General features: G+C 34.7%; 9 protein-coding genes across 16 annotated transcripts; 3 read left to right on the top strand and 6 right to left on the bottom strand.

Annotated features, from left to right (window-relative positions):
- Positions 1 to 6,523: 6,523 nt before the first annotated feature.
- LOC126700935 (secreted RxLR effector protein 161-like) lies at positions 6,524 to 6,991 on the bottom strand. Its single transcript, XM_050399097.1, has one exon. The coding sequence runs from the start codon at positions 6,989 to 6,991 to the stop codon at positions 6,524 to 6,526; it is 468 nt and encodes a 155-aa protein (XP_050255054.1).
- Positions 6,992 to 22,105: 15,114 nt separating this feature from the next.
- LOC126700399 (basic blue protein-like) lies at positions 22,106 to 23,393 on the bottom strand. Its single transcript, XM_050398533.1, has 2 exons — positions 23,124 to 23,393; positions 22,106 to 22,543 (listed from the first exon to the last, which is right to left on the bottom strand). Exons 1-2 carry the CDS (start codon positions 23,302 to 23,304, stop codon positions 22,344 to 22,346), a joined length of 381 nt encoding a protein of 126 aa, XP_050254490.1. The 5' UTR covers positions 23,305 to 23,393; the 3' UTR covers positions 22,106 to 22,343.
- An 8,322-nt stretch (positions 23,394 to 31,715) lies between these two features.
- On the bottom strand, positions 31,716 to 33,474 carry LOC126700398 (transcription factor MYB117-like). The gene is made up of 2 exons (XM_050398532.1): positions 33,143 to 33,474; positions 31,716 to 32,853 (listed from the first exon to the last, which is right to left on the bottom strand). The coding sequence occupies exons 1-2, from the start codon at positions 33,336 to 33,338 to the stop codon at positions 31,994 to 31,996; spliced, it is 1,056 nt and encodes a 351-aa protein (XP_050254489.1). The 5' UTR covers positions 33,339 to 33,474; the 3' UTR covers positions 31,716 to 31,993.
- A 53,575-nt stretch (positions 33,475 to 87,049) lies between these two features.
- LOC126700396 (scarecrow-like protein 1) lies at positions 87,050 to 91,982 on the top strand. Of its 6 annotated transcripts, none has more exons than XM_050398527.1 (4): positions 87,050 to 87,231; positions 87,549 to 87,726; positions 89,809 to 89,837; positions 89,966 to 91,982. In XM_050398527.1, exon 4 carries the CDS (start codon positions 90,035 to 90,037, stop codon positions 91,772 to 91,774), a length of 1,740 nt encoding a protein of 579 aa, XP_050254484.1. In that variant the 5' UTR covers positions 87,050 to 87,231; positions 87,549 to 87,726; positions 89,809 to 89,837; positions 89,966 to 90,034; the 3' UTR covers positions 91,775 to 91,982. The 6 variants fall into 6 exon arrangements, with proteins under 6 accessions (XP_050254484.1, XP_050254485.1, XP_050254487.1 ...); XM_050398528.1 differs by having other exon boundaries at positions 89,760 to 89,837; positions 89,978 to 91,982; XM_050398530.1 differs by having other exon boundaries at positions 89,760 to 89,837.
- A 3,702-nt stretch (positions 91,983 to 95,684) lies between these two features.
- LOC126700395 (small RNA degrading nuclease 5) lies at positions 95,685 to 107,565 on the bottom strand. The gene is made up of 14 exons (XM_050398525.1): positions 107,235 to 107,565; positions 105,769 to 105,825; positions 105,615 to 105,680; positions 104,790 to 104,923; positions 104,576 to 104,688; positions 103,223 to 103,351; positions 103,039 to 103,109; positions 101,433 to 101,492; positions 100,373 to 100,428; positions 99,779 to 99,839; positions 99,395 to 99,662; positions 98,648 to 98,829; positions 98,261 to 98,556; positions 95,685 to 96,033 (listed from the first exon to the last, which is right to left on the bottom strand). The coding sequence occupies exons 1-14, from the start codon at positions 107,541 to 107,543 to the stop codon at positions 95,910 to 95,912; spliced, it is 1,926 nt and encodes a 641-aa protein (XP_050254482.1). The 5' UTR covers positions 107,544 to 107,565; the 3' UTR covers positions 95,685 to 95,909.
- Positions 107,566 to 112,515: 4,950 nt separating this feature from the next.
- Positions 112,516 to 115,444, top strand: LOC126700394 (uncharacterized). Its single transcript, XM_050398524.1, has 5 exons — positions 112,516 to 112,848; positions 112,997 to 113,126; positions 113,302 to 113,502; positions 113,703 to 113,870; positions 114,789 to 115,444. The coding sequence occupies exons 1-5, from the start codon at positions 112,715 to 112,717 to the stop codon at positions 115,239 to 115,241; spliced, it is 1,086 nt and encodes a 361-aa protein (XP_050254481.1). The 5' UTR covers positions 112,516 to 112,714; the 3' UTR covers positions 115,242 to 115,444.
- A 551-nt stretch (positions 115,445 to 115,995) lies between these two features.
- On the bottom strand, positions 115,996 to 120,434 carry LOC126700393 (mitogen-activated protein kinase kinase kinase 3-like). 2 transcript variants are annotated; one of them, XM_050398523.1, is made up of 9 exons: positions 119,942 to 120,434; positions 118,448 to 118,717; positions 118,219 to 118,306; positions 117,991 to 118,053; positions 117,363 to 117,523; positions 117,119 to 117,194; positions 116,962 to 117,021; positions 116,744 to 116,851; positions 115,996 to 116,604 (listed from the first exon to the last, which is right to left on the bottom strand). In XM_050398523.1, the coding sequence occupies exons 1-9, from the start codon at positions 120,373 to 120,375 to the stop codon at positions 116,482 to 116,484; spliced, it is 1,383 nt and encodes a 460-aa protein (XP_050254480.1). In that variant the 5' UTR covers positions 120,376 to 120,434; the 3' UTR covers positions 115,996 to 116,481. The 2 variants fall into 2 exon arrangements, with proteins under 2 accessions (XP_050254480.1, XP_050254479.1); XM_050398522.1 differs by having other exon boundaries at positions 115,996 to 116,668; positions 119,942 to 120,432.
- Positions 120,435 to 130,789: 10,355 nt separating this feature from the next.
- Positions 130,790 to 132,651, top strand: LOC126700392 (thioredoxin M-type, chloroplastic-like). Its single transcript, XM_050398521.1, has 2 exons — positions 130,790 to 131,113; positions 132,147 to 132,651. The coding sequence occupies exons 1-2, from the start codon at positions 130,873 to 130,875 to the stop codon at positions 132,464 to 132,466; spliced, it is 561 nt and encodes a 186-aa protein (XP_050254478.1). The 5' UTR covers positions 130,790 to 130,872; the 3' UTR covers positions 132,467 to 132,651.
- A 918-nt stretch (positions 132,652 to 133,569) lies between these two features.
- LOC126700391 (transcriptional corepressor SEUSS) lies at positions 133,570 to 143,611 on the bottom strand. Of its 2 annotated transcripts, XM_050398520.1 has the most exons (11): positions 143,125 to 143,610; positions 142,012 to 142,623; positions 141,155 to 141,927; positions 140,947 to 141,066; positions 140,685 to 140,733; positions 140,218 to 140,432; positions 140,057 to 140,125; positions 138,526 to 138,623; positions 137,637 to 137,730; positions 136,229 to 136,298; positions 133,570 to 134,808 (listed from the first exon to the last, which is right to left on the bottom strand). In XM_050398520.1, the coding sequence occupies exons 2-11, from the start codon at positions 142,277 to 142,279 to the stop codon at positions 133,856 to 133,858; spliced, it is 2,709 nt and encodes a 902-aa protein (XP_050254477.1). In that variant the 5' UTR covers positions 142,280 to 142,623; positions 143,125 to 143,610; the 3' UTR covers positions 133,570 to 133,855. The 2 variants fall into 2 exon arrangements, with proteins under 2 accessions (XP_050254477.1, XP_050254476.1); XM_050398519.1 differs by having other exon boundaries at positions 141,155 to 142,623; positions 143,125 to 143,611.
- Between the last annotated feature and the right edge of the window lie 568 nt (positions 143,612 to 144,179).

The raw sequence follows: 144,179 nt of genomic DNA, 5'->3' as shown, positions 1-144,179 counted from the left end.
GTATTTATTGTAAGTGCAGGCACGTGTGCACGTGTGTGAAGTAGTTAGAATAGATCAGTCTTGTATTTGGGTATATATTAGAGATTGCTCTTCTGTAATTGGATTGATCACGATTCTTGATGAAATACATTTTCTGTTAGAAGATTTTCTCTCTTCCTCTTGTGTTTGTTACAGTCTGTGGTGTGTGAGTTTTAGAGCTTCTCTGTGTTCTTTCAGGCTTGTTGTTTGTGAGAAGAAAACAAAGTGTTAAGACAAGTCCGTGATCTTGGAGGTACTACTTCAAAGCTCTTGGAATATTTTTATAAAATGCAATATTTTTTTTTAGGATAAACACTATATTTAGTCTCTAACCTTTATGCCAAATTTCAATTTGATCCCTAACCTTTTTTATGTGTCAATTTGGTCATTAACCTTTTGATTTTGAATTAAAATGGTCTCTGCCGTTAAGTGATGGATGGAAAATGCTAACGTGAATAACAGAAAAAATAAAATACAAATTTATTGCCACTTGGACTACCACGTGTCCTAAACTAAATAATACTAATAAATAAATATATAAAAACTTCAATCTCATTAATTTTTTTCCTTTTTGCACCTTCTCATCTTCTCGGTAAACTTTTCTTGGAAACAAACATATAAAAAAAAAAAAAAAAAATCAAAACTCAAACCCAAACTCTCAAGCCTTTGCACCCTCAAATCCCAAACCCATACTCTCTACTCCCCATAATTGCACCCATAGACCCACACTCCTTCGCGAACTCAACACAACCCACCCACATCTCCCTCTCTCTCTACTTGGACTTCCCATCCTCCACCATCTACCATCCACATTGGCCCCCTTTCTCACCATCCATGACCTTAATCCCATACACCCATCCCCTTCACTCTCTCCCCCAAAAAAGGCACAATCAAAGGCCACCACATCACCCTCTCTCTCCAATCACTCCCTCCCCATTACCTACTGAAAAGAGATTTTATTGAGATTAAAATCAAGGAAGCAACATTTTTTACCTACACTGAGGTAAAATGAATGGATTTTGAAAGATTTATAGCTTGCCCGACCAGTTGGTATACTTTTCAAGACTAGTAATGATGGATTCAACATTTACAGAAGATGAAAGATCATCTTGCATGTGAGAGTGAGACACAATTGGAATTAGGGCCTCCTCTGCCTACTTGATGCTTTAAGGTTGCATCTATGACTATTACTATGAGAGTTTTCTGTTTGGATGCCAATAAAATGAGATTTTCTCTTAGTGGTTGGGGTTTAATCTTTGGTTCTGAGTTTTTATAGTATGTGTTTGTTTCCAAGGAAAGTTTACAAGAAAGATGAGAAAGTGCAAAAAGAAAAAAAAAATGATATTTAAGATGTGTTTACACATGCACTTGCTCTCTTTCTTCTTCTTCTTCTTTTTTTTAGGTCACATGTCAATCCAAATGGAAATTTATGTGTTAATAAATTTATATTTTATTTTCCAATCAAAAAATTTTTTATTTTATTTTAGCCATTAGTCATGCTAGCACTTTTCATCCATCACTTAATGACAGAGACCATTATAAATTTATAACATAAGACTAAAATGTTAGGGACTAAATTAACACATTTAAAATGTTAGGAACAAAATTGACATTCAGCGTAAAGGTTAGAAACCAAATATGTAACGCTCTATTTGTTTTGCTGGAAAACCTTCTATAAAGATAGTTTTCCACATTTTCTAGTGATTGGTAACATAAAAAAAAATAAATAAATAAATGGTTCTTTCTCAAATGCTATAAATTATATGTTGGTCTTTCCTTATTAAACATTTTGTAATTATGTTTTTGTAATGGAAAAGATTTTGGTTGTAAAACACAACTGGCATATGAAAGGGTATATGACCGTTGGTTTCATTTTAACAAAGCTTTATATGTAAGTTGCTAGTATAGAATAATTTCTATAACTAATTTGCAATAATAGGCCAAGTAAATTAGCCTTTTATGCTAATAGTTAATTTTCATCAACAAAATTTAAAGGTTTTTTTTACCATAAGCCCTGTAGATACAGACCACCATTTATCTATAATCTAATCTAATACAATATATAAAAGTAGGTGTCTTTCCGTACAATTAAGGAGGTGCTACCACATTAGAAATAAAGGCCACTTTAAAAACAACCACGTATAGAGTTTAAACTTTAAAAAAAAAGGTACAATGCACCATTTGGAGAGTCGTCTTTTCATCAAACGTATTTATAAAAACACAAACCCACTTAAAAAAAATAATAATAAAAAAAATAAAAAATAAGAACACAAACCCAAAAACCCAAACGTCGTATTCTCAATCAAAAGTTCAGACACACTTTAACTTATGTTTCTTCTCTGCAACTCCATATACACACAGGTCAGAATAGCGTGTTCCAAACCAACAAACAGACGACAAGAGAAAATCTAAAAGGAACCAGAGAGAGAGAGAGAGAGAGGAAAAAAAAAAAAAAAAAAACTTTGTTCGTTTTCTGCAACAACAAACAATTCAGACGGTAGGCATGGTTTTTATTTCCCCTTTTTTTTCCTATTCAATTACCAATTCAAATTGTATACAATTATTCGCAGATCCTTTTTCCCTCTGCTGAATGTAATTTTCTAGGGTTCTTCTTTTATCCCTATTGAAAAATATATGGGTTTAGTAGTTTATACAGCCATATTTTATCTTCTCAACTAGTTCCCTCTTTCTCTTCCATCTTTTTCTCTAATTGTAGATTATTGATTCCCTACCCATTGGGTCTTCCAAAAAAAGAATCTCTTAATCAAGGTTTAAGGTTTGGCTACTTGTTACCCTAATTTCCCATTTATTTTGCTTAGTTTATTGAGTTTTGTTTTCTTCGATTGTTGTATTGGTTAGATTTTTGTTTTGTTTGGCATATTTTTGTTAGGTTTGCTTTTTTTTTTTTTTTTCGTTTGCCTTCATGTTTTGTCAATTACTGTAGAGTGTAGATCTATTGATGATTCCTCTCAAAGTGAAATTATGGTTTTCTTGAAATTATTTACTGCATTTTTTTAATAGAAACAAATAGATAGATAACAAAGATTTTGTTAACTACTGTTTTGCCGCATTACTCAATCAAGGTTTAAGGTTTGGCTACCTTTTTCCCTAATCTCCCTTTTTTTTTTTTTTACAATTTCTCGAGTTCTGTTTTGTTCTGTTGTTGTATTGATTAAATTTTGTTTTTGTTTGCAGATTTTGTTAGGTTTGTGTGTTTTTTGGTTTGCCCCTCAAATTTGAATTGATTTATGCTTTGTGCAGATCTATGTTTTGTTGAATCGTTCTCAAAAGAAAGAAGAAGAAAAAAAAAATTAAAAAAAAAAGACATTGAACTGTTAATTACCTTTCAAATGGAAACAACCCTTGATTTTAATACTCATATTTGTAACATGGATGGTTTAAAATCTGAATGTTCAGAGAGTGCAATCGCCTTTGTTGTTTTTCTTCTTGATATTTAATTTTATTATTATTTCTCTATTGATATATGTCTCTATTGATATATATTTTCATCGTTTTGCACCTTCTGGCTTAATTTATGTTGTATCATTTTATACACACACACACACACACACACACACACATACACACACAACATTTTCTGTTTTTTTTTTTAATATTTTGTAGAAGGCACTCATCATTTGTGGTATTTTGCATATAAACAATTTGTGTAAATATCACATACAAAATTATTTCAAAAGAAAATGATAAAAACTTTAAAGATTTTATGGTTTTTGGTTTTTATTTGAAGAATCAATTAGGGGTTAATTATTGAATCGTTCTTGTTTGTTCGTTTAGATCCCTTAAACTAGATTGTTTAACCTAATATATTAACCAAGAAATTACTTAGATTAATTATTCAAATCTAGGTTAAATACAAATAAATCATACCATGCAAAGATGCAGAAAAGCAAATAATACACGATATGATGACTCAAGAAAACCAATAAAACAAACTATTTCAAAGTAAAAACTTGGAGAGGATTTAACCTAACTATCCTCAAGGTAAACCAAATCCACTAAAAGAGAATTGAACTTTTACAATCAGATTTAACTCTAAATCTACTGCTACCTCCAGTAGTAACTTAATGACACGACCACATGCAAGCTCCGAATCGACGGACTCCTTCTCTTCTAGGATTTACAACAACATAAGTTGCCTTGCTTGTGACCTTGAGATCCCACTCAAAGGTTTCAGATCATCAGCAGATGTTGATCTTGTATGCAGCAACTTCTACAACACCGGATCTTTTGAGATTCTTCAAGGAATATTGCCGGTAGAAGACTTTAGAGAAGTTTGGGTACAAAAACCCTATATCTACAATTAGAGGCACAAGATGCACTCTTTTCTCTCTCTTAAAGCTCTAAAAACGTAGTTAGGGTTTTCCTTTATGTACTAGAAGTGTTTCACTTGAAACCCAAAACGTTTAAGCAGAATTTGGGTTGAAATAGAATTATGCAGAAATTTCATGTCTGTGATTTTTGATCGATTGGATCTAATTTTCGATCGGTTGGATTTCACTGAATTTGAATTCTTTGAATTTCAATCGGCTAGATCTAATTTTCTATCGATCAAATTTCACTAAATTTGAACTCTTCTTTCTGCAGCTTGTTATTTTCTTGTGTTCTGACTTGTAACACCTTAAGCATTGTCTAATCAAACCTATAGATCTAGGAATATATATCTAGACAAGTTTATATTCATGGTTTGCTAGTTTTTTTAAACTTTAGAACCTAATAGTTGATGGAAAAACACATGGAAAATACAATTTTGTATCTCATACAAAAACACGCAGCGAAATATGAACGGATCTACTTCATTCATGTAAGATAGCATGTAACATTTGAGTTTTGGATACAAAGAATGAGAGAGCGTACCTTGATGCAGTGAAATTCAAAACAAATGAAGATTGATCTTGAGATGCCTTTCAATCTTCACTACAATTCCACAATGTGCCCAAGATGTGTGATCTCTCAATCAGTTCTATATGTGATCTTCCAAGAGAATAATCAAGTGTCTCCTTTGAGAAGAACTCTTATTATTTCTTCTTTTTAATCACATAGATATTTCTACACTTAGGCTGTTACATTTATTGAATAACTCTTATTAAATAAATAACTGATTATCTAATTAGGTTAGCCTTTTGGGCCAGCCTAATTGGGTTTTAGTGTGTGGCTTGGAGTGGGACCAAAAGGGACAAATAAAACTCTAGCTCCAATGGGTTTTGGACTTACCTGTCAACTCTTGACAAGCCCAAAGTTACCATTAATTATATTTAATACCACTATATAAATATAATTGCACTCTAGGCCTTATTAATAAATTATATCCCAAGACTTTATTAAACATTTAACCCTTTCATGAAAATATTCGTAGTAATACAAAGTTATAATGTTTAACTGTCACTTTGTAAATTACTACCTCTTGTTCCTTGAGTACCTGGTTTAATCCTTTAAGTTATTTATGTATATTTTATGAAATCTAATTTTATAAAATATAAACTTTAGTAACCCTTTACTAAAGTGATTAGGCCTAACACTCTGAATAACCAATCTCATTAAACTTATCTCAATGGAATATTTTATATCTCTATAAACAGACTATGAATTTCATCTTGAGAATATGTGTTCCTTCAACATTACGTATGGTTGCCCAACATATTGAGGTTTTGACCATTTGTCTAGATCTCACTCCTGATATATTTAAGCAACCTACATTTCATGATCGGGTTCACTATTCCCTCAAGATTGAGAGTTTATGTAAATGAAAAGTTGTGAGATTTATTATTAATTTGATAGTTGTTGATAGAATAATAAATCTCACGGCGGTCTAGTTCAATATGTTTTGTACACTTAAAACATATTAACATATCAACTAGAAGTCTCCACTTCCATGATCAAGACAAATCATCTTAATTGATATGTTATAGTCTTCGCAAATGAAATGCCCAATTTCATCACCAACTACAAACTAAGATTTTGAGTTTACAAAAACTTGTGATTTATATCTTCTATGACTAAATCACATAAATCACATACTATGCATCTCAATGACTATATGATAATGTCCAAACATTCATGCTACCATTGTTTAGATAATAATAAAACAATATTATTACATAGAACATAATGTCATACATGACATACAATAGGATTTTAGGGCACTAATCCTAACAATCTCCCACTTGCCCTTAAAGACTATTGCGCACTAATCTAACTCCCATTCCCTCTAGGTGTGACTCATAAGTCTTCTAGGGAAAAGTTTTGGTAAAGGGATTTACCAGATTATTTGCACTATCAATTTTTGCTACTATCACATCTCCTCAAGCCACAATGTCTCGAATGATATGTTACTTTCTTTCTATGTGCTTTCCTTTCTTGTGATTCCTTGGATCTTTGGATTGTGCAACTACTCCACTATTGTCACAGAACAAAGTGATTGGAACTTGCTCCATTCTCATGACACCAAGATCAGAAAGGAATTTCTTGAGCCAAACGGCTTCTTTTGCTACTTCACAAGTAGCAACATATTCAGCTTCCATGCTTGAGTTGCAATATAAGATTGCTTAACACTCCTCCAACTTATGGCTCCACCTCCCAAGGTGAACACACAACCTGAAGTAGACTTTCTGAAATCATGATCTGACTGAAAATCAAAATCTGTGTAACCAATATGTATCAAATCCTCACATCGATAAACTAGCATATAGTCCCTCATTCTCCTTAAATACTTGAGAATATGCTTTACAGCCTCCCAATGTTTTGGTCCTGGATTTGGTTGATATCGGCTAACTATGCCAACTGAATAACAGATATCTGGCCTAGTACATAGCATGGCATACATGAGACTTCCCACTGCTGAAGCATAAGGAACTTGTCTCATTGTCTTTTCCTCTTCAAGAGTCTTAGTCCTTTGGTCATCAAACAGAGGAAATCCATGTCTAAAAGGAAGCAATCCTTTCTTGGAGTTTTGCATGATAAATCTTACTAGAATCTTATCTATATATCCAGCTCATGACAAGCCTAACATTTTATTCATTTGATCTCGCCAAAGTTTGATCCCTAGAATATAGTTAGCTTCGCCTAAGTCCTTTATATCAAATTGGCTTGGCAACCAAATCTTTACTAATGACATTACCCCTACATCATTTCCAATGAGTAGAATATCATCAACATAAAGTACTAGGAACATTACTACTTTATCTTGATGTCTTTTGTACACACATGGTTCATCTAGATTTTGTTCAAGACCAAATGACTTGATTGCTTGATCAAATCTGATGTTCCATGATCTAGATGCTTGCTTAAGTCCATAGATGGACATTTTCAACTTGCATACCATATGCTCTTGGTTCTTTGCTATGAAACCTTCTGGTTGCATCAGATAAATTTCTTCATCAAGATTTCCATTTAGAAATGCAATCTTGACATCCATTTGCCAAATATCATAATCATAATGAGCAGTAATGTATAAGAGAATTCTAATAGATTTAAGCATGGCTACTAGCGAAAAAATTTCCTCATAGTCAATACCTCCTTTTTATGTATACCCTTTCGTCACTAGTCTTGCCTTAAATGTTTCAATATTTCCATCTATCCCTCTCTTCCTCTTGTAAACCCATTTGCAACCAATTGGTTTAATGCCATTAGGTGCCTTAACAAGATCCCAAACTTGATTGGAATACATAGAATCCAATTCAGATTTCATAGCTTTGACCCAATGATGTACATCTATATCTTTCATTGCCTCTTCATAAGTGTAAGGATCAGATTTAGCCTCTTCTAAGATAGCTTCATAAGTTTTTCCCAGACCTATAAATCTTATAGGTGGCCTTATAATCCTCCCACTATGATGAGGCTCTTGTGTATTAGTCATCTTGTGAGTAATATGTTGTGGTTCATCCGATACAACCACATTATTCCTAGTTTCATCCATTGATTTTTCAATTACAGGTTCATTCATTTCAGCTAGGACAACTCTACTCTTAGGAGTATAATTATTCATATAGTCATTTTCCAAAAATTTGGCATTTGTACTAACAAACACTTTGTTATCATTACGACTATAGAATAAATAACCCCTAGTCTCTTTTGGATAACCCATAAGCAAACATATTTCTGACTTTGGTTCCAATTTATCAGGCTTCCCTTTTAGCACGTATGCTGGACAACCCCAAGTGTGAAGGTATCTCATACTAGGCTTGCACCCACTCCACAATTTCATGGGTGTTTTGGGAACAGGTTTTGATGGAACTAAATTTAAAAGATGCATTGTTGTACCTAAGGCATACTCCCAAAAATAAATTGGTAGAGTTGAATAACTCAACATGGATCTAACCATATCTAAAAGAGTTCTATTCCTTCTTTCTACTACACCATTTTGTTGCGGTGTTCCAGGTGCAGTCAACTGGGATATAATCCCATTTTTAGTTAAGTAATCCTTGAAATCCCCAAGAAGGTATTTGCCACCATAATCAAATCGAATGGCCTTTATGCGTTTACCTAATTGATTCTCAACTTCAGCCCTAAACTCTTTGAACTTTTCAAAAGCTGCAGACTTCCGTTTCATTAGGTACACATAACCAAATTTAGATTAATCATTAGTGAAAGTAATGAAATACTCATAGCCACCTCTTGCTTGGATAGACATAGGACCACATACATTTGAATGTACTAGTTCTAGCAAGTCTTTGGCTCTATATCCTTTTGCATTAAAAAGTCTCTTCATCATTTTACCTTCCAAGCAGGATTCGCAAATTGGAAATTCATTAAAATCTAATGGTTCTAAAAGCCCATCTTTCACCAGTCATTGGGTCCTATTTGAATTAATATGACCCAAACGTAAATGCCAAAGATATGCATCACTAGTAGAAGGAAACTTTCTCTTTAATGATCTTACATGTGAGTTATTATCTAATTCAGAATTGTATAATTCATGCTTATCAAGATTTATAATATAAAGATCATCAACAATAAAGCCAGAATAGATCTTTCAAGATAACACAATATCCATGTTAACCTAAATAAGTTGTAGAAATTAAATTCCTACGAACATTAGGTACATATAAACAGTCTTCCAATATTAAAATCCTAAAATCAAAGCATAAATTAAACACTCCAACAGCTACAACTGGAATTTTGCTCCCATCAGCCAAAGTAAGAAACAGTTCCCCTTCATTCATCTTTCTGGTTTCCTAGAACCCCTGTAAAGTATTGCAGATATGATTAGTACAACCTGAATTCACACACCAGGAATCCATGAGATTATGTACTAAAAAAATTTCAAGAAGGAATGATCTCATCACACCTTTATTCTTGTCAGCTATGAAATTTGGACAGTTCCTCTTCCAATGACCTTTCTCACCACAATGGAAACATTTTCCTTTGGTGTAGTCCTTTTTCTTTTTCTTTCCCTTATTATCAACACCAAAGGCAAGTTGTTTACCATCTTGTTTGGTGAAGTCCTTCTTCTTCTTACCACCCTTGCCTTTCGACTTAGGCTTAGAAAATGAAGCTTCAGCCATATTAGCATCAACAGTAGTTGTACCAAGGATGCCTTCCACTGCCACTAATTCATTCATTAATACAGACAATGTATAAATCTTTTTGTTCATATTATAATTAAGTCTAAATACTTTGAATGATTCTAGCAAGGATTGGAGTATCATATCCGTTTGGGAATCTCCATCAATGTCAGCACCTAAAACCTCCAGTAAGAGATCATTTAAAGACAATGCTCACTTACTAAATTTCCTTGAGCCATTTTGGTATTCAGGATAAGCCTCATGCTATCTTGCCTAGCTGAACGGCCTTGCTCACCAAACATCTGCTTCAAACTTAACCTAATGTATGAAGCTAGTTCCACATCCTGCATTTGATGCTATAGAACATTTGAAATAGATACTAGGATATCACACTTAGCCATCTCATTAGATTTCTGCCAATGATCATATCGTTGTTTTTCCTCAGAAGGAGCATTTAATGAAGGAAAGTTTGGACATGGTTGTATAAGCACAAATTTGTGCTCTTCAACAGTAAGAACAATGTCTAAGTTTCTTTTCCAGTCAACATAGTTGGATCCAGTCAGTTTGTTTTGATTAAGAACAGTAACAAGTGGGCTAAAGGATGCCATGATTAAATCTGAAAACAATAAACATGAATATAATAAGTAAACTAGATATTATCAATTTAGCATATAAACATATAGTATGGAACCTTAATAAAACCATAATATAAAATACACAATGACAACCCAATCCCATGTTCGAAATTCCTTGGTAGCAAGTAAATTATAAACACTATGATTGATTGAGAACTATTCTCATTATTAGTGCTGTCATGATAGCTCTTATCAAACACTAATAATATGTCGTTTTCCCTTTAGCCTCTAAGTATTAATGACATAGCTTCGTAGGGAGGTTAACATTAAACTTAATCTAGTGTACACCATTGCCTGAAATCTATGTGAGTCATCAAGTAACTCCACGGTAGTGTGGTTGTTCTTAATGTAAAAACACATATCATCCATCATTAAGAGGTTTAACCTGCAGTACCATGAATTAAACACCGTCCATTGGGAGCAAGGCATATATGCCAAGTTAATCTAGTGTACACCATTGCCTGAAATCTATGTGAGTCATCAAGTAACTCCACGGTAGTGTGGTTGTTCTTAATGTAAAAACACATATCATCCATCATTAAGAGGTTTAACCTGCAGTACCATGAATTAAACACCGTCCATTGGGAGCAAGGCATATATGCCAAGGCGAGGTGCTTAATCACACTACTATAAACCAACAATGGAGGCTGTGAGGTTTAACCTTTGAATCTCTCTCCCACTAGAAATTTTAAAAGAAAGGTTTTTATTTGGAAAACATTTGTAATCTCATCACACATAGCTTTGCACTTCATCTATGTTTTAAACTTTGTGAAATTTCAAAAAACAGTTCATTCAATCAGTCGAAGGTAGTTCTCGATTGATCGAAATATTCAATAAATCCATTTCGAAGTTTCTGGATGACTCAATCGACTCTTGATTCTTATTCGATCGATCGAAAGGCAAATCTGATTGGTCGAAAGGAATTCTCAATCGATCGAAAAACTGAAGAAATTCATCATAAAGTTTTTGGATAACTCGATCGATTCTCGATTCCTGTTCAATTGATTGAAAAGCAAATCTGATCAGTCAATAGGAATTCTTAATCGATCGAAAATTGTGAAATTAAATTTCTTTCAGTTTTTCTAGTCACCTTTTTTTAATTTTTTTAATTTTTTATGTTTCACTTGAACAAAATGTAGTTTCTTGGTCATATCAAAATGAGATTGAGATTAAAATTGAATTTCATTGATGCTATAGTCTTAAATTTCAATATGGCATGGTTAAAAGCAAACTTAAACAACATCATAACATCAATATTAGTTTTATCAAAGCATAGTTATAAAACTAAAATGCAGAAAAATCTACTGTAGAGTTATCAAAATCATGAAACCAATTTTTTTTTTTTTTTTTTAATTTTAAAACTCACTCAACATGTTATGCAAACATGAGATTTAAGACCGCTCCGATACCATTTGTCGGAAAAACACATGGAAAATACAGTTTTGTATCTCATACAAAAACACACAGCAAAATATGAACGGATCTACTTCATTCATGTGAGATAGCATGTAACATCTAAGTTTGGATAAGAAGAATGAGAAAGCATACCTTGACACAATGAAATTCAAAACAAACGAAGATTGATCTTGAGATGCCTTTCAATCTTCACTCCAATTCCACAGTGTGCCCAAGATATGTGGTTTCCCAATCAGTTCTATATGTGATCTTTCAAGAGAATAATCAAGTGTCTCCTTTGAGAAGAACTCTTATTCTTTCTTCTTTTTAATCAAACATATATTTCTGCACTTAGGCTATTACATTTATTTAATAACTCTTATTAAATAAATAACTGATTATCTAATTGGGTTAGCATTTTGAGCCAGCCCAATTGGGCTTTAGTGTGTGGCTTGGAGTGGGACCAAAATGGACAAATAAAGCTCTAGCTCCAATGGGCTTTGGACTTATCTGTCAACTCTTGACAAGCCCAAAGTTACCATTAATTATATTTAATACCACTATATAAATATAATTGTACTCTAGGCCTTATTAATAAATTACATTTCAAAACTTTATTAAACATTTAACCCCTTCATGAAAATATTATAGTAATACAAAGTTATAATGTTTAACTGTAGTTTCTCAAAAAAAAAAAAATAATAATGTTTAACTGTCACTTTGTAAATTACTACCTCTTGTTCCTTGAGTACCTGGTTTAATCCTTTAAGTTATTCATGTATATTTTATGAAATCTAATTTCACAAAATATAAATTTTAGTAACTCTTTACTAAAATAGTTAGGCCTAACACTCTGAATAACCAATCCCATTAAACTAATCTCAAGGGAATATTTTATATCTCTATAAAGAGACTATGAATTCCATTTTGAGAATATGTGTTCCTTCAACATTACGTGTGGTTGCCCAACATATTGAGGTTTTGACTGTTTGTCTAGATCTCACTCCTGATATATTAAAGCAACCTACATTTCATGATCGTGTTCACTATTCCCTTAGGATTGAGAGTTTATGTAAATGAAACGTCGTGAGATTTATTATTCGTTTGACAGTTGTTGATAGAATAATAAATCTCATAGCGATCCAGTTCAATATGTTTTATACACTTAAAACATATTAACATATCAACTAGAAGTCTCCACTTTCCTGATCAAGACAAATCATCTTAATTGACATGTTATAATCTTCGCAAATGAAATGTCCAATTTCATCACCGACCCCGAACTAAGATTTTGAGTTTACAAAAAACTTGTGATTTATATCTTCTATGACTAAATCACATAAATCACATACTATGCATCTCAAGGACTATATGATAATGTCCGAACATTCATGCTACCATTATTTTAGATAATAATAAAACAAGTTTATTACTTAGAACATAATGTCATACATGCCATACAATAGGATTTTAGGGCACTAATCCTAACAATGGTTCTCAAAAGGAAAAAAAAAAAAAAAAAAAAAAAATTTTGAATTGTTGAATTACCTTTCAAATGGAAACAACCCTTGATTTTAATAGTCATATTTGCAACATGGATTTATGTTGTATCATTTTATTTTTATAAATTAATCAGTAAAATTGTTGGAAATTAGGAATTGCTTTATTTTTTTTTTTTTTTTACCCTATTTCCAGCAGCTTTATGGATGGTTGGAATTCCCTTCAAATTTTTGTTCACTATGCTTTGTAATCAATTTGACTTATTTGTGTTTGTGAGGTTTTACTCTTCAAACTATCTCAATGAGAACATTTTGTTGGTTTTTGAGATGAGTAATGGAATTCTTAGGGATGTGCTTTACCAATACAACATTTTGAATCAAAAGGAGGGGTCATATAGCCTTGGCTGCTGCATGCCTTGGCCTTCACTGCCTGCCCATGGGGGCTGCCTTGGCTGCTGCATACCTTGGCCTTGGAAGCATGCCCATGGGGGGCTACCTTGGCCTTGGCTATTGCATGCTCTGGCCTTGGCAGCATGCTCAGGGGGGTCTTGCTCTGTTAAGTCAGGCTAATTAATTCTTGCAATATTTAGAATACCTTGAACTGCTCAAAGGTATTTTTTTGATTGAGATCCATGGAGGAGTGTACCAACTGTAGGTTTCACAATATTAAACTCATGCTTAATATCAATAGTACAACAACTCAAATAACATTACTGTGCATTATGAAGAGGAATTTCAATTTTGAGTTAAAAAAAAAAAAAAACACTAATTGCACAGGACATGATGCATGCATGTATATATATTTTGCTAATTGTTTGACTCTTTGTTTATACAGAATTTGAAATTGGATGACAATTTCCTACCAAGGGAGATTCATAGGATAATTGGCAATGAATATTTCTTCCAATTGTATCTTGATGAATATAATTTGAAATATGGAAGAGAAAATTACAACGTTTCAAAGATTTTAGAAATGGAAATCTCACATGAAGTTGAAAGACATCAGGTAATAATAAAGTTGAAATCTATTTCCAGTATATTTATCACACATAAGTACCGTAGGATTCATAACTACTCTTTACATGGTATTTCCAATATGCTTTATATATTGTTCATTGAAATTGAAGCATACACAATCCACCTTGCTTGCTATATGATTTTAAATTTTGTATGATACCATCAATGTCAGTATAATACAATGAAAGCACTTTAAATTTTAAGCAACATGCATATATTCCTTCATTATTTCAAATAGCATTTAATAAAAGTGCAAATTATTAAAGGACACAATAAAGGGAATTGTAAGGAAATCAAGGAAGGGCAAGTCCATCGCTAGTCAAAAAATAGAAATAGGACAAACATCTGTTGAAAGACCTTAATTAACTGCTGGTTTAACTACAAAAGTTGAAGAAACTGATGATAAAAGTATGCCGCTCCAAATGCTTCAAAAATGTCAAAAGGGTACTAAGCAGATTGCATCAAAGAAGAAAAAAATTTGAAGTCTAATGCATCTCAATGTATTTTATAAATAACATACTCTTACAAGCAAGATAAACAAATGGACATACTAGATTACCCTATGAATTTTAATGTATTTCATTGTATTGTTAAGGTTTTTTTTTTTTTTAGAAGAGTAAACTAAATATATTGTTAAGTTATTGTATGTCATTTCTTTGTACATATTGCCATGAATTTTAGTGAAGGTTTATGAATTGGTTTAGTTGTAGAATTTGAGCTTCCCATCTACTATTGATAATGCATTTTATGTGTGACAGGTGGAATTCTGTATTGATTATATATTGCAGGTTGAGGGTTGTTGTTTTGTTTTTAGATTTATGTGTATCATTGCAGCTTTTTTGGAATTGTGGATTCGGGATGCATTACAGCTTTTTCTTTTTTCTTTTACGATTAAAAAGTTGGATTCAATGTCCCTTTTAATGGTTATGTATTGTTTTGGCTTTAGAATTTGAAATTTCCAAGTACTATTAATTATGCATTATTATTTGACTAATATTTTTCTTAGTTGCTATTTGAAATTGTCATGTGAGTTTTAATTGGTTGAAGTTAGATTCTTTTTTTTAGTCTCTCATAGCAGGAAAGTACACACAAGAAGTGATTTGACTTCAATAAATTTGTCAATGGTTTCATGTCTAGCCGCAATTGGCATAGCGCTAAGTTACACACCTTTATTCTCCATTGGTGTTTCGAACTACTCCTTGCAGACAATCGTTCCTTTTGGATGAGGAAGGGTTCATATGGTTGAGCTTGTGCTCTTTTTGGTCCTTGATCTAATTCTTTCGATCTTTGTAGGACCCTTCTTGCATTAAATGTCATATCATCATGCATTTTGTGCATCTTGCATTTATTTGTATGCATTGTTTTGTTTTTTATCTTACTTTTATATTTCAGTTTTGTGTGAGTAAAAAATCCAAAACCACATAAAAAGTGAAAAATTCAAAAAGTTTGATCGTATATGTTTGAGCACATATCACATGTGAGTTTGGCCTTGTACCTTTGTACAAATGGCTTTGTGCATTTATGAGCTTAGCTTGTTAGTTTTTGCACTTATATCTTTGTGGGAAAAATCTTGACATCTTTGTGTGATTGTTGTAAATCGATCTTCAAGCTTGTCATGAATGATTTGTCAATAGTCATGTTGGTTTTGATACATGCGTAGACTTATGCTTATATCTCTTCCCACTCTTTTATTTTTATTGCTTAAAGAGCTCAATAAATGTAAATCTCAAAATGAAAAGAGATAATGAGCTGCAAAAGCCGTCGCACATACTAGTATTCGACTAGGAAAAAGGGAAAGCGACTTAAATAAAATTGTATGATGCCCAAAAAGCCAAAGGCTTATTCATCAAATTGAAATATCACAAATTTCAGGCATCAATCTCAAAATGAGATGTTTTGATTCAAAATGATCAAATGTTATGAATTGTAAAGAAGCCAAATGAAAAGCTTCATCATATGTAATCATTTTCTTGTGGGAGATCATATATGCTCATTTCTATAATTGAGATAGACCACTTGACTTAGCACTAGTTGTGTATGACTTGATTGAATTGATCATTGAAGCTTCACTCTAGACTAAGGACTATTCCACATTTGATACACACACACAACACACATGCCTAATGTTCAATGAATGTCTTATTCATTTGTTAGATTGTACTTGTCTAAATGTGATGTGTGTGTGCTCAATCTTATATGGATTAATCCAAAAAGATTTTTGATCATTTTATATGTTTTTGGAAGTGATTTTTATCACTTTTTGTGTTTATATTTAGTGCTTACTTTGTTTTTCAATGTTTAAACATGTTCTGAATTGAAAAACAGGTGTCAGAGTTTTTCGCGGCTCAGCTGACGACTCGCCAGTCGCGAAACCCCAGTCGCGAGCTCATCCAGAAGCTTTTGGCGACTCACTCGCGACTCGCGAAAATTTTCGCGGCTGAAACTCACGGCTCGCGGCTGAAACTCGCGGCTCGCGGCTTGCTCGCGACTGAACCTCGCGACTCACCCAGTCGCAAAATGCCCAGAAACAGCTTTTTAAAGGGCTTTTTGTGGGAAACTTGTTTTAAACCTCTCCCATCCTCTCTAAAACCCCTCTTTCAATATTTTTACATCAAAATCCAACCAATTTGAATGGTTTTTCATTCCATTAACATTTCTAAGGTAATTATAAATTCTTTTCATTATTTTTGATCCTTGGATTATGTTTTGGAGAGTTTTGTGCTCTTGGTTGGGTTTTTTATCATAGGGGTTGGGAAAACTTAATTTTTGTCAAATTTTTTTTTCATGGGATTGGTTTATTTTGTTGATTTGCATTGGATGTTGGCCCCTTGTGGCAATTAGAACATGTATTAAGGGTGAATTTCATGATGTTCATGCATTGTTTCACATTATTGTTCATAGTGTGCATGCTAGGTGTTTGATAAAATGTCTCTTAGGCATTTTCTCGCTTGTTTGGACTCCGATGAGTACCAAACTTTGGGGTTTCTCATGTTTCCTCATTAGGAACATGTTTGGTTCATTGGTTGTGTATTTAACACACCTTGCCCCACATGTGCATTTTTCATGCATTGGTCATGCATTGCACTTAGCCACCTCTTGCACACACCTTTGCTACCCTTGTCATGCATTGGTCTTGACCTTGCTGTTTCATCCTAGCTTGTCATGTCTACCTTATGCTTTGTAGCATGTTACTTTGTCTTAGGTTTGAGCTTCATTTTCTCATTCATCTCACATCCCTCATGCATCATTATCATTGTTCATTACTTCATCTCTTACCCTCGTTTCTTCTTGACCCTTTGTCTATTCCTGACAAAAAGGGGGAGAGTATACTCTAGAGAATGTTTCGGAGTATTTTGTCATTTCTATATGACTCTTGTGCACATCCTTAGGGGGAGAAATTCTATTTCTCATGCACATTTGTAGGGGGAGAGATATTCCATAGGGGAGATGCATATACCAAGGGGGAGAAGACATTGTGTTAACTAGAAAACCTTGTTCTGTTTGTTTTCTTGTTGGCTTTATGGTGCTTTGTGTTATGCTTTGGTGTTCTCATTGCATCATGTTTGTGCTTTGGACATGCATATATCCCTATGTTATTATGCTTCATTGAATGCATGTTCAGATGATCATTTGCTTTGCTATGTGATCATTGTAGTCATTTCTATACTTGTTATATTATACTTGTCATTTATTACTTGCTTTACCTTGAGGGTCTAATGTGTTTTGTGCAAGTGTTTCAAGGTACAAGTATATATATGATTCCAAGTGCATCACAACTTCTCATCACTTTGAAGGGGAGAAATTTTAAGCACTTTTAGTTTATATTGTTTAAGTTTTTATTCAATATAATGTGTTTGTACCCATGTGCTTTTGTAAGCTTTTAGGGTTATGTTTTATGCATATTTTGTAGGCTTTATGGTTTGTACCTTGCTTTTTGCAGCCTTTATGCTATGTTGAAATCAGTACTTTAATCTAAATGTCTTGCATTTTGGTTTATGTACTGTCACTCTTGTGCCCTTGTAGGATTGTTCCTAGATGCATATATTTAGTGTATTATGCATTGGTTGAGTGTTGGGTATACAAGTAACTTGCATTGTTCTTGTTAGCTTGTATGTTCAAGTGTTCATTCCAAGTGTGAATGAGCATTGTGATCACTACCTTGTAGTGATTGCTTGTTTGATCAAGCCATGGTTTGTTTCTTAACTCCATCTTTGCTTGATCACATATTGCTTGCTTCATATGCATTTCATGCTTTTCTGCATACAATGATCATGGTGTATTGTTGTGTTTCAGGAGATTCATGTTCATATGATTCAAGAGCTGCACAGTTTCTAGATTTAGGTGTGAGTGAGTTTTGCCATTGTTCCCAAACTCACGTTTAAGTCTAGAGTCTGTTTTAGGGTGTTTTGTCAAGGAATAGCCAAATGGGGAGATTGTAAGGTTGAATTTAATCAACCATGTGTTGGCTTTATTCCATGACAAATTTGCTTGTAATATAGCACTTAGAAACCTTGTATTTAGGTGGGAATCATGTAAGGGTAGTGTGTGAGAGAGTGTGAAGAAATGCTCAAGACAGTGCAGTGAAGCAGAGACTCGTGGCTAAGACTCGCGGGTGGCTCGCGGGTGGCTCGCGGCTTGCAAGCCGCCAAAAGTTGCTCACGTGCAGAGCATGCAGGGGAGCTGAACAATCACGCCACCTAGAGCACTACACGACAAAAATCCAGACTGGCCATTAAGTTAGCTCGCGACTTAAACTCGCGACTCAGTCAAGTCGCGAGGTCAAGTCGCCAGCCAACCCTGTTTTTGGAAAAACTGACTCTTCGTATTCCATTCTCACACCAGTATAAATACCCCTCATTCCCAGAAGATATGTGTGGCCATTCAGAAAGAAAAACCCTAAGAGAGGTTTCTTCAAAACACCCACCCAATTAGAAAGAGCTACTCATTCTTAGAGAGAAATCTTTGTAGTCTCTTCTCATTCCCTCTCTCATTGTCATACCTATTGAGAGGAGATTTCTATCCAAACACTACCCACACCCATTCAGAGTGTTGAGTGTTTTTGGAGCTTTGGGAAGCATTGGAAGATGCCAAGGATGGCGGATGCTACGGTCTAGTAGCGGAATCCGGTAAGCTAGAAAAGAAAAAGGTTCGGCGCAACCTCGTTGGAGCAAGAAGCTTGGAGGGCTTAGGTACATCGAGTAAATTAGGCTTGGAGGGTCTATTGCTGTTCATGTATCCCAACTACATTTTCTAGTGGATTATTGACCGCTGGGAGGGCGGCGGAGAGGTTTTACGCCGAGGGCTTCGGTTTCCTCTTCGATAACACATCGTGTGTTGTCCTTGTGTTTGCATCTCTCTTCCCTTTATCTTTGCCTTTTATTTTCTGCTGTGGATGTGATTTATAATTGGCTTAGATTGATTTCCAATTCTGTATATAGCTTATGTTCATTTTCCGCACACTAGTTGTTTGTCATAAAGCTTGAATTGGTTTTTTTTTTTTTTGGGTCTAAACGTTCAAGGGTGTTTATACACGATTTTGAACTTTCAGGGACTTAGTCAAGTCGCGAGGCCAAGCCGCGAGCCACCCCTATTTTGAAAAACCTGACGTTTCACATTCTCCTCTCACCCCAGTATAAATACCCCTTATACCCACAAATGAAAGAGAGCTTGCAGAGAGAATTTTGAGAGAAAAACCCTAGAGTAAAACAAGATTGATTCATCTACAATCTATACACTAGAGTCTCTTCAAATTCCTCAACTCTCTTCCTCTCCATTGTCAAACCCTTGAGAGGCATTTTACCAAAACCTTATTCTCACCATATTCATCACTGTGAGAGGGCTGTTTGGTGTTCTAGGAAGCAGTTAGGAAGGAATCAATCTACATTGGTTAATGCTACGGTCTAGTAGCGGAATCCGGGAAGCTAGAAAAGAAAAAGGTTCGGCGCAACCTCGTTGGAGCAAGAAGCTTGGAGGGCTTAGGTGCACTAGGTAGATTAGGCTTGGAGGGTCTTTTGCTGTCCATGTATCCCAACTACATTTTCTAGTGGATTGTTTACTGCTTGGAGGGCGGTGGAGAGGTTTTACACCGAGGGCTTCGGTTTCCTCTTCGATAACACATCGCGTGTTGTCTTTGTGTTTGCATCTTCCTTCCCTTTTATCTTTACCTATTATTATCTGCTGTGGGTTGTGATTTTAATTTGGCTTAGATAGTTTTTCCAATTTTATATTATAGCTTATGTTCATTTTCCGCACACTAGTTGTTTGACATAAACCTTGAATTGGTTAATTTGTAAATTGGGAGTCTAAACGTTCAAGGGTGTTTATACACATATTTGAACTTTCAACATTGAACCTTTGCTTCAATACTCAAGTAAACTTGATCTTGTAGTAGCCTTCTTTCCTTTGATGCACAACAACCAAGCGGTTACAAGTATAAGGAATCTTACCACTACCTTGGCCTATCCCAAAATGCCAATCTATATTGAACCTTCGCTTCAATACTCAAGTGAACTTGATCTTGTAGTAGCCTTCTTCCCTTTGATGCACAAATCTCCAATTTGTGACTAACCCTTTACACGAATCCCAGTATGTGACTAAGTCCAGCAACTTTGAATGATGTTATTGGTTGCAAAGTTCTTCACTTCATCAAAAATGAAGATTAGGAAACACTTGGTTGCAAAACCCTATAGCGTACAAACGCAATAGCTTCTCACAGAGAAAATAAATCTCTTGGTCTCTATATCCGTGTGTGACGGCTCTTAAAATAAGCCTTATATATGTCTAGGGTTGTGAGAAAAGAAACCCTAAACAAAGACATAAGCCTAGATCAAATTTTAGATCTGGAAAACTGAAAATCATAATTCTCAATAGATCGAGCTGCTGTCGAGCCATCTATCAAGCTTCACATTAAGTCTCAATAGCAGGCATCTGTCAAGACTTAATGAACAGCTTTTCTTCATTTGTTTTTTGGACCAATCTTCATGTCTTTTACTACGGACACCTGATATGGTTAAACAACATATTTTTTAATGTATTAAACTCATCTTAAATCTACCAAATTACAAGTAAAGTACATTTTGTTAAAGAATTATCCAATTACATAAAATATGACCCTAACAAGTACATCTCATGAGGGGAAGAAAAATAGATAGCTCTGGAACACTGCTTTGAAACTACCTAAGAATTGCTCTCTCATGATATCACTCTCGCACAACATATGAGACCACACCCCAATTGACTAAGGTCAAATATGGTAATAATGGGATTTGCCAAATTTATTATATCGACTTGATTTCTGCTAATAATTCTTTGTGTGAAGTTACTTTCATCAACCTATTTTATTTAATGTAGATTTCTAAAGCTTTTATTTATTTATTTTATGTATAACTGTATTTTTACACAATAAATAAAACAAATTGATAAAAATAAGCAATCGAAATAGAAACTTAATGACTTAACCTTTGATCTTGTGCAGTTTTTTTTCTTTTGTGAAGACGCTTGAATCTTATTTCCACAAAAGTTTAAATTACAAATTCTAAAGCAAAACTTGGGTCTAATGTCCATTAACATTGAATTTGTCATGATGGTGACACGTCTCAATTTTTTCTCGTGTCATCATCCCAACGAGTTCAGTGCTAAGGATGCACTAATTAAACCCAAACCAAGTCCCAAATCCCTATACTTGCAAAGAAATAAATCCCATATCACCCTATTGAAAAACAAGGAAAAGTAACATGACTTGACTACGGGAATATTTGGTGTATATATGATTTCATCTGAATGCCTAACCCTCAATCTAACTTGCTTTTAACGAACCGGCCAATTGCTCTTCATGTCAGTTTATAAGGACCATTTGATGGTTGAAAATTAGAAATGGAACCACAATAATTGCCCTTCTAAAAAAATTCCTTTGGGTCTCATTGACAGCCATAGCACTTGTAGGCTTGTTGTTTAATGTAAAAAGAAAACTAGTATTAACACAAGTCCGTGATCTTGGTGGACCTACGTCAAAGCAAATTCCAAAACTCAAGAAACCACAGATTTTAACCATAAATTAATAGCGACAATATAACAGCAAGAGACATTAAACTTATTTTGTAGTTACTCTAGCGTCTAGCCAGTTTATAGTACCCACTTTTTGTAGTAGTCACACTCAAGCCAAATACTACTAAAATACACACTCTCTCACATGTAATATTACACATCTAATAGGAACATTACCACTATTAGTTCTATTAGTACTTGTCTCACATAACACATCACACTGCATTAATAGCAACCTTCATCCCGGACGCACAGTGCCCAGAAAAGTTGCAGATGAAGTAGTTCTGTCCCTTCGCCAGCTTTATTTGGTCCTTCCCAGAATTGTACACTTTCGCACCCGCCGGAGATGTGCAACTACTGTAACCGGCCCGGTCCACAGCTACAACATTGTGAGTTGTTGAATCATAATTGAATACTGCAACATACATGTACAAATTATTAATTATGTAGGATTGTTTTACCAAAAACAATACAAAACAACGTGACAGCCATGGCTTTGTCTTAAAATTTTAGAATTGGTTATAGATAATCAATAGACTAGTCACTGTTTGCCACATGTGTATTTTTTTTTCCCATAATTCTGTAGTAAGAATACATTATCATAAAAAAGGTTTTGGTGTATATTCTTTAGAATGAGTTGTGTTTTCCTTGCATTTATACAAATTTTAAGCGCATATGCTAAGAATTGCATATATGTGGATTCCTCAATATTTGTTATTTTAGTTAATGTTCTATATTTACACAGATAGGTCGGGCCTAGTCCAATAACAAATGCCTTCCACATTAAAAATGACAGGTAGCAAATTTGAGTTCGAGAATCAACCACTTCAAACAAAAATGAGAGTAAGATTGCATACTATGACATTTTCTAGACCCCGGAAAAAGTGTTAACTTTATGCATTGTATGACATTGGTTTTAGAGTTTCTTCATTCTGACATAAATGTTGTAGACAAACTAGATTTGAAAGTAGGGACAAAGCTAGGGACAAACTTACCGAGCACATCACCAGCCCTAAAACGCTTTCCCTTGGGCCAACTATCAGTGTTAAAGGTCCAACCACCAGAGTCTCCGACTGTGTAAGTTGCTGCATGAACGTGTTCAAAGTGAACAAGTAGGCACAAAAGCACAGCCACCACGACCATGGCTTGACTTGCACTGCCTCTTCCCAGAGACATCTTGAAGCAGAGCTGTATAGTACGTTACTGAGGAAGGCTGAAGTTTGAAGTGTGAGAAAGCTACTTGAGAGTGAGAGTGCCTAGAACTGAGACTCTAATAACCCTATTTATTGTGTTGAGGAATCTAAAGTAAGACGTGGGGTCCAATTTGTTTGGAAAAAATGGGATAAAGCTAAAGACAAATTAGTGAACCTTTATTGATTAAAAAATTTGTCCCAACAACTCCACCATAACCACCAGGTTGAAAATTCTACTGTTAATTACATTATCACGGGTCAAAAAGAAAGGAAATTTAGGAAAAGGATGAGATTGTTTAGTGGCTTTCAAAGGAATAGTGTTTTTTTTTGGGTAAACACTTTCAAAGGAATAGTTATTAGTTATTAAAGTGGGTAGCTATATAATTTATGCGGAGATTTTGGGGCAAAACATGGCAGTGCCATAAAAAAGAGAATTGATTGCACTACCACAAATATATTTTTGACTGCAACTTCACGCGTAGTTTATATAGCCGACCCGTGAACTCTTACTGGACCACAGGCCTTGCTTTTTCATTATGTCATTTTAATTTATGTGTACACAGAAATGCCAAAGATGGGGAGGCTAATATAGAAAAAGTTTCTAAACTTTTGAAATTAGAGGGGCCATAGGTCACCTAGCATCATCGTTACGTTGCACTTCGGCATGGTTGATGAACTCTAGAACATGGGTTCAACTTTTCATATTTTTATTTCTTTTTTTTTTTTAGTTAATTGGAGTTTGAGTTGTGTATGTCTAGTTGGACACATTTTGAGATACATACATACATACATACATACACACACACACATATATATATATATATATATATATTTACATGACTAATAGTGTGGCACTGTGGGTTAAGTTGGCCGGGTTACTTGAGTTGAAAATTTTGCTTACTCAAATCTAACTTGGCTCAATCAACCAAAAAGAAATGCTAAAATGTAAAAACACATTTGGAACTTTGGGTCAAAATCAAACTAACCCTCTTGATTTTCTAATTTGAAATTTGAAACTCCTAAACTTTGAGAAATACATATATCGATCATTTTGTCTAAATTTCCATTTCATTCCATTGACAGAAACGTTAGGGAAAAAAAAAAACCTTAAATTAAATTTTAATTTAAACATTTTTTTATTAAAATATACTCTAAAATGATTTTTAATAAAAATGAAATTTTGGGAGGTGCAAATTTTGACAAAAGGATCAATTTGGGTATTCTCAAAGTGAAAGGTTTCTATTTTCAAATTAGAAGATCAGGGGTCGATTTAATTTTGACCCAAAGTTCAAAGGGTGTTTTTGTATTATACCAAAAAAAAAAAAAAAAAACCGCAACTAATAAAACAACTAGCAAAAGAAAAACTAATAATAAAGAAAAAAAAGTTGTCGGCTGATATGAAGGAACAAATATAAAAGAAAGAGGAAGTAAAATAACGTCAGACTCACAGAATAGTAGGATGTAAACAAACAAAGACTTATAAAACAAAAAAACAAAGCCTCACAGTTTTTAAAAAAAAAAACCATCTAACCATGGGCACGGTAAGGGGTAGATGAGTCATTTTCCCTTTACTCCTTTCCATTCTAATTTTCTCTCCATAAATCTCTCCAAACATGGGAGATTGATTTTTGGTGGGCTCACGGAGAAAATTTCTAGGACCCACTAATTTTCCTTTTTCTTATCTCTCCAACCAAACATTCATAAAAATCATTTTCACTCCCCTTTTCTTTCTTTTCTTTTTCTTCCTCCCTAAAATTCTTTCAACCAAACGTACCCTTAGTCATGATAAAGAAGTGCTAGAGAAAATAATATTATAATACTTCAGAAGCCCTTATATTATATCTAGGTGCACCTCATATCGATGGGGATAGATTAAGGGCATTGCTCAAATGTACATATTCTTTTAATATTCTCATTTAAATATTCTTTTAATCTTTGATTAGGGTGTGTTGAGTTTTATGCAATGGTTTCTAGGGTGAGTTTATCTAAAATTTGGATAAAAGGGATATAGATAGAGAGCCTACCGTGAATGCTGTAATACTAATGCTGTTACAGAGAAAAGTCAACAGTAATGGCAAGTTTGCTTAAAATTAAATAAAAGGTAATAAAAATTTAATCCATGTAAGATCATCTAGAGATTAAGAAACTAATAATTCTATTCTAATTGCCTCCAGTACTATAATCCAACTAAACTAGGAAACCATGGTTAATTGTCTCCCGTTTAATGTACAAAATAAAAATACTCTGAAAAATACACGTTTTCTATAATTAGACGTATTCTAAAAAAATAAAAACATATAATCAGTTAATCACCCATGATGTGTACTAAAAAGAGTAGAAGACAATCAAAGCCTTATTGCAGGGTTTCGCCCCAAATTGCCAAGAGCTACGTTTGGATCCGTGACAATGGTCATTGACCGCATGTTTAGTTTCAATTCAATAGGTTGGAGAGAGAGACAGAGACAGAGATTTTTTTTTTTTTTTTTTTTTTAAGAAAGAAAATGAAATAATTTGACCCGCAAAGGATACATGCTTTCCATTTATATTATTATTTTTTTTTTTTTCCTTTAAAAAGTTAGAAACTGTCAAACCTTACCTAAACATTAGCATATAATAATATATAGAAATAATGCCTAAGTAGACTAGACAAGATAGAGATCACATGAATAAAATTCATCTGTTCAACTTTGAATATTTTACCTTATAATCTATTAAGTGTGTTCTTTGTGTTAAAACCTCATTTCCTCTCCTTTGTGTGTATGTCTAAAAAAAAAAAAATTGTATTCTAACCATCATAACTTACTGCACATCTTACTACATGCTAGGTTCAATTATGTTTAGTGTTGTCAAATCCACTCATATTCAAATCCATTTTTCAATGTAATTGAGTTGTAATAGTTTAGTGTCTTAAATAGTAGTTAAAGTTCTACATTGAAGACAAGAAGAAACAGCACAAAAAATTGCTTAGAATTGACAATTATTGCAACCTTGATTGCATTTCAATTGCAACCTTAACTTCGGTCAACCTATCAAGCTTTGGGATTTCTATTTTCTAGGGTTGCGGTCTATGATGACCAAGTGACCTAAGAATTTGTGCACTAGGGTTCTTAGACATACAAAAAGCTTCTTTAAGTTATCATAAAATAAGAAAGAACACTGTGGAAGTTGAAGTTGTTTCAATGATTATGCGTCAAGGGTTTTGAACCAAGCTGCATCTCTGGAGTTCATTGAAATCCAGAGTGTTCATGTGGAGATGATTGCACCAAGACTACATGCAGGGGCGGACCTACACTAGGGCAGAGGGGGGCCATCCCCCACCCCCCCCTAAAAAAAAAAAAAAAAAAAAAAAAAAAAAAAAAAAAAAAAAAAAAAAAAAAAAAACCTAATATATGCATACAAATTGGTATACAAAAAATTAAGATTTGCCCTTAAATATAAATATAAATATATATTGTCTCTCATCCTCTAAAATATTTAGATGTTGACTTAAAAGAAAAGAAATAAATAAATAAAATTTATGCCCCTTTAACTACAAAAACAAAATAAATAAATAAATATGAACTAAACAAAAATCACACACAAATTAAGAAACACTTATTTTGTATGTTATACTTTGTTGATGTGTTTTATAATATGAAATGTTTAAGAAATACTTATTTTGTATGTAGTATTTTGTTGAATATGAAATAAATGTTAGTTTTTATTTTCATAAATTTTTTTCTGGTTTTAAGCTTTGACCCCCCCAAGTACAAATCCCGGTTCCATCCCTGACTACATGAAAGAGATGTCGTGGTGAGTTAAACATGAATTAGATATCCATGCATTGAAAAGATTCACTGTAGAAGAGTCCAACCACGTTAGAGTTGCGTGTGATCACATAAGTAAGTTACTACTGTAGGTAGCGATGCTAGAATTTGGGATATTTTGTATTGTAAATTTCCATTTTACATAGTGAATTATTCAAGCTACTGGTAAGCTTCAAACCACTTGTTGGGTTTTTCTTGCCAGGGTTTCCCACTATGACCATATTGCCTGTGTGCAATTTTTTTTTTCTACAGCATTTAGTTTTAGTTTTGGTAATATGGATGTGCCCATTGTAAATTGGATTGGACCATTTCATATATAATTTGACTAATTAACTAACTTGGGTAATTGATTAATTTAATTATTAAGAGAGAATGAAGTTAGTTAATTATTATTGCATGTGGTAAAATTATCACGTTAGGGTAATTGGTTAATTTAATTAGGGTCATTTTTGTCCAAAAAGATGGTGAATTCTAAATTGAGTGTGTGTGCGTGCGCACACAATAAAAAATAAAATAAATAAAATAAAATCTTTAACAAGTTGTATATAAACAATTAAGAAAAATAAACTTTAAAAAAAAAATTCTAAGCCAAGCAAATAGATATTTTATTTGAAATTTTTTTAATCCCAAAATTTAATCTCAACTACCAAATCAATCAGAATTCAGAATATCAGTAAAGAGATCAAGCAAATAACACAACAATTTGGAAACCAAGTGGAATACCAATGAAGAGCTTCTTAACGAAAAATCCATACAGAGTAATGTACCAACAAGACAATTCACTATAAAGGGAGTTTACAAACTACTCACAAAACCTTTGTGATTAGACCCCACTAACCCAACAGACAATTCCTTGATATCATCACAGCAACTTCAAAACCATTGGACTTATTTTATATGAACCCATCAAGAGAGAAGCGCCTGCTTCACTATGAAACTCTAGGATCACATCGCATGCACTTATGCAAGGTTGAGATGTCCGTGGTTTCAACAGTACATTTTTCAATATTCTTGATCAAGGATATGTCATAAAGGTGTGAAGTCAAGAACTAGAAAGAATGGGATTTATAGATTTGAAACAAAGAAAAGGTTCTCATGATATTCCGTGATCGATATGGCTGCTTCTCTCTTAACTTAAAACTAGTAACTTATATATATATATATATATAGAGAGAGAGAGAGAGAGAGAGAGAGAGAGAGAGGGCTAATAAATAGATGTATAAACTGTTTCAAATCAAATTCGAGAAACAAGATTTTCAACTCTCGTTGGAGCAAAGCCTGGGATATACAAGTTCATAGATTGGATTAATGTATCACTCAAGTGACAAGGAGATTCGCTTGAGTGAGCTTGGTGTTTCACTCAAGTGAGAATAAGTTAGCTCGAGCAAGCACTCACAAATTTGCACTCCTTTTAGCAGTTTCCAATTTGAATTGGTCTTCAACAAATGACAAACACTTTGTTTACAACCCTTTCTTTTCCATATTACATTGTCAATTTAATTCCTAACACTATTAATGACCACTCATTATATATCACTATTCAATTACATATTTACATGAATATTATCAATTTTTCTCTTCATAACTTTCAAAAATATATGTTAAGGTCAAAACCATCAACTTGTAAAGATGGGTGATGATTAATTTGAAGCCTAAATAATGTGTATTATGTGGTCATACGCACTCTTAGGGCATGATGCCTCCCATCAAAATTTGAAGAAATTTAAAAAAAAAAAAAAAAAAAAAAAAAAAAAAAAAAGACCAACTGTACATACATACTCTTAAAATTTAGGGACGTGTTCTTTTAATTGAAATTACGTAAAGATGATTGACATAATGAGCAAATCAAGTCTTGTATAAACTTTAACCCTTGCATGGATATATTTCTTCTGCACATGACATAGAAGGTACAAAATTAAATGTGATTGAGGCTTATGCCAAAGTTGAAAGTTGAAAATTGCCCCCCTTTTTTACAATTCATTGATCAAAACAAGTTATTTTTTCTTTAAACATCGATGACAATGAAAACATTTTCATTTTTTTTGGTTACATAGACAAACTGTAAGTAAATGTTAGAGATATATTAGCTCAATAGTATAGGCTCAAACCTAATTTTATTTCATGTGCAAGCTTAGTCTTTTACTTATACTAGAAGTCTATTAATCATAGTTAGTGTACGATTTTTTTTTTTTTTTTTTTTTTTGAGAAACAAACACACACACAAACACAAGGGAGAGAGAAATGAGTTCTAACATAAAGGCACACCACAATTCCACTCAAAAGCCATGGTAACTTTTAAGAGAAGGTGGGGTAAGTTATACTACACACAAAACACTCTCTTAAGCAATGTGGGACAATTACTCATTCTTTCTTCTTCTTCTTTTTGAGAAACAAACACACACATACAATGGAGAGGGAAATGGATTCTAATATAAGGACACACCACAACTTCACTCAAAAGTCATGGTAACTTTTAAGGAATGGTGGGTAGTTATTGTATGATTATTCTAGGATTTAGTCTCTTATATATACCCATGTAGTACAAATATTGTATTACAATGATAGTATAATACAAGTATAGTACAATACAAGTATTGTGTTATATGAAAATATAGAATATCTTGCATTATTAATTTAAAATGAAACCAACATGAGTATATATAAGAGGTTAAACCCTAAAGTAACAATACATCAATTATGGTCAATAAACTTCTAGTACAAGTATGAAACTTGGTTTACACACAAATTAGAATTGGACTTGAATCTAAACTATTAAGCTAATATTTCTTTAACTGCAAAAAATTTCAACAGGTTGGGTTTTTTCTTAGTGGCTTAGAGCTTAAGATTCTTCATTATTTCAACAAAAAAATTCCAAGGGAAACAAACTGTAAGTTACACAAGTTAATCAACTGTCTCTACAAACGTTTACTCTAGTTCTCTTTCTTGTGAATTCAAATATAGCGGCCATGCGTGTGATACAATGAATATGGCATTAACAGAAAGCCGCGAACATGAATATGCAAAAGCTCAATATTGCTTGTGTAAGTGTCCTTCTTTGATTTCTTCAAGCAATGCAATCCATGACGAAAGCCATTAAAGTACGAAAAAAAAAAAAAAAAAAAAAACTTATAAAAACAAAGAAAACAACTTGAACGATTGAACGCAATTCTAAACTAAGAAAAAAATACAGCAGCCATAGAATAGGTTTGCAGACTTCATATTTTGAATAGTCGCGCCATATTGTTTGCTTGATATCACCTATATCTTCTGAGTACATTAAAAGGGATTGTTTGAAACTTTATCTGGAAGTGGTAGTTTAACTATTATATTGGTTTATCATACTGTGATTTTGTGCAAATGTTGCAGTGTCGATTTCAAAAAGTTTGACGCCACACGTCAAAGCAATATAGTTTTTTTTTTTTTTTTTTCCATATCCGCATTAACCACTTAGAGTTGCATTCTTGGTATAATTCTTATGGCATGCATGCATTGAAAGTTGAAACTTATAAAACACATGAGACAATAAAATACCCTTACAGTTATGATGTCAATGTTTGCTACCTTGATTGTAATTGACCATTTTAATTTCTTTCTTCATTGGAATTCTTACAAATAAAAAAATAGGAGTAGTTGCAACTCTAGAATAACATGTCACCCATCTAATAATACTTTGGTAGAATACAAATGTTAAGCTTACGAAGAGAAGTTTCTTGTAATAGTTAGTTTGCCCAATTGACTGGACAGCTTAAACTGATCATTCCAGTATTCCACAACATATACTCAAATAGATAGTAACATATATAATTTGTTTTCCTATGGAAACCTTGTAAGGGAGGACAAATTAATCCCAGAAAAAAATGAAACATATACAAATGAAAATTCCATGCAAAAGTATATGGAAAAATAGGTGGAAAGTAAAAAAAAAAAAAAAAAAAAAAAAAATGGCTGGTTTATTTGAAAAAAAAAAAAAAAAACTATTTATTATTTTTCCACATCCAACAGTGTCCACGCACTTTTACATTATATTCATATTTTTCATATTATGTGCAAAATGGGGATATTTTGCAATGAAAGTGTAGATATTATGTGAAACATTGTACATTTGGAATTGTGAAAAAAACTAATTACACTTTTTTAAATCTACTTTTTATCACACCTTCAAGCAAATAAGCTTAATCGAACACATGGTAATCAGGCGAACGCTCAAGGGTGCAGATATAAGAAACTTAAAAAAAAAAAAAAAAAAAAAAAAAAAAAAAGGATAATGGCCAATTAACCTGACCTTAAGTGGAATTATGCATAGATAAAAGAAGCTTCAAACAAAAGATGATATCTCTCAGCCAGACTTTGAAATGGACTCATGCATCAATTTCTCTCATGTAATTTTCTAGAAAATATATATATATATATATATATATATATATATGGAAATTTAGAGAGAAAAAACATACCTGCCTATTGCACATCAAGTTGAAGAATTAAGTGAAAAGCTACAAATTAATTTTCATCAGCTTTCTATATTTCCTTCAAAACTTTCTGAATTAGACCACAAGAATCATAATTCATGTGTTAGCTTACTTGGACCAAGTTACTAAAATTGTATACTTATTTCTCCCACACTTTGATGCATTGATTAGAGTAGAAAAACAAAATGAAACCTAGAAGTTCTGTGATGCCAAACCTCATGCATAATTAGAATAAGGAACCTGGTACCTAAATGAAACATATGAAATTGCCAAACCTCATGATGCCATCAATAATTAGTCCGGTAATTAAGATGAAGAAGTGAAACTAGAACTATAATTAATATATTAAGAAAAAGTTAAATAAAAAAAAAGAAAAGAAAAAAAAGATGTACTTTTGTGATCAAGAAGAGATTCCCACACCAAGGAAATCAATGAAGGGAATATCCTTGTGTTCAATGGATTCATCTCCTTGCTCATGCTCTGCGGTTGCCCTCAACTTCGTTAATGCGGGTGAGTTATTGCAAAAACTCACTAACTCTCTCCTATTCCTTCCGTTTGTTTCATAATCACTGCCAAGGTTGAAGCAGCCAAAGGGACTAGGAACAACCTTGGTGTAGTTTGGAACTAGTCCATACGTTGTGGAACCCTGATAGCTGCCATGATGAACTGAAGAATTTGGATGATATCTATGAAGATATTGATCAGACCGTTTTGAACACTCCGAGTTAATGAAATTATTAGAACTAGAATTGAAGCAGGCTCTTCCTTGTCTTCTCATGAATAATTCCAACGAAGATGAGTTGTTTGATACTGTTGGCAACGAAGCAAAGTTCCAAGAAAGCGAAGAACTAGAGGGTGAATCTGCAAATATCCTTTCTTTAGTGGGGTTTCGGAACTCAAAGATTCTGCTAGTACTCTCAGACCCAGCTCTTGATGATGAGCTTAGATGATCACCTTGAGATATAGGTTTCCTTCCAAGAAAATTAGTACTAGAGGTTTTGGAGTAATTGTAATTAACTTCTTGATAAGTTCTCTTTCCACATAGCTTGGATTGTTCTCTTTGCTTCCTTGCCATAATAACATGCCAATGATTCTTCACAGCGTTATCGGTTCGACCTGGGAATAGCCTTGCTATGAGAGCCCACTTGTTCCCATGAATGCGATGAGCTGCAAGCAGTCTATCTTCTTCTTCCTCCGAAAATGGCCGCCTGTTGATTCTAGGGTCTAGTTGATTAAACCACCTCAATCTGCAACTCTTTCCTACACATTCATAATTTTTTTTTAATTAAAAAAAATTGTGAAAAACCCCATTTGTTAGATTCTCTTAGATTTAGTTTAATAATTTTCCTGTGTCATGATGTAACAAACATCAAGTCCTAAAATATTTTGATCAGATTAGTAGGTCAGAAAGATGGTCAAGCTAGTCCAAGTGAATATTCAATTTCAAGCTAAATACTCTAATCTATAGTAAGATCCAAGATTCCCAGAGAGAGAGAGAGAGAGGGGGTTAATTAATATTATTGATATAGATGATGATAAATATCTATACCTGATCTTCCTTGAAGCTTCTCAGCAATTGAGTTCCAATTTTGAGCACCATATTGTTCCACAAGTTGTCTGAGTTTTTCATCCTCAGCTGGCCTCCAGTGTCCTCGAGGACAACTAGTACTCTTAGCATCATCACTAGACCCAGCAGCTCCAGCAGAATCTTCCATGGCAGGCCGAGCTATAGAATTGTTGGACATCAAATACACCAAAGAGAAGTCCACAAGAAGATATATAGAAGGAAATGACCACCAACAGAGAATAAGAAAAGTGGGGGAGGGTTGGTTTAGGGTTGTGGATGAGAAGTCACTTTTGTTGGTTTTGCACGACACATTAAGCCCGCCTTACCTATGTAATATATCTATGTATTATGTATATATGTGTGTCTTATGCGTACACCTATTCTCATTGGACCACGACCTTCTCTTATTTTCCCAACTGTTTTCGTTTCTTCTCTCTCTATCTTAAGCCATGGTACCACGTTAAATCAAACCTAGCCAATTAGGCACCTTATATTTTTTGTTAAAGGGACATTTCTCCTATAGTGCAAAATTAAATAGGTTTCCTAATTTCTTTCATTTAAAAGGTGTGTATCTTATTTATCAAATAATGTGGCTTAATTAAGACTTAATTAAGACTTAATCATTATGGGCTTTTAATCAAATTGAATAGTTTCTAGGAAATAGCAAAAATGATGAGGAGGAGGCCATACATACCTCGAAGAGATCCTTGGTTGCTATGTGTGCCCCACTCGAAACATTGGGTCAGTGGTTGCACACTCCATGTATGTTAGTAAATAGAGAAATGAGATGAACTCACCTTAGTATACCACATAAAAGTTGGGGTATATTTAGTCAATGCTGAGTATGAATTTTTTTTTTTGGGTATAAATAGAGGTATTTATCGGAACAAGTTAATTCATTAATTATACTATGCTCTATTTAGTTCATCAAGTTCTCAGTGGAAGCAGTTTAATTATCTGCAGCTGGACCAAACAATCCTGCATCAATTAGATTAGAAGAACTTTGGTAATCTTAAAGGTTGTCTTACCTCAAGTTGTCAAGAACATATTGCTACAATTGCAAGTTATTGATATATTCACAAGTGCCATGAAGTCAAGCTAAAAAAAAAGGTAGTCCTTAAATAAAGGAATTTGTTTCAAGATAATCAATTTGATTCCAAGAAGGATCGGACTTTTTTTCCTCTTTTTTGGCCACAAAAGGTAAGAATGACATGGTAAACGCATAATTTTGTTTTAGGTAATAGTAAACGAGTAAGGAACTAACTTTTGAAACCCATAACCCTAAATTCATAGGCTTGTTCTAAGTAGCAATTTTCTTCTATTAAAAAAACATAGCTTTTTTTTTTTTTTTTTTTTGTGTGGTGATAGATAGATATTGAGAGGGGGAGATGTAGGGTTCGAATTAAAGACATGAATTATCATAAAAGATGTTATTACTACTAAGTTATCACTTAAATATCTTGTATCCTAATTGTCTCCTAATTAAAAATCGTATGATGTTTTGAGGGAAATCCAAAATTACATAAAATTAACTTGATAATAACAACAAATTAACATTGCACAAATTCAATTAGATCTCTTGTCTATCACCAATTACCTTCATTTCTTAAAGTTAAGAGGAGAAAGTATTCCATGCATTGATCATACTTATAGATTTTCCATTTAACCGCATGAAAGTCCAACAGAGATATAAGATTCATACACTATAAGAGAAATGATGTATATATTTAATACATGAGATGGTTGTTATTGTAAAAGCGACACAATCACAATGCAATAGAACCCAAAAAACAGAAAAATCCTAAATATAAAAAACACTATAAAAGAAAAGAAATGCACAAATTAAAGGGCGAAATTCAAAAGGTCAATAAATGCATGTTAGTTAATTTACAGTACATATTTGCTGGATTTCTCCATGGCTTGAAGGAAAATCTGTCAGGTTCGGACCTCAGGTTTTAACCAAATGCCGTGCAATTACAGCATCAAGAAAAGTATGGGTAGACCGTCTGCCATTTTCCATACTTCCATGCAGATGGCAAGTCAAAAAAAATTTGGAAAAACATTTATGAATATTAGTATTATATATATGTTTTTTTTTTATAGTTTTTCTTAACTGATTGAGATTTGATACCCCACGAAATCAAAGACCTTTCTTCCCATCTACATATGCTTAAAATAGCTTATCTATTAACATCACCATGAACCAGTTTAACTATACATCACTGGCCTAGTTGGTATAAAATCAGTATCTAATTGTAACCGGTGGATGTGCCAATCCAACGGGTCCATCCTATATCAAACGGAATTTTTTTTTGCCCTTTGTTTAATTCTTTCAGGAATTTGTAGTTGGGTCTTGGGTGACACAATATAAGGCTGATCTGCACCTTGATTTGTCCGTCTAGATCATTTGATTTTGGATCACTACTGGCTCTTGATTTGTTAGGTTTGATTTTTTGCGATCCCCTTTGACCCTCATTATTAACTAGTTGGTTTTGGGTTAGCCGCCTCCATCAGTCATGAGTTTAGGGCACTATGTATATTATTTGAAATATTTTAAAACTAATTAGGATTGATTTCACATAATATATATTTTTTCTTCTTTTTTTTTCTTTTTTTCTTTTTTTTTCTGTTGGGGGCTGTTGAGATTTCACAATTTTAAAACATCATTATTCAATTTTTTTTAATTGATTTTAAAACTCTATTATATATTTAAACATTCCATAATATTCTTGCCTCATCATGATTTATTTAAATGGTAGAATAAATAGTTCCATTCAATATGCAAATATAGTTAAAATAAATACCTATTACTAATTATCAAATTTTATATTTAGACAAAATAAAATAAAATAAAAAGTGAAAAAAAAAATTCATAGTATTAAACTTTGTCATGCAATACACGAGCTTGTCTATAATCTCTATCTATTGTATATATTGTGTGTGTGTGTGTATATATATATATATATATATATATAAATCGAAATATTTGACTTTTGATTAACCTCATAAGATTTTACCATCTAAACCTTTGAGATTTAACAATTTTCACGTCATTATCTTAGTGTATATAATATATATTAATTGATTTAAAAAAAAATCTATATTTAAACACTCCATTAGAATATTGCCACACTATATTTTCTTTAAATGGTATAATATAATATATATGTATATATACAAATAAAATCGTAATAAATGGCTATTAATAATTATCATAATCATATTTTCTTTAAATAGTATATAGATACTTTCTTATTAAAATATAATTATAATAAATTTGTTTTAATAAAATACTATAATTATCAATTTCATATTTAGATAATAAAAAATAAAGGAGAGAAAAAAAAATTAACTTTGCATAGCATATTGACTAGTTTATAATATATATATATATATATATATATATGAAGATATTTGACTTTTAATTAACCTCATAATATTTTGTCATGTAAGTTCCTGAAACCTCTTAATTTTATATATCATTATTCTATTTTTTTTAATTTAAAATTTTTTAATTTAAAATTTCATTAGAATTTTTCTACAATTAATAACTATCATAAGCATCAAATTTCATGTTTAGATTAAAAAAAATAGCAAAAAAAAATCATATTTTGTTAAACTTTTTCTTGCATGCATTGCATAATTTAACGACTAGTATATATATATATAATTGAAGATGTATGACTTTTGCTTCACCTCATAAAATTTTGCATCTTAAGCTTTTGCAGCCTTACACTTCTACATGTCATTATTATTATTATTATCATTATTATTATTATTATTATTATTATTTTAAGAGAAATTATTATTATTATTGTTGTTGTTGTTGTTGTTGTTGTTATTTATTTGATTTTAACTTTTATTCTATATTTATACCATCCATTAGAATCTTGTCATATCAGTTGCAAAAAATAAATAATAAAATAAGAACCTTTTCCTATCATATTTATTTTAAGAGATAGAATTAATAGATAGTTTCATATACAAATACAATTATAATAAATTCCTATTAATAATTCCTAAAATGATCAAATTTCATCTTTTGAGAGAGAGAGAGAGAGTTTATATTTTGTTAAATTTTTCTGTTCATTAATAAGCTACTAGCTTCTCTTTTCATTTGTTTCTTTTTTAAAGAGACATAAGTTACTAACTACTACTAGTAGTAGTAGTTGCGTATGTGTGTCTATAATATATATATATATATATATATATATATATATACACAGACAAATACAATTATAATAAATTCCTATTAATAGTTACTATAATTATCAAATTTCATCTTGAGAGAGAGAGAGAGAGAGCTAGTATTAATTATGAATGAGATAGAAAATAATAGCATTTAATGACATTTTTTTAGCCATTAGATCACTTATAAATCTATGGTATAAAAGTATAACTTTACAAGAGTTACACCAGGTGTAATTTAAACTCATCTCATATATATAGTTGGGTTCAAGTTATACTAGGCGTAATTTTGGGAAATTTATTAGATACTCCGGGAGTATACTCTCGAAATACCTAATAATCACCCATAACTTTGTAAAAGTTACACCATTTTTAAATTATTGATTCTTATTAAATCTCTAATGATAGATAAAAAGTAGTGGTCATGTCATTAACTCCCTTTAGTCAATTTATTAAATGTTTTGTCCCCTTATAGAAAATTCATAAACTTTCCTTTCTTTACTATAATTATCTCAACACATTTTCGTATAACTGATTTTGTATCTTTTTGCCAACATAAACATATCTCCCCACTATAAAATCCCGTCACTGAGTTTTACAAAAAAAAATATATAAATATATATATACAAACACAGGAGAGAGCTTAGGATGGATTTGGGATTCACCAAACAATTTAATTGTTAAAAAAAAAAATAAAAAAAAAATCTCACTACTGTCCTTAGTTTTTTAAGAATTTAGATTTTACATGGGAGCTCACCAAGCAATTCAAAGATACAAACCCTGGACAGAGCTTAGGATTTGGAAAAGTGCTATACCAGCATATATATTTAGACTAATTTTTGGTGTTTGCCATTTGCTATGGAGATCAGGTGAGATGGGTGATACACGATTCTTTTGTGTAGAATGAATTATAGGAAAATGAGGATATTGTGGTGTGAAAAATTAGACTAAAGATAATAAACTTCAACGTTCAACAATAATAAGTTTTCTATAATGGTACAAAGCATATATTGACATGGTTGGAGATAATTAAAGCTATTAGATCACTTATTTGTACAAGGTTGATGACATGGCTATTAGAGTATTTCTACCATTAGATTTATTACAAATCAGATTCTCAAAAAAAAAAAAAAAAAGATTTATTACAAATCAATGACTTATAAAAGTTGTAACTCTTTCAAAGTTACACCAGATATAACTTGAACCCACTCATATATATATATATATATATATATATAAGTTAATTAAAAAGAAAATAAGATTAATATGTCTATTAAGTCAATTATGCATAAAAATGACATGACCTTCTCAAATCAAACAAAGTCTGTTGATGAACAGTATCTCAATAAGTGTATTTTTTTTTTTTTTTTTTTTTTTTTGCCAATTTCAGATTGGTAAGAAAAAGAAAAATGAAATAAGAGAAATACAACAAATTTAGCTAGCTACGAAGGTTAGCAAATTGACTAATATCCCACTTCAATCAAATTAAGATCACCTATCTAAACTAATATATGTAAGGAGAGGATTACTTGTTAAAATAAACTATTTGAGGAAGTGGCCAAGATGAGATGATGATATCTCTAACATGAAAATGACGGCAACAGAAATGAAATGAAGATATGTTATATGGAATTTGCACTTTATTCTTTTGGCAAAACCAAACTGCCCAATGAGAAAGACATATGGGACTTTTCAAACCCATAATTAATATCGTATATGGAAGCAACATGCTTTTATTGACTTATACATATATATGAATAATTCACATGCATATCGTATTTGAAACAACATATGAATTTCTTACTACTGTGAGTTTAAACTTTAAACCACCAATTATTTCCTTTCTCACACTTGAGAATTTAGGATATGATATCAACTTATCACTGAACCAATAAACCTCAGGCAGAGTAAACATTAACCTGATTACGTAATTAAAACTATGTTTTCTAAAGCAACTTCAAGAAGTAATGACTAATGACAGCTATAATGACCCCTAAACCACAATATTGCCCTCTTCATTTTAATATTAAAGCCGTAAAGTAACGTTTAGACTTAGAAGGATTGCTATGAAACTTGCATAAGTTACAATGTTGAATTAATTCTTTAAACAAAAAACTTTGGAAAAAAATGTCAATAGAGTTATAGAAATTATTAATGTGACATTAGAAGTTCTTTGTTGGAATTGTTACGTCGGTCAAGAAAAGTCATTTATGATGACATGCCTCGCTATTTTGAGCTGCATATATACCAATTTTTCTCTATCTCCCATTTGTCTCCAAGACAGAAATGGAAGCCTTCTCTCTCCATGTATATATGTTAATGTGGGTATGTGTGAAACAAGCTGCAGAAATAGTAGGGTTTGAAATAGCTTTCAAACAGTAATTGCAAAGCATTTCTGTTACTTGCAGAGCCAAACATCCATAATTCCTTTGAGATGTCCTTATATGAAAACCATAATATACCTTTTTCTCTCACCTTCCCAATAAGAAACACATATAAGTAACCATCTCTTCTCTCCTCTTCATAAGTCATAACCTCACCTTTTACATCAACAGGCACTGAAAATATGCAACAAACTACTTTGACTCTTCACGTCCCACCTTTCTCATACACGACTACACGAACGCACCCACTCAAAACAATACCTATTTCTGTACTCTATCTTTAATTTGCAAAACTTTTTCACTTTTGTTATTCTCTCAATAAATGAGTTTTGTTGCATGGTAGTTGGTAACGATGCTGGCTTCATAAATATCACAAAAATGCTCTCACAAACTCTAGCTGTAACCTGTTTGTCCGTACTTACCCAAAAAAAAAGAAGGGAAAATTTTGAGTATTGAAATGACTTGGCAAATTTCATGTGAGAGATAACATGAAATCTTTTTTTTTTTTTTTTGGTAACCAAGATAACTGAAATCTAAGGCGTATTTGATTTTCCTATTGAAAGACAAGTTAGATTGCATTTTCTTTATATTATGTTTTATTTATAACTCCAAGTTTTATCTTTTGTTTTCATGAAAATGTCTCATCATCATTTTTAATTTGTTGTCCTTTTACTGTCTTGCAATAATAAAAACATTTTTTATCTTCTTTTTTTTCCTGGTAATAATTAATATGTAAAATAAAGAAATTAAGTAATAATTATAGACCAATTAACAAAGACAACATAAACATGAAAGTCCAACAACTCTTACCAATAAGCTTATAATCCGGTGACACCTTCTCCCTGCCCTTCAAATTAGCAAAACAAAAACAATTCAAAAAACTACTAACAAGTCTTTGAGGGTCTCAAGTATCATAGATGCTTACGTAAGAATATTTCTTTGGCGTTATCTTCTCCATGTCTAAAAGCATAATAATAATCTTATGTGTCAGATATATGTACCCACTCACCGTATATTTGGAACTCATATATTTGAGAGATGGAAGATGTATATATTTATCTGATACATAAAATATCTTCTCTTAAAGAGGATTACACAATTTTTTGTTCATTCTTTTTAATTTGTTTTCTCTACAGTAAAGATTAAGGAAACTTCAACCCAACATATACTACTTTCCCGTAGGGATTATGTGTCATCACGAGCAACTTACAAATAGCAACCATTGATGCAAAAAAAATTGTGAGAGCCAGTGGTGTTAGTCAGCGTCTGAATGAAATCCTTGAGAAACTAAAACACTTCACATTTATCCTCTCTCTAAACCATGTAAAGTATCTGATAACACAACTTTTTACAAAACATTCTTCCAAACGAATGGTTTTCATTCAAGGACCAAAGCATATTTGATAGATTCACTCACAATATATATAACTAAATTAGGGGGTCTAGATGAACCCCCTGACTTCACAAAAAAAAAAAAAATTATATATATTTATAATATTTTTTTTAGTTTAATATTTTAATTTATTCTTAAAAATATTTTTACACTCTAATTTAAATCTTATACACCCTTACTACAAGTATTTCCAATTCTAAGAGTCTGAGTAAGTGTTTGTGAACTGTAAGTGTCACTCTTTATTATAAATTTATATTATGTGTGTGTGTTTAATATTACTTGTGTGTATTACTTTTTATTATAATGTTATTTGTGTGAATAATGATGTGTGTGGATATTTGTGTGTACAGTATAAATATAATATAACTTTATATAATTTAATAATTAGGAAATAGAGAGGGTTTATTACATATGTGTGTATTGTTATTATGTTATAATAACTTTTTGTTATAAAGTCAGAAAAATTCAAGAAGAAAAATTGTAAAGTTAGTGATTGTTTAAGTATTTAATTGGTTAAGTAGACATGTAATGTATTATTTTATGTATGAATGAGTGTAGTTGTAAGTGTCAATAATTAATACAGAGCCAATGAGTTAAGTTTATTCATTTAGTTTAAAATATTTTTATAAAAACAATGACAAATTTTTTTTTTTTTTTTTTTTTTGAGAAACAAACACACACACACATACAGGGTAGAAGGAAATGGGTTCTAACACAAAGGCATACTACAACTCCACTCAAAAGTCATGGTAACTTTTAAGGGAAGGTAAGGCAAATTATACTACACACAACAAACTCTCTTAAGTAATGTGGGACAATTACTCATTCTTTTTTTTTTTTGGGAAACAAACACACACACACATACACAGGGGAAAGGGAAAGTGGTTTTAACATAAAGGCATACTACAACAATAACAAATTAATAGATAATAACAACTGCATAAAAATAAAAATGTTAGACAAACTTTACAAAATAAAATTGTCAGAATTACTCACATTGGCAATAAATACTCATAATAAACTATCATGTAATAATTCAAAATTTGAAAACTTGTAGAAGGAAATTGTAAAACTTTTTTTTTTTTTTTTGGTCGATAACTTGATATATTCAAGTTCTATTTTTTTAATTTAAGTTTTTTAATGAACCCCCTAAACAAAATTCCTAAAGCCACCACTGACTAAATATACAAAATCATAAATATAACTACCTCAATTTTAACTGGGATTTATCTTCTCCCGCAATCAAATTCTCAAAAAATCATTCATATTTACCCAAAAAGACAAATATAGACAAGGGTTTGGCCATCATATAAATCTCACACACACAAACAAAAACCAAAAAAAAACTCATATGATTTGCCGGGAGAACCTCACTAGAAGAAGTGCGGGTTAATCTTTAGGAATCAAATCCCAACAATCTTGAAAAGAATGAAGCAGAGGAAAAGGAAATCAATTAAGAAAACGAAGTTCATTGACCCGTTATTCCTTTTCTTTATTGTTGATGACGGTAGTGGTGATGATGGTAGTCTTCCTATCCTCGAGTTTGTTCACGGATTGCAGTTTTGCCACTACGGATGTTAATGCTATTGCAAACTAGGTCATGAAGTTTACTTTGTCGGTAAAAAATATTTTGCATATCTAGCCCCCTTTTCAATTACATGTAATATTTTTACACTTAAATAGATTTTTCTTGTTATTTCCACTTTCTTTGAGAGGGATATGAGTTTTGTAGTTAAAACTTAAAAGAGATTTTGCATATCAACTATATGGTGATGGAAGAGATTATTTATGTGTAATTTTAATCAAGTGAATTTTCTAATAATTCATGTGACTTGTTTAAATTATATATATGGAAAGTCTTTTAAATTATCTTGTAGTAGGTTGGAGGAGATAACTCTAAATTGGTTTGGAGTTAAACTTTATCCTTTCAATTATAAGTAACATTGCTGCACTTAAATAGTTTTTACTTTCTTTCTTCTTCTTTTTTTTTTTTTTTTTTTTTTCTTTTTTTCTTTTTGAGAAGAAAAGTGTGAATTTTATTATGACAAATCATCCCAATTTGCTAAAATTACAGCATTGAGTTGTGGTGGAATATTGGTTAAATAGTTTTTACTTTGTTATTCACTTTCTTTTGAAGAAAAACCAACACAACTAAAACATAGGGTTATTTAAGACCGTCTTCTAAGTAGACACCAAACCTCAGAATATGAATAATATTATAAATATTATTGGATTATCTTTATGTAATTGGTGATACATCAATTTGAAAGACTTATGTAATAAAAATTTGTAAAATTTCTAGCATCACTCAAAATTTTCACAATTATTTTTCACAACTGCTAAAATGGTAAGTTATTATTAGAGCCACGTTACTACCACATACACCCACCATTAATATCATTTTTATTAACACCAATCACAATATGTCATCTCAACTATTTATAACAAATATACTAATAGGGTAAACAAATTTGAGTCCTTAAATTTTTTCTTTTTTTAACAAACAAATGTATCTAAACCTCTTCGAGTATCAGACTATTCGATCTCTTGAACATGTGTGGTCTTAGCATCCCACACACACCTGGTTATTACAGGGAAGAATCTCTTAGAGTGGTCCCAAGATACTGACAAAAGGTTTCAAACTTAGAATCTCATAGATATCATGAAACCTTAAGAATCATTAAGTCAACCCCTTAAGGTTAGTCCCTAGAGTTATTGCATGGGACAATAGATGACACAAAACTAATAAAACGTCATGAACTCAACGCAAATTATTATAAAATAGATCTAGCAATACAAAATTTTTCATAATTATTAATTAGCATGATTTGTTAGGATTAGTACAAAATAAATATATAAAAAATAATAATTAATCTATATAAAAGTAATGTTTCAATCAAAACTCGTCCTTTGTTTATGAAAGAGACTGAAAATTTTTATGTACCTAACATTGATTATTGTTATACAGTATCAGCTAGTTTAGATGGAAAAGAATATATATTCTCTGGTTATCAAAAAAAAAGAATATATATTCTCATTTTCTCCCACAAACAATATGAAGGTTCTATAAATACTGTGACGTGTTATCCAACACAACGGTGAAGTAACCCGTAAGGCTTTGTTTGTTGGACTTTTCTCGTTTATACATGTTTACAGAAACTAGCTCAAATTAAACATGACTAAAATATTGTCTTTTTAGTCGGATCAAGTACAGTTAGTTGTCTTTTCTTTGCTTGTCCAATCTCTCATTTCAGAAAACAAAGTCCCCATTCTCCATTGAGAGGTGTCTCTAACTATTGTTAGTGCTTTAAGATAATGACAGTTTAGCTACCTTGAAGGTACCTCATAAAACATTCCCTAAGCTTTATCTAATTTGTTTAATACCAACTACTCTTAATAACAAAGTCCTAAACAAGCTTAAAGGCGCCCAAGTTTTTTGAGATGGGTTCTAGTTGTAATTTAATTAGGTGCTAATTAATACAAATAAGAAATCCAAAAACCAGTCTGAATCTACAAAACTTTGACATCAATTACATTCCATCCATGCTTAGACAAGCCAAAACACCAAGTTATTATCACTTTATCATGCTTAAAGTTGCTTTATATATTCTGGGCTCACTTCGGATGCTCTATCAACTAAATAGTAAATCCTAATTCCTATCCCAAACCCAACTATGCATTTAATCCATTTCCATTAGCCATCTGTGCACTGTGATAGGATGTCAACATTAACATTTCAAATCAAAAGTAGGTAATATTGTTCAATTACATCACAGTGGAGCAATGGAAGACGTCTCTCAACTCTCACATATAGTTTCATTAATTTCTCACTATTTTTTACAAATGGTAAATTTTTATTATTATTTGTCATGGTTGCTTGCTCCAATCTATATATATGTCACGTTTATTGGCAATATTATTTTGGTCATAATAATACAAAAGGAAGTCGGGACAGTTATCATTCGAGTGACATCCTACCTACCAGTTCCAGAAGCCAATTAACAATGCAATTATCGCATATTTGGACCCAAAATATCAATACAAACCATAACTTTGGACTTTCCTAATCATGTTAAAAATAATAGCTAAGAATATTTCATAATAATCTTTACTTTTTCCTCCACCCCGCTGCCTCTGTGGAGCCCACCCTCACTCTCTCTCTCTCTCTCTCTCTCTCTCTCACACATATATGTGCGTCGGTCATAGATATACACTTTTTCTTTTGTTTTTTTTCTTTTTTTTTGGCACTATATAATAAGGGTCAAATGATTTATTGAGACTTTCCCCCCATTATAGATTTGTTAAAAATTGCATTGACTAATATTTGAGGCTAGAAGATGGATAAGATACATAATGTATCGGTATTGTCAAAACCAGTATTGTTGCCAAAACTGAAATAGACTACCGAAAATAAGGGGCTATTTGGTAGACATGTTTAAACACATATTTGTAGTTTTTAAATAACATTACACGTATTTCTACACACTTTTTTACTCACATGTATTTCCACACATATTTTCAAATAACAAAACACATGTTTTTAAACACATGTACCAAACACCTCCTAAAATTTTCAACTACTTAAAGGAAGGAACTGATGCAGATGTATATGTTGGACTATTATCTTTTGGGTACAAGATGCTCCGGATATCCTGCAAATTAATTATTATCATTTTCTTTATAATTTTTTTCACTTAAATTTTTGTTTGGTTCACATTCAAAATACAAGAAAATGAATGCATAAAAAAATATTATATTGTTAGGGTTAATAATTGAATTGGCAAATTCTAGTGTCAAAACATTCCAAATTTGGAGTGTCAAAACATTCCAAATTTGGATTGTATCAATTAAATTGTGTTAGGTTTGAGTCTATGTCAAAAGATCCTTAAAGATGATGAATTTATGAGCTACTCAAGGATAATGAATTGATGATCTTTTCTTATGTTTTTTACACCATAATGAATTATTTAGTGAAAATTTTGTTCATTAAAAACTAGACAATTAGGGATTCAAAACAAATATAAATTTCACCTAATTTGGATTTGATAGAATGAGATTTGTCCATTTGAAGTTCACACAACTGTGTTGTTACTACAAAAAACTAGTTCTACGACCGCGTTTTTTTCCAAACAGTTTTGAAAATTGCCACTATAGGAAACCTACAGCAGCGCTTTTAGAAACTGCCACAATAGGTTGACCTATTACGGCAGTTTAAAGTCAGCACTTTTTAAACCGCTGCTATAGATACCCTACATGTTTTCAAGAGTTCTCTCAAGTCTCAACCCTTAGTACCTTACTACATTCCCACTCAACCGAAACTACAGCAAATAGCAAATTGACTTTGAAGGTTTTCTAAATTGACCTGATGATTTCTTATATAAAACCAACCCTCTTGTTGCACACTTTTAGAGGAGAGAGGTTGTCATACTACTATCCTTTTGAGAGCAAATCTTCTTAAGCCAAAATAGTCATAAATAACAAATTTAAAAGAAAAAATCCTAAGTATTCTCCTTGTGAGTTCCTACCAAAGTTTCTTTTAGTGGATTTCTGCTTTAAACCACGTAAGTTTTTAATCCTTACCAATGAATTCACTAGTGTGGATGAGTACGATTGTGGAGGAGATTTTTGTAGAAGAATTTTAGAGTTCTGGGGCCAAATGAGGGGTGAATGAGTCATTTGCTAAGGTTAAAAATTGTCTATGACTATAAAGATTTTGTGAGTATAGAATAATTTTAATTTTTAATAAAATTTAAAAAATTATTTAAAAATTTATTAAAACTGTTTTAAAATAAACTTTAATTAAAATATCCTTTCTAAATTTAAATTTGGTAAGGGAAAAACACTAACTCTAACTAATAAAATTGGTTAATAAAACAACTTTTCTTTAAAAATGGCGGTTTGGTTTAAGGCAATGAGGTTTTTAGTCTGTGTATGATTGGGGAAGGTAATGTCTATAAAATGGTATTGATTGTGGTTCAAAGTGGTTGCAATGTTTCTATTAGAATTATGATTAAATGATTAAATTTATTATTTCTTAATAGTTTAAACTTTGGGACAATAGGTAATTTAACATAGTATCAAAGCAAGAGGTCCTCAGTTCCATCGTTGTCTCCTCCACTCTACCTCCCATTTAGATTCTCACGTCTTTTCCTTATTTCTCATAATTTTCTCCTTTTGGTGTTGTCTCCTTGAAAGTCCCTTGCTGACTTTCCATTCCAAGGCACCTTAGGTAGCTGACCTCAGCTTTTGGCTTTTTACCTTTTCAGCTTTTGGCTGTCCCTTTTCTTGTCATTTTCCCAATTAATCGGAATCATTTTTTGTTGGGTTGAAGGTTTTCTCAGGAACTTCCCCTTATAGTTCTTCATTCTGGGTTTCCCGAGGTACCAGCTTTTTTGTTCATGAATTGTCACTCTCCAAGCTTTCTGGTTCTTTGCTGCACCACTGGGTGTTTAAGAAGGACACATATGTTCTTCGTTTCTTGTATTTCGTGGCACCCCTTCCAAGTTGTCTCCATCCTATCTCAGCTGTGCTGTGCATCCCAGTGATTCCGAGCCTTTGGTAGCCCCCTAGGGATCCTGGCCCAACTCTTTCTGCTGGACTTTCCTCGACTCCCTAATCCTAAGAGACTAAGTCTTTTCTTTCTATGGGTTTTTGGGCTTCAAAACTTTTGGGCTTACCATCCTTTTTCTTTGTGGTGAATTCATCTCTTTTATGATTTCTTGTCATGAGGTTGGCCCATTGTGTTGTTTCCTTGGGCCTGGGTGTCATGATTTTTTTTGACCTCAACATTTAGCCCCCCGAGCTCATGGGTTGCCTGCAACCCACATGTGAGTAATTAAGAGATTTAGCTTCCGCAGGACTTCTTTCTTCATTATTTTAATATGTTCTTCTCGGGGTCCCCCTTTTCTTCCTTCAAGATCCTGACTCCTCATCGTTGGGTATCCCGGCCTTTTTTACACATTGCGCTTCTCTGTTTTGTAACTTCCCCCTTTTGCACGGGACATGGCAGTTGATTTTTGGAGTAAAACTTCCCAACCAACTTTTCACGTTCCCCGTAATTCTCATTAATAACAACCAGTTACTTTCTAAAAAAATTAAATTTTGGCAACTGGTGCGCCTTTCCATACATCGTCTTCTCCAACTGCTCTTTGCACCATTATTGTAGTCATTTCATATTCTCTTTTACTTCTCTAAGCCTTTAATTCTAAGCTTATCTTTTCCCTTACAGTCAATCTGCCCTCTTTGCTTTCCTCCTCTGTGTTCCTTATTCCCTCGATTTGCTTATTTCCCAACACTTACCACTCTGATGGCTTCCTCTTCCTCACGCAAAAGGAGGGAGCATACTCCCAGCCCCTCTGAGGGCGAAAGTTCCTCCGGTTCTGCGCAGGGCAAGTCACATGGGGTCGTAGAGCGCCTCGCCTTCCCGTTACGGGACCCCTGGTACAGGCCCAGTCTGTTCTTTCCTCAGGTGTCTCATGGTGAGGCCCCCTCATCCCCTCACGCTTGGGTATTTTCCGGTCAGACAGGTTTTACCGGTTCTGCCCAGGTCCCAGACCCTAAAAAGATTTTAGACCTCCAGATCCGACGGGGATCTAGAGAGGCAGTCCTTATCTTCTTCGATTTCATTCCTGGGAGGATCCAAGGTTGGCCCATTTGGGTGGATAGGGAACTTTTTGATGAGGAGTTTGTGGGTCGTCTGAAGCACACCGAGATCCTGAAGGCAGTGGCGATTTCCAGGAACCTTGAAGGTTTCCGAGATGCTATGGGCCTCAGGCATCTGGTACGTCGTTGGTGCCCTTCTCTTCACACTTTCTTCTTTTCTGTTGGAGAGCTTACAATCACCTTGGAGGATGTGGTGAACAACTTGTTGACACCCCAATTTGCAACTCGTATTTAACCTTACATTGAAGGTAAAAAGGTAATTTCACCTTGAGAATATGCATCTTGATTCTGATCACTAGATCCTTAATTTCATTTTACCAAAATGATCTTGATGTTGTAACGATCAAATTGACTGATCATAAGTCCTAATCGGACCATTAGATTGAAAGTTATCATCAAATCAAGTTCTAATGGCCGAGATGCACTATCAAAAATTAAGTCTGACTATATGTGATTATGAATAATTGATTTCAATTGATTATAAGTATAATCAATTTTAGAACGATGATGTGTCATAATTTGATTGGTTAGGACTACATTTTATAGTAGGGTTGCACACACCTAATTAACTAAATAGTTAAACATTAATTATTCAATGAGTAATTTGTGCAATTATCTTGTAATTAGGGTAAATTTGGAACCAATTAAGTCTGAAATGGGAGTTATTGGAGTCATTTGATGTTAATTGAGAGCTAAATTGGGACCTATTAATGTTAATTGTGCTGAAATGATTTTCTAACAAATGACCTCTGCTCACTATTTCATCTATATCTCTCAGAATATTTTGAATCTGTGAATGAGGTTAATTTTCTCAGAAACTAGACATCTGGGGCTTCAATTTGAGTACAAAAACGAGACAATTCCAATCAGAATTGAGTCAGATATGATTTTTCGAAGTTGGCTCTACAGGCTGTTACAGCAGCTACGGGAAAACCAAATTTTGGCTTACTCCTCACTCTCACCAATCTCTACATTTAATGCACCAGATTTACCCAAAGGCTAAAATGAGGTCTAGGTTCATGATTCTTTGTCAACCCTCATTAAATAGCCTTCCATTCATATTTCCTCTACCACTACTATATAAACCCCCCCTCTCCTTCATTCCAAGACAAACAAAAAACTCCCTATCTTCCCCTCTCTTGAGTTCTAATGAAGTTGAGTAGTCTTGTCATATCTTGGTCTTCCTGAGACTCAAGGTATTGAGTGAGACTCACTCTTCCTTTCCTAACTCTTCTTTTCCTCCACTCTTAGGACCTCTACCAAGAGTCTCCTCCTCCACCATATGGATCTTGCATGAAAGTATAATCCATTTCCCTAACTTGTTTTTTGTGTTGCCATGATGAGAATTTAGGATTAAAGTATAATAGTAGCTATTTAAATTTTCTTGAATATGTTTGAATTCTCTTAATTGTTCTTATATGTTCTTCACATGTTCTTAGTTATTCATCACATGTTCATGCATAACACTAGTTTTAATCTTAAATCTACATCAAAAATATGAAAAACATGTTTGTTTAATAATTATTTCTAATTCTTGAATCTAGGATATCACCATCCACATACATTCACTAGAGTTTATTTTTCAATCCAAATGTCATGCTTAATAAATTGAATTAGGGTTTATCACATGCACACACATTAAATTCAACATGCAAATTGATTGATAACATATTGGATTATGTGATATAAATGTTGGTCACCATAGTCTAGAAGATCGGTTTCATCGGGCAAGGTGGGTGCCTAACACCTTCCCACCTTGTAACAAAGCCTCCGAACTTAGATCAAGGGTTAGTAGATCAAATGCTTATCCATGTAATTTTCAATTTTTAGATTGTAACTAAAAAATAAAGCCATGTACTTTATCTTAGATTGTATCTAGAACCAAAGCCATGTAATTTTCCTATGATAAATGTAAACTCAATTACAAATTAATAAAATAAGAAATTTTTCAATTTTGGTTTTCTTATTTATTTCAATAATTAAATAAGTGGTGACTCCATTGTAAAACCCTTAATCTAAAAGGGAAAATATAACTAGTCGAACCTCCATTTTGAGAGACAATAACACGACTTCACCCATTCACGTGGGTTTGGCCCAACATCATAAAAAAGAGGTCGGGGGCGCGGTCTCTCACACAACTTCCTCCTTTCGATGTTTGGGGATGAGAATCCCTTTGATATTAGTCTTTCCGATGAGGATCTCAAGGTGGAAGATAAATTATTTAGCCATTTTGGTGGGCGTACCACTTCTCCTGGTGGGAAACTGGCCAGGATGGGTAAATGAGTCATGAATCTTTCGCGAGAGAAAGACAAGGAAGTCAGGCAAGCTGGGTTCCTAGCGCTCTAGCTTAGTAAGTTCTTGTTTAGTGAATTCCCTAGGTATAGGGTTAAGTTCGTTTTCTTTCCATTGGCAATCAAGTTGGCCCGGGGTGCTCAGTATCCTTTAGCCCCCATGTTCTTGAGTCATGTTTATTCTCAACTAGATCAGCTCCATGGAGACGAAGTTGAAGGTGACTCTTGCTACACGATCACCTCATCTCTCCATTGTGCCATTCTTCAAGTAATCATGTGGGACTGTTCTTTGGTTACTTTTAAAAAGTGCGAAAATTTAAAGTTTGTAAAAGATAAATTCCAAGGATCCCCCGATGTCATTAAAGGTCTGTGTGGCAATTCGACTGATAGTCATCCAATTATTTTTCGTTAAGCCAGTTTGAAAGGTGGTAGTCTTAATCTGGTTGAGCTTTTTGACTAGCAAGGGCACTTAAGCTGGCGTTCTCCCCGAGAGTTCAGCTCCAAATTTACTTGTGACTCTGTGTTAGCTTCTTTCCTTACTTCTCCAGGGAATACATTTGACCTGCGCCGAGGTGATGAAGGCAGTCTGGTGTACTTAGTTTGTGTTAATCCTTCCTAGCTTCCAGTGCCTTCCTCAACTGGTCCTAAGTACACACATTACTCAGCATACCGTGTACTCTGGCAATTTGATTTCGATCAAGACATCCCTCCAGTATTCAAGAATATAGTACCTTCTCTCCCCTCTCTAGACCCATTCTTGAGACTTCAGGCCTTCTCATATTGGTCATGGAGAAGCCCTCAGTTTGTAGTGCCCAACTCCCAAAGAGGGGTCTTTGCTTCCAATGGTTTTGTCGATTATTGGAGAAGAGTACAAAAATCTTTTTTTGATTATGTTGGTTCTGTTAAAATTGAGAGAGTTCCCAATCCCAATATTCTTTCTACTCCTACTGCCAATAGGCGTTTATCCCTTCCCACTGCTGGTATTGTATCTATTGCTATAAGCAACAAGACAAGGTTTGCAAAGTGGCATGCCTCCCGGGATGGTTGGGTGACTTACACGCAGGATTTTCTAGAGACTTGGTCAGGATGTGACGTCATTGTTGGTGCTTCTTCTGGGGTGCCAATTCAAAGAGGGGTAGTGGAGGCCATTGGTGCTACCACTCCCATAGGCAAAGGTAGAGAAAAAAGGATTAAGCAAGAAAAAGTTAAAGAAGCTGGACTTGAGGAGAGTACAAAAGGTATGGAGGCTTGTCCTGAGACCAAAAAGAGAAAGACTAGGAAGTCTCAGGAACAGCTAGTAATTTTTTAGGAACCCGAGAATGTTAGCTCCCCTACAGTGGGAAAGGGAGTTGGACATCCTTTTGTTCCAAGAGCTCGAGTGAAAACTAAGGTAGAGTCTTCTTTTTCTCAGGTTCCTGTGAGTTCTTCAGCCCATGGTTCTTTGGGATCCCCTAACTTTATACCTCAGTCTCCCTTAGGGCCCTCTGGGCGTACCCATAGTAAACTAAAGACCCTTGGAGACTCTGTAGAGAGAGAGAGAATGGCAAGGCCTCTTTCCTTCTCTTCTTTATATATATATATATATTTTTTTTTCTTTTTTTTTTTTTGCTTTTGTTGTTATAATTGATGAGTGATTATTTCCCTTGCAATCCAAGTGCAAGTCAGACCCCAAGAAAGGTAGAAGTCAATCGTCTGGTGATAATGTGGTATGGCCCTCTTCTACTCATGCCTCCTTCTGTTTATTTCCATTCCCCTTTTGGTACTGCTTATTTGTGATGTTCTGTCATTTACCCCTTTTGCAAATGGAAGTACCTCCTCCCACGGCTAGTATGATTTCAAAGGAAGAAGTGGTTGCAGTCCCCCTTGCTGCACTCCCAAGTGTGGAAGAAGAGGCCCCTAGTGGTGGTATGACTAAGGAGGTTGGGCAGCCAATGCAGGGTGTCCAGGCTACTCAGGATCCTATGGCTCCCCAACTTCCCATTTCACAAGATCCCCAACCCAAGCAGACTTTCAATCCCATCAAGACTGTGTCACCTGAACCTGTTTTAAGTAAAGAACCCTTGGGGGGTGCGTCTCCACCCATACAAGCAGGTGAGCCCCCACTTACCCCTTATAAGAATACTTAATCTCACTCCTCTTGTATCCCTCTCTCTCTCCCTTTTTTTTAGAGTTTACATTTTCTCTTCTCCTTTTAGGTCAAACCAGTGTAAGATCTGCCCTTGAGGCTACCTCCTCTTTGGAATCAGAGGGCTCTGAAGGTGTGTGTTGCTCACATTTACTGTGCTTTCTCTTATTTCTCCTTTTTCTTATGCTCTTCCTTTGTCTTTTTCTTTCTATGGCAAAGCCCCCAGTGTCCTTACCTTCCTTTAGCCATTTTGCCAAGGTTTCCTCACCCTTTCTTCAACGTGCTATGTGTTCTTTCGCAGAGTCCTCCAAGAAATCAAAAGAACAAGAGGAGGAGGTTCCACCCCAAGAAGCCGATACTGGTCCTCTCTCTCTCTTTTTGCTTTTTCTTACTTTACCTTTCTTCCTTGGTTCTTTTCCCCCTTTTGAATTTTTGTCTGATTTTGCAGGTGTTGACACAAGCGTTAAAGATCCTGAGTTGGTGGTTCCTGAAGTGGCTGTGGAATCTGGTTAGGCTACTGAACAAGTAGGGACCCCTCAAGCCATCCAGAAGGTTGACAATTCCCCAATGTTTACAAGTGGAGATGCCACAATAGGGAAGACTCCAGAAGTAGCTGCTTCAAATCCTAAATCAGGGCTTCCCACCTTTCTAGCCCGGTTTGATCTTTTGGAGTTCAACAGCCTCCCTGCAAGCCATTTTCATTGCTTTGGGCCTTCCTACGACAACTTCTTACACTTATCTGTGCCTGTGAGGGTCTGCCATTGCTGAAAGGATTACTCAAAATCCATGGAGACTTTACCAGTAGTTTTAGGGGAGGTGTATTTCTGGGCAACATTCTGATGGAGCTACTGTGTGCTGTGCTAATTTCCCTGAAGGATTCTTCTCTTAACTCTCTATCTGAAGAGAAACTTTTGGAATGGAGGGGAGTGGTGCAGGACCTTTTGGAAGCAAAGTTCAACCTGTCCTTCTTGTTAAGGCATTTGCGTTCACTGGCCCATATGCTATTCCAAAGACAGGCTTCCAGGAGTATAGATGTTGAGATTGCTGCTGCTGAGGAGACTTTAGCTCTTGCTCACAAGGTTCTGCATGACTTGAAAGTTAAAAGACAGAAAGTTCTCTCTTCTTCGGCTATTCCTACCATCTCTCCAGATAGTTCCTTACTGATCGGCCTCATTCCTTAGCTTTTTCCCCCTCTTTTTTTTTTTTTTTAGTTAAGATGTGTACTTTCAAACAATTTGGATTGTATAAGCTTTGTCTTTTTCTATCGAACACTATTTCTACCTTTTCTTCCTTATTTTCTAATATGGATTTGTATTTGTTTTGTCTTTTTTTTTTTTTTAACTGTTTCTAGCTTTTAATGATATGTGGATCTGATCTTTTCTTTTCGTATACTGTTTTTTTTTTTTTTTTTTTTTTTTTTTTGCTCTAAGTCCTAGGCCATGGCCCCTACAAATCTTGTTGTAGGTCCTGGATCAGGTACCCTAGTGGTTGCTTTGCTGCACAGGTACTGACCTAGGTACATTTGGTGCTTTCCTTTTTCTTTTTCTTTTTTTAAAGGTCCCAGATCATGAACCAAGCAGGCCTTTTGTTGTCAAATATTGGGCTAGGTATCCTAGGCACTTACCTTTACTTGTGATCCTAGGCCATATATTTTGAGCTAATTGTGGTGTGGGTCCTGAGTCATGTGCCAAAGTTCTTTTTTTTTTTTTTTTTTTTTTTGGCATTGACTTAGGTAACCCCTTCAAATTTGCCCATATTTGGACTTTGCAATTTTTTAATTTAACAACAACTTAAAGGGAATAAAATAGATTTCATTAAATCAAAGTACAATTACCATCTGAGGAACATAGAAAAGTTATCACAGATAGTAAGGACCATAGAATGTCCTTCTACCCTAGGTTCCTGAACAACATTACTTAAACAAACAAAAAAAAATCATAACGAAAGCAGAGAATGATGAAACACTTAGCGAGTTGGGGAGTCGGCAAGAAAGGGCCTCAATGTACTGAGGTCTCTCCATTTCTATGCATAGTACTATTTCAACCACTTCCCATTTATGGGATCTTCCAGGACTGTCCCATCTTTCTTTAAGAGGTAGTAATACCCACTATCGTGGGCTTCCTTAATGATGTAGGGTCCCTCCACTTTAGGGAAAATTTAAAGAGTCCTAGGAGGTTTCTTCTTACATATTCTGCTATTCTTAACACCAGCTGTCCTTTGGTGAAAGCCCTTGGATGTACTGTCTGTGCATATGCTTTAGCCATCCTTTGTTGTTCCCTCAAACTTCTCCTTCTGGCTACTTTTCTCTCTTCTTGTAATCCCTCCAGATCTACCAATCTCCTTTCGTTGTTTGATTCCTCAATGTTCTCCCGGTTTTCTTCAAGCACAACTCTTGGTGTGGGGACTACTAATTCCATAGGACTAATGGTGGATGTTTTTACAAAGCTCCTGCATGCCCAAAGTACGTTTGTCAAGTGGTCACTCCATTTTCCCCCATACTCATATTTTATCTTCTTAAGAATCTTCAATATCACCCTATTAATGGCTTCAGCCTAGTCATTTCCTTGCGTGTAATATGGTGTAGACCTTCCATGCTTGATGTAATATGCTTCAGTCAGGTTCTTTATGTCTTTGTTTATGAACGGGGTCCCATTATCGCTGATCAGCCTCCTGGGAATCCCAAACCTTGTGATGATACGCTCTCGAATGAAGTTCGTCACCACTGCTCCAATGGCCTTTTTCAAAGGGATAGCTTCTACCTATTTTGTAAAGTATTCGGTGGTTGCCAGGATCCATATGTAACCTTTGGAGGGGGGGTTTATAGGTCCTATGAGGTCAAGCCCCCAAGTGTGGAAAGGCCATGGTATTGTCATATCTTGTAGTACGTTTGGGTGGATGTGAATTGCATCTCCAAGAACCTGACAGGCATGGCATGTTTTGACCAGTTCCTCGGAGTCCTTTTTCATTGTTAGCCAATAGTACCCCAATAGTAGTAACTACTTATAAAGTCTTCTTTTCCCTGGGTGACTCCCACAGTCACCCGAATGGACTTCCCTGATTGCTTCTTTAGCTTCCCTTTGTCCTAGGCATCTTAGGGGATCCCCGTGGTACCCTTTTTTGAACAGGATCCTATTCTGTACGAAGTACCGACTATAAGTCTCTTGAGCTGGTGGGCTAACGTTCTGTCAGTTGGTAAAATCCCTTGAGCCAAGTATTCCATAAATGGAGTTCTTCAATCTTCTGTAACAAATACAGTATAGCTTTCTTCTTTGTCTATTGAGAGTAGACATTTTTGGCATTTCTCCTATATGGTTGCTGCCTCTTTGCTCATATTCAGCCAGTAGTATCTCATGCGCTGCATCTTTTTATATAAACTGATTTTTTCTGCAACCCCACAGGCCTGGCTGTGTAGTTCTTCTAGTCTCAGCTTTCCTTCTTTCTCATTGATGCACCGGGATAAGATCCCTCCGAGCAACCTCCTATATAGCTCCCCTTCTATCAGTGTGTAGTCCCTCAGCTCCTTGATACTTCCTCCAGGTCCTGCCTCTTTCATTTTTTCCTTGACCTCACTCCTCCAATCCTACTGCTCGGGTTCTTCAAGAAACATCATTTTGAGGATCCTTATGATGGAATGTTCCTACTTACCTATCCTAACCAAAGTGTCTTTCCCTTTGAATGGCACTTGGGATCCCAAGGTGACTAGTGCATCAACGAACTTGTTCTCACTCCTCTGGACGTACTCCACGCTAAAGGTCTAGAATTCCTGCTCCAGCCTTTGCGCCCAAGTCCTATAGACCGCCAAACTCTACTCTCTCAGTGCAAAGTCACCTTTCACCTAGGAGACCACAAGATTGGAGTCTTCTAAAACCTTTATATGCTTTACTCCTGTGTTGAGTGCTATGGTTAATCCAGTCAAGTATGCCTCATATTCAATTGCACTATTCGAACAGGAAAAACCAAGCTTAAAAGACAGGGGCATGGTGTCCCTATCCTCGCAGCTAAGTACAATCCCCAATCCATTTAAGGTTGTTGTTGCCGACCCATCAAATCTCATTGTCCACTTCTTTCTCAAGATCTCTGCCACTGCCACCTCCCCCGGGATCTTTTCGTTTAGTGAGCACTCTTCCTCTCCTAGAAACTGGGCTAGCAGGTCTACTATGGCTTGGCTTTTGACAACCTTAGGGGTCCTGAGGCCTATGTCGTATTGAGAGAGCAAGACCAGCCACTGTGCTACCCTTCCTGTCAAGAGGGACTATTGTAGGAGTGCTTTTATGGGATGTGACTTAGTCACCAAAAGGATCTGATAAGCTAAGAAATATCGTTTCAGCCTTTGGGATGCGTAGATTACCACTAGGAAGGCTTTTTCTATCCTAGGGTACCTGGTCTCGGCGTCCTTAAGTGTCCTGCTTACGTAGTAAACAAGTTGTTCATTCCCATCATTGTCTTCCTGTGCTAGCAAGGCCCCTATCGCCTGGGAGTTTAATGCTAAATACAGCAACAGGGGTCGCCCACGTACTGGTGCTTGGAGGGTGGGAAGATGGTTCATGATCCACTGAACCCTTTGAAAGGCCTCCTGCTGCTCAGTTCCCCAGGTGAACTCAACCCCCATTTTCAACATTTTAGATAAATCACTTGTGACTGAAGCTAATCCTAGCACAAACCTCCTAATGTAGAAGACTCTCCCTAGGAAGCTTTTGAGCTCCCTTACTGTTATAGGCATTTTCTTTGTTGCAATGGCTATGGTTTTTGCTGGATCTACACTTATGCCTTTGCGGTGTACTAGGAACCTAAGAAACTTTCCAACAGGCACCCCAAAGGCACACTTCATGGGATTCATGCACAGTTTGTACTTCCTGCACCTTTCAAAAACTTGCTCGAGTATCTGAAGATGTCCTGCCCTGGTTTTTGATTTCATCACAATATCATCCACATAATCTTCCATTTCCTTATGCAACATATCATGGAAGATCACTGTCATGGTTCGCTGGTATGTGGCCCCTACATTTTTTAGCCCAAAGGGCATCACAGTGTAATAAAAATTCCCAATTGGAGTCCTGAATGTCGCCTTCTCTTCATCTTTGGCAACCATGTGGATTTAGTTGTACCCACTATACCCATCCATAAATGAAAATATAGAACTTCCCGCAGTTGAATCCACAAAAAGGTCAATATTAGGCAGAGGGGACTCGTCTTTTGGACATGCCTGATTCAGATCGCAAAAGTCCACATAGTAACGAATCTGCCATTCTTTTTCTTCACAGGCATTATGTTGGAAAGCCACTTAGGATGCTGGATGGGCTTGATAAAATCAGCTGCTACTAGCTTCTTGACTTCTTGGGTTATCTGAGCTTCTACATCAGTGTGAAAGACCCTGACTGGTTGGATTACTGGTTTAATTCCTGGGTCTACATTAAGAGAATGAACCACCAGCCCTAGATCTAAACCAAGCATCTCATCATAGGTTCATGCGAACACGTCCATGTATTTTTTGTGCAAGGCCGCTAATCGCTCCTTTTCTTGTGCTGTTAACTGACTACTAATGAAAACAAGTTTCTGGGATCCCAGCTCAGCTCCCAAATTTATTTCCCTTAACTCTTCCTCTGGCTAAATTTGTGCCTCCTTAACTGGTTCCCCTAAGACTTCTTCTTGAGCCACCATAGATTCTGGGGGTCCAGGACCCTCCTGCATAATGCATTCAAGCCCCACACACCTTCATAAATGATAAATTAACCTTCCTCCGAGTTCTCATACTACTACACATTCTCAGGATCCCGAGGTGCTGGGCTCCCTCTTTTGCCTTTTTCTTTCCAAAAGGTTTCTTAAGTCACGGGTACCCCCTCCTTCTTCTTCTTCTTCTAGGATAGGTGCTCCTGGGGTCCCCGGCATGGGGCTCTCGTCATTCTATTCTAACTCATCATAGAACATTGTTTCCACAAAGTTTACCTCTCCTTGGTTGAAAGGGTTATGGTTGGCAGGGATCCTTACGGGCCTTCCATTCAATCTCCCTTTAACACATTGATGGTACGTGGATGGAATAAGGCGGTGCTTATAGAGCCATGGGCATCCCAACAGTACATGGGCATCCCTCAATTGATTCTGTTGATCCTCCAAATCCTGTTATCTCCATGGGAGCCCCCAGGATCGTCCTACCAATCAGGCCCACAGCTTCCAAGGTACTCAGGGCTATAAGGTTGAGTGATGCCCCTGTATCTACTAATGCTCTTTTGACTTGGACAACATGTATGGTGGCCATTAGATAAAGGGGTTTACGGTGGTCTAGATGCTCGACTTCCATGTCTTCATCAGTGAAGGTTATTGCATTGGTTGTCTCTAAGTAAGCTCGACTAGCATTGGATTCTGCCATGAAACATTCCATCCCTAAATCTGCTACTATACTCATGAGAGATTCTATGGCCACCCTTCTTGCTTCTAGTCCAAATCCTAATTGGTTGAACAGTGACCTAAACTTAGGGTTCTTTTGAAGAGTCCTGACTGTGTTTGGGTAGAAGGATCCTTCAGATTCTTCTGCTTCTGTTGGGTTCCCATGGATCACCACAGCCACTACCCATTTTCCTTTGTGGTTGGGTAGGGGATTCCTTTGCACTTTGAGTTCCCTCTGAGTGAGCTCTAGGGTTCCCTCTCTTATTTTCTTGTGAAAGAGCCTACGGAGGGTCCAAAAGTCCTTGGTGGAGTGCTTGACATAGTTGTGGATCCTGTAGAACAAAGGATTCTTCCTTACTTCCTCGGTTGATGGCCTGGACACAGTGAATGGCATAACAATTCCATCTCCAATCCACTTATCCAAGACATGGTTCAATTCCTCTGTAGTACATGGAATCACTGGTGGTTCCTTGAACACTTTCCCTTTCGACCTCTTTCTTTTCTCCCCTATCGATGCTATCATGGCCTGGGGTACTAGCATTCTCTTTGTTCTCATAGTCTGTGTTGTCCTTCTAGTTCTCTGTAGTAGGTCAGCAAACTGAGTGATGCATAAATTTTTGAGGTTGAGCCTGTAATCAAAGAGCACATTTGATATGCAGGACTCCACGAGCTCTTTCTCCTCATGATCTCCATAACAGTCAAGAGAAACATCTTCAAATATTTTGATGAATTAGACAGGATCCTCTCTAGGTTTTTGCCTTACCATCTCTAGCTTTGGAAGGTGACCTTGTCCTCTCCGGGGTAATACTTTGCACAGAACCTCTCCATCATTTCGTCCCAGGTCTTAATGGACCCAGGCCTCAGCATGGTGTACCAAGTATATGCTCTGTCCACTAGGGACTTAGCAAACTCCCTTAGGCACAGTTCTCTATCTCCTGCGTAGGGGCCCATAGTGTGAATAAATCTACTCACATGTTCCACAACACTCCCATTTCTTTCATCAAAAGGATGGAATTTCGAGGGTTCATATCCTTTGGGATATGGTTTACCGAGGAATTCAAGTGAGAATGGGGGATCCTGAGAAAATTGCTTGGGGATCCCCGAGAGTTTTTCCCTTTCTTGCTCCAAAAGGGCACTAACATCTGCCAGCGTCGGTTACTAGGGGTTGCCACCCCCTACTATTGCTGACCCTCCCTCTGGTTAGGCTCTGTCCTGATTGACCACAAGGGGAACATTGTCCCTGATTTCCTGTGTCTTGCCCTCTTTGAGAAGGCGAATTTCTTGCTGCAAATCTTTCAGCATTTCTGCCATTCGAGCCATAGGGTCTAGCTCTTGTCTTGCGTGCCTTTGGCCTGATACCACTTCCTATTCTACCAGAGGCACCTCATTCCTCTATCTAGAGACTACTTTGTTCTCTCCTACGGGCTTAGAGGCTACAGGTGGCACACTAGTACCTTTGTTGTTCCTTGGCCTCGGACCTATGCTCTGTGAAAAGACTGCTTCTTCCCTCTCCTTTCCCCAATCCCCAGTGAAGTCGCCAAAATGTGTGAGTGCCTTTTTTCTTAGCTCCTAGGCCCAAGGATCCTAGGCCAAATACTTGTGCTTGGGTGGACTGGACTTGGTTCACCGCAGCTAAATGGGCTGTTTTACAAACCAAGTGGTGCATAAAGCAAGGTTCCTACAACGAATATGCACTGGCAAGCAAAAACATATATATATATATATATATATATTTATATATATACATTCAACAGCAAAAGGAAAACAATGTAACAAGGAAGAAAGAAATACACGATAACTGTTAGGGATCCCCAAGTGAATATGAAATTATTTGATTATTTTCTTAATTATGGATTACAATGCACTTACTAAGATGTGTTACAAGGTCCAAATAAGCTCAAAAATTACAGACTTAGATGGCTATTCAAGCCTCCAAGACTTGCAAAGTTTGAATCCCTTTGAATCCCTTTGAATCCAAGTTTGTTCTATAGCAGCTGTATTGATTATTACTACTTTCTCTAGGTTTCAACAAAGTTTTCTCAGTGATTCTGTTATGGTTCACTACTATCTGATTGCCCCTTTCAACGTTGGCTACCTTCCCTTTTTATAATGTCCCGGTAAGGTTCCGAAGTACCATTAACTTCTCTCTTTTGCTCCCCTAGGCACTAGAGCTCGTGCTGTGCCAGTCACTCAGAGGGCTAGTCTTTTCCTTATTCTTCATAATTTTCTCCTTTTGGTGCTATCTCCCTAAAAGTCCCTTGCTGACTTTCCATTCCGAGGCACCCTTAGGTAGCTGATCTCAGCTTTTGGCTTTTTACCTTTTCAGCTTTTGGCTGTCCCTTTTCTTGTCATTTTCCCAAGTAATTGGAATCCTTTTCTGCTGGGTTGAAGGTTTTCTCAGGCACTTCCCCTTATAGTTCTTCATTCTGGGTTTCCGAAGGTACCATCATTTTTGTTCATGAATTGTCACTCTCCAAACTTTCTGTTTCTTTGCTGCACCACTGGGTGCTTAAGGACACATATGTTCTTCATTTCTTGTATTTCGTGGCACCTCTTCCAAGTTGTCTCTATCCTACCACGGTTGTGCTGTGTGTCCCAAGAATCTCGAGCCTTTGGTAGCCCATAGGGATCCCGGCCCAACTCTTTCTGCTAAACTCTCCTTAACTCCCTGATCCTGAGAGGCTAAGTCTTTTCTTTCTGTGGGTTTTTGGGTTTCAAAACTTTTGGGCTTACCATCCTTTTTCTTTGTGATGAATTCATCCCTTTTATGATTTCTTGTCATGAGGTTGGCCATTGTGTTGTTTCCTTGGGCCTGGGTGTCATGATTTTTTTAACCTCAACACCTTAAAAGAAGAGAGGGTGAAGGTTAGCTCTCCAAGGACACCCTGGAATGGAAAGTCAGCAAGTGGCTTTTAGGAAAACAGGACTAAAAGAAGAAAACTATGAGAAACAAAGAAAGAATCAGCTGTCAGAATGGCTAGCATAACAGGGGCTCTGGCACCTAGGGAGCCAAAGGGGGGGAATCAGTGGTACCCTAAACCCTAAAATGACACTATAAAAGAGGGAGGCAACCAACACTGAAAGGGGATTCAGCAATAGAAAAATCACAACAGAATCATTGAGAAAACACGGTCTAAAACTCAAAGAAAGTAGAAAACAGTGCCCGGTATCCCAGAACAGCCACTATAGAACATACTTAGATTCAAAGGGATTCAAACTTTGCAAATCTTAGAGGCTTAGATAGCCATCTAAATCTATAATTTTTGAGCTTATTTGGGCCTTATAACACATCTTAGTGAGCACATTGTAATTCACAATTAAGAAAAATAATGAAATATATCATATTAATTTGAGGATCTCTAACAATTATTTCACGTATTTCTTTATTACATTGTCTTCCTTTACTGTTTCTTGTTGCTCAATACATATATTATTGCTTGCTATTTTTTCCTTTTACTCAACCAAAAGCTGAGTCTTTTTACCGAGGTCCTCACTTCAACTTGGGCCTTGGACACACTTAGCCTCCAAAGAAATATATGCCAAAACATACACACATCAGATATCACTCTCTCCCACAAAAATCCTTCTCACCTAACTATTTTGAAAGGCAATGCCCAAGCAAAGTCACTTGGACTTGAGTTCTAAATCCCACAAGTCTTGTGCAAAAGCACTAAGTCTGTGAGAATTAGGGCCAGGATCCTAGTGACTGAATCATTCTCATGAAATTCATTTACATATATGTATATATACTAAAATGTATATCCTAATCTGAGAAACTAATAATTATTTGAAGATATGTGTATTGTATAGTGTGTTCTTATGTAGGACCTGGGTACTGTCCAAAAAGGACCCTCATAAATGGATTGTCCCTTCTTTTTTGAAGGTGTCTGTAGTATCCTTGGGATAACACTGTTATTCCTCGGCTTGTTGGGTTTTTTTTTTCAAGGGTATAAAGAAACAAGTACTAGCTTTATCAGTCCAATTTCTGTCAATCCCATGGACGATCTAACGCAATCATGGAACCATTTTACTCTTTCAAAGATAGAGGGTCCACTATGTTTAAGTGTTGAAGTTCTTTGCTCAAACTTTTACTCCACTATGGAAAGCTCGAAATGGCTTCAAGATTCAGAATATCGGAAACCATAGAATACTTTTCACATTCAATAATAAGGATGATGTAGACAGAATCCTATCAAGTGAACCATGGAGCTTCGACAAACACTTGGTGGTTATGCAACAATACGATAGCGATATGTCCATCCAAGATCTCAAGTTTGAAAAGACAACTATTTGGGTTCAAATTCATGGCATTTCGCTTAGGTACATGACTTTAGAGGCAACAGTAAAAATTTGTGACGTTGTGGGAGATGTACTTCAACTAGTGGTACCCAATGTTTCCAATGGTGGTAATTTTCTACGAGTCCAAGTCTCAGTTGGCATATCATTGCCCCTATGTCGTGGTCACCTTATCTCCCTAAACAATAAGAAACAAGTCTGGGTTTCTTTTAAATATGAAAGGTTATCGAATATGTGTTACTGGTGTGGAAGGCTTACCCATGATGATAAAGATTGTAAGCTCTGGATCGAGAGTAAAGGGACATTACGCGCTAATCAAAAGGAGTTCGGGCTGGATGTTCGAGCACTTCCATTCATGCTCTCAAAGAAACATGTGCTGACTGTTCTAGGATTTTATGCTGCCAAGAAAATCAATCACAAGGACGGTCAGCAAGAAAGAGGAAAGGCTTTAGCCCAACCTCAGCCTACTGGCAGTACCACCGTGCCGGAGCATTCGAAAAGTCCAATTAGAAGTCACACAACTCTTGACAATCCTATATCAATACGTTGCACTAAAGGAGTTAGCTTTCAAGCTGAGATAACAGATTTCACACTGCGAGTGAATCATGCGATTGGTAACGCTAGTAATGAAAATATTCAAACGAAGGTAACAGGTGCAACATAATCAATAACTCCCGTGATTATGGGAGAATTAAATGCTGCTAATTCAGTAGTTAACGATGGAATAACTTCTTAAGTAGCGTTTGAAACTCAACTGAAGGAAATTGATGTGAAGTTGACAAGTTTTAATGATTCGGGCCTGAATCAGTTAAAATTCTTTGGTCCACAACCATGTGCTAAGTAAATGAGTTAATTAACCTGGCTGCTAAACCACTTAGTGAGCCATGTGACCAACAAATTCCCACTAGAGTTTCCAAACATCCAACCCAGCTACGAGTTCTCCTTACTTGGACACGCAGACACAAGGAACCCGAGAAATCTAAGAAAGGCACAAGTAACTAAACCATTCAGGTGACCAACCAGAACAACTCAAACAAGAAACTAAATCTAGGTTCAATTGTTGAACAATTGAACCCACCTTTAAAACGTCATCATGTTCTTCAAACTAATGAGGGTGCATCTTTTATATTGGTGGAGGCTGATCATCAGCCCCACCAGAAGCAATCAGTTGCATAGCATGGAACTATCTTGGGCTTGGGAACCTACATACAGGAAGGGAGCTTGTAGAGATCATATGGGCAAAAGATCCCTCTATCGTGTTCTTGGCCAAGACACTAGTAGATGATGCTAGGTTGGAGATTGTACAAACTAATATTGGTTTTGATCATCACTAGGTGGTTCCGAGAGAAGGCAGAGGTGGTGAATTGGTTCTTTTTTGGAAGTCAATGATTAATCTGACCATTGAAGACTCCAACAAGACTTATATTGATGCTTTCATTGACAAGAGTTCAAAGAACGAATGGAAATTAATGGGTTTCTATAGGGAGCCCGAGACAGCAAGGAGATTTGAAGCATGGAATAAACTCAAGAATCTCAATAAAAATCCTAAAACGCCATGATTATGCATGGGTGATTTCAATGAGATTATCAAACTTGATGAGAAAGTTGGGGATGCAATTAGACCCCACAGTCAAATGCAGTTATTTCCAAATGTAATTGATGAATGCAAGTTCATGGATTTAGGCTTTGTGGGACTGAAATTTACTTGGAGTAGGCACTTTAAAAATGGCAACTCAATTTGGGAAAGACTAGATAGGAACTTGGCTACGAACAATTGGTTTCTAAAATTTCCTAGATCAAGAGTCCATCATATACTTTACGACTCATCTGATCACTGCCCCCTCTATGTTACTTTTTCAGATTTAGTACCACCGGCTCATAAGAGATTGTTTCATGTTGAGGAGATGTGGCTATCACATTTTGGCTGTGAGGAGATTGTTCATTCAACCTGGAATAGTACAGGTTGTCTAGAAGGGAATCCGAACATTCTAGCTAAGGAGGATAAGTGTGGAAAGGATATGGTTTGGTGGAACAAAATATTTTTTGGTGATGTGAGGAAAGAATTAGATCGATTGAGGAAATTGCTAGGTAAAGCCGAGGAGGAGGCAATTTGTAGTGAAATAATAATTGGGTTGGGCAATTGAAAGGTGATATTAATGTGCTTTTGGATAGGGAAGCAATCCAACGTTCTCATTTGTTGTGGGCAAGGGAGGGTGACAAAAATAATAAATAATTCCATAGTAGAGCAATTAAAAGATACCAGATAAATCTAATTGAGGGCATTAGAGATGATCAGGGTCGTTGGCATGCTCATCTAGAAGATATATCCTTGGTCCTGATTAAGTATTATCAGGACCTTTTCTCTTCTTCTAGGCAATAAGTTTCAACCAATGTATTGGAGTGTGGCCCACATGTTATTACCGAGGAGATGAATTCCTCCCTTTGTGCCAAATTCTTGGAGAGTGAAGTTGAGGATGTAACATCGTTGTTGATTGAGGTTACATCCTCCATTTTGTCTTGGTTGAATTTAGGTACTTTGCCATCACCTCTAAATCATACCTTTATTACTCTTATTCCCAAGATGAATTCCCCTGAGTATGTTCACCAGTTTCAACCCATTAGTCTTTGTAATGTACTATATAAAATTTTCTCCAAAGTACTTGCCAATCGTTTGTAACAAATCCTTCCTAAAATTATTACCGAGCATCAATCAGCCTTCACCAAGGATAGATTGATCTCTGATAATATTTTAGCGGCTTTTGAGACCCTACATTGTTTACAAAAATATAATTCCAGAACCCATGATTTTATGGCATTGAAATTAGACATGAGTAAAGAGATAATGTGAAAGATGGGTTTTAACGATAGATGGATCAACTTAATTATGGTTTGTGTCAAGTCAATGACTTACTCTATTTTGTTGAATGGTGAACGTGTAGCATGATCCAACCTACCAAAGGGATTAGGCAGGGAGACCCCCTTTCTCCATTCCTTTTCTTGCTCTATACTGAGGGTTGAATAGGTTGATAAAAAAGGCCAGTACGAAAGGTTATATTCATGGCTTTTCCTTGTGTAACCCATCTGCTCTTTGCAAATGATAGCCTACTCTTTTGCAGGGCAACCATGGAGGAATGTAGCAATGTTTTGGAGATCCTAAATATGTATGAAGGGTCCTCAGGGCAAAAAGTGAATAGAAGCAAAACAGTCATTTTCTTCAGCAAATCCACCTTAGCTGAAATGAGATCCACTATTAAAGGAGCATTGGGTGTGCGGGAAATAATGCAATATGACAAATATTTGGGTTTTCCATCTCTAATTGGGAAAGGAAAAAAAGGCAAGTTTCAGCTACATAAAAGAAAGGGTGTGGAGAAAATTGCAAGGTGGGGAAGAAAAGTTACTGTTTCAAGCTGGTAGAGAAGTTTTGATAAAATCTGTTATTCAAGCTATTCCTACATACACTATGGGGTGTTTCAAATTTCCCTTGGGACTATGCCATGAAATTGAGGCATTTATTAAAAAACTTTGGTGGGGACAAAGGGGTGACCATAGAAAGGTTCATTGGCTAAAGTGGGAAGAGATGATTAAATCAAAGACGACTGGAGGAATGGGCTTTAGAGATCTTGTTCTATTTAATGATGCTCTCTTAGCAAAGCAAGCATGGCGACTATTGCACGATAAAACATCCCTTTTCTACAAGGTAATCAAAGCTCGTTTTTTTCCCAAACACTACTATTATGGAGGCAGCTGAATCAAGGTTAGGGTCATATGCATGAAGAAGCATCCTAAAAGGTAGAGACATTCTACAAAGAGGAGCAAGATGTTGTGTAGGAAATAGTGAGAAAATAAGGATTTGGCAACATCATTGGCTACCAAGGAAACACCCTCCATAGGTAATCTTTACTCTCGTTGAATCCTTTGCGAACTCAACTATGGATTTATTAATAGATCCAAACTCAAGACAATGGATCACGGAGGTGGTAAATGGATTATTTGCACCAAAAGAGGCATAGATAATCAAGAATATGCCGCACGTGGGGCCTCTAAAGATGTCCTATTTTGGCCTTATTCGGGTGATGGTAGTTACAATTGCAAGTCTAGTTATAGATTTCTTAAGGAGGAACCAAACCTAATGGTTTCGCAGCAATTTTCAGGCCAAGAAAAGCATTTTTGGAAAGCTCTATGGGCACTGAATCCACCTCAAAAGTTGAAGAATTTTCTATGGTAAGCTTGTCATAATGCCATGCCAACAAAAGAAAGTCCTGTTCAACGGACCATCATCAACGACCTACTGTGTGACCGCTGTCACCAAGCTTCAAAAACTCCATAACATGTGTTATGGATGTGTTCAGAGCTCAATATTGTTTGGACAGATACGGTTCTTTGGGGATTTCATAGGTCTACAACATTCCAAGATTTTAGAGGGCTACTGTCTTGGATTATAACACATGGCAGAAAGGTCAACCTCTTCGCTTATATTGTTTAGGTAGTTTGAACTCAACGGAACCAAGTCCGACTCCATAAACCGGCCCAAGCTCTTCATCAGTTGCCCCAACTATCCAAGGAACAGCTGTCAGTGTTTTTATCTAGCCAAATATCCTCACATGCTCAACCACACCCTGCAACTCAATTCAGGTGCCGCTAGAAACCGCCATCTTCACCAGAATTTGTGAAAATTAACTTTGACGGGGTGGTTTTTCCAAATAGAAATTACTCTGGCATTGGGATAGTCATCAGGGATACCTGTGGGCTTGTAATTGCATCTTACTCAAGAAAATTACCTTGTGCCTATAGTGGTGTTGAAATCGAATCCTTGGCAACGACAATGGCACTCTAATTTACTTCAGATATTGGTATTTCAAGAGCTGTTCTTGAGGGCGATTCATGGGAAGTTTTCAAAGCTTTGACAAATGATGAACCTGCTCTAACTCCATATGGCTTGATGGTTAACAATGCTAAGGTGCTCTCTAGAAATTTTGATCAATTACTTTACTCTCATACAAGGAGAGAAGGTAACTTTGTTGCTTATAGTCTGACTAGATATGTTATAAGCATACCAGATTACTTATGGCCTGTTTGGAAGTTTAGAGAGGGAGGAGAGTAGAGGGGAGTAGAGGGGAATGGTTCCCCTCCACCTTGTTTGGATGTTTTTAAAATTAGTAAGGGGGAAGGGAGTAATTAGTCCTTCCCTTGGTTTTGATATTTTAAAAATTAGGATGGAGAGGAGAGGAAATTATTAAAATAGACAAATTTACCCCTTTTTTAAAAATGGACTTACAACATTGGTCTATTATTAATTTAGAAAGGGTAAATTGGGAAATTTATCTGGTCAATAATTTATCTACTCTACTCTCCCTCCAAATCTCTCCAATTTGGGGGAATTAAAAATGAGGGGTTAGAGGTGGTTGAAACCCCTCCAAACTCCTCCCCCTCCTTCCTTAAAAAACTTCCAAACAAGGTAATTGAATTACTCTTCCTCCCTCTACTCTACTCCCCCTCCTTTTTTAAACTTCCAAACAGGCCATTAGTGTGGATAGAAGATGTTCCACCACAATTTCTTTCTGTTGTTCAAGCTGATTTAGATGGCTTAAGTTAATAAAAATTCCAAATTTTCCTTCTAAAAAAAAAAAAGGAACACATTACCACAAAATCAAGTTTATCATTGCACAAGAATCAATTAGACTTTGCATCTTACATGCCATTCTCTTCTCTCTCTTTTTTTTTTTTAGTTGAGATTAGGATTACTCTAGATCTATTTACGTATGAGAAATATTGAAAATAATTTTCACTTAGTAATTCTTTTTTTCTGCCATCATAAAAAAAAAAATATATATATATATATATATATATAAATAAAAAATAAAAAATTCGTGTTTGAATTGGCACTGATAAAATTCCTAACTTGGAGACAATAGAATCTGTATTTAAGAAGTATTGGGTGTTTAAGATTTGATTAAAAAGATAAACTAGAATTTGTATTTGAGGTAATCCAAAATGCTTGAAGCCAATAGTGTTTGTATTCTAGTAGTTGAAGATTTTTCAAATTTGATTAAGAGGATAAGTTACAATTTGTACATGTAATTTCAAAAATGCTAACATTGGTAAGGAGCAAATTTTTGTGCGTGTAATTTCATGTTTAATATTCCAATTTTTTGATAAATTTATTTAAGGGTAGTTTTAGAAATTTATACATTTTTATAAGGCAGACAAAATAATAAATGATATTCCCATTAAAAGTTAGGTATTGGAAATAGGACAAACAAATTAGAACAAAAGGAGTACTTTTTTTCAATTATTAAATTCAACTTTAAGAAACTTTTTTTTTCAAACAATCATATGAAAAATTAGAACGATTTTTTATTGAATTTTATTTAAAAGTCATTTTTTATAATAAAATGATTATGTGGAAACGTTGACTCTCTCTCTCTCTCTCTCTCTCTCTCCTCATTATGTAGCAATTCATAAAACTATCTACATGTATTAAATCACACGACTCAATCATTCCTAGAGAAATTTTCCTTTAAACTATTTTAGAAGTAAATTTTATCAATTTCAAACATCTCCATTACGTAGCAATTCACAAAACATTAAAACTATCTACATGTATTGAATCACATGACTTAGGCTATGTTTGGCTCTATGTAAAATATATTCGGTGTAAAATATTTTCAGGTGAAATTATTTTACATAAAGGAAAATATTTTTAGTTTTTTTATTGCTTTCTGGAAAATACGCTAGATAATAGTTTTCAATGTTTGGTCTTGCATGTAAAAACTTATTTACAGAAAATGTAAGCACAAACCAACCACCACCACCACCAAGACAAGCACAACCCACCACCAACCATCCAAAATCCAGATCGGGAAGTTGGAAAAAAACAACCCCCACTACTCCGTTGTCACCAAAATCCAGCAACTAAAACACCACCACCCACACGACCGCACCATCACAACAACAACAAAATCAAAGATCAAATTTAAACCCACCCTTAATTAGCCACCATTAACATCAAAGGGAAGACAAATTGGTGGAGGGAAAGGGAAGACAGATCGGTGGGGAGAGAGGTTAGATCAGTGGGGGAGGAAGAGGGGGAAGGAAGGAGGCAGAGGGAGGAAGAGAGAGAATGAAGTAGGAAGAGAAAGGAAGAGGGAGGAGGAATTTACCTTGATTGACAGTGACAGGCACGGCCACAAATGGCAGCGGAGTCAAGCTCCTCTCTCTCTCTCTCTCTCTCTCTCTCTCTCTCTCTCTATGTGTGTGTGTGTGGTGTAAAATATTTTTCATATTCTTTTTACACTCAAAACAAACACAACCTTAATTGTCGCTAGAGAAAATTTTCCTTTTAAGTTTGGAGGTAAATTATTAAATTCTGTCAATTTCAAACATAAATGGCATTGTTAGGAAAAAGTGTTTTTTTTTCACTGGCCTTGTGTTTTGAAATTGTTTTTTCTTTGAAACCTCCGGATTTAATCAATATGGTAGTGCGCAGTGTCAAACAATTAGCCCATACTGTCTTTCGAACTCTTTCTATTAAGCCCATGATTGTTTTAATGGGTCACGGGCCCGTCTGTGGCCTCTACATTTGTCCAACACCAGTTTGATGGGCCCATTAATCTATAATATACACCGGGGAGTATGGAAACCTTGGCTGGGGTCTGGACTATAATTGTTTGGGGCCTTTGGCAAGCTCAAAACAAGGATTAACGTATCTGTTGAAAGTAATGCTATGTATACAATTTTTTACAGCAAATTTGTGTACACACACAAAACAACTCTATGAATTGTTGATCCAATACCAGATACACCCGTACACCCAAACATTGAGGGACTATTTGGTAGTGTATTTTGAATAACAGTTTTTAGTATTTAAACAACATTATATGTATTTTTACACGTTTTTTCACCCACACGTATTTCCAAAAAATACAAACAACATTATTAAAACAACATTACCAAACGGGTTAAAAGTTTCCATTTCTTTCACTAGGCATTTGGAAGGATTACATTTAGAGAGAAAACTCATTTTTTTTTTAAAGACCAGCTAACGGGTGTTTTTATAGTATTTGTTAATGAATTATTTTACGAAATTTTTATTATAAAAAGTTGTCAAAAAATCAATAAAAAAAAATAAAAATCTTTTCTCATATAAAGTTTCTAAAAATGTACATCATAAATCAATTCTCTTAAAGCATTCATTAACTTTTCCATTTTTTGTTAAGATACAAGAATTTTCATTTGTACTCATTTAGTACTTCTTATTTTTCAACTTTTTAAAAATAAATTATTTGAAAAGCTATACCTTAAAAAATGAGATTTAAAATTTGTATTTTATACAGGTATGGTTTTAAATACTTTTTTCCAATGGTTTTAAAAATGAGATTTAGGGACTATGTGCTTAGGGTTCAAATTGGATTTGATTCAAGGAAAGAGAGATTTGGGTTTGATTTGTGGAAAGAGAAACCAATTGAAAAAGGTTTGAATTGGCAGGTTAAAAAAATGGGTTGCTCCAGGTTTGTATGGGGCTGATGTGTAATTTTTTTAATATTAAAAGAGTTGCCATGTCACTTTAAAAAATGACACATCATTGCTTCATCAAACACATAGGTAAGGAAAATAACAAAAGTTGATAGAGAGACTAATAGTGCTCACTTGAAATTCTGAGATCAAATGTGCTCAGTTAGTAAATTTTAGAGATCAATAATATATTTTAGCCTTCTATTTTTCTCCACCACTCCTCTTTCTTTTTTAAAAACATACATTATTTTGTAGGAAGTTAAGGGCATTTTTTATTTTTAAAAGAAAGTTGAGGAAATGATCATTTAGACAATAAATGAAAATTCTAAGACTAAAAAAACAAAACTAAAAAGTTTTAAAGATAAAAATGAAAATTGATAAATGGTATTTTATATATATATATATATATATATATATATATAATTTGATATTTATAACAAGTGAAAAGAGGATTTGAACCCTATATGTTTCTATTGGAAATATTATTCTTTTTAGAATAAAAAATATATATTAGTAAGTATTACTTAAGTTACAAAACTTTTGACACCAAATAGTATAAATTGAATATTAATAAGTAATGGCTGCAGAAGGGATTCCACAAGGCATACGTAAACAACATTACCCAAGTGATTCCACCCAAAAGAGAAACATTATCAAAGTGATGCTACAATCTCCAAGCTATGGTTGGAAAAGGAAGCAATATGCCTACAGACGCCATTTAGATCTGTCGGATTAGAATCAGGTAGCACTTTTGATGGTTAAGAATGAAAGTTGAAAACTTACTTTTAATCTTAACCTTTGGATATAAACTTTTTAACTTTTTTTTATCGTTTTACCTTCTCAACTTTTTCCTCTCACAATTGCATGGGACTATTGCACCAAATCTCAATCTAGATTGGTATGTTATTCAACACCCTAACCCAAAATTCCCTAGCCCCTAGTCCTAGGGTTGGGTTGCCCAATCACTGGATCCTCTCTATGATATGGGCAAAGCGTATGCCAAAATCAAATGTCAAGTGGCCCATAACCCCATCTCATACAAACATTGTAAGTGATAGATTTCTTTTATATATAATTTTTGGATTATCAGATATGATTCAAGGTGGATGCACCTTTTCAAAAAGACACACACCAAAAAGAAAAAAAATTAAAAATTAAAAAAATTAAAAAATCTAAATTCAATCAGATTCTGTTATAGCTTGAAATTCGGACAAAAGTTAGGAATTGTGTGTCATTTAAGCACAAACCTTAAGAGAAAAGTTTTCTTTTAATCTTAATCTTTGGATCAAAACTTTTTAACTTTTTTTATCATTTTACCTTCTCAACTTTTCCTCTCACAATTGCATGGGACTATTGCACCAAATCTTAGTCTAGATCGGTATGTTATGCGACACCCTAACCCAGAATTCCCTAGTCTCTAGTCCTAGGGTTGGGTTGCCCAGTCACTGGATCCTTGTTCCCCTATCTATGATATGGGCACAGTGTATACCAAAATCAAATGTCGAGTGGCCCATAACCCCAACTCACATAAACATTGTAAGTGATAGATTTCTTTTATATATAATTTTTGGATTATCAAATATGATTCAAGGTGGATGCACCTTTTCAAAAAGACACCAAAAAGAAGAAAAAAAAATCTAAATTCAATAGATTTTGTTAGCTTGAAATTCGGACAAAAGTTAGGAATTGTGTGTCATTTGAGCACAAACCTTAAGAGAAAAGTTTTCTTTTAGATGAGTGTAAGGAAAGAGAAAAAGTAATGTAAATTTAAGTTATAACTTTAGTGTATTACTTGGAAATTGGAAGACATCACAAGTTGTTATCAACACCCCCCCCCCCCCCCCCACCCCACCTCTTATATTGTCAATGACCAAGAAAGCTCCAATATTAAGTAATAGTTCTTTTTATGACCATATTATTTGTCAATTTGTTGAAATTGTCGATTGTGAATAACGTAAAATTATTTCACATGGACCCATCACTTATTTTTTCCACTGCTCATTATCTATCATTTCAGAATTTTGACAATAACGGTTTCTCCAAAAAAAAAAAAAAAAAAATTGACAATAACTGTTACACAATTTTTTTTTTTTGGTCCCTACAGTTTCTCATTAAAGAAAGTTCCCCCACCCCCACCTCCCCGGCTTCTTTTCTTCTTTTGTTAGGTGAAATTCAATACTTGCATACTACGAAGTATCGAAAGTTCTCTTTGGTCGCCTTAGTTATGTGAAGACAACCAAGGTTGACCCACTAACCTGATCAACACCAACTCTCTCTTTCCCTTTTCCCCCTTTTTCTTCAGAGATAATAAGTTGATTGCCCAACAGATCTCACTGGCAAAGATTGTTAACTCGAATAATTAATTTATAAATTCACAGCTTGTTAGCACAAAAAGGGGTCGAGAAGATTGACCATTTCACAGGTGTAGACCAGCTACCATTTCGATTAGTCTAGTGTACCCAACATTAATTAACTTCTTTTTTATGAGTATATAATCCATTTAATTTTATCCAAAATGGTTCATTTCACTACCTATTTTTATCTAAATGGAATCCAATGCCAGAAGACATGGGTTGTCTAGTATGATGGAGAACAACTATCTATGAACTAACAAGCTTAATTGGTTAAGTTGTATGAATCTTGGATTTTCTAAGTATCATGATGAAGACAACTTAGCATAAGCTGCTATCTATAAACTAACAAGCTTAATTGATTTGAGAGATGTTAAACTATGTCGGTTTAAATTATACCTGTCAAAAATAGTATATATGTATACTCATGAAAGGAAAAAAAAAAAACAACAAAACAAAACAAAAATAAAAACAAGGATTTCATCTCAGAGTGGCCAGAATATAAACAAAAAAAAATACCTTTAAAAATGAGAGTTATTCAAAAAATCAAGATCAATTTTTGTATTGGAAGCAAAGGATTGATCCAAAAATTATAATTTTTTAAAAATTAATTCTACAAAAGATTAATTTTGCACTGTGGTTATAAACAAAAAAAAAAAAATTACCTTTAAGAATGAGAGTTATTCAAAAAATCAAGATCAATTTTTGTATTGGAAGCAATGGATTGATCCAAAAATTAAAATTTTAAAAAAATTAATTCTACAAAAGATTAATTTTGCACTGTGGACATGTGATAGCAAATAATTAGCCTTCAATCATCCAACAGTTAATCCTCTCTCCTATTTATACAAAGCTTCTATTTTGACGCTCTTTTTTCATTTTTTTTTCTTTTTTTTTTTTAAATCTCAAAGTTTAAGTATGTTGTGGTAAAAAACAAAATCATTAATAAGATTGCTAAAATTAAATGTAATTTTAAAATTAATTCTAGAAGAGGGAGAGAAACTAGATGGGTTGGGGTGAGAGCCCTTACTCCAGCCAATGACATGGATAGCATTGAGAACCTTCAGACACTAGTGGTCCATAGACAAATTGGCAACACTTCTTAAAGTACCCTCAATATACTAGTACCACTTGAGTTTAAGTATTTATTAACTAAACTATCTATGAGCAAGGTGGAGATTGACCGGTCCACTTGCTTTCCCTTCTAGCTCATAGGTACTAGATAGTCAAAATAGATTTTTGCATCCCCTCTATAATAATTCATGCCCAATTTTTTCAAGAGCAATTTGAAGAGCCCATACGATAAATGCAACCTCTGTTTGTAAGGGAGAGCACAACTCACAAGTTTTGTAGGAGGTCATAGGAGTAAAGCATGTGGTCTTGTTCATTTTTGGGGTCTCTTTGTTCTAGCTTAATTCTTAAGAGGACTTAGATAAAAATAAAATAAATAAATAAAAATAAAAATAAAAAATCTGAAGTCTAAACTTCTAATTTTAATTAAATATATATTAAAATGATTTACTACATATTATAAAAATAAAACTCATGGGGTCATGTTCTTTTCCTAGGGGTGTTCATGGGTCGGGTTGGGTCAAGTTGAAGAGTTTTTTCAACTCAACTCCATCATGGTGGGTTAAAAAAATCCAACTCAACCTAACAAATCACAGAGATCCAACCCAACCCAACCCATGTGGATCGGATTAGGCCGGGTTGGACCCATGGGTTGGACTTTTTTTTTAATTACTATTATTATTATTAAATTGAGTATTAGAATAACATCACCACAAATAAGAGTAAATATATAACCAAATAATTATAAGCATAACACCAAACAAACACAACCTATTTGAGAAGAGCTTAGGGTTTGGATTTTATTTAGGAAGAGGGGCAAAAAAGTAAATAACAAAATTATATAATATTTTTTTAAATTTGAAAATATATTAAATATAGGTGGGTCAGATCGGATAAAGCAGATTTGTAAATCTCATAACCCGAACCTAACCCGACCCACTATAAAAATTTAAAAAAAAAAATCATAACCCAACCCAACCCACCAATTCTTAAAAACCGACCCAACCTAGTGAGTTGGGTCGGTTTTGGCAGGTTAGCTGCATACCCCTTCCCCCTAGTAAGTGGCTTCGTCCCCGTGTGTACAATATACTTTGTTTTTGTTGTTTTCAATTTGGTCCCTTTTTTTTTTTTTTTGGTTAAAAGAATGTTTTCAAAATGAGACTAATATTTTTCATATGAAAAATAGTTTGCTTTTTTAAATTTGGTTCCTTCTAATACACATTCCTCCCTGATCAAATTTTTAAATTTTGTTATTTTTACATGCATACTCATATTACAATCAAACTTTAAAATTGACATTCACACCTACATATTCTCACAAAATTATATTTAAAATATGACAAAATTTATTTACAGTATCTTAGATATCATTCTTTAGATTCTCCTCTTAAAATTTTGCCATATGACCACTCAACTAAAAATAAACTTTCATATCATAAGAAAAAAAAAATCACATGATAAAATTTTAAGAGAAAAACCTAAAGAATTAGTTAGGTACTTAAATCTTACCCTTTAAAAAATGCCTACTTGGCCTGTTCATAAAATCTAATTTCACATTAGACTAGCAATCATTTGCAAACAACGCTTCGCAAGTTTGGCCTTAAAGTTAGCACGGACTGTTGCAAATTAAATGTGGAAAGGTGCTTTAGCATTGGACATGACTTTTTTTTTTTTTTTTTTTACCCATAAAGTTTTGTTGCCTTCAAATAAATAAATAAATAATTTGAAATTCTTCAAAATATTTGCTACTGTATAAAGAAGCGTGGGCCATATTTACTATGTATCCCAATAAAACTAGTCTATTGCAATTAACATTCCACCCAGCGGATGTGAATTATATTAGCTCAGTTTGACTTCCGCCTAATAAATACCTGATACGAGAGTCTCAGTATACGTTTGCACGAGACTGTCTTATTCAGCGTAAGTTTGACATAGATTATTTTTGTCAATTTATTTTATTATTTAACTTATTTTTAATATTATTTATATGTCTTATTACACTTTTTGGTACTATTTATAAGTTTCACGATACTATTTCAACTAACTTTTATTTTTATACTTTTAGCAAAAAAATTTCAATTTTAGCAAAATAAGCAGATCCTAAATGGACACTTAATCTGCTCTAATCCACAAATTCAAGGTATCACCACGTTGTGCTACACAATTCTATTGAACAATGTAGGGATATTAGGTTGCTTTTGATACTATTTGCCACAACCTAAGGAAAGTGCAATGTCATATTTGAGGCATAAGGTGAAATCGAAATCTTCAAATGAGTCTTTATGTTATCACTTAAATAATATTTAAATAAAATTTTATATAATAATTTTTTTTTAAATCCATTCTTTTTACTTTTTAATTTTTTTTTTTTTTTTGAGAAAATACTAAAGTTATAACAAATTTTGCTACAAACTGATATTGTAATGAATGTGATCAGTGACACGAGGCTTATAAAAATGCTAGAGATATTATAAAATTTACAACATGAAAATTACAAAGGTATAACACCAATCACAAAAATTCATTCAAAAAAATATTTAATGGTTTGTTAAAGTTCACCTATCATATTCATTATCACATCAAATTATAAAAGTTGTGTAGTAAAATTTATAGTATTTTTAACATTTTACTATTTGAATTACTTGTTGTGGGGCCAGAGAACTTACGACCCGGCCCACTTTCCACTAGGGCCCAGGGCTCGTGCCGAGAAGGGTAGTTGCCGAGGACGAGTAGGGGAAGACCAACTAGCTTAGAGACACAGCCGAGGATGACCCTGTCCTCGGCATCCCAAGACTTCGAAGGGAAGAGTGACATGTCATCAAAGGCAGCCTCCAAAGGCCCCCAGAAGAAGAGGCGAGTAGAATGGGACCCACGTGGGGGTACGGTGTGGAGGTGGTTCAAGGTAAATATGTCCCCTCCGCATCGAATGCGTCCACAAACGCCCTAACCATATTAATGAGAAAAGATGCCTGAACAGTGTGGTTTCGGTTATTGCAACTAACAAAAAGTAAGGGGAGGCAGCTGATGGAACAGGTACTTGAATAGGCGCGTGCCTGATCAACAGGTGGAGGACCAGGATCAGCCAAGAAGGGCTATATAATGTGTAGATTTATGCGCCAAAGAAGAGGGCTGGGAAAAAATGTCAGAAACCAGAGCCTCCTAGACTGTCTCGAGGAGAAAGACTCCTCGAGCGAACATGGTTTAATTCTGTATGAACACCACGACTAACCGCCGTCCGGTGACCAAGGTCTAGCCTTTCAAACCCACGCTCTACAAATTATATTGTTTGGGCATTTTTACGTGCGAACCCGATATCATTTTGTGGTCGTTACAAATCGAGTCCTTACACTTGTGATTAGTAATACATCTATTTCTAAGATCTATTATTTAAATTTGTCTTATCTCTATCTCTAGCATTACTTAATTCTTTGAGCCTTCTAAATAGTAAAAAAAAAATGTAAACTAATTTTTTTTTAATATCTCCCAAAAAAAAAAAATTAAACAAACAATTTTTGGCCCCCAAATTTGGGCCTTTTTCTAGTAGGGAGCTTAGGCAATGGCCTAAGTGGCCTAGGCCCAGGGTCAGCCCTAACTCAAAATGACTAATTAAGTTGCAATTATGGTTTTTCATATATAATTTGTATAATATAGTCTGACTTAATAAATACCTGATATGGAACTTAACCATGTTTGCACAATACTCTGGGCTATCACTACGTTGTATTGCAATACTCTTGAGACATTACTAGGTTGGCTTGGATATCATTTATCGATTTTTTGTGTAATTCTTATGCACATGTCACCTACTCATTGGTGGGCCACACATGTCATGAGCCATGCCACGTCATGGGTCACAGGTGCGAGGGTGCACGTCTGTAGGAGGGTGGTGAAGTCCCATATCGACTGACAACACTTTAAGAAGTTTAGAAATCTTAGGTAACAAGCACCCCTTTCCTATTGGCCTAGTTGGCTGAGGGACCCAAGTCATACAAAATTAGCCTTTTATTTTATTTTATTAATAGAAACGGGAGGTCTTATTTAATTAATTAAACAAAAGGTTCATACAACAACATCATTATCCGACCTTCAGGCACACAATCTATTACTCCCAAAGCCGGCCAAATTCCTTACTAAACAGTGGTATACAAAACTAGGACAGGTAGTATAAATAGACAAAAGATGTTGTTAATGGGTTCCCCGTTTCGCTAGTGCGCATCCATTTGCTTCATAGTATATATGACGCAATTGCACCTCCCATGCTTGCTCCATGATGCTCCTACAATCACATATTAAAGACATCACATCAGGGGGGGTAAGTAGAATTTATATCAAATAACCAAGATAACACTGTAACCGAATCAATCTCAAGTTGAATAAACTTGAATCCTAACTCCCATGCTAACAAGAGACCCTGTCTAATGGCTGCCAATTCAGCCACATTATTTGTTGCTATACCCAAATTTAGAGAGAAACCTGATATCCAGAATCCAGAACTATCAATAGCCCACCTACACCAACCATCCCTAGGTTACCTATGGAACTACCATCTGTATTAAGCATAATGTAGGGTTCAGTTAGCGCAATCCATTTAATAAGATGCAGGGTCCTAAATTGAATTAGTTTATCAGAGCCGGCTAAGAAAAAGTATTATGTTGCCACTTGCACCGTTGTGTATACTAGGCTATGCTGGGACGAGATTGGTTCTTAAAAATCCATTCATTTCAAGCTAACCATAGATTCCAACATAGGAATGGAAAATATATTTTCCAAGGGAGATGCTGATGCAGAATTACTCTCTACAGTCGCATTGCTCCTCAACCAAGCTTGTAGGGGCATGTGGAAAAAGGAGAGAGGCAAGACCCCTGAGGATTAACCATAAACCTCCTTAGCCCAAGGGCAATCGCGTAAGATATGAATTGTTGTTTCCGGAGAGTTGCACCTGGGGCAGAGGTTGTTAATGTGTGGGCGAGAAAAGGTTAAATACTGCCTCGTGGGAAACCGCTTATGCATAGCTTTCCAAAGGAAAAATTGGATCTTCTTGGGGCATTGTAATTTCTAGATCCAATTCCACAACTATTTATCTAAAGATACATGTTTTTGTTGGTATAAAAATTTTGAAGCGGAACTAACTGAGCAAGTCCCATTATTATGGGGCCAAACAAAGGTATCGAATAGCCTTGCAACTCATGCCACAGGGATACCTCGAATAAGTTGCTCAAGTTGTAGTGGGAGAGGAACGTGGAGAAAGTGGAAGGTCCAATTATGATTAGCTCGTAATGAGCTAACTCGGTTGTTTTCGTCATTTTGCATGAGTGGTCCTTCAATGCGACTATGGAGGGTACCTCCAGGGAGCCAGTGATCATCCCAAACCCTAATAGTCTGCCCATCCCCTTCTATCCATTTCATACCATATCATAACCATTGAATTCCGTCAAACAGGGATTTTCAAATATATGACCCTCAAAGGGTTCTAGCACTCTCAATCAGGCTCATACGCAGGAAATATTCGGCTTTTAAGACTTGGGCCCAAAGCGTATTGGGATTATAATACAAGCGCCAGGCCTGGTTCATACGGATTGCCCTATTTTTGTGTCAGATTGATTGGATCCCCAACCCTCCTGCATCCTTTGGTAAGGTTATCGTATCCTAGCTAATCGTATGACAACACCGGTGCTGGTTTGTATCCCCCCATAAGAACTGGCAACTTAATTTGTCTAGTTGCCGGCTAACTTTTTGAGGAATCAACATCGTTTGCATAGCATAGATGGGAATGGAAGCCGTCAATGATTTAACTAGAGTAGCTCAGCCAGCCATAGTAAGATATTTGGCTTGCCATCCTTCTATTTTCTTTTGAATTTTGTCAACTAAATACTAGTAGGCATTGGGCGTTTGACAGGTGGTGAAAATAGGGGTCCCTAAGTAAGGGCCTACATTCTCCGTGGTTGGGATGCCAAAAATTCCTACCACTTGATCTTTTGTTCGCCGAGGGGTGTTAGGAGAAAACTATATTTGGGATTTATGAGTACTCATGATTTGGCCCGAATAGTGACAGAATTGTTGTATAATTCTACTTAGGCTCTGGCAGGCCATGACCTTGGATTTGGTGAATAGAAAGATATCATCTGCGAAAAATAAATGTGAGATTCAAACCTATCCCCTAAACCCTATACGGTGGATAAGTTTGTCCTGAATGACTTCTTCCAACATAAGGAAAAGGCGCTCCAAGCACATAATAAATAGATATAGGGATAACAAATCACCCTGACGCACTCCTACTTGGAATCACTTTCGGAAGCGGGGCCCCATTCCATTGTATCTAATAACGGGTGGAAGATATCATGTTCATGATAAGCATGATAAGGTTTGGCGGGACTTGAAAAAATTCTAATGATTCCTTAATAAAAGGCCATTCTAAGTGATCATATGCTTTATCAAGGTCCAGTTTTAATGCTACGTAACCTTGTCCACCTCTTTTGTGTGTTAGCGTCCTAATAATCTCCTGGACCAGGAAAATATTATCACTCGTCCGACACCCTGGCACAAATCTTACCTGACAGGGATTTATAACATTTGCGATGTGGGGTTTAAGACACTACAAGATAATACGAGATGCCAATTTATAAAGAGTGTTATATGAACTAATCGGTCGAAACTGAGTAATCAATTTTGGGTGGGCTACTTTCGGGATAAGGACAAGATTGGTTATTCCCCAATTAGGAGGAATAGATGACTTTTCAAAAATCTCTTGAATGACCTAAACTACACTTGGCCCAAGAATGTGCCAATTCATTTGGAAAAAGAAAGTGTGGTAACCATCCGGCCCGAGGGCCTTCAGAAGGGGTATGGGGGGGGAGAAAGAAAGGACAGTCCTAGAAATCTCCGCTGATGGGGGGATACTTGATAGCAACTGATAATGATCTAAAAAGGGGCTATTAGAGCTAACAAGCTGTCCTAAACTAGCCTTTGTCCTCAGATGAGCCGAGGTGGCCATAAACAAGTTTTTAAATGCATCAATAATGTGAGTGGTTAAAACTTCCCCAGAGAGCCATAACCCTGTCCTATCTTTTAGAATCACAATCCAAGAATGGCTATATTGCTGTAAAGTTTTCAAATGAAAGTATTTCATATTGGCATCTCCATAATTAAGCCACATGATCCGAGATTTGAGTTGCCAATAGAGATATTCTTGGTGGAGGGTGGTATTATACTCTTGGATGAGCTGTTGCTCCAACAAGTATAGAAAAGCTGAGGGTTTTCTAGTTAACGCATTCTGGATACCTCAAAGTCTAGCTAAGAGATGGGTCTTTCAGTGGAATAAATTGTTGAAATGGTGTGTATTCCAGTTAATGATTTTATCTGTTAAAAAAACTAGGCAGTGTTGGAACCTAGAGAGGGAGGATGAGGATGATGGCACATTCTCCGATGCCTTCCAACTATCCTCCACTAATTAGCCTTTTTATTGTCTTTTATTGTTTACATTACGTTACAAGTACACATGCAAATTATAACTTTTAAAAATGTTACGCATTAAATGACTTTTGTTAAATTTCCAAGAGACTTGTAACTCAATCGACACTTCCTAGTATTTTCAATGAAGATGTCTAGGGTTCAAAGTTCAAACACTCTCTCTCCCAACTCTTGAATTACCACCCAAAAAAAAAAACTTTTTATTAGATTTTTCTTGAAAAATCCAACATTCAATTATATTGTCTTATTATACTCTCTTTGTCTGCAAAATATTAAGATAATCATAAATAAAAACACTGTCTTATCTATAAATGTTTAAATTATTTCAATTTTTTTTCCTTATTATTGAACCAACAATCTCGCCTCTCTCTTGCCTTTCTCTCGATCAAGTGAGATTAGCAAGACCTGGGAGAATTTTGTCACTTTTCTCTACAGTACCTATTCAATCAAGCCCTCTCATATATTTCTCTAACCCAAGAGATTCAATACCTAATTCCCATATTGAAGAGCTAGAGAGCAACCCTTTTACCCTAGAGCCAATTCCCATTTGTTCTCTTTATATATCTCCTCTCCAATTGTCAAATTCTTTGTGAGGAGACTAAAACCAATGCACACATAGTATCCTTGAGTGATCATTGTTTGTTGTTGGGTGCTGAGAACCATTGGAACAATCCCAAAATCTTTAAGAGGCCCTGGAGTGGCCAGGGATTGATAGCTCAATTTGTAGAGCAAGGAAAAAAGATTCGTGGAATTTGTTGCTAGCAAGAGCAAAGAGCTCGAATACATTGCCATTTACTAACTCGGAGGGTTTTTAAGTAAGGTGTATTGTAACCATTCTTTTTAGTGAAATTGGTTTTGATGCTATAGGCCACATAGAAGGTTTTTTGCCCAATTTTGGGTTTTTCTTTTCAGAAACAATTCATGGTGTTTGGGTGATTGTGTTGTTGACTGGGATTTTCTATTACAATTGCCTATCCATGCATGTGTTAATTGACTAATCAGATTAACAATTCAACTTAATTTTGTAATTAGCTTAAATTGACATAAGCTGTAAAATCAGGGTCTAAAGTGTGAAACTCTCATTGTTTTTTTTTTTTTTTTTTTTTTTTTTTTTTTTTTTTTTTTGTGATTGTTTATAACTTATATATTGAAAGTTTATTAAAATATAATTATACTTTTTTATAATAAAAAAAAAATTAAGAATTTAAAATCTGTACATGATCTAATAAGTTAAAAAATCTGAAAACATCTACCTTGATGCCAAACTCACTTAGTAGTGCTCATCATGCAACCATCCAACATGACAAAAAGAAGTTGGCTAATGTATCTTTCAATCTTTCTTTCTACGCCTAAAATGCCATCGTGTCTGTTAAATAAATATTTTTCCCCCTATTTTTCACCGCCAAATTCTCTTTTTACATAGTAATCATTTATGAATATACACTCCGACACACTCAATTTGGATAAGATAAGGGAAGGATGATTAGGACTTAACATTAGAATATTGGAGTTTGTGTCATGATATCGATCTCCTGGTCCTGGAAAAATTTTCCTAAGCGTAATAATTCTTCTACTTCCCTAACTTTGATTTTTGACACCTGAGATTCATTTCCCACTTAGATTTGCAAAACGGGTTTAAACAGTCTTCGTTTTCTACTGTTCTTGGTAAAACCATCACCCTTCTCATGGTTTTTCCAGATTTCTTGGTTATGAATTCTGCAGTCCCACAATCCCATATATTTTTAGATAAATCTCTTGAAAGTGACCATTAAAAGAAATAGAGGGGAAATTACATGAAAGGCCTAGATTTTGTTTTATATTTTAGATTAAGTTTCGAGTCTATAATTTTGTCAATTAATATCCCAAATGTATGGAATCCTTCCATTTTGAAGTCTTTGTAGTTTGTCCCTATCCGCATTCATTTCCATTATAGTAACAAATCAGAGAAAAATGAGATTTGGAGTTAACTCAACTGATAAAATTTCTGATAGTTAAATAAGAGATTTAGGGTTCAATCCTCACATACACAAAAAACCGACTAATATCTTGGTTTGATAATAAAGAATTATCGTCACAAGCGGACGCCATAGGTTAAATGAGATTAGAAAATTGATTTAACATTGTTTATAAATTTGTAGGTTCCAATTAACTTAACTGGCTAAATTTCTTATGGTTACATAAGAGATTTGGGTTCAATTCCTACCTACACAAAAAAACCGACTAATGTCTCGGTTTGATAATAAAGAGTTATCGTCACAAACGGACGCCAAAGGTTAAAATTCTCTCTCAAAAAAGAAAAACCTTGTTTATAAATTTAATTTGGTATCCGCATTTCAATTTAACCTTGTTTATAAAATAATTTGGTAGTTAATAAGCAAAATGGATAGATAGAGAAAGTTTCACTTAGAGCAAGACATATTTTTAGGAAATTGACGTTGGTTACCTATGTAAATTAGAAAAATTTTGTTAATGGTACGTTTGGTAGATTGTAACAGTAATTACATAGGAATATGAATAAATATTACAAGGAATACAAAATGTTGTAATGTGATGTTTATTACTATTCATTTGTTTGATGACAACATAATAATAGAACTTTGAAGACAATGAAATGAAAGCATTTTAAATCAAACTTAAGATATATTTTAGGAAATATCTTATTCATATAATTATATTTCCTAATTTTTTTTTTTAAATTTGAAAGAGAGATTAGTTATTTTTTATGATTTTTTATTTTCATAATTGTTATATATATATGAAAAGTTTGTTTATCTAGTCTAATCTAAATGTATATATGTGTAAAATTCCCTTCTAGAAACTTGAACCCCGGCCATTTCCCCCCCACAAGCATTTATACTTGTGGAGTGACCACCACACCAAGGGTACACGGTGGTGGGACTCACATAATTAAAAACCTTAAAACCTATTATGAAACATGATATAAATTTTTTACCTTTTATGTAATTTCCTCACAAATCACTGAAAATTCAAATTCAAGCCAATAATTAATGAGAAATTTTGATCCCACTAGACAGTTAGTAAACCAAACCCATGTATTTTCTTCTCTTGGTAATTATAGACATCTTGACTTTCACATTCATTTTTTACTGTTCCTTTAGATCCCACAAGTACTCCCTTTGTGCTACACCCACGAAAATTCTCAGAGACTTGTCTGTGTTTCCAGTTTCCACTCATACACGCTTTTGAACGTTAGATTCTACACGCTAAGGAAAAGTGATACCAGCTTTGCCACGCACTTTCACACAACTTTCTTATTACTGAGGTAAAATTGATTTAGTCTATGTGATATAATGCGTAACTAATGTAATACAATAAAATATAAAAAAAATTGACAAACGAGTACATGCTGTGACAAAATTTGTATTATGAAATGATAAAAAAAAAAATTTTTGTATTATGACTTTAAGGCTATTAGAAAAGATGACCTGCAAAACCTTTGACTTTGTCACAAGTGCTAGGATTGTACAGTCCCCATTCATTTAGGCAATTATGTTCACCCAAATGTCACAAAGCACCACCTTAACTTTTGAAACATTACCGTACAATTGTCACTGATGTTACCACCAGTCCAATAACTTCATTCCCATGTCCCAAAACTACAGAAAAAAATGCAAATCACACCATTCGCAAATCACCAACGCGTAGATCAACTTTTTTGATGAATTAGTCAACAAATTGGGCGGCTAGGATTGACTGATGAAAATGATAAAACCCTCTATTACTGTTGCCTCTAGAAGCACACCATATGTGCATGACTTGTTAACATTGTACTGTCAGACAACCTCAGTCAGACAGTTGGTATAAACATGCAGACACACATAAACACACAAAGGAAAAAGTAAAAGAACTGAGCAGAGATTAATAAAAAACAAAAAGCAAAAAACAAGAACCTGTGTTGAAGCTAACATGTATCTTTGAAGGAAATCTAAGGTGAGTTTCTTAGTTGTCATACTTTCTCAAATTCCAGAAGATTGGATGTTCATACCATATAGTTTTATAAGTATTGGGTCTTGTCTTGTTCATCACTTCAGCTTCTAAATGGGGTAGTTCATATCCCTCCCAACAAATATATTATTTTTTTTATAATAATTCATTTGTGTCATCTGGGGTTGTGTTGCTTTTTTCATTTATTTATTTATATTATTTGTCAAGTTTGTTTTTTTGTTTTTGCTGCTTTGTTTGATTTTGTTATAGGTGAGTTGCTTCTAAGCCTACCTAACCTCAATTTCTACAATTGTTTATTGTAGATATTTCTTTGGTTTGTCCTTAAAACCATAACACATAGTCAACCAAAGCTTTTCTCTACCTTCAAAGCCAATTCTGGGTTTCATCTACATATGGGTGTAAACTTAATTCGCAGAATTTGACTTCTGATAAGATCTATCTTGCTTCCTCTTGACTCTTGAGGTCTTCCTCTTTCATCAGGTATATGCTTTTTGTTTCTTCTTCTTCAATTTTCCTTTTTTTTAATCTTTTGTTCTTGAATTTCTTCAACAGGGATTGAATTCCCTTGTATTTGCATGAATTCTTTCCAGATAGTTTATCTATGCTGCTAGCTGTGGCTCTCTTTCTGACAGCATACTTTTTTATGTTGTAATCTAGAAATTGATTGACAAAACATAGGCAATATGCTGCTTTTTGTTGTTAATTGAATATTCATAGAACTTGGAATCTTTCCCCTCTCCCTCATCAGAAATGTCAGCTGATGATTGATTTAGTTTATACTTATGTTCTGTTTTTGGTAAATAAATGAAATCTTATGCTTGTGATCTTTGGTGGTTTGTATGTTGGAAAAAGTGTTTTCTGAGAGGATCTTTTATCTTATAATAGTATTGCATCTAGGTGGTCTCTGCTTCTAAATATAATATTCTTGAAATTGATCTACATATAATAAAAGGGAATCAAATACTTGGCTGCAGTGTGTAGTCCCTCAATTGTCTTTTATATGACATCTTTTTTTTTCTTTTTTTAAATGTGTACTTTGTTACCTGAATCTGAATTTAACTATGGTAGATTGAAACTCAACAAGAATTACATTCTCATGCATATTTACAATGTTTGATTGACTGAATTTTTTTACAATCTTGTGACATAAATCCAAAAAATGCAAAAGAGAAAATGTTTTCCATACATATTGTTTGGATGGAGGGACTTCCAAGGGGTTGGAATGCAAGGAAACTGTGGATCCCAAAGGATGGAGGGAACCGTTCCATTCCTTCCTCAGTTTTGCGTTCAGCCTACTTTTGTGTGAGTGCTGCACTCCCCTCATTAATTGAGAGGAAATATCAATTTCACTCCAATTCAATAAAAGCATGAATAAAAAGTAAGTGATATAACATGTTTCTCTCCTTTCCATTCCTTCTTATTTTCTTTAACATCTAAACAAAGGAATGGGAGCATCTCTTCCCTTTCTGCTCCTTTTCCATTATAAACTCTCAAACACACTGGAGGAATGTTTCAATCTAGCCACACTAATTTGGAATTCTTAAGTTCCGTTATAGGTTTTCTCGATTTGAAATGTCAGAAACACTTCATTGAAATTTAGTGGAGTTCCAAGCACCAACTAACTATTTACATGAAATTCTTTTAGGCTGAAGTGAAGCATACAAGTGTCTTAGTTCCTAATTCTTTAAAATCAGTTTCTTTTGACCTCTGCTTTATGGCCTTTCCTGTAAAGAGACAAACTTTTGTAAAATATATCCATTTCTTGATTAAACTTCAAAACCAACATCATAATGGGAAAACAATGAATAATAATTTATGATATGTTGTTACCAATTTAGGAATTCTTATTCTTTAAAGTCTTTACTTCTACACAAAATTTCAGCAAATAACAATTGAGAACTAAATAAATAAAGACCTCAAGAGTTCATTCCCCAACTCACTTTCTAAATTACTTCATTTACTATCTAATCCAATTTACAAAAGCACAATGTGTGTTCTTCCTGATAATATTCCAAGTATTAAAACACTTTTCTTCTACTCATAAATGATGTCTTGTACAGCTAGGGACTGCATGTTGGAAATTTTTGAAATATCAGAACTTTTTTTTTTCTTTTGTGGGGGAGGAGGAGACAAACCTGGTTGGGTTTAAAAGGTTGTTGTCTCATACCAGATATTCTCCTTTTCTTTCATCAGGAACTAAAGAAGGGACCCTCATCTAAGACACACTTCTCTAGGTAGCCCATTTCATTGATTGATCAATGATGTGAAAATTTCAATCTAGGGACTATTACTTGCACTTGAGTGTAACCAGTTATGCTTCAAAGGGCAATCTTAAGTTTACATTTCATGCAGATAGTGCCTTCAATTGCTAGTTCTTTACTATGGTGTTACCAAACTATCAAGCTCATAGACTCAATAGTCATGCTTCAGATTGTTGATTGCACAATGTTCTCTTTCTCTCTCTCTCTTCCATGTTTCCATGTGTACACACTCATATTGACTGATTTGTACAGTTTCTGCTATCACTGCTAAACTATTCTTCTTTGCTCTGGCTGAATGCAGGCTTCCCAAAAGCATCAGAGTTTTAAACGGTGAGTAGCTAACCTTACCCAAATGCTTTAAGTACTGTTTTCTTTACAAGAAAACAAAAAATTGCAAGTTTCAAAAGTTTAATAGTTTTATCAGAATTTCTCTCTCTCTCTCTCTAATTATGTGACAGCTCATGACACAGGGCTCGTTCTATGTAGAAGCAGCCTTCCTCTAACACTCAGCAAGTTAGAAGAAAGCCATGTCTTTAGTTAGGTCTGCAGGGCTATCTGCACCATCATATAGAAATTCCAAGCTCTATTCTCTAAAGGGGAGTGATGACAGCCCCAGCTTGTCCACCCAAATATTAGGTTCTGATAAGCATAAGACTATATATGTGACTGATTCTTACTCCAGTGAAAGTTATGAGAAGTATTTCCTTGACTCCCCAACAGAAGAACTTATACAGCCATCTAGTTCTGGCATCTCTGGAAATTCATTTCATCCAGATGGCATCTCCATGTGCACTCGAAACCCATTTGACATTTCTTTGATGTCAATGAGGCATCGTGATGCCTATCAATCCAATTTTGAATCGGATTACTTGGAAAGCCAAAGCCCGGATCCAATAGACTATGATGAAGATAAGATGAGACTGAAGCTTCAAGAATTGGAAAGAGCACTGCTTGAAGATAATGATGATGATGATGATGATGATGACGATGACATTTTTGGTACAGATCACAGCATGGAAATTGATGGTGAATGGGCTGACCCAGTTCCCAACACATTGCTCCATGACTCTCCTAAGGAATCTTCATCTACAGATTCAAACCTCAGTAGCATCAGCAGCAACAAGGAAGTATCACAAGTTTCTCCTCGTACTCCCAGACAAATGCTACTTGATTGTGCTGGTGCACTTGCAGATGGAAACTTCATGGAAGCATCAGCTATGATAAATAACCTCCGAAACATGGTCTCAATCCAGGGGGATCCTCCTCAGAGGATTGCAGCCTACATGGTGGAAGGTCTTGCAGCTCGCATGGCTTCCTCTGGCAAATGTCTTTATAAAGCTCTAAAATGCAAAGAGCCCCCCTCTTCTGACCGGCTTGCAGCCATGCAGATCCTCTTTGAGGTGTGCCCTTGTTTTAAATTTGGATATGTGGCAGCAAATGGTGCAATGATAGAGGCATTTAAAGATGAGAAAAGAGTCCATATAGTAGATTTCGATATCAACCAAGGGAGTCAATATATAACACTGATTCAAACAATTGCCAATACCCTAGGGAAGCCACCCCATGTGAGATTAACTGGGGTTGATGACCCTGAATCAGTTCAACGTTCTGTTGGAGGCCTAAAAATTATTGGACAAAGACTGGAGAAGCTAGCAGAAGCACTTAAGGTACCATTTGAGTTCCGAGCTGTGGCATCAAAAACTTCAATAATAACTCCATCAATGCTCAATTGTCGACCAGGAGAAGCACTTTTGGTGAACTTTGCCTTTCAACTTCACCACATGCCAGATGAGAGCGTGTCAACAGTAAACCAGCGAGACCAGCTCCTTCGGATGGTTAAGAGCCTAAATCCAAAACTTGTTACTGTTGTTGAACAAGATGTGAACACAAACACAGCTCCATTTTTGCCTAGATTCGTTGAAGCATACAATTACTATTCAGCTGTTTTTGAGTCTCTTGAAGCAACTCTCCCAAGGGAGAGTCAAGATAGAATGAATGTTGAAAGGCAATGCCTGGCACGGGACATTGTAAACATCGTTGCGTGTGAAGGAGAGGAGAGGATAGAGCGGTATGAGGTAGCAGGCAAATGGAGGGCAAGGATGACAATGGCTGGTTTCACTTCATGTCCCATGGGACCAAAAGTGATTGATACAATACAAAATCTAATTAGGGAGTATTGTGACAGGTACAAGGTGAAGAAGGAAATGGGTGCACTTCATTTTGGGTGGGAAGACAAAAACTTGATTGTTGCTTCAGCATGGAGGTGATATGTATACATCATTTGAGTTACTAATAGCATGTTTGTTGCTTGTGGTATTTGTAATATTGTGTGAGATCAAGATGCAAGCTGATGTATTATCTTAGTTAGAAATAAGTATTTTGTTAATGTTATCAAGAAGTGAATTGTCCGAGGATGATTATGGGATTGCTGTTAATCTAACATTCATAAAGGAATTTCATCTTACGGCTTTGTAACTTTGTTTATCATCATTTTATTATTACTATTACTGTTTATTCCTTTTGAACCAAACTAAATGCTTACAAGCCTAATTATGGATCCGTGTTTGAACCATCTAGATAAGTCAAGACTATGATATTTAGGTAAATTTCCATATGGCTACATTTTGAAAGACCCTGAATCCATAGCAATGAATTGAAAAGAAAGATTAAGAAAAACAACACTTCAACTAACCACTCAAGTCCATAGAATTAATGGAATTCCTTGATGGACAAGACAGGAAAGACTTAAAGTAAACATAGTGCTTAATCACCATTAATATTTTCAAAAGTCTGCTTGAACTTTGACTAGTCTAAGTATCCTCCTCATTTCTCAATTTCTTAATCGAGTTCAACTTAATGGCTATGATTACAATTATTGTTTGTATCAGTGATGACAACTAGCCTTACAAATCAATGATTGCTGATTTTTTTTTTAGGGGAAAAAAAATCTTATTATGCTGCCAATTAAGATGAGCCTTATCCACTAGCCAAACATTCATCAGCAAGTACAATAGCACAATTTCTTTTATTCACGAAACTTCTAACCATAGTTAGTAATATAATAATATACGAGACAAAATATAAATAACTGTTGTAAAATTTGTTTGACCCAGCTACTTATTTGAAGAAACCCTCCACTTCAATTGGTATTTTTTTTCACGAAAAGCAAAAATAAGATAACTAATCCAGTTTTTTTATCAACTATTGAGGTTCAAAATGTTATAAGATCCAAAGCAAATGGGCCCTCAAAACCAAGGAAGGCCCAATCCATGAGCCAAGGTTTGGCCCATTAAGAATAGGCAAGAGGGAGCCCAAGCCTATGATAAGGTAAGCCTTGGGTCTTAGAGAGGAAAAAAGAAAGCAAAGGAAGTTTGGCCCAGCCCTATGTGAAAAGGGATCCCTAGGGGAGCCCAAGAGGACAAAAGGACTGAATAAGGATACCTTGGGACTACCAAAGCCAGGGGGATCCTCGAGAAGAGCTGAAGGAAGCCAACCAAGATATGGATAGCACAAGGAGGCATGCCATTGGACACAGAAAACAAAAGGGTCATGTCCCATCAGCCACCCATAGCCTAGAAGAAGGCTATGCAGCAAATGGTGGCTAGGGACCAATACCTAATAGGAAGAACCAGAACCTTGGGCAGAGTAGAAAAGGGTAGACTATGAAGGAAGGTGGCTGGGGATCTTTCAACATAACAGAGAGATATCTACCTATTTGAAGGAAAATGACAAAGGGTGAGGCAGCCAAAAATAGGCTCTGAAAAGTCTCTTTAAAAGCTTTGGAAAAAGGATTAGAAGCCTGCCCCATTAGGACCTCCCAAAAGAGGAAGGTCAACTGGGAACTTTTGGGAGGAAAATCTCAAAAGAAGAATGCAATGAGAAAATAAGGAAAGAACCAACCACCAATGTTGCTAATACAACATTGATTCTGGTACTCAAGGCAATAAAAGGAGAGAATCAATGGCATACCAAAAACCCTAGAAATGTACTATAAAAGGAGGATTAAGTCATCAATAAAGGCATTCGGCAACTATTAATCAAAGCATAAAAAGAGCATCAGAGAGATTCACTAAGCTTCAAAAAAATAGAGAGAAAAGAAAGGCATTGTGAAGGATCCTGCAGCAATTGCTTAAGGATACACTTGGATTCAAGAGGATTCAAACCTCACAAATCTTGGAAGCTTGGAAAAAGCTATCCAAGTTTGTGACTTTTAAACTTACTTGAACATCATGGCACATCCTAGTGAGAAATAGGGTCCAATGTACCCAAAAACTTAACATAATGAATTATTGCTCTATTTTGTGAGAATCCCTGACATTCATGCTCACATTTTCATTTTTCTTGATAATTCCTTTACTGTTCCTCAGTTACTTATTTTACAATATATATATGTGCGTGTCTGTGTGTGCACGCACACGCTTATGCGCATATATGAATGTATATGTGTTGTAGGACCTATGTTTTGTGCACAAATTGGTTCGTAATCAGCCCAACACAGTTGTAGTGAACCAAGCCCAATCCACCAACCATCAAACATTATTTCTTTGGAGGCCCAAGATCCTTATCATCATTTGGGCCTAAGTATTGTCCAAGACAGATACCCACACCAACATTTCAAATAGTTGTCCTGAATTCAAGTTGATTTTATTTTTCTTCTTTTGCATAGAAAGACAATCAAACAATTCCCAAAGATGGGCCTTGCGGATTGGATCATCAATATAATATACAAAAAGAAACCCCACATATTCGATATTTTATAGAAAAAAGAAATTTAAAAAAAGACACAAAATAAAAAAATAAATGTAGGTACGGATATTTTAGAAATTTGAATAAAAATATATGTTAAGTTATTTCTTATATTATATTACAATTTAATAGTACATTTATGTTATCTTAATATAATTTTATAAGAGATTATAAAAAAAATAAAAAATAAAAACAACTAATTGAGCATTAATGTATTTAGTATACTTATCTGTTCAATTTTTAGTTATGTTTTCAGGAAAATTATATAACCAGTTACTAAAGGAAACATTTATTCCTCCATTCACTTATTTAGCAAGAAAAAAAAAAGTATTTATTGTCTCATATCATTATAATTTAAAATTATTTTATTTTAAATCTAATTAACATACGTACATATTATGATATTACCTAATCATTCAAATTAGAGAAATATCTTCATAAATTAAAATTCAAGGTTATAATAAAATTATGAAAATGTTGATTTTAATATAAATAGAAAAATATGGAACTAAAAATATTAATTTTGATAATTTGATTGTCATTATAATAACACACCTAAACAAAATAAACAATTATAATGTCAATAAAGTTTTAAAACAATTTTTTGATAATTTAATTGTCATACAAGTATAATAAAACGTGCGTTTAATACGTGTTTTATACTATAGAAAACATGTTTTTTTTTTTTTCTTCAAAAAAAAAAAAAAACATGTTTTTTTTTTTTAAAGATAAAATAAAGAAAAATATGTATGGACGTGTAAGCCAAGAAATGGACTTGGACATCAAGTTGGCTGTTTTGAAAGTAAGCCCAGAATTGATGAAAATAAGAATTGGGGGCAACTCTGCCACGAGGAACATTCAGAGCCTACAAAGCTTGACTATTTTGCTTTGCTCTCACACTGGTGTGAATGGAGGGCTAGTTGTGAAACCCCCAGCTAAAACCTAAAGTTGTGGAAGAAATTAATGCTAAGTGAAATTTGAATCTTTGTGGGGCAATTTCTAGAAAACTCAATGCCATACCTCCTGATGAAGATGTCGGTAAAGGCTCTATGAATCCTATATGGTGTAGTCCAAGTATTCTCAAATGGACAAAAAGGTTTATTCCTATTCAAATTTGCTCATGTGAAAACTAGAGATGCTGTTTTGGGGGGGCCAATGATGCTTCAACAAAGATTGTTTGTTTCTAAGGGTGGTTAATGGAGGTAGATATTATCAACTCAAAACTTTCCACAAGAAATGGAAGTCGATATGGGTAAAATAACAAATAAGAGTGACAATTTTTATTGGTGGATCGCGATAGTGTCGTGTCAAGATAAGGATATTCAATTACATAAGTGTTATCATGTCAAGATAAAGATATTCAATTACATAGATCTAACACGAATAGTTTTTCAAAGAATTTAGAATGAAAAGTCAGTAGAATACCTGCTCTTTGAAGGCAAAAATGAGATTGGACACACTTTTTTATCACTTGCACTGTTGACACCGACAGAACATCAAATACTGGTCCTGTCACGACTAAATTTTACAATTTTTTCCAACAATTGTAATCATGCCCTATTTCTATCAAAATTTTGAAAGCCCCACTCCTAGGGTAAATGCTAGCTAAAATACAAGATCATGAGAACAAATTTAAGACGTGCATATATTTTATGTTCAATTCTTCACACCTACAAAACACAAAGCCACCTCAGCTTGGGCCTGGAGCTCTTCCAATACCTTTACCAGCTTCTCACGGCATAGACTGGTTTCACTCTTCTCTGCAAGCATTTTCCTCAATCTTCATCCATGGGAGAGAAAAGATGAACAAACATCAGATGGAGAGTAATTGCAATTAGTAGAAGGAAAATTGAAATATATTTACTATGAAATGCTATGCAACTATTCAAAATCTATATGATTTCATCAATATCTACCCCTGTATTATCTGTGCACTTCGAATGAGCACGCTCCCTCTCTTATTGAAAGTGAAAAAACTTTTCTTATCATTATGCTACTACTATGGGCTAATATACATGTATGCCCTTAAGTTTTTTGGTGGTTTCAATTTAGTCAATGTGTAACTGATTTTTGCCATCAAATATATATAATACAATTCCTGATGGCAGTAAAATTCAGGTTACAGAATTTTCCTAGATGACAATGCTTTTATGATGTGTACACACCATAGATGTAGCATTTATGGGAGGCGTGCATTACAATGCACAAGGACCATAAGTGTGCTCAACCCTATTATTACTGAAGTAATAGATACTATGAGCTGAATGGAGGTGCAAGACCAGCCAATCTATGGGGTAGTGGCCACTTGAAGACAAATAGAAACATTTTTCCTCAATATTTGAGATCTAATGACATCCTTCTTTTACGGACCTAATTTTATGCCTAAAATTAAGTCAGTGCATGTTTAGGCCAATTTGATTTTCATAGTAAAAACAAATGCAGTTTTGATTTACCAAGGGTGTATGAATTTATCGGTTCCCTGTAACAGAATATTTATAAGGGGAACTTATATTTAAACCTATCTTGGCTAGGCCCTAAAACAGTCACCCCTTTTAGTTCCAGTTTATGACTTGCACCCCCCCCCCCCCCCCCCCCCCACCCTCTGAAGTTGAGGAAATAGGGGTAAATAGCTCACAGCTTAATGTAACTTAGGCCACAAAAGTCACTCAACACGTTAAAAATCACATCATGCCAATCCAAGTCAAGTTTTACAAAATCAACTTTACATGATCTCCTTCCAACCTCTTTAAATTTAAATGAAGATAAAGTCTATTAAAAAAAGAAAGGGGGGAAGGGGGAACTTCATCTCTCAATTTGATCGCCACTAAAACAGTAAATGAACTTTGGTGGTGAGGAAATGAGTGAAATTCACAGACACTCTCCATTATATTCAATAACCCACCAAAGTTCGGCAGGTCACAGAGAGAGAGAGAGGTGATTGGCAAAAGCTGCAACCCAGATCCAATTCCACCACACTAGCAGAACCTATCACTAGATTCATCACCTAAAATACTCAATCATTGTCCAGGTCATGGATTGTCGATAATCTGACAGATCAAAATAAGATTTAAAAATAAAAAAGAGACGCTGAAACTCGTAGGTGGAGAAACACTGAAATAGAGCTCACAATAAGGTTAAAGAACACTACCATCTTTTATTCTGATTTCTCAACCACTTTTAGAAACAAAACCAAAGGTGGACAGAATTTCAGTTTGGCAAAGTTTGGTTTCTTGATGTGATGAATGGCATGCTCTGATTTCGAAAGTATTGAAATTTGTGCAGTATTGTGGTTGTGGGCTGAGTTGTTTAGAATGGTAGATTGGGAGGTGGCATTGGCAAACTTTCACAAAGCTTGGCTTTTAGGGGATGGTCGCAGGAATCAGGATTCAGAATTTTTTTTGTTTTAATACATGTTTATTTACTAATAAAGGAGGTCGAGGAAGATGACGTGAAGTTATAGTGTAGAACTTGTCATGAGTGCCATAATTTGATAACATGTCTAATGATATTTTTGTAGTTAGATTTCATTATTGGCATAAACTATATTTCATTTTCTCAACTTCAGGACCTGCAAATGTAATTTTACCAATAAATAATAAAAAAACATCCGGCTGAGAATGAGCGAATTGTACCACTACCACTAACAAATGTGTTCACTACTTAAGAAAAGAAGCTAAACAATACAAAAGTGGTAGCATTTTGTTGTGTTTAAGTTGATAATCATTCTTCTAAGCTGGTAGCAGTGGCACCAAATTAAACATGATAGTTGTGTGTGTGTGTGTGTTTTTTTAAAGCAAGAGAAGAATACAAGGCTGGCTTCCTCTAGATAATGTATGGATTCCAAACATATCAAAAACCATCTGAATGTGGGTATAAGGAAATATTGGTCCAAATATGTTGTCAATTACTTGGCTATTGGCATTTAAATAAAAAGTTATATTTTTTTGGAGTGCAAAAAAAGGAAACATGGCATAGTAAATGCATAAAACAGATCCAACAAGCATTACCTATGGACGATTGCTGTGTCACCATGGCCAGTGCAAATTATAAGCATAGCATTAGTGGGTAACGTGGCATAGAGGCTGCGGATTCTAGCATCCAAGCGGGTTAGAATTTCCTTTAGTTCAGGCTTGATGCTGCATTTGACACCTTTTTTGTTAGCAGACTTCTTATGACATGTAAGCAATGACATCATCTCTGCAAGTCTTCCATTTAATTTCTCTGCATCCTCTGCTTGTTTTCTAAAATAGGAATTAAGTTCTGAGAACTGAGTCCAGACAAAGTGCACCCGTTCATTCTTCACCTGGAAGTAACAAGAGATATAACAAGCTTGTTATGTAGATGGTTAACACATAAGGAGAAAGGGACATTTACAACCCGTTATAAAGATCTACCTCCTTTCTGGCCTTTGCTAGAGCTTCTTCATCAGAAGACACAGGAAATGCATGGGATAACTCAGAGGTGTATCGCTTCACTATGGAGATATCATCAATAAAAGAAGAGGATTTGCCAGACTGACTCAAAATTGTAAGGAGCTTTTCCCGCATGTAAGATGGAGGTGAACCAAATTCAGGTCCTAATTCCAAAAGAAAAGAAAATAAGAGCAAGTACAAGTGTAAACTATAACCTCTAAAGGGGTTACAAAAGAAAATTTAAATATATTTTAACAGATAAATATTTTCCCTATGTTTCATAATAAGTTACTGAGAACACAGGTTGTTACAGACAAGATATGAGTATTATATAGCCACAATGACAATGACATCTACATTTATATCTCCACCAGTATCCTCCATGACACTGGAAACTTCTACATAAAACTCCATTCCCTGCCTCAATTAATAGGGAACCACATGTAGTTGAGATATGGCTCTTCACAAGGACTATGTTTGGTGTAATGAGCCCAATTTTGTTTTAAAGTAGCAAAAATCTTGCAAAGATGATAATTAATATCTTCCACCTGCTTTTCTTAATGAATGTATGTGTGTGTGTGTGTGTGTGTGTGTGTGTGTATAAGCTATTTTTTTTCTTAAAGATCTTCCAAGTTGGAACTATCAAATAATCAAACTATTAATTCTCCAAATCTCCACTATTGCCCAAATTTCCATTTGCTAATGGTTCAATGGAAAAGAAATACTTGCCATATCGAATCTTTAAAAGTGCTAGTTCCATGGTAGCTTTTGCATCTTCAATACTATCATGACCATTGCCTGACTGCTGTATCTCCTGAGAAAGAAATTTCCTGGCAAGAACTCTTAGAGCAGTTTTGTAAGATGCACCACGGGGGTGCTTGTACAATACTGCAGTATCTATCACCAAACCATGAGAGATCTTTAATGCTAACAAGTCATTCTCCAAGGAATGCCCAACAAGGATGGTCTCTTTGTAAACCAGCTTTAGAAAATCTTCCTGAACATGGAAGCAGCTGTAAATAAATAAATAAAGTAGTCTTAACATGCAATCAATCAGTGAAGCAACAGCATACAATCATGTTAATCAAGTAAGCATACACCCAAGTAACAAACCTGAATTTCCTTAAGAGTTGTAGTCACCCCATTTAGCAATTCACATGTGATTCCACTAAACCTGAATATCCACAATGAATTATCATCAATGGAAAATAATCAAGTCAAATCACTTTTGACACTGATAATATATATGCTTTTTTTTTAAATAGGAAATAAAATTTTATTGAATAAAATGAACATCATGTTCATTATGATAACACTCATGAAAACTGATAACATACATGCAGAGAGAGAGAGGACATCCAATTGGCAGAGTCACAGCGTGTAGGACTCAACTTTTATTATATAGTATATGATATATAAAATAAGAAAACAGTCCTACTTAAAAAAATAAATAAATAAATAAAAAGACAATATTGATGATACATACTGGGAACATCAATATGTATCATGGGAAGTTGCTAAAACTCCAACAAAGTTGCTTAGCATTACAGCTTGCTTTAATGATGAAAACGCAAGATATCCAAAAACCTAAATATTTCTGTTGAGTTCATTTCTTAAAAATCAGCTCAAAAATATCCAAATAAATGTCTACCAAAAGCTCAAACAAAAGTGTATAAATGTCTACTAGAAGCTCAAACGAAAGGGTACCTGGTGTTGTAGTCAATGATAGTGTTTGATGGTTTAACCAATTTATCTAGCACAACCTGGAAAAATTCAGTCATGGCTAATTAGACATCCAAGAAAAATAACGTTCATTCCCATCCAAATGTTTAACACCAAGTGATACTGCTTTTTAATTATAAAATTAAAAAGAAAACAAAAATTAGGTATTTAGTATTTACACTAAAATTTAATGAAGAATGGACAGTCAAAATTTTGGACGAGCTGTATCTCAATGTATTTGAAATTTGAATACAATACTTTGACACATTGTGAACCCCATGTTGCGATATAAGTCATTGATGATGTCAGTGATGATGATATTTTTTTATTAGTAACAATATACCAGTATTGAAAGGGTTACAAGATACAAGCATGCTTTATGTTAAAGACGAGAATAAAATAATATAGAAAAGCGGAAGCAAGAAAGAGAGAAGAACACAAGGGATTACATGGTTTGGCCAATGGCCAACATCCACTGGATAAAACCGTGGCAGCTATATCTTTATTGTATTCTCAAGTGTTGATTACAATGAACTATAGAAGGGTATATATAAGCCTTACATGGGCTTACAATATATTGGGCCTCTTGGGCCATTTTACATTAACATAAATAACATAAACCCAATATCTTCAAAACTATATATCAATAACAAAATGCAGCTGCTATTTAGGGAGGATCATCAAGATACAAGGTACCTCAAAAAACCAGCTTTTTCCATTTTTACAAACTTCAGTACAAAACAATGAAACATAAATATATTAGTAAGGTGAGACTGAGAGAAGCCTAGTGTAAATTGAAAATGTGAAATATCAATGTCATACCACATTGGGCAATGGAACATGATAAGGATGAATTTCATTCACACAAACTTACGCAAGCATATCACACAAGACAAATGAACATTTAGGCAACTAAATGCAACTTTTTAGTGTAACAAAAATGAGACTGAAATCAACAGAAAGATATTCTACATTCAAAACACGTTTATGATAATCCAATTCCTTTTGCAAAAAAGGGATAAAAACAAAATTAGATAGAGCATACCTCTCCTCTGATATCCACCAAGGTCACTCTTGTAAGCTCAAAACCCTCACTTGTGATACACTAAAAAAAAAAGAAAAAAAAAAGATCAGGAAAATGTAAGTGCACAAATGACCTATCTGCTATGGAAGAAAAGGCTGAACTGTGACTATCAAGTGCCAACAAGTCATATGAAGAGAAGACACATTTAAAATAGCACAGTGACTCTTAACTAGAAAGTAGAAAAAAAAATTATATTCAATTTTTAAGCAGGGCAGTAAAAAACATGCTTTCAAAAGACAACGTTCAGCAGATAAACATCCTAAATTTGAATTTTGAAGTTCAAACATATGTTACTCTCTAGTAGGAAATTCCACAAAAGCAGACCAAATTGTGTTTTGCATGTCTTCTGCAGTATAATTTTATAGAATGAATAAACCAGAAAAAAAGTAAATACATTAATGCACTGAGCCTATAAAATAAAAAATCAATTAGGCATTCTGAGAAATTATGATGCTAGAAGGAAAGTTGCTCAAGTTTTACATAATATAAATAAAAAATAAAGACCAAAAAAAAAAAAAACAATTGCTCACATATATCATGCAAGAACCGAACTACGAAAGGTAATTACAAATTCAAAGGTCACTGAATTAAAAGGGAGGAAAAAGCAAAGCAAGTTCAAGCACAAAAAAATAATGATGGAAAGAAATTCATGCGTCAAGAGGTTACCTCAAGTTTTCCCCTTTTTTGTAAATTAGGTTTTCATGTAGATAATGTTGAGGTTACTTCAACTTCTTAATACAAATACAACAGGATTTTAATATTAAATAACAAAAAACCTGACTCAGCTTAATGACCTATAAAGTGAGCCAAGTTTACTTACAGACAGATTGGAATTTGCCGTTAAAGGAAAAACCAAATGAGAAGATAGGAAGGAAACTAAATAGGTGCTACAGGGAAAAATGCCATAACATGAGTTTATCAAATGATCAAAGCGCTTTCTAATATATATCAATATAGGTCATTAAGGGTAAAAATTACCCTCAGGACACCTTAAAGAAAAAGAGTTTAACATCAATGAGCACAAATTAGAAAATGTGAAGGTAGAAAGTAATCATCAATACCTCACTCAAAGCCAAAGAATCAGCAATGTAGCTGAAGGTTTTATAATACAAGACAGAGGACATCTTACTTCTCACTTCAAGTGGGACAAAATGGCAAAAAGAAATCGACAAAAGCATCAAATATACACATAATGGCATCATGATGTCAACTTCTAAAATCTTGTTTTGCACTCAATAATGAATTGCCATCAAATTAAGCAATTATAGGTCATAATCCTCACTCAAAAAATTAACAATACTGACAAGATCACTTTTTCACCTGTTTGCTTTCATGCCAACAAGCAACGCTACTATTGACTCCCATAGGATACAATAAATGGAAACTCTACCAATCAAGGAGCCGCAAACAAGTATTCTATGATATGAATAGAAGATTGTGCTAATTTTTCTGTCACTGAATTCTTTTAAGCTCAAATTTAACATTAGTTTATAATTATCTCAGTGCTAATTATTATATGATAAAGCATTTCCTCATTATTAACTCAAATTGACATCTACGGACTTACCATCTCACAATCAAGTGCCAACATATCATAGAAAGAACATCCTGAAGGAGCCGGAAGAGTAGAAAGAAAACCTGTGTTTAATCAAAGTAGAAGTTAAAGAACCATCTAACATATTTTGAAAAAAAAAATCCACTAGCAAAATAAGTATAGCTAAAGATAAATCAGATTTGTATATTTATTTCACCTGGCTGATTGAGACAATATCCATTGTCTTCTAGTTCTTTCTCTGTAAGTGTGTAATATGTAACAGGGAAAGGTAAATCTTTCATGAGTTCGAGACAGGATGGAACATCTGTACTGGTATCACATCGTTCTGCATAATGACAATGCCATTTCATCAAATGATTGTGTTGAGAAGAAGTTAATACATTTCTCATTGGACAAAGTAATGAACACACATCTGTGCACTTCATTTAAAATCTAGTTTGGACCAGTTGGTCTGACTGGATGGGCTGTTACTGTTGACTGGTCTCAGGACCGGCTGTCATTATTCTCTATGATTGTCTTCATAGTAAACCACTTTTGACACATCGTAACTGGTGGTTGAACCAGAAACTGCTAAACCACTTGCAGTTTGCTTGACCTGGCAGGTGTAGAAACTATTCTTTCTAGATGAGGGTGAGAGTGGTTAATTAATAACGCAAATGGTTGACAGCGTGAAGAAAGCCACAAACACTTCTATTGAAGCAGCATACATTGTTTGATATATGATCATCACAATCTTGTACATATTTGTCTTTACACCAAGTTTGGTAGGAGAGATGCAAAGTAGTAAAGATGAAGAGTGGCAGAAGGGGAAGAAGGGAAGTGAGGGGAGTCCACCTCCCACTCTTCTTGTTTGGAAGGATGGAAAGAAAAGAGAAAGGAATGTGCAAATAAAAGACATAATTTTACCAGTTTAAAGTGAGGATGAAATTGAAAATTAATACACTTTTCTCAAGAGGCCATCTCTTTCTCCTCCAATCTGCCCATTTTGGAAGGATTTTGGTGGGCCAGGGGCGTTTGCCTCCTGCTCCCTCCCCTTCTCCTTCCATTTTTTCCTTTTACCAAATGGAGGGATTTATTCTCCCTTCTCGTTTCTCTCCAAACCCTTTCCAACCCTCCTCCAATCCCTCCAAATAAAAATAGTGTTAAGGTTTTAATCCCTCCAAACATACATGGTATTAAGGTTTTAATGCAAGAGACACCCCCCCACCCGGGCAGGCTCAATTATCTACTTGCATGTTTTCTGCTCTTACATTATTAATTTAGCAATAATGAAACTGCCCCGCTACGAAGTGCAATTTTCAAACAGACCACTAGCCAACTGGAGCAAGTAGTAAAGCAAACAATTACTTATCCAAAAAGTAGTAAAGCAAGCAATTGCACCACTGCCAATAACCATGCAACCCTTTTCATGCCTTCTTTATAGCTCATACAAATTACTGAAATACCATCTCATACTAGTTTGAATAGAAATTTCTCAGGTACAAAATTATTGAACACCTAATTTCATTATGCAAAATGATGATTTCAAGACAGAATAATGACTAAAGACCTTGTTCAGAAGCCAGATTAAGTTTTTTTGATACTGAATCAATTTCATCTCTCTTTCTTTTCCGCTTGCAAGTTAGGAGTGCATCTATTGTCTGCATTCCATCTGATACACAACTAGCCAAAAAAAAAAAAACATAAACCATAAGGACTGTACAGAAGAGAAAGATACACAATAATATTTTGAAAGGGCAAAAGAAAAGACATTCATTACTAACCTAAGAGCCAACACTGCCCTCGGATTGCCACAGCATTCTTTAAAACTACGAAGTATTTTAGATTGTGATAAGTACAAAGCTGCATCCAGGCCCGGGACATAAAGCATAACCACTTTTGGAATAAGAGGCTTGTTCTGCAGTTCATAAGATTGTTGTATCAGTAACTACAGCTCTACCCTATGTTAGTTAGGATGCCAACCTCAATTAATAGGGGTTGTAGTTATTGACTTGTATGTTATTTTAAAAACCACGACCAAAAGAAGTCGGAAAAAAAATCTATGAGATGCAAGGCATTCATATATTTAGAGAGCTGAAAAATCAAATTTCAAGAATATGTGCTTGTGATGAAGCAAAAGATATTAAATTTTTCAAGAGGGCTCCATAGGCGAGTGCCACATGATCTATTATTTAAAAGAAAAGCCACCTTCAGCATGTGTCCTCTTTTGATATTTAGCTCTTTAGTAGCACTCTCTCATATTTTCCACCAATACCAACAGCAATGAGACAACCACAAGCAAAAAACAGCCAAGCTATAGGCCTCATATGAAGTAAAAGTGCACTATTATTTTGGTCACAAGCACAAGAAATATGAGAAAATCTTGCTAGAGAATAAAGACAATCTCTAACCTAAGCAATTAGTTGAATCACATATAGTTTTGAGCTCACTAGTAATAAACAACAGGAGCATATGCAACTATGATAGTGTTGTATGGATATGTAAATTTTTTTCTTTAAAACAACAACAAAGTCTAAGTTCCAAAAATTTTGGGTTAGCTATGGATCATCAACAAACTAATTGGGCTCAGCTGTATTTTTTTTCTTTACCTTAATAAAAACCCATGATGGCAAGAATCCTTCAGCAAGCACCCAAGTTACAAGCCCTTGAACATCCTGTATCATAAATTAAACACTGATCAAATTTTTCTTGCTCCTCGGCAAAAATTGATTTCAATAAATTTGGTTGTTTGCAGAGACCTACTTGGAAATTTAAAGTTGAGTTAGCATCTGGCGTCTTGAAAATAATTTCTGCCTTACCCTGTAAAGGCACATCGAATTAGATTTATGATATTTGGACCAGACAAAAGTGTCATGTTTCCAGCTTGGACATGGCATGTCAGACATAGCAACTTGCAAAAATCCAGACCATATATATATATGTGTGTGTTAAAATTTGGCAAAACTATCAATAATGATAGTGAAGGAATCTTTACAACAATTATTATGTAAGTTCTTGAAATAGACAAAATGTGTAACATGCTTCAGTTTTGCATGCTTTTAAGGTAATAACTTTGTCAGAACCAAGTGCATGAGTATTGCGTTGTCACACATGTGACAAGCTAATTTTGCAATAGGATGAGTCTTCTACAAATGAATATGATTCAATATATTCCAAGAGCCACCGCCCACCGGACCAGCATATTTGGTACAAAGAAAAGGCATCTCTTTTACATCAGACAAAGTTGTATAAAGACAACAGCTTTTATCAAGTATTGTTGCAGATTATCAAAACACCATCCCAAAATTTTACATGATTACTTCTAAAGAGAAGATAGCTTTATAAGTAGTTTCCTCAAATCCACACATTTCACCATAAGGGTCCCTTCAGCAAGAAAAATAATGGACTGCAGTCGAGCGGTAAGATCTCCCTCTATCAAGTATGAAACTCTAGAACCCAAATTAGCAAACACTATGTCTGTTCCTATTAACATGCTGTGTGAAACATTACGACCACTATTTTGGTAGAGACAATAATTAAAAAATAGAGGGAGTGATTAAAATGAGTACAAGTTTATTTATTTTAACGAAACGGAACCTCCAACCCTTGGGAATAAACCACAGATACACGACCCCACCCGCTAGAACTCTAAATCAGGTAATCCAAGGGAACTCAAAGTGGGGATCAAACCTAGGATGTTTGGGCCTACAATTCATCCCAAGCCTCCAACCACTAGGCTGCACCATGACAGGTCGAGTAGCCCTTTCCCAATCCCAATGCACAAGGCGGAAAGGTAGTTGGCAGGCATTCTAAGATTCTCAAACTCGAACCCACAACCTAGACAAATAGACATTTCATTTTGTTTTTTATTAGATAAGAGTAAGAAAATGAACATTTGTCATGTGTCAAATTCGAAGTTTCATAATTTACAGCAGAAAAAAAAAAATGTTTCAGCTTGATATGCAACATATATCAGTTTTTTGAATAAAACCCATTAGTAAATAAATCATTTCAATTCAAAAAAACCAATCATAAATTAAAAGAACATAATACTAAAGAAAGATTCAGCTAACAACTTGATAAACATGTACATTATCAATTAGGATTTCTATATTACTATAATGACAACAAAAAAAATAAATAAATAAATAACGTAGTGAAAAAGAAGTAAAGCACTCGAATTAAGAAAGAAAGAAAAGGTGAAAAAGTAAGGGAGAGAATTGTAGTACTTGAGGTCCATAGATATCGAGGAAATCGGAGCGCTGGTTATTGGTAGTGGGATTATCTTCTTCGGAAGCCGAAGAAGCTTTGCACTTTTGGTTTTGAGAGAGCATAGTTGGGACTTTGTGTGTCTCCCTCTGTGAGTCAATGGAAATTACACTTTTAGATACACAGAGGGAAACAGAGAGCTTCGAAGCTACGGCAACATAAACCCTTTTATAGGATGATGAATTGCATGGGCCAGCCCAATGCCGATTATATGATAATTTCGGGGTTAGGGTTTTTTGGGTCATGCTTCTGCTTTGGGATTCTAACATTAATTTTCTGGGCTGAAGTTTTATTGGTGGAAATGTGAATAAGGGTGAAATACCAATAATAAATATACATATATATATACATAGTTACACACAAACACACCTTTGCACCTTTGTGTGTAATAATTTATATCAACACTTTTTATTTTTCCTTCTCAAAAAAAAAACTTTTTATTTTTAATTTTCTCTCTAAGTACAAATAGCACTTACCATAATTTGAAAGTTTTTGCTCCATCAAGTCCTTATTTCTTTTGAACAGTTTGTATTAACTTTACAAGTTTCACAACCAAAGACAAAGCTGGGATTTCTCTTTTAGGAGTCTAGAGTATGAATAAAAGATTCACCATTAATTAATAAATATATAAAAAGAAATAAAAACTCATGTCTGTTAAGTGTTGACAAATATAAATATATTTTATAAAGATAATTACTATTTCTTAATAAATTTCAAGTTTATTATCTATCGAAGTATATTAAGTTTTATAGCAATTTTCATTATTCTAAAGCTAGAGGTTACAATTAATTTCCATATATAAATAAAACTATGTTGTTCATATCCTATTTGGCATCTAATTTCAAACACACACAAAAAGAGAAGAAGCTTTGAGAACAAACAACAAAAATCAATTTTAAGAAATATTAAAAAAATGATAAATTGATAACTATTGTATGGGGTAAAAACTGATTAACCCTCTCGGGTTGGGCCTCTATCTGAAACAATTAATTTGTAGAAGTGGACTTTAAAGCTAACAATTAGGTAATGGAAAGAGACTCAACAAGGAAAGACTTGAAAATTAAGATAAAGGACAAATGAACAATGTTTTACTGTTTATTAACTCTCCTTGGGCTGGCCAAGGCACACTATGGTGTGATAGCAATACAAATACTCAAGTGTTTACAATAATCTCTCTTTCTTAGGTTTAATATTTTTCAAATCCCGTTGACATGTGGGGTCTTTTCCTATTTATACTTTCATTGCTGCCATCTTAGCTGTTCATTTGTAGGGTGAAAGATCCTCTCGGTGAGATATTTGTCACATCTTCCCATTCTCTTCCTTTTGAGGCTGAGTTGAGTAGGTAACAAGCTATTAGGACATTGTTCAGAAGGTCATTTAGTCATAAAATGCAGCATGGTTGGTTGGTGCAATGAATTTAATGTGGAGGAGATAGTGGCTTTGTTAGGAAACTTCCTCCAACTTTCATTTGGGAAAATTAGTATTCCTTCTGTTAGACACTATACTAAGCATGACTTGACAATCTTCAGTCATTTGCCTAAGCTTTCAAGCTTTCCCTTCTCCTCAGCTCAAACATCGGATTTGTACCTTCTTTAGATCGCTTGGTTTGGGCCTGGACCCTTTTTACTGACGTTCATATGGGTCCTCTTTGGGTCCAATCTAGGCCCACGATTCCTTGAGTTCACCCTAGCTCCCACAACTATGATGATGAGAGAAAAATCTAACTTTAAGAAAACACAAAATCCAAACATTTGATACAAAAATATCGCATTCAATTTCGATGCTATCTTAATTACTCAACAGTATATTATAAATACTCACTAAAGCTATATTGAAAAAAGACAAAGATGATTTTTAAAATATAATTTGTTCTCCATTCTTTTAGTTATATCAATACTTTTTTTTTTGTATGAAGTTAGTTATATCAATACCAAAACATATAGATATAGTTAATCTACATTTTCTTCATTTTTTAAAAATATAAATTATTCTTATTACTTAATTTAGTAAATAAACTAAAAAATATGAAAAGAAATAATATAATTTTCAATCTTTTAAGTTCCAAAATATGGGGGAAGGAATGAGAATGGGAGCCATTACCCTAATCAATATTTCTAGTCTTTGGATGAGTTGACAACATTTCGTTAGGTACTTAAAACCTTCAATGCCATAATTCCATTTAAGTTTGAGACGTGTTACATCCACAACACTTTCACAACAAATTATAGATGATAAGTTGTTATTGGTTTTAATTTGAATTCACAACTTAATTTACTTTTTTGTCCACCTGTAACAACTAATAACAACCTATTACTTAAAATTTGTTGTGAAAGTGTTGTGGACATAACGTTTTTCTTTAAGTTTAGTTTTTTTTTTTTTTTTTTTTTTTTTTTGTGAAAACAAGTTTAGGTGTTTATTAAGTAGAAAGCCTTTTTATTTTTGTGGTAAGAGGGGGCATATGCATATGCATATGCTTAAGCTAGTTGGTCGTTTTTAATTATGAGGGCTTTTTTAACCAACTTCATTCTCAAGGAGAATTAAACGAAAATTTTAAAAGTTTAGACTTTAAATTATATTAAATGGGGGTGCCACGACCCCTTTGTCCCTTAGTTACTCCATTCTATAACTGCTTTATAGCAATTATTATTAGGGATGGCAATTTTTCCCCGCCCCGCTTGACCCGCCCCTCCCCGCTTCGCCCCGTGCGGGTTTTCCCCGCCCCGCAAAGGTGGTGGGGTGGGGATGGGGCGAGATTTTAGACCCGCACCACAGGGTGGGGCGGGGATGGGTTTACACTTTTTAGACCCACCCCGCCCCGCCTCGCTCCGCCCCGCATTAATAAAGGTTAAATTGCAATTTTATCGTACCCTAAAACCCTACTATTTGATTGAATTTATTTTATCTTTTTTTAGGTTCTTCATCTACCATAGATGGAATTGAAGATAAATTCCAAAATATCTTGGATGATTATGATGATGAAGAAGAAAGTGGTGTCACAATGATGGAAGAAAGTGGAGATTCTTTTTGAAGAACTAGGCAATTTTTATTTTGTTATGTATTAGGAGTTTGGATTATTTTATTGTGTCATACTATGAGATTTTTGTTGTGATATTGTCTTGTTAAACATTTAGATAATATTATTTAGTTTTTGCTAAAAATTAGTTTGATTTGATAGGATAAATTTATTTATAATTTCAAGTATATTTTTATTATTGAAACATGTCATTTTATTTGAAAAAATTGTAATAGTTGTAGGGAAAATTAACAATAAATAAAGTTTTACGGTGTAAGGCGAGGCTTCGCGGGGCCTGAAGGGGCGAGGATGGGGCAAGAAATTTTCCCCGTCATGCAGGGCGGGGCGGGGATGGGGCAAGAAAAATCCAAGCGGGGCGGGGGCGAAGATCTCATCCTTCGGCCCCGCTCCGCCCCATTGCCATCCCTAATTATTATATGTGTAAGGGCAATTATATGTCTAGGTAGCTTCTTTTTTTTTCTTTTTGGGGGTGGGGGATGGAACATTGGAATATGTCTAGGTAGCTTTTTTAAGAAGGATGTCTAGGTAGCTTAATAAATGATAATTCTTAATAAATGTTTGTGCTTAAGCCCTTTTGAATATACATTATTGTTAGTTTTTTTTTTTTTTTTTTTTTTTTTTTTTTTTTTTTTTTTTTTTTTTTTTTTTTTTTTTCAGATATTCTCCCTCTCCTTATGTGTGTGTTAAAATATTTAGTATTCTTTAAAAAAAAAAAAAGTAACGTTTGTGATTAAGACCAAATTGGGTATTTTGTATATCACTAGTTTTGAAGCACGTGCTAGCCAGTAAAAAGATTGCAATTATGGATATAAATAGAATTTATTTATATTTATTTAATTATTGGACTACCTAGAAATTATATAATTAAATGTTTCAAAATATTCAGATATCAATACTTTAGTCCTGTTCTTGTTACTCTTCTCGTAAATGCTATTTTTTATATTTTACTGTCAAAGATCACATACATAAAATAAATAAATAAATAATGTAGTATTTGTTATATTAAGTAGATAATATAATTTTTTATGCTATATTTTATGTCAAAATCTAAATACAAGAATATATATATATATATAAATTGACTATAATAATTACGTAGATCATATTAGACTTTATACAAAAAAGAGTTTCAATATCACAGGCGTAGTTTATAAAGATGAGTATATATTGTGTACAAAATGAGGTCTAAAAAAACGAATGTATTCATATCTACACCTTTGATCTTCTAAAGGGAAGACAAATTGATACATAATTGAGTAATAATTATGTCTTTATCTGGCTTCCATGATCTTCAAATTTTCGTTTTTTTCTGATCTCTAGTGAAGTTTTCAAACACATATACATATTAATTTACTTGTCATAGTAGCTTGTATTCATTTACTTTCATTTGGCACATCAAAGATGGAAATAGTATTAAATCTATTGTGCGTTTCTCCACAAATGTTATAGCTTGCAGATTTGAGATGAATAATGAACTCTTGGTCGGAAGAAAGCCTTACAATGTTTTCTAAATTTTGTATTCCATCCTACCATTAGAGCAATAACGTGAGAATTTCGTATATTTTCAAACATATTCAAAACAAGAGATTTATGAACTATTAAACAATATCTTCATAAGTTTAACAAACAAATAAATAGAATTTTATAAGTGTGCAATTTAAGAAATTTTCTGCATTGTTTCCAAACATGATAGCTAGCAATGATCCAGTTTCATCACATAAATCAACCTCAATTCGACACCTAAAATGAAAAACGTAATAAATAAGCATTCCAATAGTAAGAGTTATTTATGGAATTATTGACCAAAAGAAATGTTATATATTTTTGATAGTGTACATGCCTAGGTTTAGCGACAGCCTTTTTCTTTCTCCCTGGCTCCTTCTTTTCCTTCTTTCTTTTCTTTCTCTATCAATTTGGTCATGGCTGAATATTTTTTTTTTGGTTTCTTATCTCTTACCTAGATTCTATATTTGTGTTCATCCATAGAGATAAGTCTAATTATTGTGTTCGCGTCCATCAATAGAGTAGGTGGCTGACTAAAAATGTTAACAAAGGGATAAAATCAAACAAAATAGAAGCAAAAGACAAAACAAACCCTTTCAGCCTGCTTGTATATTAAGGGTAAAAAGGTCAAGAAGGTGCTGGACAAAGTCGGTCAAAAAAACAAACACAAAAAAAAGTGCTGAAACAATAAACAATTGGTAATAATTGCCAGCATTAGCCCAAAGTTGAGGATAAACTGATTTTGTATTTTGCCCCTATTTTATAAAAACAATCCCTTATCAAACAAAGCAAAAATATACCCATCGACTAGAAAACGCAACAATCAATCAATCAATACCAATACCATTCCGAAAAAAGAAAGAAAGAAGCGAGTTCATCGTGTGAGGAATAGCGAATCATATCATGTCGCGGACGCTGGTGCAGCCGGTAGGGCAAAAGAGGCTTACCAACGTTGCAGTGGTCCGCCTCAAAAAGCACGGCACTCGCTTCGAGATCGCTTGCTACAAAAACAAGGTCCTCTCTTGGCGCTCTGGCGTGTACGTCCTCTCTCTCTCTCTCTCTTTCCCATTTTCTTTTTTAACTGTTCAATTTTTTTTTTAGGTAATTTAAACCTAATAATGGAACCTGAAAATTTTCAGTTTTGCAATCACATACTGTTTATTATTATTGTAATTTTTGGAACAGAGAGAAAGATTTGGATGAAGTGTTGCAATCACACACCGTTTATTCTAATGTCTCCAAAGGAATTCTTTCCAAGTCCAAAGAATTGCTTCAAGCTTTTGGAACTGATGACCAGACTCAAATTTGCTTGGAGGTCTGTTTTATCTTTTGCAAACTGCTTATTTTGCTTTTACTGACTCACGTGGGATCGCAAATAGTAGAAAAAATGAGTAAAAGTTAAATAAAATATGTAGGAAAAATAAGCAGTAACCTGGCTTAGAATCGCATCCCAAACGGGACTCGCTTATTGTGCTTGTTTGATTGGGCAGATTTTGGATAAAGGAGAGCTTCAAGTGGCTGGGAAGGAGAGGGAATCTCAGTTGTCCAATCAGTTTCGCGATATCGCCACCATTGTCATGCAGAAGACATTCAACACCGAAACTCAGCGTCCTTACACCATTGGCATGATTGAGCGGCTTATGCGCGATATTCATTTCGCTGTTGATCCTCATAGCAACTCTAAGAAGCAGGTATTAATAAATAATAGTAATAATAATATGCTTTATTTTGATCACTACATGGTTTTATGAAATGGGAAAATCTTGTTACACACTGAAAGCACGATTTTCAGTGAGTGTGTAATAACGAGTGTGTGATGATCATGGAATTTGTTATTTGTTACAGTGATTTTACTCTGAGGTATTTTGAACTATTGATATATCTTGTTCAGGCATTGGAAGTTATACATGAGCTTCAGAAGCACTTTCCAATAAAACGGTCACCAATGAGATTACGAATTGGTGTTCCGGAAAAGGATTTTGCCTCACTTCTGGAGAAACTGAATGTCTGGAATGCTAGCATCACCTCAAAAGATGAGTCTGGAAGTCATCCATCTGTTGTAAGTTCGGGTCCTATGTTATCAATGTACAAATGTCTTTTACTGTTAACTATAATGGACATATATGGATAATTGTTCCCCATTGTTTAATGTGGTGTCTTTGAAGGGAAAGAAATAGCAGGTGTTTTGAAGATAATGAGAGATCCATGCCAGACTTCAAGTTATTTTTCTGTAGAACCTTATTGGATTGGTTGTTGGCTTTGCGAAACCAATCATTTTCATCTTTTCTTGATTTATGTAATTTTTGTACTTGATTTTTTGACCCCTGTACACTTCCTGTGTACTAGGGTGTCTTTTTTTATATCAATATATCTTATTACATATCCAAAAAAAAAAAAATTTCTTGTCCCAGATCAGTTTGCTTAGGTTAGCGTTAGTTCACTATTACTCTCAGGCTTGTGCTCCTAGTGTTTGATAGTTAAAGTTTTGGAGTTTTATGCACTATCACTCAATTTAGCTAATAAATTCTATTGGCGTTATTCCTCAGACCTAGAATCAAATACTACCTTCATAGGCCCAAGTGGTCTCCAATTAACCCACATAAAGCAGCATGTTACTTTGGGGGGTTTTTAACTCCCCAAAAAAATTACGATTCAAGATGCATCTGAAGTCCTTTATACTCTGATGTAGAAAACGAAAAAAGCAGTTTATAATTGTTAAATATAATTTTCCTGTAAAGAGCATTTTGCATTGTAAGATGAAAATTTTGTTTCCTTTTCCTAAAGTACAATATAATATCAGTTGGTACACTTCCAGCATGCTAGTTAGCTTAGTGGAGTCTCATACACTTATATATGATCATTAATCTCTTTTTAGCAGTTTGTGTTGTTTATGTTGTTTATTTGTTGGTAAGCAGATTTCTGAAACGAGGTAACTCTGTTTACTTATGTATTCTATGTTTGTTTAAATGTTGTGTAGATTTGTGAAGTGGATCCTGGTTTATATCGGGACTGTAGTGAATTTGTAAGCAGTTTGCAAGGAAGGTTTGAAGTCCTTGCTTACTCTGTGCATGTGGAGGAGGACACCCATGTGGATCATTATGATGATTATGATGATGCACCATCAGGCCCATCACGCCTACCCAAGGAATCTGCTGACTCTGTGTCCCAACTGAGCGAAAATTTACAAAAGAAGACTACTATCTCTGGCGGAAATGGGAATGCCAAGGTGGAGGGAAAGCAAAACAAGTGCAGCACATGCAATGCATTTTTCGAGGATGCCAGCGGATTCAGGGATCACTTTAAGAGTGATTGGCACAAGCATAACGTAAAGCGCAAGACAAGGCAACTCCCTCCCCTTACTGAAGATGAGTGCATGGCTGACATAGAAGTGGAGGATCTAAAGTCAGATTTAAAGGATTATTCATTTTAGGATGGGCCTTATGCTTTGAGAGCTTGTGCAGGTTGATCAATGTCCACATATAGATTACATGATCCTATGTAGTACTTTTAGGCCAATTTTGACAAGGACATACTGCATTCAATTTACTAGTAAAAGGTGTTTGTGCTGTTGTGTAGAACTCCCTTAAATCAAAAGATGTTTGCGTAATCAAAGCTCACAAGGATTTGAATTTACTCTCTCTCTCAGGCATTTTTGTATGTGAAGTGTGTTGAGTCAGTGTATGACAGCAGATTTTTGAACACATGATTATTTTTGTAGTGAATCTGTTTTTAATTCAGCTGTTTCTTGCTCTCAGTAATCCAATCAACCATTATTTTATTTTTATGGGCAAAGCATGTGCCATACGTTTAAAGATAATAGCAGGACAATAAGGATATCCAACTATGTTCATACTACCTGGTGCACCTGGTTTTTTCGCCACCTCTCAATCTCTCTCCACTTTTCTTCTTGTCATACCCGCTACAGTTTATACATGAGTTTAAATTATATGGCTGATAATTCCTTCACTTCTTGCCATCCTGCTAACCTCCATCATATTGTTGAAACTTGAAACTATAATATGCAACCCCCACCCCCACCACCCCCCAAAAAAAAAAAAAGAGCATAATGGAGTCTGAGAAACAGTCAAGTCAAGCTTAGTCTTGACTCTTGGAAACTAGTTTAATAACTGGATTTATATCCGATCAATAAGGTAGGATAGACATTTGTGTTTCTTACACTAATATTCTTGAGGAAAAATATGGCATGTAGCTCTGGTATTATTATCATAGTGATATTAACAGATATCATTTCTTCTGTTGTTACATACAGAGCAGTTGTGCCCTTATCTTTATGGAAAACATAAGACAAGATATATACAGCTTTTTTACATATTACAAGAACTATGGAGGCAGCTTAAACTCCTGACCTCTGTTAGTATGTCCATCTCTGCTACTGAAAATTTCTTATGATACAAATTTTTATGCAATTGGCCAAAACATTCTATGAAATTTTAGCAAAAGTTGGTCTTGAACATTTAACCATGAAGAAAATTGCAGAAATAGAGAATTTCTGCAAGTGCCAAACCCTCATAAGTCAGAAAAGCCAACTTCCATCATTTGCATAGCACATAGAACAGAGTTGCTTCTGGACAGTTATTTGTACATAAATTCTATACAAAACCAAACTTTTGCACCTCATCTGGCAAGTTCACTCATGACTTTAGAAATTATCAACTTTCATAACTTTCTTGTCGCTTGATCTTGGAAAAAGGGGTGATGTAGTAGTTGTGCAGCCTTAGGACGTGCCAAGGGGTCCCTCTGCAAGCAAAGTTTAAGGAAACTATGTGCATTCTCTGAAAGGTGACAAGGGATTTCAGGAAAACTTTCGCTGTTTGCAATTTTAAATATTGCAGCTACCTAGTGAAAGATAAAATAAGATGAGATTGGTCCTAAAACCAAAGAGATGCAAATTATAAATCTACAATGACATACCCCTTCATACTGGCTCCAAGGTGGCTTTGAAGTAGCCATTTCAAGAACAGTACAAGCTAGGCTCCAGATATCAACCGCAGGACCATAACCACCCAGATTCATTATCACCTGGAGAAATTATTTACGAAAGACAATCATTGCCAAACTATAAACATCGAAAGTAAGAAGAAGGAAGTGAGAATGATATGGAAGGAGAGAAATTTGGAAGAAACTACTACCTCAGGCGCCATCCAATAAGGGCTGCCTCTAAAAGAAAGCATTGAAGAGCAGGATGTTGTCTGATGTAAAGAAATAAATAGGAGATCAGAGATGATATGTTTAGGAACGAACACAATAACTGTGGAATTATTCAAAAGAAATGTAGAAGAAAGATACATGTTTAGCCATGCCAAAGTCGATGAGTCTAGCTTCACCATTACGATCTATTAATATGTTTGCGCCTTTGATGTCTCTGCCAAAGGAAATACAAGTTTCATTTCCTAAAGCTACATATTATATACCAGAACAACCATAACAGCTAAAACTACTGAAACATCCAATAACATGTGCACTGTATTTCTTCCATGTAAGTATATGCCACAAGAACCATAACAACTAAAACTTTTGAAACATCCATAACCTGTGCACTGTATTTCTTCCATGTAAATAAGCTAGCCCAGAAAGAATTTGCCTGGTGTAACTTTGGATAACAGGTTCCTCAAATGGACCATATTCCAGCAGTAATTTATCAATTGAGGCCCCAGAAACGTACTCCAAATAAACTGAAAGTTTTTCTCTACCCTGCATCAAGAATTCAGAGTTATTATAAGGAATGTAAATTGCTATACCAGTTACACGTTCCTTTCCCAGTAGTTTGGCGGATTTAACTCCAGAAGTCATAAACAAACCGTTTCTCCATCTTTATCCATTATATTTTCTAGCAAAACATAGAGGATTATATGCACATGAACAAATGCTTTTTTTAGGGTACAATGTAAAACACTGTACTATCTCAAATCTGGAAATGGATCCAAAGAAGATAGTATATACACTTCCTAAGGATCGGACATATGGTATAAACATAATTTGTCATCAAACTCACTTCAGTTGAATCAATCAAGAGATTTTTATACCGCTGTGTGGTAGTTAATCCCGCTGAATTGCTAAGCAACTTTTTTGAGTTTCAAACCCAAAAGATAGATTCAAAGCTGAGAATAACATGGATTTCACAGTAGAAAAATGATTTCAAATTATTGAAGTTTGCGTACCAGTTTGCTTCCATAAAATTGGACAATGTTTGGATGTGACAGCTGACTAAGCAATGCTATCTCCTGTTCACACATGTAGAATGAGTTACAAATCTAATACCTAAGTCATGATGCTTCAAATTCAGTGTTTTAGATACAAATATCAAAATCGGTTCATTAAAGAACAAAAAGCAGCCATACAATGCAGATGCAATCCTTCATTTTTGCAGAAAAATATGAGAGACACACCTGGTTCAGTTGCTTGAGACATTCTTTTGAGGCCTGATCATCAGAAATGACCCTTACTTCCTTTATTGCACACATTTGTCCATTTTCACTGTATTTACAACATTAAATTACATCAATATTCAAATAACTATAGCTTTTTTTTCCACTCCTCCGTATCTTTTGCATTTCACTAGTATTGAAGCCCAACAAGAAAGCAGTGAAGTCGAAAAGAGGGAGAAAATTATGCTACCTATTGAATCCTTCATAAACATGACCAAATGTCCCTCTTCCTAGAAGCCTTCCTTTTCTCCACTTTGACTGAAGTTTTTCTGAAGGTGGAGAACCTGGAGGAAGGGGAAGAGCATGACATGGATGCCTTCTACTTTCAAGCTTTACAGATGGAGACTCAAAACTTGTATCACATAAGAGCAGATCCTGAGGAAATGTGCAAGCTGTTAAAGTTTTGGATTCCAGGCATGAAATTCTTGGCCATGATTTGCACCGGGATTCTTCAAATAGTCTGTGATAACCATGTAGCATTTCTTTTGTCAAAAAGTGGAAGATTACACAATTACTGTCAAAATCATGGATGAATTCTTGATGTTTAACTTCCACAGCAATTTGCTACTTCAATCAAAAACTCATTACATCATATATAGCTCCATAAAATATCTTAGAATCAGACTCAAACCTCAAAAAGCCAAAGCATAGAGAGTTGATAGAAATCAATTCCAACAATTGCTAAGCTAACCTCCAAGAATAGACTATAGAGAATGTGTGGCTCTTCATCACCTTCTGATTAATGAATTTTTAGCCCAAATAGCCATCGTAGTGGCTACTTCCACCAAAACCAAATCACCATAACCACCACCAAAAATGCCCTTACCACTTCTATTCTCAACATCTCATTGCGGTTGGTAAACTTGGTTGGAAAATGGTGTTTTAATTATGAGTATTCTGCTTGTTTTTTTGTGTGAGTATTTTGCTTGTTTTCTTCTGGACAATTGTGTTCAAAATTTGTTTACTCTATTATGATTTTGTTTTGTGCCATTGCTTTGCAGTTATGACCGGTTTAAGTTAGGTGACAATTAGGAACACGACAAATCAGAGGAAGTTGGTTTTGCTTTTGATGTTTTGGTAAGTTTTTATAATGGTTTTCCAATTATTATGTTTTATGCAAAAGTATTATATTCGAAAGAAATCCTTAAGAGAAACATATGTTAATGATTTTTATTCAAATACAGAAAATCTTTGCTGTTTTGATCTACAAGAGTGACACAACTTACAGTAAAGGGCAGAAAGAAGACTTTTTGCTCCAAAATAACTTGGAAAAAATCCATATTTACAAACTAGCAAAGAAAACAGTTATGTACATCCTTCTAACCTTCTTTATAAAACAAACTCCTACTTTTGTATCTAAACTGTTTTTTTTTTTTTTTTAACTGTAAATTTTAAACTACTTTTTTATTTAAAAAAATGGACAAAGAATAAAAATGACTTGATTTGAAGCATAGTATTGAAGTTCCAATGGCTGGGCATAGAAACTCCTTCTTACCTTTGTGCCTCACGCAATTACTTGTCCTAAAATGATCTGGGAAAGATATAACAGAGAACATAGAAATCAAAATGCAAATGGAGGCCAAGTTCTAATAGTTCTATATCATAAAAAAAGAACCTGAAATTAAAACAGAACTACAGAAGTTCAGAAACTAAAAAGACAGAATAGGGGAAGGAAGAAACAAACCTAAACGCAGAAAATTCCCCATGATCACCATTGTTTTCATTACACTTATCACAAGAAGAACACCAAGATGAACTCTCACTGGAAACTGAAAGTGACACCGTCTCAGAATAAAACCTATTAACGCTTATAGGAGGCTGAGGAAGAGGATATGCTTTCTTCTCCACAGTCAGGCTTCCTATATCCGAATCAAAACCTCGAAACACAGAGAACCCATTTGCAGAAATGGAAGAATCTATGAATTCTTGACTTGTTCTCATAGAATTCCGAGCAAAGAAGATTGCTTCATCCAAGCTCTTTTGCTTCTCTCTGTTCAGATTCCTCTTGTTGTTGTAATTAGTAGAAGTTGAAGCTTGGCTCTTCCTGGCTTCTTCAACTTGTTTCCTGTGACCTTGTTGTGCATTACTTTTTGAGTTTCTTGCCCACCAAGATGGCATTTTGAGGGAGAGAGAGTCAGGAGCAGAGCAGAAGTTACTGCTTTGGACTAAATAAGGTTTCCAATAACCTTGTAATATATATACGTCTTTGTCATGAATTCTCATGCATTAATTTGCATGTACAGCGTGTTTTACCACATCAGTTAATTTCTTAAAGGTTACGGCAACAAGAAAATGATCCTAAGAGTGATTGATATATACCTTAGCAATTTAGACATGCAGCTGAATTGCATGAAGTGATTTATGCCTAGGGTAGGGATATGGTACTAATAACCTAATGTGGGGAAATAATGGTAACCCAAACGTACAAGAATCAAGCATTGGCGTATGATATAAATTAATTATATTGATTCAATACAGAAAGTAGGCATATAGAGATATTGAAAGTGGAAGCTTGGGTGCTCAAGTAAAAACTCCTCATATGTAGGTGTTTTAGCTGAGTACTTACAACTAAAAATAGACATGATGTGAAAGAGAAAGTCAATAGACATAACTTTTGTACCCTAATTATTGTCACAATTGTAATATGTGCGACTCGTAGAGAAAAAAATGGTAAATCCATGTGAAAATAATAGTTCACCAATCATAATCATAATGACTTACATATCAGGTTGTTATAAAAATTATGACAAATAGTGTGATTCTAGAATAATTGAACATGAAACTTGAAGTTCTTTCATTTACTTACATGTACATGTTAGTAAACTTGGGCTTCCTACCTTCCACTTTAAATAAACACATAAAAGTTTCAAAAAAGCTAATCCAAAACAAGTCTAGCAAGATATTAACAACTAATTTTAATAACCCATATTCGGTTATTTCAGTTTTTTTGTTTGAAAATCAACCTGTGTTGATAGTACATATGCCTCCTGATATGTCAACCTGTCACACGATTAATAACTAGAACAACAAAAAACAAAAAATTTGGGTTTGACTACAATTTTTTGCACTTATTAGTGGAATTTTTTTTTTCATTCGATAATAAGTGATTTTACCTATTGAGTTTATTAGGATTCACAGATTTTTTGTCATGGATCACTAGAACATAGCAAAAGTAACTATAATAGTTAACTAGTTTTATAATCTAATCAACTCAATAAAATTGAGCCTTATACAATTACACATACACTAATTATATACTCCCATATATCTTCAGTTTGTTTCACAATTCCAATCTAAACAACTCCATTCTTAAATTATAAATTGACAAGTTATGGATTCCAGGTAGCTCAACTGGTAAAGTCTCTGATGGTTGTATAAGAGATCTGGGGTTCAATCCCCGCCTACACCAAAAACTGATTGGTGTCTTGGTCTGATAATAAAGAGCAATCATCAGGAGTAGATGCCATAGATTTGAAACTCTCTCTCAAAAAAAAAAAAATTGACAATTTTTTCTTCATTATTCTTTCTTTGGGCTTTCTTATCTTTAACAGTGTTATACACTAATGCGTTATATATGCCCCACCATATTTGTGTTATCTATTCCATATTTATAGCTTCATCATTAATATCCATAGCTGTCTATGTGGTGGATGACAATGTCATGGATTGTGATTTCCCTCGTATACCAGCCAATTTAAGAGTATAGTTCTTTTTTAAGTATTGTGTTGGAAATTTGAAAATTCAAACAAGGATGGTGCACAGAATTATGAAACAATTCATCTTCAATATCAAGGTAGTAGTGCATTTACTTGCAGGGAATGGTTTTGTAGAGTTGATGTCTTCATATTCTTGAGATATTTGATGTGGAAATATGGTTCCATTCCAATAAGAGACATGGGCCTTATGTTGTTGGTTGCATGGTCTCAATCAGTGAACCAATTTTCTACATAAACACTCTCTTTTCAGTCTTTTGGCAATTGGCAAATGGGGGCCCTTCCATTTATTTCCATAAATTAAATGAGACTCAAACACATCCAATTTTCATTGCATAAGAATTATGATATATATCCTAAGCTTACTTGTTAGATGGCCCCCATAATTATATATTCATCTTAAAAATTTTGATTTAACCCTCAATTACATCCAAACATGATAAAATAAGAACCGGAGAGATAATTGTCAGCTTTACAGGAAGGGATAGAAAGGGGAAAAAATGTTCAATATAGTGAATGGTAAGAATAAGATTGAACACGAAACTCCACTCTCTTCTTAATGCAGCAACTACCAAGATAAGATTGTTTAGCAATAAAACTTAGGAGCTCAACCTCGATTGAGTGAAGTAAGTTGGAAGTTTCAAATGGGGTTGAATGAACATGACTAAGTGAAAATCACTCGATTGGCCTACAAAATTGAGCAAAATTCTATTAGTACATTAGCTAGTAGTAAAGCTGACTTCGTAGGAGTAGGACTAGTGTTTCAAGCAAGGGTAATTAGCCATGCATCCTAACACTAAAAAATGTGACTACGACAAACTCTCTCTCAAAAAACTCAGAAATCTCAAACCCAATTTCATAGCTCTAGGTCTTGATCATGGAAATTTGAAAGCTCTAGATCCCATCGATCATGGAAATCACATAGCTCTTCGTCTCTATGAATATGGGACTACCACATACTAAATGTTCAATAAATGGTGGGACTGTCCTAGTGTAGTATGGTGGAGAAATGTGAACTGATTTGCAATGAACATGGGTCTATCACGTACACTACGTACTGAGCAGTGAATGTGCAAATTGATCATCCAATTGTAGTGTGGGGGCGCTTCTAATAAAAGCAAAAAAGGTTGGGTTTAGCCGTATTGGAGGCCATGGGAAATGAGGATATGAAACAAGCATATCACCAAATACCATTACTAGTTAGGTGCTGGATTTGCCTATAGCCATGCATTTTTCAGGATTGTGATAACTTATCCATGCGTTATTAATTGGCTTCACCATTATCGTGCAACTTGTTTAAAGGTTGTCTCTGCAAGTTTTGGATTAAATGGTACCCATCATCACTGAAAACTGAGAAGACAGCGCTCATCATTATATTGCGTGTGGTTGCATCAGCATGGGACCCCGACAGATATATAGCTGCTTAGCTGCATGTTGAAGAAGGATTGGGTCGTTTTAATGGGGGCAGCGGTGCTTCTTTTTTCCCCTGCTGCATTCCAAAGAAAGATGTCCAAAGAAAGATGTTATGTAAAACCATGTGTTTCTTGTTCTTTATTTTCATCCGCCATTTTTCTTACATAAAATTTGATAATTATACATAAAATATTGTCGACGTAACATTAATCTTTTAATATAGTGGTATAAGAGATTGTATACCAAACCCTTATAAAATTTAATATTGGTTTATGTAATGTTATACTATCTTTCTATGAGATTTTACAATGCTACCAATAAATTTAGGCCTGCACGTTTATAACATGATTCTCCGAATTAACATAATATTATTATATTATATTATGCTTTTAAAACATATTTCTACTCATTTATACAAATCTCAATGGGGAGTGTCAATCATCCACAAATCTCAAGGGCCAAACGGAATGACATTTCATTGATTCATTCATAGTTTGCACAATAATCTTTAAAAAAAATAGAATATCCATTAGAGAAGTCAAATTGTGAAATGGATTTTATGTTGCACTTATACTTTGCAAACACCAAGGGGGGTGTTATTTATTGAAATGTTTAGAAATGAGTATTATTTCATGAACCTCAAAAGAGGCTGCTGTAATTTACCAAAAAAACAAATTAAGTGTGTGTTTGGCATTAATTTTTTTGTTCAATTTTGAGCTTTTATATATAGATTTTTAAAACTTTGTCTTTTCTAATTTAACAAAAAACTAAATAAACTGATACCAAATGCACATACACAATAAACATGTAACTAGGGGAGTATTCTGGTAATCCATGATATCATATTTCGTCTTTGGTAAATTTTTTCCAACAGTTGTAAGCATAACTGCTAATTCGCTTGGCATCTTGTATTTTCTACTAGTTTATTTGTTTAAAGCTACTTTTGTTTTATCTTTTAATAATTAATTAAGTTAACATAAAAGACATGATGTCAAATATCTTCAAAGCTTTTCATCAGTAATTTATATAAAACTAAAATTTTTCAACGTTGCCCCTTCAAAATGGGTTTTTGAGTATAAGAATAATTTATTGGTACAAAGTGGTGATTTAAGGGAGAGGATTCAAAAGCTAAAAAAAAAAAAAAAATGGAGAGGATTTAAATTTTGGACAACTCTATTGGAAATGTCATTTTTAAGAGACTACCTTAATCTAAAATTTTAAACTTTTAATTTGAGTCCAATTATTTTATATTAATTACTCACTTTTGTGATTTCTAGCTAACATACAACTTAATTAGCCTTGGTTTTGAATTGTTGATATTTCCAGTGTTTAAATGCGTTTGGTTAAGTGGAAAGTAAGAAAATATATTTAAAAAATTGAAAAACAAAATACGGAAAGAAAATCAAAGATGAAGTAGAAAAGTCAAAAGATAAAAGAGAGAGAATTATTATTTTCTATGCCAAGTTACCGACCTAACCGTTTAAGAGCAGTGTAATAATAAACACAGGATGGGAATCCACATATTTGTATAACAGTTTTTTTTTTTTTTTTAAATTATATATATATATATATATATATATATCCGTCAGACTTTTCAATCCCTCCTACTAGATACTTATGCAAGATATTTATTTTTATTTTTTTCCATATTCTTTACATTTTTATTTTCTCTTACTGCCAAAAAAAAGCTTAATTGAGGTAAATAGGGGATATAAGTTGTGCCGCCATGGATTGATTAAAGGAGGGGGATATGAAACGTACACACCGACACATTACTGTTTTTGTCAATCATATTCAAAATATCAACTTGTTTGGATTGTGTCGCTGAAACTTAACTCCTCTCTTACTAGCTACTACATTAAATGTTACACGTCATTTATTGAAATGACATTGCGTGTTGCTTCAAGAGTCTATGACAGATATCTATTGCATTTGCATGCATACCCAATATGGATTTTTGTTCATTTCATTTTGTGTGCACGTTATGCATTTTGGATTTGGACCTACTTGCAAAATCTAAATGGTTCTCAACAATTCCCACAGATATTTTTAGAATATGATATTTCTAACCGGTAAAAAAAAATAGTATATTAATAGATACGTTGGGTTCATCTTGTTGAGGAATTTATATATATGATTATTTAATGTGTAGAGCAAAAGGATCATCCAGTAGTGGAGCTAAATTTTTAGTAATTTAACTCCGTCAAAAGTTACTTTATTTATTTTACCTACACACATGTTACAGCAGTAGATTTATTTTAGCTTTCAACACAATAAAATAATATAATCATTACAATAAAATAATATTTCTACTACAATAAAATAATATATCACCACCACCACCACCACCACCACACAGCACAAACATCCTCCACCACCACCACCAGTAGTAGTCCACAGCAAAGAAAAAAAAAACCCAAATACTCAATCCAGACCAAACAAAATCACCAACCGGAGACAAACCCAGCACAAATCGGAAACAAACCCACGCGTCGATGCTGCCCACGCTGTCAACATCCTCGCCAACGCTTTGGTTTCCGATTATGCTACATCGGAAAGTGACGGTGAGTTTATCGGCGGCTTGGGACAGCTGGGTCGAGCCGGCGGCGGTGAATGAGGGAGATTGAGAGCGTGCCGATGAGAGAGGAGCGACGGTGAGTGATTTGGGGCTTGGAACGGCTGGGTCGGGAGTGACGGCGGGAGGATGAGAGCTTGAGAGAGTTTTGGGAGAGTGAAAGGGACGGCTAGGTCGAGAGAGGATGAGAGCTTGAGTGATTTGGGAGAGGAGGCTGAGTGATTTGGGAGAGAAAGAGAGGCACAGAGTGAGAGTGATTTGAGAGAGTGATGAGAGCTGAGTGATTTAGGAGAGAGACATAGGCACGGTGTGAGAGAGAGAAAGATATAATTTTTTAATGGGAGTGAGACAGAGGCACGGAATAAATTTTTTTTTTTTTTTTTTTTTTTTTTTTTTGCTCTCATGAACAGTGTACTGTAGCAATGGAGCTAAAATTTTTAGATTTAGCTCCACTGCTGCAGCAACATTTTTGGGTTTGTGGAGCTAAATTTTAGCATTATCCCTATATAGCACCACTGATGTGAGTGCTCTTATAATCTACATGCATGAGGGTTTTTTTTTTTTTTTTTTTTTGGTGCTGAATAAATGCTTTATTAAACCCCACACAAAAGAATACAACAAAAGAGAGGGCCTAAATCCATCTCTTTCTAAAGCCTAAGTAACCAGAGGAGCAAGGAAGAAATAGGAATTGGTTCACTACATCCATGTGAATTAGTAAGAACCTCGGACATCCACATTAAAAAAAAAAATTAAAAAAAGAAGAAGAAAAAGAAGGTTAGAGACCTTGGCTAATTTTAAAACGTTTTGGAATGTGTTGGCACTGAATTGTTTATAAGTAATGGAAGCATCGAAATAAGTGAGTAATTATGCATTTAAAATTTAAGGCTCCATTTGTTTAGGTGGATTTTAGAAAAAAAAAAAAAAAAATGGGGAGAGAAAGAAATTTATTGTAGTATTTGGTTGCCTGGATTTGTGTAAGGAAAACTGATGGGGTTCAAGTATTTTTTCTCCAAACCCACCAAAATGTTTTCTTTCCAAATTTGAGAGAAAATTGAAGAGAAAACACTATGCTAGCCAAAGACCAAATTTACCCCTCCCTTTCCGTTGTGTTTGTGCTTTGAGTTATGTTCACGTTGTGTTTTTTTTTTTTTTTTAATTTTTATTTAGCGTCTTTTCTTCATAATTTTCTATCCTTCTACATTTCTACCATTTCAACCAAATAGAAAGACACGAGCTACTCAAATTTTTTTTTTCTTGAGATAAAAGATGGAAAGTTTTATTAATGATAAAAAAAAAAATTTTAAAAAAGGTAGGATACAAGCTGGAAAAGGAGTGAGTATAAACTATAAACTTGACAAATACAAAACTAGTGTAACAGCTAGTATAACGGCAACTACACAGAATACATAAATCAACCGGTTAAAACAGATGCTAATACGGACTGATTCCTTTGACATGGGCAAAGAAATGTGTAGTACTGATCAATTTCTTTCATGCAAGAGTAAAAGTCCACGGACTCCACTTGATCATGAAATGACCTCCTAGAATGAAGCCCATAATGTTGAGGAATGAGGAGTGCAGTAATATTTATGGGTCTCACAAAATCATTGGGTTTCGACTTTAAAGAAACTTGGGCCTTATTATCCATTTTCTTTTTTATGCTTTTAGCTTCTCAAAAAAAAAAAAAAAAAGGCTTCTTAAAAGCTAAAAATGGGAATAATTTGATTGATGTTAATTCATACCGATTTGCTGGAGATAAGATAAAGCAAAAGGGTTATCTAGGAAGCAACTTTGGCAAGTGGCTTGGTAATATCTTAATTGTCAAATTACCATTTTGTTTATGGAATTTTATAGAAAGCAAAAAGAATCCTATCTAATTCTGAGAATATCAATTATTTTCATTTTGGTTTTGAAATTTTAAATTTTTCAATATAATGGAAAAATCTAATGTGGTAGACTTTTTCTTTCTTTCTTTTTAATATATCTGTCTTTATAAGGTTGACATGATATCTTAAGTTCACATTTAACTGTGATCATACTCTTTCGTATCATGTTTATAATATTTTATATTATGTGTAAAATGTAAACATTTGATGTAAAAATATGAACATTATCTAAAACATTTCACATCCGAGAGTGTGAGACAATAGTTAGCCTTACGTTTTATACTATTCTCATAAAATCATAATATATAAAAATACAGAATAAGATTCAAGTTGCACTACTCAATATTTTTTTATTAGATATGAATTTTGATAATCTATCGTTGGATTACATTTTCTTCTTATACTATGTTTGCAAAATTTCAAAATTATCTGTGATCAATAGCTATCTCATCTATTAAATGTTTGAATTTTAAGTTTTTATATTTTAAAATTAATAATAAAGAATGAGTTTATTAATTGAATAGTAATAACATCCTAATGGTGAGTAGACAACCAGTAACTTGACTGAATTCATCTGATCCAAACCAAAGCAATCCACCATTGGGTTTTGTATCCAAACCAAAGCCAAAATACTAGGTTGAATTGGGTTTTGTATCCCAAAGCCCAATTGATTGTGGACAACATTCGGATCAGTGCGAGAGGAACTTTATGAAACTGATCCCCCCCTCCCCCTGTTGGCTTTGCCCACCTCATCCCTTTGCCACTTCACTAACCATGCTCCATGATACCATGCAATCCGATCGCAGACCTAAAGAGGAATCTAGTTCGATAATCTGAACCCTTTTCGGTTGGTGGTACTTGTCATGCAAACTTCTCATCCTAGAATTACCTATGGTTTTAAGCATAGCTAAAGGCAATTCATAATTAGAAATGCTAGGCTTCGCCAAAATTCCATTTAAAAAATGATATCGGCATCACTAGCTATCTTAATTTCTGCCGCAAATTGGCATTAGTTTTTCCATTATTTTCACTAGTCAAATTAATTTGTAGGATTCAAGTCTTATTCCATAATTTGGTTTTCAACAATAATGTTTGCAAACACAACTTTATTATAATAAATTTCATAATTGTTATATATATAAAAGCAGAGACCTTATATTGGAGAATATAAGGTTTTGCCATATGGCACGTTCCTTGAAATTCTCTTTATTTAGTTTTCTACTTCAACAAAGTTTGTATTTATATTAAAGTATTAGTTCATTGAATTAACCAATAGAGTATATGCATATATTAATTATTTATTGTTGTGCATTAATTATTTATATTAAATGAATTTATATGATTATTTTATAAACTCTATATAGAAAATAATTTTTAGTTAGAATAATAATAATAAATTTAGAATATGACATTTTTACTCATGTTTAGTTGTTTTGACAAAAATTTTCACAAAAGCCATAAAAAAAATTAAATATTTGTGAATTCATTAAAATTAATCAGTTAAATTACAAGATTTTTGGCAAAACTTATTGAAATATTGGAAAAAAAAAAACTAATAATAAGTTGCACTACACATCATGCGGGAATTCAACTAGTATGAGCGATGGAGAAAGAGTAGTTAATTCATGATGTGTCCAAGGACGGCCCTTCCACTAGGCCAATTAGGCCATTGCCTAAGGCCCCCAAGTGGAAGGGGGCACCAAAATTTTGCAAAAGAATGGGTAGAAAAAAAAAATAGAAAATATAGTTTTAGATGAAATTTCCAAAAATCTAATATATCCTTGTGACCAAAGAACAAAAAAACTGGAACATCCTTGTAAACATTGGTACTCCAAAACATTCTTTGGTCTAAACAAAATCAATTATCCCAAAAATATTATCATTAACCTCTAGATGAATAAAAAATCAATTGGATAAAATGCAAATCCGGTCTAAAAAATTACTCACAAAACAATCTCAAATCAAAACAAATCAAAAATCTCAAATCTCTAAGATTTACTCATATACTCCAATTGACATACTAAACTATATAAAAAGGTTAGATTCATTTCCAAATACATGCATTGCTAATAAAATTTTACTAATAATACCTATTACAGTTGCTCCTGCAAAAAGAAAATTTTCAAAATTAAAATTAATAAAGTCATATCTAAGATTGACAATGTCTTAAGAAAGATTAAGTAGATTAGATATACTATTGATTAAAAATGAGATGTTAGAAGAACTTGAATACAAAAATTTAATTAGTCACTTTGCATATCAAAAGGCAAGAAAAATAGATTTTAAATTAAATATATTATAATATAAAAATATGAAATAAATATTAATTTAATTAATACATAAATATAATAAAAAAAAGTATCATTTTAGTTCTCACATGAGGCCCCAAAATGTCTAGGACCGGCCCTGGATGTATCCATCACTCAAATTCATCACTTTAACAATTGTCAAATGGGTATAGCTTGTGTCTAGTGGAAGTTATTAGATGGTGGACATGTGTCCGAATCTGGACGTGTCCAGTGAAAATTTCCACTGGACACCAGCCGTGTCCTTGTTAAATTTGTTGAAAAAAAAAAATTCTTTGCATAGCATTACTGAATTGAAAAACCTATCCCTAAAAAGCAAGAAGCCAAAGCTACCAAAAGGATGAGAAGTTTATGGTCCACCAATAACAGGTCAATAAATCCTGGAAAATGGGTGATTTGGACTTTTCCATTAAAATAGAGAGTATCATACATTTGAGTGGCACAAGTTGAGAGTGCCGTACATAAATGTCATCCACACGAATTTGAGCACTCTTAGCACCTTAGAATCTTGTAATAATATCCACTTACAAATTTTTAAAGAAATCCAAAAAATATAAAATCTAAAAGAATAAAATAAAAAGAATCAATAGAAAAACTTGTGTAGTCACTTGCCCAATAGACCCACAAAAAAAAAAAAAAAAAAAGAATACATTCTCTTTTCATTTTTCATCACTCTTAAAATACCAAAAAAAACATACACAACTGTTAAGAAAAAAAAGAATATGGCTTTGGAAAACTGTTTTCAACTGAGCACAGTGTGCACTACTAGAACTGCTGCTCTACAATGTTACCATCCATTTTCTTCAAAGGAAAGGCTTAATTTTCCGACATGTAATGCATTGAAGAAGTCATTACTCACATCAGTCACATGCTCTTCATCTTCTTCATCGTACCCTCATTCAATCAGTGTCAAACCCAGAAAACCAAGCATTGTCTGCAAAGCTCGTGAAGCTGTGGATGAAGGTTAGCTACTCAGTACTCACTCTATAACATAATTTATTTATTGATAGTAGATTACAAGGTGGCTTGTAAAAATTATATCCCCTTTCGTTTATGGTGTTAAAGTACTTATAAATCTAAGCAAAAAATGGTAGTAGAGCTAACTTGAACATTTTATATTCTCATCTTAGTCTATCAAACAACTGAAGGGTTTGTTGAAGGCTTAAAGCAACTTCAAAAGAGAAGACTTAAGTCCTGGCTTTTTTTTGTTTTGTTTTATATCAATTTCTGCTTAGTAGTTAAAATGAGGAAACATATGAATGAAACTCATAAGCCTAAGTGCCAAGATCTTAAAGATGTTGTTGTTGTTGCTGTGGTCTTATTATTTTTATCTTTTCTAGCTTGGCTAAACTTCTCATAATTACTTCTTGGGTTTTTCTGTTCAAACTTAAAAGTTCTTAAAGAAAAAAATCAGTTGGATAGTGCTGCTATTGCCTTCCATATCCCATAGTTGGTGAATTCTAAGAAAGACAACAGAAAGGAGTTTGAGTTCAGTAAATTTGATTTTTTCTCAAAAAGTTGCTTACTTAATTTATGCAAATGCTTGAAATCTAAAGTTCTAGTGGTGTCAGGTTTAAACTAGAATAACCTTGTGATTTTGCTGTTAAGACTTGGGGAAAAACTTAGTATACTTCCTTAGGTTTTCCAATTGCACTTAACCATATGTCTGTATTGATCAATAAAACAAAAAGAGTGTTATCTTTTTTCAAAAACAGTTAAAAATATAACCAGGTGGTTCATTGGTCAATGCAACTGCTTGGTTGAATTTATTTGGAGAACCTAACATACAACACCTAAAGAACTTTACCAAAATTTTACCCTAAAACTTAAAAGTTCTAAAGAAGAAATGTTAAGTTCGATATGATACTATTGCCTTCTATATATCATAATTGATGAATTCTGAGAAAGACTACAAAAAGTAGTTTGAGTTGCAGTAAATATGATTCTCTCAAAAAGTTTCTCATTGCTAATTTATGGAAATGCTTGAAATCTGCAGTTCAAGTGGTGACAGATTCAAACTGGAATAACCTTGTGATTGCAAGTGAAAACCCAGTTCTGGTGGAGTTTTGGGCACCATGGTGCGGACCTTGTAGGATGATTGCCCCTGTGATTGAGGAACTAGCAAAAGAATATGCAGGAAAGATCCTGTGCCTCAAGCTCAACACCGATGACTGCCCCAACATTGCCACTCAGTATGGAATCAGGAGCATTCCAACTGTGCTGTTTTTCAAGAATGGAGAGAAGAAAGAGAGTGTAATTGGTGCAGTGCCCAAGTCCACCTTATCTGCTACTGTCGAGAAATATGTTGAGGCTTGAAGCTTGAAAGAGAAATGAGAAACATTACCTTTAGGCATAAGGACACTAATATTGTGTCAATGAATTTATTGTTGATTCAGAAGGCACTATTCCAGTATTCAAGAGCATTTTCGTATGTAAATGTTAACACCATACTCATTATCTCCTTCATTTGGTACATGTTATGTTAAATAACCTTTTCTGCATTCAAGAATGCCTTCAGTTTCTCATTCTCTTCCAGAAACTCCAATTATGTATCCATGCATTTTCTCAAAAGCATAAGTGAGGGTAGATATCAAGAGGGGCTATTCATTTTCATGTTTGCTTAGCTCAATGTGTTGAAGAATGCCTTTTTAATTTCTCTGTCCCTGAATCTTTTTTCCAACCTCGAATTCTCTCCCCGAGTTATTCAGTAACATAACAATTGAATTGTTTTTTTAATTATTGGTTCTTCAACCCTCTATGAATCCCTCCACAACTGGACAATCTTTCTTTCAGACCATAGAGGCTTACTTAGTATGCCTAATTATGTCTGATAATTCTGAGCAAAGTTTCCAGACTACCATACCCACATGGCCACATCGGCAGGCAAAGAAAATTCGTCCCAAAAGCTCTAATTGGACAGCCAATGCAAATAGGATAACCATTTTTATCTACAGTCTACAGATAGCTTCAAATCAGGGACGTAAATAAAGGTTTATGGGTTATGGTTGCTTGAGAGTTGAGAGAGTCAATGATGAGAATAAAGAATGAGTTCTACTACGGACACAACCGAATCTCACAAGCTAAGTTGTCAACCGCTCAACCCATCATGGGTCAAAATATATAAAAATTATAATGGGATCCACCACTGCTCAAAACAAAGGTGCTGCGAAAATGTAAAATTGCTCAAAACAAAGGTACTGCGAGAATGTAAAATTTTGTTGTGCCCTGTACTTTCTCATAAAGAAAAGATGCTACAACAATAGGTATAGCTGCTTCTTCATTCATTTTTTGCTTTAATTTCTAATTGTATGCTTCATTGTTAGTGTGCTCGCTAGATTATCTACTTGGTCATGCGCAAAACCTTCATCATCCACCCCAAAAAACAAAAAGGGAAAGCAGAAAAATAAAAAGGGGTATCATATGTAAAGAAAATATGAAATTTAGAAACAAAAAATATATATAAACGTACATTATAAATCACAGCGAATTAGCCCCTTTTGCCACACAGCCAGCCACCACCAGCCACCAAATTTTCCTTTCTATATATAAATAACAGATTCGTACAGAGTGGGAGCAAAGCCCTGTAATAATATTTCACCGTATACAAACCATCTTCGCAGGGCCTCCGGCAATTCTGCCATTTCTCAAGCTGCATAAGCAGCTATAGTTAAGAACTGGAACCATAGGCGTGATCAATTAAGCCTTTCATGGGGATGGTTTCCAATCAAACTGAAGATTATTAAAGCCGTTAACTGCTCCCAGCCCACTGAGCAGCTGGTTTCCCAAATCCTGTTGTTGATGATTCATACTTCGGTCTTGAGCCATTGATGTCATTCCTACCCTTCCATTCATTATGGAGTTATTTCCCATTGCCGCTCTGATTCCATTAACCATGGCAGATTGACCAAGTCCACCCATACTGCCAAATCCACCACCCCCCATACCTGAATTACTGTTGACTGTCCCATTCCCCACAAAGCAGTTGCCACCATTGAGACCTGTGTTATTGCTTGTTGGCAAAATCCCATTAACATTTTTCACATCATTCCCCAGAGAACCAACACCAACCATACCACCTGTGCCATTAAGTTGGTTGGACATCATCATGTCATGTAAGATTTTCTGGACTGAGCTCTGCGAATCAGTTGGGTCAGCCTCACCGGAAAGAACTGGCTGTTGCAAGGACATAGATGAATTTGAGGTACTCATGTGATTGGCGGTTGTCAAGGCGCTATGAGACGTTTGTGGGGGATTGTTAGATGAGGAGGGTGTTGGTGATTGGAATGGGGAAGGGTTGGGTTGTGCCTGTGGAATAGTACTGGAGGAACCAGGGGACGGAATCTGAACAGAACTTCCTCCGTAAGGACTGCTTGCATTGTTCATAGAATTTTGTTGTCTGGAGTTCATGGAGTTTTGATGGAGAAGCCCAACAATGGTGCTTGTTGAGGTTGATGTGGATGCCATGTTGAGGGAATTATTTACGCTAGGTACACCATTGCTAACAGCAAGTGGCATAGCACCAGTTTGGACAGAGCCTTGTTCGCTGCTTGAGTTCTGTCCCATTGTTTGCTGCTGTTGTTGCTGTTCCTCTGACTGTTGAGAATGACCATGAAACCCAGATGACGTACTTGTCCTCCTAGGATACTTGGCCAAGCTTTCTGAGAAGAAATAGACAAAAAATGAGTTACCCTGTGGCATTTGATATCCAGGATAGAGTTGTGATGCAGCTAACATGCAAAAATCACTAGCACAAATAAATCTGAGGGAATTGGAATAACAATGCACTTGCACATTTTTCCATATATTAACTACACAGATTTTGATAGCCATTTCACATGCAAATACACGGGAGAAAAAAAAAATCCATGTTCCACCAGAAGACTGTCAGCAAAATAGTTTAGGGTAGAAGGGAGCAGCTGTTCATTTGTCAGAATCAGGTCCTTAAATGTTGAAAACTGCTGCTGCTATCTTAATTAAATCAATTACTTGTGTGTGTGTGTTGAAAACTGCCACCAGAGGTTTGCTTCACATTCACATTGCATAAACCCTTGTTTCTCACATTTCAAATTAGACTACCTTGATGAGAAATCATAAACAAGTATTTGCAGATCTAATATTTTCACACAAAAAAAGCCCCTCAAAACTAAAAAGGTCTGAAAGCCTGATGCCTCTTGCAAATATCATTAGAAGCTTTAAAAGAAACAAGTTTGGGCACATTATGCCAACAAGCATTGAGCTACTAAACAAAAAATATTCTATGATGGCATGTCCATTTGATCAATCCCTCTAAGTGCCTTGTTTTGCAAGAATGTACCACAATACCTCAGACTTACATAGGGTATGACAGGTACCACAATACTCATCATCAAAAATATCCTTTTCTTCTCTTGAAAGATCAGACAACTTTCTAACACCTCTTGACTAGGCACTTCTCTAGATTATTGACAATTACATCACCACCAGAAGGATATCTTGGAAGCCCAAATATTCAGCCTCTAGACAAAAGAGTGTTAATGTCTTTCCAAATTTTCAAATGATTTGATGTTTATGAACCTACTCAACCCTTTTTTATTTTTGACAAGTACATATGTGACAAGCCTTGTAGCTCAATAGCAATGCCTAGTTTCCTTACGAGGAAAACCAAAGTTCAAAGTCCCCTCCCCAATTATTGTAACAATTAAATTATATATATATCACAATTTCTTTTATTATTCTTCTTTTCATTGGGTGGAAGAGGGGGGGGGGGGGGGGGGGGCAGGGAATTGAAGGTTAAATATCAGGACTTGATTGAAAAAACCCTCTCACTATAGTCTTCTATTGCATAAAATGTAGAAATATCAACTTCCCTTAATTTCTACAATAAATCAAATTCTAATATATTGAATGGCTATTCACCTCATAAAATCACATTAAAAACGTTAGTATGATAGTATAGCAATATAACCGTGAACACCATATTTTCCCATGCTCCATTTCTCAGATCTAACATTCCACTCCACCTTGGAAAAGAGACCACAAATGTGGCATATGTATGTAAAGGTAAAAGTTTAACTGAAAGAAAATTCACATCAAACTTACCCATAGGTCCCGTTTTTGTATTTCGGCTATAATCAATCAAGTCTTTCATACTATTAACCACTTCTGATATCTGCACGCCCAAGAATGGGAGAAAAAATTAGGTGATCAATCACACTGCACACAAGTCTCATTAATATAGTTTATCATAGATTATTACTTATAAAATTATATATAGTTCATATAGAGTGAAGCCAAGAGAAGCCTCATTTATCTGGCATATAATTAGTTATAATCTTTAACAACACCACATATGTAATGCAACAGCAGTGGAGATGGAAGCATTCCACATAGGGACCATAATCATAACATCAATTTACAATAAATAAAAAATAAAAATTAAAAACTTATAACAAAAACTCAATGCTGCAAGCAAATCTCTAAGCATTGGAAATATCTAATACACTTTAAGCACTGCATAGAAGCCAAAACCTTTTATACCAATTAAGAATTAACATATAATTCTACAGAAATTTCCAAATTGAGCATTCAAATTATCTGCAGATGAGCATTTAAATTAGAGTATACTATTGTGGTTCAAAGAGAGATAAGAAACTTTAAGGGTTCAGTGCTGCGTATTGGGTTCATGAGTAAGGTGGAAGAGCCAATAGAATAGGAATAAAAAATTCCCAAGCACATAAGGAATATTTTGAAAGTATGACTATGGCATTGCATTGGAACTGCTAGATTTAATGAGACTTAATTTAATGTACTTGCATAGGGAGAAAAAATGATAACTGTTAAGCTCAATCAATGGAGAGAATCATCTAGTCCAACCCATGATGTAGTTGACCTAAGAAGAGCATATTCAACCTAATATCAGAAATGGAATATATTTTTAACAGATATGGTAGAGGAGAAAGAAATGTGTCAAACAAAGAATCTTTGAAAAAAAAAGGTGTGGAACCCTAGTACAGGAGATGTGTACAAGAGAAACAAATTTAAATCACAAATTTTTCTCTAGGAAGGCATTGGAAGAGAGTTTCACCATCCACTAGCAAGGTACGATAAGAATACTTTTCCCCCCAACCCCCCACCAAAATGAATAAAGAAAAACAGAAAGGGTACTACAGTAATAAGATAATGTTACATGCCAATTTGAGAGAAGACTCGACAAATAAGTATCAGTAATGTGAACATTGTTCTACATCAAAGAAAATACCGCTGACACTCCAAATACAACAGTACTCAAAAGCAAAATACAAACTCTGTTGCAGTGACCTGAAGAATTCATCCCCAAACTCCTCAACTGCCTTTTCTTTTCACCTTTTTTTTTTTTTTTTGGTCATGGTAAGATGCTATGTAGCTTTTAAATGCAGAAAATACCAACAACATTCAACTTTTTAATACATAGGGAATAACACAGAAGCCAGGATACTAAAAAGCCCATTAAACAAAAAAGGGGCATTACCTGAAGGCAGCGCACATATCTCTTGGTATATCCTAAGTCATTTACCAATGGAACTTCCAAAGCTTTTGCTAATTGTCGAGCCGATGCTACGAACCTAAAGAAAAATTACAGTAAAAAAGAATAAGGCCTCAATGATCATACAGTTCACACATCATACAACATGGATAAAAACCAAGGAAATACAATCAAAAATCAGAGTGTCGCAACAACAATTCACACATAAATACACCCGTAACCACCTGGCCAGTGGGGGGAGAATACAGGAAGGGGGGGGGGGGGGGGGGGGGGCGCAACAAAAATGGAATACTTTCCCTGCATGTCATGATAATCCATAGATAATCAAAGAACCAACTAGTTGCAATAAAATATAATAGTGTTAGGCTGTCTGACAGCCTTGCCTAATTAATTTTTTGAGAATAGAAACCATATGTCATAAACAAAGCAAATTTGAGAATCCAATGTCCTGTGTCCTTTGCAGGTTCTCAGAAAAACCTTAAATTTTAACCTCTATATACTGCCAAACTTAATAACTTGTGCAACCTAAACTTTATGAAAACTTGCAGTATGCATCAACAGGAACAGTGTAAAAACAGATACTTTCCCTAGGAACACCATTGCTCTAGTGTGTAAACAGAGCATAAGTGAAGAAAATAAATATATGGTAAATGCAGAGAAAAATAACTAATCTATGAACATTTGCTGCATTGTAGATATTGAAACATTCTGAATGAGATAAGGAGGAACCAATGGAATGTTTTATCTTTTTTTTTTTCTTTTTTTCTTTGAGGAACTAATTGAACCACCAAATTTCAATCTGGACAAAAATCAAGCACAGGAAAAACGCTCAGAGATAGCACACAAACAAGGAAACATACGATCAAGGACTTACATATTACAATTATTTTGCAACTCTGAAACGGATAAATTGGATGGTGCATTTTGAGTAGCAGCCTGATATTTTTGGGCCGCAGCTCCAAGTTGACTAACCTGAGAAGCAAAAATTACAACTGCTAAATACACACAATATCCAATAGTGGCAAAAATACTTAACGTCCCCACACATACATTTCAACAATCAACATTTTGACACCAATATTGGACAACAATATTTGATCAAGGCGTCTTTTGAACATTTCATGGAAAAGTAACTGGGTCACAGAACCCGGAAGATACATACTCCAATGGTACATCCAAAACAAACTGACCGAGCTATGATGGACATTGAATCCAAAAATCGTATACATCCCAAGGATATTATTTCAATCAATGGCAAACAGGTATCCAGTTTAGAAATCCAGGATATGCTTCAAAAGTATATGTAAAATAAAGATAATCATGAAAATTGAAAAAATGATGACAGTGCAACCCAGAACAAGAATATAAACAAGACAAAATTATTTCCAATTTCTTCTCCAACTAATAAACCCCTTTGACAAATAGGAAACTTGGTTTTGTAGATCTGCATTTGTTCTGGTAAAGCACTAATATATTAGGAGCCATGATGTTCTAGAAGAACCCTCATAGGATTCATGGTACTTCCAAATCCAGTCAATTTGGTTTCCAGATTTATTGACATGCTTAAATAGAGATCTTTTTGAATATCTTTGTGTAGCACAACACTCCAAATGGAGTTACACCAAGCATTAGCAACATAACCATCATAATGAACTATGAATGATTTAATTTCTCAAATCCAAAACTGATTCCATTTATCACACATGATTAACTCACTCCAAATGATGCAGAAAGACAAACTAAATGTATTTCACTTGGTACATATAATGGCCTGGGATGGTTTCAGATCGATCAGGCAAAAGAGGGGTAAAAACATCAAATAAAGAAAAATCATAAAAATTCACACATTCAAGCTTAATGGATCATATTTGCCTAAGTCATACCATAATAGACAAAAATAAGGGAAAGGAAAACACATGCAGACAATCAAGAAAAAAAAGGTCATTATCAAAGCACTGAAGATAATGATCTCAATTATCATATAAATCCAAGACATAGTTCCTCTGAATAAAGCGCATGTTACTAGCTACCAAAAAAGGGATAACCAAATGGATAAACTTCTATTGTTAATCTGTAAGTTAAAGAAACTAGATCTCCTCAAGGAAGTCTTGAAGAAAAGGATTAGTAATACAAGTGTATTAGCAAGAAGGCATAGTTATAAACTACTTAACCTCCTTGCACGAATACTTTATTTACAGGAAGAGAAATCGCGACCTTCAATTACTTCAAGAAATTTTTTTCCTTTTTAAGAGTCCAATTGTCGCTGAACAAATTGTATATAAATACAATCAGGCAGTTAATTTGGTTGCCCCCAGCATGGCACAAGGGACAACATATTTTGCAGGAATCAACAATAAAACAAAAGAGCTTCTTTTGTTATAAGGAGAAAATTTTTCATCATTTACCTGAGGTATCAACAATCTTCGAGGGATAAGCTCTTCATGCCGCCGTGCACAAAATTCCCAAGAGCATATCTGGTATAATAAATGAAGGACAAGACAGAATGTCAATGAATGACACCTTGTAAGGCATTGAAGTAAAGAAGTCAATTTATTTTCTGCATAACCTTTAGGTCTGGAGAGAAAACTATCCGAAGTTGACCATCACGAACAACACGAAGTTGCTCAAAAACGCTTTCCTGTATTGCTTTTGCATAGTCCAGGACAATCTGACCAGATGAATTCTGATATTCACGAGGCATATCAACATAAAGAAGTTCTTCCAAAGTACCACTTTCATACTTGATTTTGAAAAGCCTGGGAAGAACCTCGACAGTTGCTTCTGAAAATTTACAGTCAGCAGAATTCACAAGCCAGTTAGACATGGTAAACTTAACCCTTACAACATTTACATATAGCATAAGTACTTAACTAATTAACATTAATATTCAGTAGAAAAGCAAAGATGCTAAAGAACCCGTGGCATGACGAGATATTTAAGAGGGGACACCAATTTAGAGTAGCAGCGGACACAATGGACTACAAGAAGATGCAGAAAACTACAAAACTTGGAAAAACTAACAATGAAACATACCGAAACCACGGCCAGGCTTGCGATTGCATATTTCACAGTGCCATACATCCTACAAAATTTACAAGATCAATCGTTATGTATACAAAGAAATCCGAAGGGCCAATAACATTTTGAGAGACTATTAAGATGGTTTACTTCAAAATAGGATGAAGAAGATATTAAATATCAATGAATATAAAAATAAATACAAGATACCAACTAAGATGAGCTCTAGTAGATTTGAATGTCATTAGTAATAATTTAATGTCATTTAGCACCAGACCTGAGGAAAAACTCCAGTTGTTTGCCGACCACTTCCATACATAGAAACACACCACTTCTTTTTAGCATTGGGAGCAAAGTACTCAGCAACAAATTTCCTCCAGAATTCAATATTGTTGTCCTACATTAAAAAAACAATGCATTATTACTGTTCATAATCACCCACACCCCATTCACATACAAAAGACTAAATGGTAAGAAAATCTTACTTCGGGTCTGTGTTGTTGGTGATACATGTAATGTGTTAGCCGCCGAGCACACATTCCAGGCTCATAGACAGGTTTTACAGGAGGTCTCAAAGGCAAACTCTGCTGTTGAAATTGCTGCGGTAATTGGGTCCGCTGCTGAGGCATTGCCTTTAATAGTTGCTGCTGTTGGTGTTGCTGTAACTGCAAGAGTCTTTGTTGATGCAAAAGATTAATCTGGGCAGCAGCAGCCTGAGAGGTCTGCCTCGACATGTGGAGGAATTGTTGTTGCTGCTGCTGTTGCTGTTGCTGTTGTTGCTGCTGCTGCTGCTGCTGCTGTTGTTGCTGTTGCTGCTGCTGCTGCTGCTGCTGCTGCTGTTGTTGCTGCTGTTGATGCAGATATAACGATTGATCAGAATGTTGGGGTTCCATTTTTACTGGCGCCAAACTTCTCATTGCCTGCATTTGCTGTGGTTCCATTTTCACTTGACCAAGATTTCTCAATGTCTGCATCTGCTGCTGGTGCTGTTGGTGCTGATCATTTGTCACCTGAGGCTCCAATTTTACAGGTCCAACACCACCCAAGCCTCCTCGCATTGATTGATATTGCTGCTGCTGCTGCTGCTGGGTGCTGTGAGGAGCAGAGAACTGTTGCATTGGCTGCTGACCATGTTGGAAATTCTGGGATTCAAGTTGCTGGGACTGCTGTTGATCCGACATTAGCTGGCTACCAGAAGGGTTCGAGAATTGCTGACCCTGTCCTTGACCGGATGAACCAGGGTTTGCCATGTTTGAAGCTACAAGTAAAGATGAAGAAGTATTAAAACCCATAACATTGCCAATACTAGAAAGTGGATCCGACTCAACGCCAGTATCAATACCTCCACGCTGGCTACTCCCAGGACCAGAAAGCCCAGGATTCTGACCTCCATTTCCAAAAGACTGATTTAGAAGAGACGAAACATTAGGAATGTTTCCAAGCATATTCACGTTATTAAACTGAGTACGAGGCGACACAAGCGGAGGAAAAGCTGACTGAGGAGGCATGGGACCTCCTTGAGCTCCCAATAACCCAGAATTTGATCTCAAGAGTGAAGGTGTAACCGACTGGGCACTACCGATCGGATTGGGTGGCCCGGAAGGCACCATTTTTCAAAAAATCACAATCTACAAAGCACTCACCTAAGTACTAAAACTATCTTAAAAGAACATGAATTGAACAAACTAAAGTTACACAAGAAAGTGTGAAAATCCAGACAAATAACTCAAACCAGATAGCACTTCAGCCACACATCCAAGGCTATAAGGTTCAAAACGCTTATTGTGCTCCAATCCAAACCGGTAAGCTTTATGTCTATGAAGTTCACGTCTTCCAAAGGCAAGCCAGAGACTGATAAAAACCGAGACCAAGCCACAAGTATCAATTCTGAACATTCTAGAATTGTACTGTCTCTGCACAACCAGCAATCACCGAGCTGCTCCCGCATGAATCTCTGTACAACAATAAACAATTTTTTAGATCTACTATAGCTTCAACCATTGTACAGAAACTAACCAATTCACAATCAGACATTCACTCACACAAACCCAGATTCCAAATCTCAATTTCCTCACACTATCAACCAAAAACCCTCATAAAAAGCCACCTAACAAAACAGCTACAAACAAACCCACATCACCAAAAACCCACAAAAAAATCAATATAAGTAACAAAAACCCATCAAAGAAAAACCCTTTTACCCACACCCTTTTAGCTCAAATTTCAAACTTCAAACACAACCAAAAAAAAAAAAACCAAAAAAATCTGTAACTTTATCAAACTACAACACAAACACTGCTTATACTAAACCCTTCTCGATCGAGACCCATATTCCACAAATCAACGATCCAGAACTTCAAATGAATAAAAAACAGAGTCCAAAAACTAACTCACAAGCCCAAAAAAAAGCAGAACTCAAAAAGGTCAGAGTCAAAGACTACCAAAGAGAACTCACCAGAGTTGCAAATTGAACAGTGACAAAGTCTTCAATACTCACTGATCAAAATACTATTCCAAAAAAAAAAAAAGACAAGTACCCAACTCTTTTTTTCTCTTTCTTTTACATAAATATCTATATATGTGAATTCAAAGTGCTAAGAAAGAAAAAACAAGAAACAGAGTCGGAGTTAAAAAAAAGAAAGCTTTTTCTTTTGCTTTAGGGTTTCATCTCTTCTCCTTCTTCCTCTTCTCCTTCTTCTTCTTCTTCTCTCACAAACAACAGTCTGAAGAAGCTTCAGTACTCGACGCCCTGTACCTCGCTGTATTCTAGAGAGAGAAAGGAAGAGAGAAAAAAAACTACACTTTGTAGAGAGAGAAAGTTTTTAGAGTGAGAAAGAAAAGAGTGTGCGTGTGTGTTCTTGCGGACGTCAAAATTGTATTCGATCCGATTGAATTTTCTTCATTCTTTCTCTCTCTTCTCCTCTCTCTCTCTCTCTCTCTCCTCTTTCACTGTTTGTAAGAAATGAAGTCAAATGCTGTTCTTTCTCTCTCTAAAGGGCTTTGTGTGAATGCATATTATCATTTATCATCATTCATGATTATCATTATCATCATGCATGATGTTATATGCTGAGTTTTTAATAGTATTTGTTTTGTACTTGGGAATTGACACTAGAGTTGTATATTATTACGGAACTACCCAGATTTGGTTTGGTTTGGACTTTCTTTTGTGTATGTGCTCTTACCTTATCATGGTGTTTGTTCATCAAAAAAAAAAAAAATATATATATATATATATATATATCATGGCGTTTAATAGTTGTTTCATCACTTGCCATCTGCACTTGACCAACTATAAGATGGCTGTAAACGTTTTTTGCGAATTTTTTATTTATTTATTTATTTAAATAATCGGATAATTAGGAAAGGGAAGATTTAAATTTTAGATGTATTCTCTAGAAACAAAGAATTCATTTGGCAAAAATTATTTTTATCAACTTATTTTACTATTCAGCTTATTTTTGCTACCATTGATGAATCTCACTGCACTTTTTAGTACTATTTATGGGT

The sequence above is a fragment of the Quercus robur genome, chromosome 9 (assembly GCF_932294415.1).
Source record: "Quercus robur chromosome 9, dhQueRobu3.1, whole genome shotgun sequence".
Classification (NCBI taxonomy): Eukaryota; Viridiplantae; Streptophyta; class Magnoliopsida; order Fagales; family Fagaceae; genus Quercus; species Quercus robur.
The sequence above is the reverse complement of the archived record's forward strand: the minus strand, read 5'-3'. Positions and strand labels throughout refer to the sequence as shown.

Excerpts from the sequence above, each read along its gene's own strand:
- LOC126700391 (XM_050398519.1), bottom strand. The coding sequence starts at position 142,279 with ATGGTGCCTTCCGGGCCACCCAATCCGATCGGTAGTGCCCAGTCGGTT. Across the intron at positions 140,433-140,684 it reads CAAGCCTGGCCGTGGTTTCG|AAGCAACTGTCGAGGTTCTT; the intron begins GTATGTTTCATT and ends GTAAATTTTCAG. Across the intron at positions 138,624-140,056 it reads GAAGATTGTTGATACCTCAG|GTTAGTCAACTTGGAGCTGC; the intron begins GTAAATGATGAA and ends TTTGCTTCTCAG.
- LOC126700395 (XM_050398525.1), bottom strand. The coding sequence starts at position 107,543 with ATGTTAGAATCCCAAAGCAGAAGCATGACCCAAAAAACCCTAACCCCG. Across the intron at positions 105,826-107,234 it reads TCGATATCTATGGACCTCAA|GGTAAGGCAGAAATTATTTT; the intron begins GTACTACAATTC and ends GTGCCTTTACAG. Across the intron at positions 103,110-103,222 it reads ATATTGTCTCAATCAGCCAG|GTTTTCTTTCTACTCTTCCG; the intron begins GTGAAATAAATA and ends GATTAAACACAG.
- LOC126700394 (XM_050398524.1), top strand. The coding sequence starts at position 112,715 with ATGTCGCGGACGCTGGTGCAGCCGGTAGGGCAAAAGAGGCTTACCAAC. Across the intron at positions 112,849-112,996 it reads CTCTCTTGGCGCTCTGGCGT|AGAGAAAGATTTGGATGAAG; the intron begins GTACGTCCTCTC and ends TTTTTGGAACAG. Across the intron at positions 113,503-113,702 it reads ATAGCAACTCTAAGAAGCAG|GCATTGGAAGTTATACATGA; the intron begins GTATTAATAAAT and ends TATCTTGTTCAG.
- LOC126700396 (XM_050398529.1), top strand. The coding sequence starts at position 90,035 with ATGTCTTTAGTTAGGTCTGCAGGGCTATCTGCACCATCATATAGAAAT.
- LOC126700393 (XM_050398522.1), bottom strand. The coding sequence starts at position 120,375 with ATGCCATCTTGGTGGGCAAGAAACTCAAAAAGTAATGCACAACAAGGT. Across the intron at positions 117,524-117,990 it reads AATTTTATGGAAGCAAACTG|GGTAGAGAAAAACTTTCAGT; the intron begins GTACGCAAACTT and ends TTCTTGATGCAG. Across the intron at positions 116,669-116,743 it reads CTTGGAGCCAGTATGAAGGG|GTAGCTGCAATATTTAAAAT; the intron begins GTATGTCATTGT and ends ATCTTTCACTAG.
- LOC126700399 (XM_050398533.1), bottom strand. The coding sequence starts at position 23,304 with ATGTCTCTGGGAAGAGGCAGTGCAAGTCAAGCCATGGTCGTGGTGGCT. Across the intron at positions 22,544-23,123 it reads TAGGGCTGGTGATGTGCTCG|TATTCAATTATGATTCAACA; the intron begins GTAAGTTTGTCC and ends TGTATGTTGCAG.
- LOC126700935 (XM_050399097.1), bottom strand. The coding sequence starts at position 6,991 with ATGCAAAACTCCAAGAAAGGATTGCTTCCTTTTAGACATGGATTTCCT.
- LOC126700392 (XM_050398521.1), top strand. The coding sequence starts at position 130,873 with ATGGCTTTGGAAAACTGTTTTCAACTGAGCACAGTGTGCACTACTAGA. Across the intron at positions 131,114-132,146 it reads TCGTGAAGCTGTGGATGAAG|TTCAAGTGGTGACAGATTCA; the intron begins GTTAGCTACTCA and ends TGAAATCTGCAG.
- LOC126700398 (XM_050398532.1), bottom strand. The coding sequence starts at position 33,338 with ATGTCCAACAATTCTATAGCTCGGCCTGCCATGGAAGATTCTGCTGGA. Across the intron at positions 32,854-33,142 it reads GAAGCTTCAAGGAAGATCAG|GAAAGAGTTGCAGATTGAGG; the intron begins GTATAGATATTT and ends ATGAATGTGTAG.